Raw genomic sequence first — 144,179 nt, 5'->3', positions numbered from 1 at the left:
TGACTGAGCTTCCCCATCCAGAGAGCAACTTCCTCTAAAGGGTGGTGACAGAAAAAGTTAACTCAGACTCTTAGGCATTGAAAACATTCTTCATGCCTGAAGGTGACATAGATGTTTTCAGAAAGAAAGAAAAGTAAGAGTCCTGAGAACAAGCAGAAATACACAAATATAAACAATCAGAAATTCTTCAGGCTGAAGAAAAGAATACCAGAAACAACAACATCCTTTGTTGCAAATAAAGACCATCAGAAGGCTTAAATGTCTTTTTAATGCCAAGTTCCCTATTTCCACTTTTTTTCCTTTAAAATACACACAGGGCCTGGCAAGATGGCCCAGTTCCAACAGATGCTTGTGCAGAGCTGGATGGCCTGATTTTGCCTCCCTGGGTACAGTGAAAAGAAAGAAGTGACTCCTAAATTCGCCTGCTAGCTCCACGTGTATATTGTGACACACATGCATAAATACATGCACACAGATGAAATATAAACTATATGTGAATGCTTAAAAAAGCATGATAATATTTTATGTGTGTTTAACACATATTCACGTGGATTATCTATAGGGTTTTGTAGAATAAAGAGCACTAGAAAACGGCAAATGTATTTCTATTGTTAAATATTTTACTTTTAAAATATGATATCACCCCGCAACCAATAATGTACTGAACCTCACCATGTGTCCCCGGCTGGACTCAAACTCGTGTCAAACCCTTTGCTTCCACTTCCTGAGCCCTGGGATTACAGTATAAAGCACCACACTAAACATCAGGATTTACTTTCTGGGGAAAGGGGACAAAAAGCAATACTGTGTAGACTATAAAATTGTAAGAACATATAATTTATAATCACTAAAACTTATCTGAAAGGCAGAAGAGAAATTAGAGAGCTCTAAAGCTAAAACATTAAAAATAAGAATTAGAGAAACAAAATATGAGGGGGATAAGAGTGCAAATGATAAACAGTAGAACGTCACAACAGATACATTAGCTATTAATGCATCAAACACTGCAAATAAAGGATAAATATTTTCTGAACAGATACAGAAGCAAGAACAGTAATACCTTATCTGTAAGCTAGAGAGTTTAATAAGTGTGTGTGTGAGGGCTGGGAGGATGGCTCAGCAGTTAGCATCACCGTCTGGTCTTCCATAGGACCCGGGTTCAATTTCCAACACCCACATGGCAGCTCACAACTGATTGTCACTAAAATTCCAGGGGACCTGGCACCCTTACACAGGCCTATATCATTCAGGTCAAACACAAACACACATAAAATAAAAACAAGTAATTCTCTTTAAAGTAGAAGAAAAAGATGCTGGCGACAGTGGTGAATCTATCACTGCCTTTAGAATCATTTACTGCTAGTTCCTGGGAACAGCTTCTGTTCTCAGTTCAGTTTAGTCTACTTAGATTGTTGGTGGGGTTTTCAAGTCTAATGTTTGAGCACTTACCCCCAGCAGGTGTCACTGTTGGAGGACTGTGGGGAGCATCCCAGGCCTGTAGCATGAGGGCAGGGCCTTTAAGGCTGTTACACTCACCACTCACTGAATCTGATCTGTAAGCTTTGCAACCTGTCCATTGCCACATGAGGAGTCTCCACCATGTGCCGCAGTCCCCATTAAAAGCACCTTGATGGCATTGTGTGACACTTTTCCTGAGTTGGGAACCCATGTCAGACCAAATTGTGGGTGAGGATTTTACAGAAACAGGGGTGATTTTAAAACACTTGTTTCACTAAAACCCCACTCTCTCATGGGTGAGGACTCACATAGTCTGCATCTATCTGAATCTTCGGAGGTGGTGGATGACTCCAAAGTAACATCGTTCTCCAGACCCAACAGAGATGACGCACATAGGACCTCACAGAGACTGTGAGATCAATCACGAGATCTGCAGGAGCTCAAGCCAGATAAAATCCCAACATGGAAGGGTGGAATTGGCCACAAAGTCCTAGACCTAGCCAAGTGGCTATTTGTGATTGATAGCTGCTTGAAGAGGGAAAATAATTTTCTCAATGAAGTGACACTGAGTATAGCAAACACAGCCCAGAACAGGCCCCATGCCCAGTTGTTTGCAGTATAACTAGGACTCCATGGTTTTGTTTTTGACTTATAAAAGGACTGTTTTGTTTGTTTTAAGCAAGAGACAGAGCATAATGTTAAGTTGGGAAAAGTTAGCGAAGGGAGAATATATGATAAAAATGAATGAAAAATTTAAAAATAAGGAAAAATGAAAATAAAATATATATGTTGAGGTGGGGCTGAGGGCATGGCTTTTGCAAAAGACCTGACTTCAGTTCCCAGAAGCCAAATGGTGACTCACAATTGCCTGTTATCTAGTTCCAAGCAAGCTGACACCATCTTATGACCTATGTGGGCAAATCCACAAAGACACACGGAGATAAATAATTCCTACACATAAAATTAAAATAAACAAAACCTGAAATAATAAGATACAACTATTGGTTTTGATACTGCTCTTAGTCATAGGACCTGAGTTCAGTTTGCAGAACCTACTAACAGCCATCTGTAATGTGAGACCACCCTGGGCTATTAAGCCCATGTAAAATAGCAAGACATACACACACACACACACACTCACACACATAAACACACACACACACACACACATTCTGCACATATCTGTACATTTATATATTTACTTCACTATTAGTGTGATTCCATATCACAAGTGTTGTTGACATCCACATTGTACACAATAAAGGAAAGGCCCAGACAGCTGAATAAGTAGCCCCCAAGTCACAGAGCAACTAAGATGTTAACCATGATTAAGTCATGCCTCCTAGTCATCCTGATCATTGTGAGGTCAGGATGCAACCTGGTGAGTCAGTGTGTAACCATATGAAGGAGGCAGCAGGTACAGGAAAGTGAGAAACACCCAAGATGGAACATTCACGGCTCATGTCCTAGGGTCTGGCAACTACTCAGTCTCAGCTCTATGATTTGGAAAAGGATCAGAAAATAAAGGCAGGAGATCCCAGGTGGGCCAGACACTGGTTCTCAGACTTTATTCACTGGAATGGGTATATGAAACAGAGATATGTGTGTGTGAGGAGAAATTATGCGGACATTGTTTGTCTGCCTCCCTAATTTCCTGCAGTGGACCAGAACAAAATCTACCTGTGATTGGAAATGTTGGCCCATCCTGAAAAGAACAGAAAAGCTTCTCGCCAGTATCTCTGTTGATAAGCCGAAAATGAAAGTGTAAATCCACTGTCTCTGTCTCCTTTCATCACCTGGTGAAGGTTAATATTCATGAGGATGCCTATGTGTTTGTCTTTGGGTTCACCTTCTTACTTAGCTTCTCTAGGAACATGCATTATAAGCCCAATGTCCTTTATTTATGGCTAGAAACCAAATATGAGTGAGTACATCCCATGTTCCTCTTTTTGGGTTTGGCTTACCTCACTCAGGATAGTGTTTTCTATTTCCATCCATTTGTATGCAAAATTCAAGAAGTCCATGTTTTTTACTGCTGAGTAATACTCTAATATGTATATATTCCATATTTTCTTCATCCATTCTTCAGGCGATGAAAGGAGACAGAGACAGAGGAGCACGGGACAGAAATCTCAAGGTCCAAATCAGGAGCAGAAGGACACGGAGCACGAGCAAGGAACTCAGGACCACGAGGGGCGCACCCACACACTGAGACAATGGGGATGTTCTATTGGGAACTCACCAAGGCCAGCTGGCCTGGGTCTGAAAAAGCATGGGATAAATCCGGACTAGCTGAACATAGAGGACAATGAGGAATACTGAGAACTCAAGAACAATCGCAGTGGTTTTTTGATCCTACTGCACGTACTGGCTTTCGGGGAGCCCAGGTAGTTTGGATGCTCACCTTAGGAGACCAGGATAGAGGTGGGCGGTCCTTGGGCTTCCCACAGGTCAGGGAACCCTGATTGCTCTTCGAGCAGATGAGGGAGGGTGACTTGATCGGGGGAGGGGGAGGGAAATGGGAGGAGGTTGCGGGGAGGAGGCAGAAATCCTTAATAAAGAAATAAATTAAAAAAATGTAAAAAAAAAGAAGAAGAAAGAAAAAAAACAAAAAAAAAAAGAAAGTGTAAATCCACTCTTAGGAATACAGTTCACTGACCAACAGTATTCTGCTGTTTCACGTTATGCCAATTCCTGTTTCTGATGTTCATTCTCTACTCTCAGAGCCATCAAAGTCCTCCCGTCTCTTGGGCTTTCTCTAATACTATTGCAGTATGAGATGAGTTGATCTACCAAGACTTCCTTTAAAGGGACCATGGAATTGATTTTTCATGTGTGTGGAAAGAATGAGAGAGGAGGAAAGCCTCATTTGTATACAGGGATAGCCGGAAATCCCAAGACCAATATTGAACAGATGGCCAATCCCCTCCATGCACTTGAGGTGCTAGTATATCACAACAGACACGTTTTATTTAAAAAGCTGTGACTTTCTCATCAGTGACCTTGGAGGCTATTAGAGACCGCTGGTGTATTCGATTGGTATGCTAGGATTAATTAGAGCAGCTCAAAACAACAGATATAATTTAATAATTGAAAACGGAGAAACTCAACACTACCAGGGTAAAGGTTCCCATGTCCAAAACCAGTCTGTGAACACTGTGAACACTGCACTAAGAGAGGCAGAGGGAGCAAGGGCAGCTGGATTCCCAGGTTTTCTTCCCTGCCCCTAGGCAGCCACACCCTAGTCAAATGTGATTGGCTGAGCTTCCCCATCAAGAGAGAAACTTCCTCTAAATGGTGGTGACAGAAAAAGTTAATTCAGTCTCTTATCCATTGATAACATTCTTCCTGCCTGAATATGATGTAGATTTTCAGAAAGAAAAAAAAAAGAAAGAGTCCTGGGAACAAGGAGAAGTATACAAATATAAACAATCAGAAATTATTCAGGTTGCAGAAAAAGAATACCACAGATAACAACATCTTTTTGTGCAAATTAAGCCCATCAGAAGGCTTGAATGTCATCTTAATACTAAGTTCCCTATTTCCACTTTTTCCTTTAAAATACACACAGGGCCTGGAAAGATGGCCCATTCCCTACTCATGCTTGTGCCCACCATGATGGCCTCAGTTTGCCTCCCTGTGTACACTGAAGAAAAAACTGACTCCTAAAAGTTGCCTGCTACCTCCACCTGTATACTGAGACACAAATGCATAAACACATGTGCACAAAATGTAAAATATATTAAATGCTTAAAAGCAAATAATGATATCTTAGGTATGATTAACATATAAGCACATGAATTAATTACAGTGTATTGTAGAATAAAGAGCACTAGAAAATGACAAAAGAATTTCTATTATTAAAAAGTTTTACTTTTGAAATACGATCTTACCGTGTAACCCATACTGGCCTGAACCTCACTATCTGGCCCCAGCTGGCCTCAAACTAATGTCAAACCCTTGGCTTCCACTTCTTGAGTCCTGGGATTACAGGCGTGAGGCACCACACCTACCATCAGGATTTATTGTCTGGAGAAGGGACAAAAAGCAATACTGTGTAGATTATAAAATAGTAAGGACATATAATTTATAATCTCTAAAACATATCAGAAAGGCTGATGAGAAATGAGAATGCTCTAAAGCTAAAACAATAAAAATAAGAATTAGAGAAACAAAATATGAGAAGGATAGGAGTGCAAATAATCAAGAATAGAACATCACAACAGATACATGAGCTATTAATGCATCAAACACTACAAATAAAGAATAAATATTTTCTGAACATATACAAAAGCAAGAACAGTAATACCTTGTCCGTAAGCTAGAGAGTTTAAGAAGTGTTTGAGGGTTAGGAGGATAGCTCAGCAGTTAGCATCACTGTCTGCTCTTCCAGAGGACCCGGATTCAACTCCCAGAACCAACATGGCACCTCACAGCTGGATGTCACTACAATTCTAGGGGCCCCAGCACCCTCACACAGGCCTGTATCATGCAGGCCAAACACTAACACACGTAAAATAAAAATAAGTAGAAGTACTTCTCTTTAAAGTAGAAGAAAAAGATGCTGGCGACAGTGGTGATGCTGTCACTGCCTTTAGAATCATTTACTGCTCATTTACTCAGGGCTGGTTGCTGGGAATAGCTGCTGCCCTCAGTTCAGTTTAGTCTACTTAGATTGTTGGTGGGGTTTGCAAGTTTGCTGTTTGAGCAATTAGCCCCCAGCAGGTGGCACTGTTGGAGGAGTGTGTGGAGCATCCCGGGCCTGCAGCATGAGGGCAGAGCCTTTTAAGGCTGTTACACTTAGCACTCACTGAATCTGATCTGTAAGCTTTGCATCCTGTCCATTGCCACATAAGGAGTCTCCACCATGTGCCGCGGTCCCCATTAACAGCACCGTGATGGCATTGGTGACACTTTTCTTGGGCAGAGAACCCATGCCAGACCAAATTGTGGGTGTGGACTTTACACAACAGGGGTGATTCTAAAGAACTTGCATCACTAAAAGCCCACTCGGTCACTGGTGATGACTCATGGAGTCTGCATCTATCTGAATCTCGGGAGGTGGTGGATGACTCCAAAGTAACATCGTTCTCCAGACCCAACAGAGCTGATGCACATAGGACCTCACAGAGACTGTGAGATTACTCACAAGATCGGCAGGAGCTCAAGCCAGATAAAATCCCTGCATGGAGGAGGGGAAGTGGCCACAAATCCCTACACTCAGCCAAGTGGATATATGTGATGGATAGCTGCTTTCTTAATGGAGTGACAATGTGTACAGCAAACACACCCCAGAACAGGCCCAATGCCCAGTAGTTTCCAGTATAAATAGGACTACATGGTTTTGTTTTTGACATATAAACAGACTGTTTTGTTTTAAGCAAGAGAAAGAGTATGACGTTGAGTTAGGGATAGTTAGGGAAGAGAGAAATATGATAAAAATAAATGAAAAATTTAAAAATACGAAAAAAATTAAAAGTAAAATATAAATGTTGCAGCTAAGCTGAGGGGATGGCTCTTCCAGAGGCCCTGACTTCAGTCCCCAGACCGCAAATGGTGGCTCACAACTACCTGTTATTCCATTTCCAAGGGATCTGACTCCATCTTAAGAGCTCCGTGGGCAAATCAACAGGTACAAATGCAAGTAAAATACCCATACACATGAAATTAAAATAAACAAAACCTGAAATAATAATAAGATATACCGGTTGTTCTGGATAGTACTCTTAGCCAGAGGACCTGACTTCAGTTTGCAATACCTACTGACAGCCATCTGTAACTGTGAGAGGCCACTCTGGGCTATTTAGCCCATGTTTATTTAGACCATGGTACATAGCAGGATATACATACATACATACATATATACATACAACACATTGTCTACATAGTCTGTACATTTATATATTTCCTTCACCATTATAGTGATTCCATATCAGAAGTATTGTTGCCATCCAAAACACAATTTTGTGTACCTCCCTACTTTCCTGTGGTGGATCAGGACAAAGTCTACCTGTGCTTAGAAATGTTGGCCCAGCCTGAACAGAACAGAAAAGCTTCTCACCAGGACCTCTGTTGACATCCAGTGGTCAAGGATGTGGGGGCCAGCAATGAAGACAGTAAGGACCATGAACAGAAGAGGAGAAGAGCCAGGGCTGTGAGAACAAGACACCCAGTCACAGTGAGGAGCTGCTCTGATGCTTTCCCAGCAATTGTTGTCACGTTATCCACAGTGGGCAATATGATGCATAAAAGTGATGTCACAAAGCTCCTGAAACCAGAGATGGAGCCATGAATTCATGTGTTCCTGGAAGAGACCAAGTCTCAACCCTTCTAGCCTAGGGAATCATGAGGCTATGACCAAGCTAGAGAAGGGACAAGCTAACAGTGCTCTTCCTTCCAGACTTCCTTCATGCAGGTTCCTGCCTTGTGTTCCTGCCCTGATTTTCCCAAGGATGAACTGTGACTTGGAAGCTTGTGCCAAATAAACCCTTTCTTCTCAAAGCTGATTTTGTGTTGGAGTATTCTAGAACAGTCCTAGAAACTGCTACTGTGGCCCACCCTGTTGGCAGGCACAGGCAAGGGAAGGCACATTCCAGACGAGTGTGGGCTACATAATGAAACATTGAATCAAAAACTAAAACCCACACTGTAGTGATAACCACATAATGAAAGTGTAAATCCACTCTTAGGAATACAGGTCGCTGAACAACAGTATTCTGTTGTATCATGGTATGCCAATTCCTGTCTCTGATGTTCATTCTCCTCTCTCATAGTCATCGAAGTCCTCCTGTTGCTTGGGCTTTCTCTAATATTAGTGCAGTATGAGATGAATTGATCTACCTACCATGACTTCCTTTAGAGGGACCATGAAATTGATTTTTCATGTGTGTGGAAAGAGAGAGGAGGAAACCTCATTTGTATTCATGGATAGCTGGAAATCCCAAGACCATGTGTTAAAAAGATGGCCACTCCCCTCCATACACTTGAGGTGCTAGCATATCAAGCATGACGGGTTTTATTCAAAAAGCTGTGACTTTCTCATCAGTTACCTTGGACCCTAGAAGAGAGTGGTGGCATATTCGACCGGTACTCTAGAATTAAACAGACCAGAATAAAACAACAGATATAATTTAATAATTGAAAACGGGGAAACTCAAACGACCGAGTAAAGGTTCCTATGTCCAAAACAGGTCTGGAGAACACAGCAAGAAGAGTGCAAAAGAGAGCTGAACAAGTGCAGCTGGATTCCCAGGTTTTCTTCCCTAGCCCTAGGCAGCCACACCATAGTCAAATGTGATTGGCTGAGTTTCCCCATTAAGAGAGCAACTTCCTGTAAAAGGTGGTGACAGAAAAAGTTACTCAGTCTCTTATTCATTGAAAACATTCTTCATGCCTGAAGGTGACAGAGATGTTTTCAGAAAGAAAGAAAAGTAAGAGTCCTGGGAACAAGCATAAATACACAAATATAAACAATCAGAAATTCTTCAAGTTAAAGAAAAAGTATACCAGAAACAAGAAAATCCTTTGGTGCAAATAAAGACCATCAGAAGGCTTAATGTCATCTTAATACCAAGTTCCCTATTTCCACTTTTTTCCTTTAAAATACAAAAGGACCTCAAAGATGGCCAAGTGCCTACAGATGCTTGAGTCCACCATGATGGCCTGAGTTTGCCTCCGTGGGTACACTGAAAAGGGAGAACTGACTCCTAAAGTTTGCCTGCTACCACCACGTGTATATTGTGACACACATGCATAAATACGTGTGCACAAAATGTAAAATATATGTGAATGTTTAAAAGCAAGTTTTGATATTTTAGGTATGTATGACACATATGCACATGAATTAACTATAGTGTATTGTTGAATAGAGAGCACTAGAAAATGGCAAATATAATTTCTATTGTTAAAAAGTTTTACTTTTTTTTTTTCGAGGCAGGGTTTCTCTGTGGTTTTGGAGCCTGTCCTGGAACTAGTTCTTGTAGACCAGGCTGGTCTCGAACTCACAGAGACATGCCTGCCTCTGTCTCCCAAGTGCTGGGATTAAAGGCGTGCGCCACCACCGCCCGGCAAAAAGTTTTACTTTTGAAATATGATCTCACCCTGTATCCCATTCTGGACTGAAACTCAACTATGTGGCCCCGGCTGGCCTCAAATTTATATGAAACCCTCTTGAGTCCTGGGATTACAGGGGTGAGGCACCAAACCTATCAACAGGATTTACTTTCTGGATAAAGGGATCAAAAAGCAACACTGTGTACACTATAAAATAGTAAGGACATATAATTTATAATCTCTAAAACATATCAGAAAGGCTGATGAGAAATGAGAGTGTTCTAAAGCTAAAACATTAAAAATAAGAATTAGAGAAACAATATATCAGTGACATAAGAATGCAAATGATAAACAGTAGAAAGTGACATCAGATAAATTAGCTATTAATGGGACAAACACTACCAATAAAGACTAAATATTTTCTGCACAGCTATAAAAGCAAGAACAATGATACCTTATCTGTAAGATAGAGAGTTTAATAAGTGTGTTTGAGGGCTGGGAGGATGGCTCAGCAGTTAGCATCACTGTCTACTCTTCCAGGGGACCAGGTTCAATGCCCAGCACCCATATGGCAGCTCACAACTGGCAGTCACATGAGGAGTCTCCACCATGTACCATGGTCACCATTAACAGCACCGTCGTGGCATTGTGTGACATTATTACTGGGTAGGGAACCCATGCCAAACCAAACTGTGAATGAAGAGTTTACACAAACAGGGGTGACTCTAAAGCACTTACATCACTAAAAGCCTACTCCGTCATGGGTGATGATTCACGAAGTCTGCATCTATCTGAATCTCCGGAGGTGGTGGATGACTCCAAAGGAACATCATTGTCCAGACCCAACAGAGCTGATGCACATAGGACCTCACAGAGACTGTGAGATCACTCACGAGATCTGCAGGAGCTCAAGCCAGATAAAATCCCAGCATGGAGGAGGGGAAGTGGCCACAAAGCCCTACACATAGCAAGTAGCTGTTTGTGATGGACAGCTGCTTTCTCAATGGAGTGACACTGGGTATGGCAAAGAAACCCGAGAACAGGCCACATGCACAGTAGTTTCCAGTATAAATAGGACTCCATGGTTTTGTTGTTGACTTATAAAAGGACTGTTTGTTTGTTTTAAGCAAGAGAAAAAGCATAATGTTAAGTTGGGAGGAGTTGGGGAAGGGGGAAAATATGGTAAAAATAAATGTAAAATTTAGAAATAAAGAAAATTAAAAGTAAAATATTTATGATGATGAGGCGTTGAGGAGATGGCTTTTGAAGAGGACCTGACTTCAGTCCCAAGACCCCAAATTGTGGCTCACAACTGCATGTTATTCCAGTTCCATGGGATATGACAGCGTCTTAGGAACTCAGTGGGCAAATCCACAGACATCCATGCATGGAAAATATCCATACACATAAAATTAAAATAAACAAAAGCTGAAATAATAATAAGATATATCTTTTGATCTGGATAGTGCTCTTAGCCAGAGGACCTGAGTTCAGTTTGCAGAAACTACTAACAGCCATCTGTGACTGTGAGGCCACCCTGGGCTATTCAACCCATGTTACATAGCAAGACATACATACACACAAACACACACACACACAAACACGTTCTCCACATAGTCTGTACATTTATATATTTACTTCACCATTAGAGTGACTTCATATCATAAGTATTGTTGCCATCCACATTGTACACAAAAAGCATACAGACCAGAAAGGCTAAATATGTAGCTCCCAAGTCACAGAGCATCTAAGATGTTACCCATGATTAAGTCATGCCTCCTACTCATCCTGATCATGGTGAGGTCAGGAAGCAACATGGGCCTTCACTATGTAACCATATGAAGGAGGCAGTAGATACAGGAAACTGAGAAACACCCAAAATGGCACATTCAGAGCTCATTTCCTAGACTCTGGAAACTACAAACTCTCAGCTCTATGATTTGGAAAAGGATCAGAAAATAAAGGCAGGGTATCCCAGGTGGGCCAGATACTGGTTCTCAGATATTATTCACTGGAAGGGGTATATGAAAGAGAGAGATGAGTGTGTGAGAGGAAAGTACGCGGACACTTGTTTGTCTGCCTCCCTAATTTCCTGCGGTGGACCAGAACAAAATCTACCTGTGATTGTAAATGTTGGCCCAGCCAGAAAAGAACAGAAAAGCTTCTCACCAGTATCTCTGTGGACATCTAGTGGTTGTAGATGTGAACGACACCTCATACAAAATGTTCCTCTGGGCCCCAACAGTGAGGACAGGAAGGACCATGAGCAGAAGGGGAGAAGAGCCAGGGCTGTGAGAACAAGACACAGCCAGTCACTGGGAGGAGCTGCTCTGATGCGTTTCCTGGCAGCTGTTGTCATGTTATCCACAGTGGGCGCTATGATGCATAAAACTGATGTCACAAAGCTCCTGAAACTAGAGCTGGAGCCATGAATTCATGTGTTCCAGGTAGAGACCAAGTCTCCACCCATCTAGCCTTGGTCTTGCAGAGATAGGAACCACAGAAAGGGCCTTAGCCCTGTTGTTCCTGCTTTCTATTCTGGAGGGCTTCCGGGCTAGAGATGGGCACCCCTGGGAGTCAGAGAATCTTACAGGACCTGCTCTGTAGGGACCATCTCCTTTCCTTGGCCAACATGGACAGGTAGTACAACCTGCTGCTCTCCCCTCTGTTCGACATCCCTAGGGCCTTTCTCAGGCCAGACTAACCCCTCATTCTTACCTTCCAGGTTGAAGGTCTGAGGATTCTGCCTCCTCCCCAGGCTGAAGCCGTCCATCTACTACTGGAGTCTGTTTCAGTGCCCTTCCCGACCACGGCCAGACCAACATGTTCTGTCCAAATGGTCCTAGGTAGGCTGTGTTGCCCACTCTTGCTTAAAATGCTTTTGTTGGTCAGGCCTGAAACATGAGCAAGAAAGTAACTTCCAGATGGCTAGACGCACCTTGACTGGTGTACAGATTCATCATCTTCTCTTTCCACTCAGCATGATTCTGGAAACCTGTGCTGGCTGTCGCTGGCTGCTTTCTTCTCTGAGAGCTGGTGCACTGCCCCAAATGAGCTGAGGAATAACCAAGATCTGAGCCAGATGTCCGGATACCAGACTGTCTCCATTGTGCTGAAGGAAAGAGACTAAAAAGACCTAGGATTTGAGTATGATGGCAGTTGCCACTGAAGCTATTAGGCATAACGTGAGCTCTGGGAGGAACAACAGACCACAAAAGACATGCCATACAACAATGGGTAGGCAGCTTAGGGTCCTAAGTGACATAAAGTTAATGTTGTGGCCTACCTGGGGTCAAGAGAGTAGAAGAATGGCAGTGGGAGACTAGGGATGGCCCAGCTCAGGTCCTTTCAAACAGGATGTGACCAACAATGGGTGTAGTGGTCCATAATAGGTGGATCAGATTAAAATAGTCTCAAGACTTCCTCTGCAGGGTTGCATGCAGAGTGTTCTAACCCTAATAAACTTTCAACTTAGCTTTGTTCTCTCTCTCTCTCTCTCTCTCTCTCTCTCTCTCTCTCTCTCTCTCTCTCTTTCTCTCTCTCTCTATCTCTCTCTCTCTCTCTCTCTCTGTGTGTGTGTGTGTCTCCCTTACTTACTTTCTTCATTTTTTTGATTTCCACCTGCCTTCTTTTTTTCAGAGATTCTCTGTGTAGCCCTGAATATCCTGAACCATTCTCTATAAACCAGACTGGCCAAGAACTCAGAGATTCAGGTGTCTCTGCCTTCAGAGTGCTAGGATTAGTGGCATGCATCACCATAACTGACAAATTTCAGCTGTTTCTTAAATTTCTTTACATATTCTTGCATCTTATACACCTACTTACTTATAACAGATTGAATTTTAAATAAGCTGGACTTCACAGAAAAGCACGAGGTTTTTCTAGAAGTAGCCATCCTAGGGGGAGCACAATGGAGAGAAGGACAGTAAGAAGAGACTTTTAGGTCATGTGCACAATAGAATCTAGGATGCTGCATCTCAACTTGGCCAGTTTGCTCTGCCTCCTTCATTGCTGTGCTTACACTCTTGAGTACTTGACAAACTATTGCATCCTATCTGAATTCTTCTATTTGAGAACAAGAAGGATCAAATGAACAAATGAATGAAAGAGACACAGAGAGATGAAAGGAAGAAAGAGAGAAAGGAAGGAAGAGACTGCTGGTAAGGTCAAGAGCAGAGAAAAAGAGAGATCCTCTCTACTTAGTAAGAAAACCAGCAAGGAAACTGGAAGTAGGAGTCAGGAGGCCGGAATTAGGTTGAGCAGTGTCACCTGATTTCTTAGCACTGATACCTGGACCTCCTTTCAGGCTAATCAAATTAGACCTTGGGCATAAGGTACATAATTCATTCTCTCGGTCTCTCTCTCTCTCTCTCTCTCTCTCTCTCTCTCTCTCTATCCTCTGCATGTTGGGGGGAGGTTGTTGTGGGGTTGTAGTGATGTGTGGGATATGTAAGCTCCTAGTATGATTTCATAGCGTATCCAGGGAAGAAAATAACCACACCGGGTGATCAAATATGGGTGTGTGTGGCAGTGGTGTGCGGGGTGGGTTTGGGTTTCTGTGCACACTTCTGGTAGATGCATAAGAACAGCTATGGGTGTGTTTTCGCAGGTGCTGTCTATTTTTTTCTGAGACAGGGTCTTTATTGGCCTGAAGCTGACAAAATGGGGTAAGTGGTCTGACTGGTAAACCCAAGGAACATTATGACTTCACAGTTTTGTGCTGGATTTTAAGTACAGACTACCAGAACTGGAGATTTTACTTAGATTCTGGGGGTGGAATTTGTGTCCTCGTGCTTGCAAAGAGAGCCCCTTGCTAACTGAGCTATCCTTCTAATGCTAGGATGAAGTTTTATTTGGGATACAAGATAATCAGACATGTAGTTTTTAAAAAAGTGGATGTACTAAAAAAAAGTGGCTATATTCTGAAAACTTTAACTTAGACCCTGAGAGTTAAGTGTTTCCCAAATCAGCTAGGCCTCCAGCAGACCAAGGTATTATTCCATCAAAACCCAACTTGTTGAGCCAGAGTTTAAAACTTACAGCTAATTGATGAGGGATTACTTACAGGTGCAGAGCAGCGACTGACTGTAGCATGGAAGGATTCCTTCTCCATAGCTGGATAGATGGAAGTGCCACCCTGTCAGTGGACCTCCCACACTCTCGGTACTCTAGAGTCTCCAGAGGCTATGGAACCACATGTAACTGGGACAGAATCTCACACAGCTGAAAAGGAAAAGCCTCACGAGAAACTGGAATCTCAGGTGAGTGTCTAATAACACCTGCCCAAGTCTTGTATAAAGAAACTTCAGCAGGCAGGTGGTGGTAGGGTGTATAACAGGGAAGCTGAGTAAGCCATGGAAAGCAAGGGAGTAAGCAGCATTCCCGCACTGGCCTCTGTATACTGGTATATTTGTGTTTAAATGAATAAATCTTGCCTGAAGATCAGCGGGCAAAGCAGCCACACTCCTCAGCTATACTGGACAGGGCGGGGGGTGTGGTGGCACACACCTATAATCCTAGAACTGGGAAGACAGAGGCAGGCAAATTTCTGTGAGTTCCAGGCTATCCTGGAATATACAAGATTAGTACAGAAACAGATACAATTGGTGTTGGTTTACACCTTTAATGTCAGTGTTTGGGAGTCACACACTTTTAATCTCAGCACTAGGGAGTTGGAGACAGGAGCAATATGCTGAGCAGAGGGATGAATATAAAGGAGAAGAGACGGGAACTCACTGGAGTATGGAGTGTGAGGATTCGTGGTGACAAGACCTTGCCCTTTGAGTCTGAACACAAGGTAGAGTAAACGGTCTCTCTAGTGGTTTGCTGCTTTGCTTTTCTGGTCTTCAGCTTGGACCCCAATACTTATCTCTGGGTTTGTATAATTCTGCTACACCTCTGCTTTGATTCCTGCTTTGAGATTCCTTCCTTCAGTTCCTTTCACAAAGGACTACAACTGTAAACTTAAATAAATCTTTTCAACTTGACTTTGAACACAGTGATTACAATTTAAAACTAAGACAGCATATTCCCTAGTGGGGGATAAACCAGACACCTTAAACCTCACATTTGAGCCATGCATAATCTTCAGTGTGTCACATACCCTGCATTCAGAGTCTCTAACCACCATAAGGCCACTTCGTTTTAAGAATTTTTTTTTAAATTTTAGAGATATACATTTTACGGAAAAGTTGAAAAAAAAAGACAGAATATTCACAAATGCCATGCAGCTGGTTGATTCTTTTGTTACTACTTTGTGTAGATACGTCAAAACTGAGCCAATCAGGGCATTCCTAATTACTGAATCCATGGTTTATTGAGATTTCCTTAACTTTTACCATTACTCTTTACCATTGTGCATTACAAAATCCTGCGGGGAGCCTAATTCATACAACAGTGGTTCACATGGCTTTCCTGTCAGACCATGTCGTGTGTGTGTGTGTAGTTTGAGCTGAGGAATCATTTCTTAGATTTCTAGGGTAAAATGAAACGGTAGTGTGTTGCATCCTTCCCTCCTGTCTTTACCTCAGTGGAGTCACATTTGGGAAGAGCATGTGTACAATAAACCTTGATGAGGCTTCCATAAGAAGTTCTTCTCTGAAGTAGATCACCTCCATCAAGGTTGCAGACAACATCAAGTTCTTCATGATGTATATTGTTCATTTTATAAAAGCTCCCTCCAGAAATGGAAGCCTCAGAGACATGGTGGCTGTCCTAGTTTTATTGTCTATCTACCACAGTGTCAGCTGAGAGGGAAGCGTCTACTGAGAAACTGCCTACATCAGATCAGGAGGTTGGTCTTTGGACACATCTGTGTGTGGTTTCCTTGATTATTAACTCACATAAGAGATCCCGATATGCTGTAGTCAATACCATTCTTAGGCAGGAGGCTCTGGGTTAGATAAAAGTACCAGGGAAGCATGAGCCTATGACCAAGCTAGAGAAAACACTAGCAAACAGCGCTCTTCCTTCTAGGCTTCCCTCTTCCAGGTTCCTGCCTTGAGTTCCTGCCCCCATTTCCACAGTGATGAACTGTGACTTGGAAGCCTGTGCCAAATAAACCCTTTCTTTTCTAAGCTGATTTTGTGTTGGAGTTTTTTAGAACAGCACCAGAAACTGCTACTGTGGCCCACCCTGTTGGCAGGCACGGGCAAGGGAAGGCACATTCCGGACTAGTCTGGGATACATAATGAAACACGAAATCAAAAACTAAAACCAAAATCATATTGATAACCACAAAATGAAAGTGTAAATCCACTATTAGGAATACAGGTCGCTGAACAACAGTATTCTGCTGTGTCATGGTATGCCAATGCCTGTCTCTAATGTTCATTCTCTCTTCTCAGAGCCATCGAAGTCCTCCTGTCTCTTGGGCTTTCTAATACTACTGCAGGTATGAGATGAATTGATCTACCATGACTTCCTTTAAAGGTACCATGGAATTGATTTTTCGTGTGAGTGGAAAGAGTGAAGGAAAAAAGCCTCATTTGTATACATGGAAAGCCGGAAATCCCAAGACCACATATTGAAAAGATAGCCACTCACCTCCATACACTTGAGGTGCTAGCACATCAAGTATGATGTGTTTTATTCAAAACGCTGTGACTTTCTCATCAGTGACCTAGGACCCTAGAAGAGAGGGAGGGCATATTTTACCAATAAGCTAGAATTAAGCAGACCAGCTGAAAAAAACTGATATAATTTAATAATTGAAAAGGAGAAAGTCACACGACCGGATAAAGATTCCCTTGTCCAAAACCAGTGTGGCTAATGCAGCAAGAAGAGTGCAAAAGAGAGCAAGGGCAGCTGGATTCCCAGGTTTTCTTCCTTCGCCCCAGGAAGCCACAACCTAGCCAAAAGAGATTGGCCGAGCTTCCCTATCATGAGAGCAACTTCCTCTGAAAGGTGGTGACAGAAAAAGTTAACTCAGTCTCTTATCCATTGACAACATTCTTCATGTCTGAAGGTGATGTAGATGTTTTCAGAAAGAAAGAAAAGTAAGAGTCCTGGGAACCAGAGGAATACACAAATATAAATAGTCAGAAATTCTTCTGGTTGAAGAAAAAGACCAGAAACAACAATATCCTTTGGTGCAAATAAAGACCATCAGAAGGCTTGAATGTCATCTTAATACCAAGTTCCCTATTTCCACGTTTTTCTTTATAATACACACAGTGCCTGGCAAGATGGCCCAGTGCCTACACATGCTTGTGTCAAGCACATTGGCCTGAGTTTGGCTCCATGGGTACAGTGAATAGAATGAAGTGACTCTTAAAAGTAGCCTGCTACCTCCAGGTGTATATTGTGACAGGCATAAATACATGTGCACAAAATGTAAAATATATGTGAATGCTAAAAAGCAAATAATGATAATTTAGGTATGTTTAACATATATGCACATGAATTAACCACAGTGTATTGTAGAATAAAGACCACTAGAAAATGGCAAATGAATTTCAAGTGTTAAAAAGTTTCACTTTTGAAATATGGCCTCACCCTGTAAACTATAATAAACTGAATCTCACCATGTGACCCCTCCTGGCATCAAAATCATGTCAAACCCTTTGCTTCCACTTCTTGAGCCCTGGGATTACAGGTATGGGGCACCACACTAATATCAGGATTTACTTTATGGATAAAGGGGGCAAAAAGCAATACTGTGTAGACTATAAAATAGTAAGGACATGTAATTTATAATCACTAACGCATATCAGAAAGGCTGATGAGAAATTAGAGAGCTCTAAAGCTAAAATATTAAAAATAAAAATTAGAGAAACAAAATAATAGAATAAGAATAACTTTCTTAATGGAGTGACACTGCATACAGCAAACACACCCCAGAAAAGGCCCCATGCCCAGTAGTTTCCAGTATAAATACGACTCCATGGTTTTGTTTTTGACTTATAAAAAGACTGTTTTTTTTTTTTTTGTTTTAAGCAAGAGAAAGAGCATGATGTTGAGTTGGGAGGAGTTGGGGAAGTTAGAAAGTATGATAAAAATAAATTAAAAATTTAAAAACAAAGAAAACTTAAAAGTAAAATATATATGTTGAGGCAAGGCTGAGGGGATGGCTCTTTCAGAGGACCTGACTTCAGTCCCGAGACCCCAAATAGTAGCTCACAACTGCCTGTTATTCCAGTTCAAGGGATCTGACACAATCTTATGACCTCTGTGGGCAAATATACAGACACACACGCAGGTTAAATAACCATACAAATAAAATAAAATAAACAAAACCTGAAATAATAATAACATACATAATTTGATCTGGATAGTGCTCTTAACCAGTGGACATGAGTTCAGGTTGCAGTACTTACTAACAGCAATCTAGAACTGTGCGGCTCCCGGGTTATTTTGCCCATGTTTATGTAGCCCATGTTACATACCAAGACATACATACATACATACACACACACACACACACACACACACCACACACGTTCTCCACATTTTCTGTACATTTATATATTTACTTCACCATTAGAGTGACTCCATATCATATGTATTGTTGCCATCCATATAGTACACAAGAAACAAAATGCCCAGAGAGGATGAATAAGTAGCTCCCAAGTCACAGAGCAACTAAGATGTTACCCATGATTAAGTCATGCCTCCCAGTCATCCTGATCATTGTGAGGTCAGGAGGCAACATGGACCCTCAGTATGTAACCATATGAAGGAGGCAGTAGATACAGGAAACTGAGAAACACCCAAGATGGCAAGTTCATGCCTCATTTCCTAGACTCTGGCAATTACTCGCTCTCAGCTCTATGATTTGGGAAAGCATCAGAAAGTCAAGATGAGGACCCTGGTGGGCCAGATACTGGTTCTCAGACTTTATTCACTGGAAGACTTATATGAAAGAGAGATATGAGTGTGTGAGGAGAAAGTACGCAGACACTTGTTTGTCTGCCTCCCTAATTTCCTGTAGTGTACCAGAACAAAGTCTACCTGTGATTGGAATTGTTGGCCAGCCTCAGAAGAACAGAAAAGCTTCTCATCAGTATCTCTGTCAATGTCTAGTTGTCGAAGATGTGAATGACACCTCATTCGGAATGTGCCTGTGGGGTCCAGCGATGAGGACAGTAAGGACCATGACTAGAAGGGGAGAAGATTCAGGGCTGTGAGAACGAGACACCCAGTCACTGTGAGGACCTGCTCTGATGCGTTTCCTGGCTATTGTTGTCACGTTGTCCACAGTGGGCACTATGATGCATAAAAGTGATGTCACAAAGCTCCTGAAACCAGAGCTGGAGCCATGAATTCATGTGTTCACAGTAGAAACCAAGTCTCCACCCTTCTAGCCATGGTTTTGTAAAGATAGGAACCACAGGAAGAGCCTTAGCCCTGTAGTTCCTGCTTCCTATTCTGGAGGGCTTCTGGGTGCTAGATGACTTTATTGTTGCTAAGGCCTGAAACATGAGCAAGAAAGAAACTTCCAGATGGCTAGTCTCACCCTGACTGGTGTACAGTTTCATCATCTTCTCTTTCGACTCAGCATGATTCTCGGAAGACTGTGCTGGCTGTTGCTGGCTGCTTTCTTCTCTGAGAGCTGCTGCACTGCCCCAAATGATCAGAGGAATAACCAAGATCTGAGCCAGATGTCCAGACTCCAGACTGTCTCCATTGTGCTGAAGGAAAAACACTGGAAAGACCTTGGATTTGGAGTATGATGGCAGTTGACAGTGAAGCTATTAGGATAATGTGAGCTCTGGAAGGGACCAACAGACCACATACAATGGGTAGGCAGCCTAAGATCCTGAGATGGCATGAAGATAATGGTGGTGGCCTACCTGGGGTCAAGAGAGAAGGAGAATGGCAGTGGGAGACTCTGGAAGAGTCAGCTCAGGTTCTTCCAAATAGAATGTGTCCAACAATGGGGGCGGTGGTCCATACTAGCTGAATCAGATTAAAACAGCCTCAAGACTTCCTCTGCAGGGTGGCATCTAGAGTACTCTAACTCTTTCCCCTAGTAAACTTTCAATTTAGATATAATCTTTCTTTCTTTCTTTCTTTCTTTCTTTCTTTCTTTCTTTCTTTCTTTGTTTCTTTCTTTGTTTCTTTCTTTCTTCCTTCCTTCCTTTCATTCTTTCTTTTTTCTTTGTTTCTTTGTTCCTTCATTCTCATTCTTCCTTGCTTCCATCCTTCCTCCTTTCTTTCCTTCCTTCTTTCTTGTTTATCTGAGTTTCTCTGTGTAGCCCTGGCTGTCCTGAAACATTATCTCCAAACCAGGCTGGCCAACAACTCAGAGATTCATCTGCCTCTGCCTCCAGAGTTCTGAGGTTAAAGGTGTGCACCACTATGCCTGGAAAACATCAGCTGATTCTTAAACTTCTATACATATTCTTGCATCTTATACACGTACTTACATATAACAGATTGAATTCTAGATAAGCTGGGCTTCTGAGAAAAGCACAGCCTTTTCCAAGGAGTATCTATTCTAGGGAGAGCGAAAAGGAGACATGGACAGTGAGGCCCTGTGCCCATGAGAATTGGGGTTTCCGTATCTCAACTTGGCCAGTTTGCTTGGCCTCCTTGATTGCTCTGCTGACACTCTTTAGTACTTGTCAACCACTGCATCCTTTCTGAATTCTTCTCTTTTGAGAACAAAAAGGATCAAATGAAAAAATGAATGAAAGAAAGACAGACAGAAAGAAGAAAGGAAGGAAGGAATGAAGGAAGAAAAGAAAGAAAGAAGGAAGGAAGGAAGAGACTGCTTTTAAAGTCAAGACCAGAGGAAAACAGAGATCCTCTCCACTTAAGAAGAAAAACCAGTGAAGTAACTGGAAGTAGGATTCAGGAGGCCGGAATTAGGTTGGGTAGTATCACCCAAAGGTTGGCAAAGCAGCCATCCCCTAGAGACACCTTTTACCTCTACCAAGTGTTCATACTCAAAGGGCGAGGTCCTGTCACTAGGAATGCTCACACTCCACACTCCAGTGTGTGCCTGTCTCTTCTCACTTATATTCCTCACTCTGTGCAGAATGTTGCTCCTGTCTCCAACTCGAATTGATGGGATTAAAAGTGTGTGATCCCAAACACTGAGATTAAAGGTGTAAAGCACCACCACCTGGATCTGTTTCTGGATCAATCTTGTATAGCCAAGGATAGCCAGGAACTCACGGAGATTTGCCTGCCTCTGTCTTCCAAGTCCTGGGATTAAAGGGGTGTGCTACCACCACCCCCTTGTCCTGTATAGCTGAGGAGTATGGCTGCTTTGCCTGCTGATCTTCAGGCAAGATTTATTCATTTAAACACAAATATACCAGTATACAGAGGCCATGGCTGGAATGCTGCTTACTGCCTTGCTTTCCATGGCTTACTCAGCTTCCCTGTTATACACACTACCACCACCTTCCTGCTGAAGTTTCTTTATACAAGGCTTGGGGCCAGTGTCATTAGACTCTCACCTGAGATTCCAGCTTCTCCGTGAGGCTTTTCCTTTTTGGCTGTGTGTGATTCTGTCCCAGTTACATGTGGTTCTGTAGCCTCTGGAGACTCTAGAGTACCGAGAGTGTAGAAGGTCGACTGACAGGCAGGCACTTCCATCTGTTCGACTTCAGAGAAAGCCTCCATCTTCCATGCTGCAATCAGACTTTTCTGTGCTGTCGCTGCTCTGCACCTGTAAGTAATCCCTCATCCGTTAGCTGTAAGTTTTCAACTCTGGCTCACCAGGTTGGGTTTTGGTGGAATAATACCTTGGTCTGTTGGAGGCCTAGCTGATTTGGGAAACAGTTAACTCTCAGGGTTTAAGTCAATGATTTCAGAATATACCCATTTTTTTTAATACATGCACTTTTTTAGTACATCCACTTTTAAAAAAAAAAACTACATTTCTGATTATCTTGTATCCCAACTAAACCCTTCATCCTAGATGTGAGGAAATAGCTCAGTTAGCAAGGGGCTCTCTTTGCAAGCATGAGGACACAAATTCAACTGCCAGAATCTAAATAAAAACTCTAGTTCTCGTAGCCTGTACTTGAAATGCCAGCACAAAACTATGCAGATGTAATGATCCTGGGGTTTACTGGTGAGAAGGCTTACCCTATTTTGTGAGCTTCAGGCCAATGAAAGACTCTGTCTCAGGAAAAAAAAAAGTGGATAGCACCTGAGAATACACACCCAAAGCTGTCCTTAGGCATCTACCAAAAGTGTGCACAGATACCCACATCCACATCAACCCACCGAACCCCCGCACACACACACGCATACATACACACACACCTACATTTGATCACCTGGTGTGGAGATTCTCTTCCCTGGATACCCTGTGAAATCATACTAGGAGCTTACATACCCCACACACCAATACAACCTGACAACACCCTCCGCCACCACACACAGAGGGATGGAGAGAGAGAGAGTGACTTATGGACCTTATGTCCAAAGGCTAATTTGATTAGCCTGAAAGGAGGTCCAGGTATCAGTACTAAGAAATCAGGTGATCCTAACCAACCTAATTCCGGCTTTTGAATCTTACTTTTAGTTCCCTCACTGATTTTCTTACTAAGTGCAGAGGATCTCTATTTCTCTCTGGTCTTGACCTTAACAGCAGTTTCATTCCTTTCATGTTTCTGATTGTCCTTCTTTCATTCATTTGTTCATTTGATCCACTTGTTCTCAAAAGAGAAGAATTCTGATAGGATGCAGTAGTTGGTCAAGTACTCAAGAGTGTAAGCAGAGCAATCATGGAGGCAAAGCAAACTGGCCAAGTCGAGATGCAGCAACCTAGATTATAGTGGGCCCAGGGCCTAAATTTCTCTTCTCACTGTCCATCTCTCTTATGTGCTCCCCCTAGAATGGATACTTCTAGGAAAAGTGTGTGCTTTTCTCAGAATCCCATCTTATCTAGAATTCAATCTGTTATAAGTAAGTAGGTGTATAAGATGAAAGAATATGTAAAGAAGTTTAAGAAACAGCTGAAGTTCACCGGGCATGGTGGTGCACGCCTTTAATCCCAGTACTTTGGGGCAGAGGTAGATGAATCTCTGAGTTCGTGGACAGTCTGGTTTATAGAGAAAGTTTTAGGACAGCCAGGGCTACACAGAGAAACTCATATACACAAGAAGGAAAGGAAGGAAGGAAGGAAGGAAGGAAGGAAGGAAGGAAGGAAGGAAGGAAAGAAAAGACAAGAAAAGACCTAGGAAAGTTTACTAGGGGAAAGGGTTAGAGCATTCTGCATGACACCCTGCAGAGGAAGTATTGAGGCTGTTGTAATCTGATCCAGCTAATATGAAGCACTGTCCCCCATTTTTGATCATATCCCGTTTGGCCCATCCTGACTCTCCCACTGCCATGCTTCTACTTGACCAAAGGTAGGCCACCACCATTATCTGATATATATAGTTTGGGCTGAGGAATCATTTTTAGACTTTTAGAGAAAAAGAAACGTTAGTGTGTTGCATCCTTCCCTCCTGTCTTTACCTCAGTGGAATCACATTTGGGAAGTCATGTGCACACTAGGCCATGATGAGGCTTCCATAAGAAGTTCTTTTCTGAAGTAGATCACCTCCGTCAAGGTTGCAGAGAACATCAAGTTCTTCATGTTGTATATTGTTCATTTTATAAAACTCCCTCCAGAAATGGAAGCCTCATAGACATGGTGGCTGTCCTAGTTTTATTGTCTATCTAACACAGTGTCAACTGAGAGGAAAGCATCTACTGAGACACTGCCTACATCAGATGAGGAGGTTGGTCTTTGGACACATCTGTGTGTGGTTTCCTTGATTATTAACTCATATAAGAAGTCCCAGTCCGCTGTAGGCAATATCATTCCTAGGGAGGAGGCTCTGGGTTAGATAAAAGTACCAGCAAAACATGAGACTATGACCAAGCTAGAGAAGGGTCAAGCTAACAGCACTCTTCCTTCCAGGTTCCTCCCTTGATTTCCTGCCCCGATTTCCCCAGGGATGAACTGTGACTTGGAAGCATGTGCCAAATGAACCCTTTCTTATCTAAGCTGATTTTGTGTTGGAGCATTTTAGAACAGCGCCAGAAACTGCTACTGTGACAGACCCTGTTGGCAGGCACAGGCAAGGGAAGGCACATTCCGAACTAGTCTGGGCTACATAATGAAACACTGAATCAAAAAGTTAAAACAAAACCATACTGATAACCACAAAATGAAAGTGTAAATCCACTCTTAGGAATACAGGTCGGTGAGCAAAAGTATTCTGCTGTGTCATGTTAGGCCAATGCCTGTTTCTAATGTTCACTCTCTCATCTCAGAGCCATCGAAGTCCTCCTGTCTCTTGGGCTTTCTCTAATACTACTGCAGGGGTGAGATGAATTGATCTACCATGCCTTCCTTTAGAGGGACCATGAAATTGATTTTTCCTGTGTGTGGAAAGAGTGAGAGAGGAGGAAACCTCATTTGTATTCATGGATAGCTGGAAATCCCAAGACCACGTATTAAAAAGATGGCCACTCCCCTCCATACACTTGAGGTGCTAGCATATCAAGCATGAAGGGTTTTATTCAAAAAGCTGTGACTTTCTCATCAGTGACTTTGGACCCTCGAAGAGAGTGGTGGCGTTTTCGATTGGTATGATAGAATTAACCAGACCAGCTCAAAACAACAAATATAACTTAATAATTGAAAATAAGGAAATTCACAGGACCTGGGAAAATGTTCAGATGTCCAAAATGGGTTTGGCGAGCACAGTGCAAAGAGAGCAAGTGCACCTGGATTCCCAGATTTTCTTTCCTGGCCCCGGATGCCACACTCTAGCCAAATGTGATTGGCTGAGCTTCCCCATCATCGCCCCCTTTTGTCTAAACAAGATCAAATCATACCCAATACAACTATATACAATAGGAACAGATACCAAATATGAAATTACAAGCAACAAACAATATTAAGGAACACATAACAAAAGGTTTTACTAAGCATTTTATTTCAAGGAGTCTAAATAACTTTTTGAAATTAAGTTTAGCTAAATCATGTGTAGGGTAACTACAATTCTATAATCTTCAACTCCATCAAAATTCTGAGAAGGGAAGTAATATTATTTGAGCAACCAGGAAGTACTAACGAGAAACTTCCAAAATGTGCCAAATGATAGAGACAACTGATGACCTGAGCAATCACCCAAAGTCTTATTTGCAATGTTGAAGCAACCAACTTTGGCTAAGGCCTAACGTAACTGACATACCATTTTGAAAGGCAAGAAACTTTTCAGAACTATCTTACCCTGTCTTGGCAGGATATGACAATCCTGTTTTTATCCATTTATGGATACTCTGTAGATCTGTCAGTGGTCAAGGAAAGGCTTTTCTTTGCCCAAAGGCCAGTTCTGCCAAGAAGTAGACAAGCTCCAAGTGGCATGTCTTTGGTGCTCAACATTCTCTCGCAAGTAGAACGGTGTTGCCAGGAGTGATTGTGTCTGACTACCACGGAACTCTAGGTTAGATTAAAGGCCATTTTCTACAGCTCTTTGAAAAGGTTGAAGATTCTACTATCTATACTAAATATAATCTCTGTGTATATAAAGAACCTGATTAGCCTAAACATAAATAGGATAAACATAGATGACTATTGATCTATAATTCTCAATGCCTATCTAACTTAAAGACTAAGAGAATTAACAACTGTGTAATGAATGAGGACAATGACCTCAAAATGTAAACAATATATATCATTACATAAACACTATGTAAGTACCTTAATCAGAGGTAGAAATGTACTTTGCAACATGGTATATATATATATATCAATAGAATATATATATCAATAGATAAAAGTGACTTAAACAGAGGTAGCAGACTCACATACAATATTCAATATAATTTAACTTTGTATCTATATACAAGAATCAATACCAATATAATTTTCTAAAAACAATAACTTACAAACACCAATCTATTATCCTATCACCAATTTTCCCTCTTTTTTTTTCAAGAATACCCATGAGCCTATGAAATACTTCCCCCATCCCTCAACCATATACCAATCATAAAGAACCCCAAAAGGATGTCCCTGAACCTGAAGGCAAACTCTGCTGCGAGAGGAGACGTTATCCCCTAAAATTGCTTCCAGCTGTCATGGGGGTGACGTTCTTCTTAGGGCTTCCTGTGAAAGTAAATATGGTAAAATTCCAAGATTAATATTTGGTCTGGGAAAATTGCAAATAGTGTCTGAGAGTTTTGAGGAGGTCTGGTCAGAGTGTTGTAAAAGATGTGTACCATTAGTAACTGTCTTGTGCGGTTGGTACCAAAAATCAGGTCTTGTAGTAGCACTAGCAACATGATGATGTCTTATTAGCCAGGTGGAGTCGATATTGTGTGTCCCCATCTTCTTCCTGGAAACTTCAAAGTTCACGTCAAAAAAATTTATTATTTTTTCTGGGAAACTAAGCATTATATATAAAGACATATACAGACATATATATTCAATGAAAGGTATAATAAAGACAGAAACAGATATGAGGAAAGGCAAAGAAAGTTTATAAATTATTATTATCATTATTATTATTATTATTATTATTCTGTCCCATATCAAGGCTCTTGACATGAGACAGAGACTCTGGGATATCTCTTACGAACAGATAAGCCCATGTTAAATAGCAAGACATACACACGCACACACAGACATACACACACACACACACACAAACACACACTTTCTCCACATATCTGTACATTTATATATTTACTTCAATATTAGTGTGACTCCATATCACAAGCATTGTTGCCATCCACATTTTATACAAGAAACAAAAGGCCCAGAGAGACTGAATAAGTAGCTCCCAAGTCACAGAGCAACTAAGAGGTTACCCATGATTAAGTCATGCCTCCTAGTCATCCTGATCATTGTGAGGTCAGGAGGCAACCTGGGCCCTCAGTGTTTAACCATATGAAGGAGGCAGTAGATACAGGAAACTGAGAAACACCCAAGATGGCACATTCATGGCTCATGTCTAGCCACTACTCAGTCTCAGCTCTGTGATTTGGAAAAGGATCAGAAAATCAAGGCAGGAGATCCCAGGTGGGCCAGACACTGGTTGTCAGACTTTATTCACTGGAAGGGGTATATGAAAGAGAGATATGAGTGTGTGAGGGGAAAGTATGCGGACACTTGTTTGTCTGATTTCCTAATTTCCTGCAGTGGACCAGGACAAAATCTACCTGTGATTGGAAATGGTGGCCCAGCCTGAAAAGAACAGAAAAGCTTCTCGCCAGTATCTCTGTCGATAAGCAGAAAATGAAAGTATAAATCCACTCTTAGGAATACACTTCACTGAACAACAGTATTCTGCTGTGTCATGTTATGACAATGCCTGTTTCTGATGTTCATTCTCTACTCTCAGAGACATCGAAGTCCTCCCGTCTCTTGGGCTTTCTCTAATACTATTGCAGTATGAGGTGAATTGATCTACCATGATTTCCTTTAAAGGGACCATGGAATTGATTTTTCATGTGTGTCGAGTGAGAGAGGAGGAAAGCCTCACTTGTATACAGGGATAGCCGGAAATCCCAAGACCACGTATTGAAAAGATGTCCAATCCCCTCCATATACTTAAGGTGCTAGCATATCACACAAGACATGTTTTATTCAAAAAGCTCTGACTTTCTCATCAGTGACCTTGGAGGCTATTAGAGACTGGTGGTGTATTTGACTGGTATGCTAGGATTAATCAGACCAGCTCAAAACAGCAGATATAATTTAATAATTGAAAATGGAGAAACTCAACACTACCGGGGTAAAGGTTCCCATGTCCAAAACCAGTCTAAGAGAACCAAAGGTAGCAAGGGCACCTGGATTCCCAGGTTTTCTTCCCTGCCCCCAGGCAGCCACACCATAGCCGAATGTGATTGGCTGAGCTTCCCATCAAGAGAGAAACTTCCTCTAAAACGTAGTGACAGAAAAACTTAACTCAAGCAGGGCAGTGGTGGCGCATGCCTTTAATCCCAGCACTCCTGAGGCAGAGGCAGGCGAATCTCTGTGAGTTCGAGACCAGCCTGGTCTACAAGAGCTAGTCCCAGGACAGGCTCCAAAGCCACAGAGTAACCCTATCTCGAAAAACCAAAGGAAAAAAAAAAAAGAAAAAGAAAAACTTAACTCAGTCTCTTATCCATTGATAACATTCTTCCTGCCTGAAGGTGATTTAGATGTTTTCAAAAAGAACGAAAAGTAAGAGTCATGGGAACAAGGAGAAATATATAAATATAAACATTCAGAAAAAGAATACCACAGATAACAACATCTTTTGGTGCAAATTAAGCCCATCAGAAGGCTTGAATGTCATCTTAATACCAAGATCCCTATCTCAACATTTTCCTCTAAAATACCCACAGGGCCTGGCAAGATGGTCCAGTGCCTACAGATCCTTGTGACCATGATGATGGCCTCAGTTTGCCTCCCTGTGTACACTGAAGAAAGAAGAGACTCCTAAAAGTTGTCTGCTACATCCACTTGTATACTGAGACACACATGCATAAACACATGCGCACAAAATGTAAAATATATTGAATGCTTAAAAGCAAATACTGATACTTTATGTATGTTTAACACATATTCATGTGGATTATCTATAGTGTATTGTAGAATAAAGAGCACTAGAAAATGGCAAAAGAGTTTCTATTGTTTAAAACTTTTACTTTTGAAATACGATCTTGCCATGTAACCCATACTGGCCTGAACCTCACTATGTGGGCCCAGCTGGCCTCAAACTCATGTCAAACCCTTGGCTTTCACTTCTTGAGTCCTGGGATTACAGGTGTGGGGCACCACACCTAACATCAGGATTTATTGTCTGGGGAAGGGCCAAAAAGCAATACTGTGTAGATTATAAAATATTAGGGACATATAATTTATAATCTCTATAACAGATCAGAAAGCCTGATGAGAAATTATAGAGTTCTAAAGGTAAAACAACAAAAATAAGAATTAGAGAAACAAAATATGAGGGGGTAAGAGTGCAAATGATAAAGAGTAGAACGTCACAACAGATACATTAGCTATTAATGGATCAAACACTGCAAATAGAGGATAAATATTTTCTGAACTGACGCAAAAGCAAGAACAGTAATACCTTGTCCATAAGCTAGAGAGTTTAAGAAGTGTTTGAGGGCTGGGAGGATGGCACAACAGTTAGCATCACTGTCTGCTCTTCCAGAGGACCCGGGTTCAATTCCCAGAACCCACATGGCACCTCACAGCTGGCTGTCACTACAATTCTTGGGGACCTGGCACCCTCACACAAGCCTATATCATGCAGGCCAAACACTAACACATGTAAAATAAAAATAAGTAATTCTCTTTAGAATAGAAGAAAAAGATGCTGGCGACAGTGGTGATGTTGTCACTGCCTTTAGAATCATTTACTACTAGTTGCTGGGAATATCTGCTGCCCTCAGTTCAGTTTAGTCTACTTAGATTGTTGGTGGGGTTTGCAAGTCTGCTGTTTTAGCCCCCAGCAGGAAGCACTGTTGGAGGAGTCTGTGGAGCATCTCAGGCCTGCAGAATGAGGGCAGGGCCTTTGAAGTCTATTACACTTAGCACTCATTGACTCTGATCTGTAAGCTATGCATCCTGTCCATTGCCACATAAGGAGTCTCCACCATGTGCCGCGGTCCCCATTAACAGCACCGTGATGGCATTGTTGACACTTTTCTTGGGCAGAGAACCCATGCCAGACCAAATTGTGTGTGAGAACTTTATACAACAGGGGTGATTCTAAAGCACTTGCATCACTAAAAGCCCACTTGGTCACTGGTGATGACTCGTGCAGTGTGCATCTATCTGAATCTCCGGGAGTGGTGGTTGACTCTAAAGTAACATAGTTCTCCAGACCCAACAGAGCTGATGCACATAGGACCTCACAGAGACTGTGAGATCACTCACAAGATCAGTAGGAGCTTACGCCAGATAAAATCCCTGCATGGAGGAGGGGAAGTGGCCACAAAGCCCTACACCTAGCCAAGTAGCTATATATGATGGATAGCTGCTTTCTCAATGGAGTGACACTGCGTACAGCAAGCACACCCAAGAACAGGCCCCATGCCCAGTAGTTTCCAGTATATATAGGACTCCATGGTTTTGTTTTTGACATATAAACAGACTGTTTTGTTTGTTATAAGCAAGATAAAGAGCATGATGTTGAGTTAGGGGTAGTTAGGGAAGAGTGAAATATGATAAAAATAAATGAAAAATTTAAAAATACTGAAAAAATTAAAAGTTAAATATCTATGTTGCGGCGAAGCTGAGGGGATGTTTCTTCCAGAGGCCCTGACTTCAGTCCCCAGACCCCAAATGGTGGCTGACAACTGCCTGTTATTCTGTTTCCTAGGGATCTGACTCCATCTTATGAGCTCCGTGGGCAAATCAACAGGCACAAACGCAAGTAAAATACCCATACACATGAAATTAAAATAAACAAAACCTGAAATAATAATAAGATATACCGGTTGTTCTGGATAGTACTCTTAGCCAGAGGACCTGACTTCAGTTTGCAATACCTACTGACAGCCATCTGTAACTGTGCGAGGCCACTCTGGGCTATTTAGCCCATGTTTATTTAGACCATGGTACATAGCAGGACACACACACATACATACATACATACATACATACATACATACACACACACAACACATTGTCTACATAGTCTGTATATTTATATATTTACTTCACCATTATAGTTTTTCCATATCACAAATATTGTTGCTATCCACGACACAATTTTCTATGCCTCCTTACTTTCCTGCGGTGGACCAGTACAAATTCTACCTGCGCTTAGAAATGTTGACCCAGCCTGAACAGAACAGAGAAGCTTCTCACCAGGATCTTTTTCGACCTCCAGTGGTCAATGATGCGGGGGGCAGCAATGAAGACAGTAAGGACCATGAACAGAAGAGGAGAAGAGCCAGGGCTGTGAGAACAAGACACCCAGTCACAGTGAGGAGCTGCTCTGATGCGTTTCCCAGCAATTGTTGTCACGTTATCCACAGTGGGCAATATGATGCATAAAAGTGATGTCACAAAGCTCCTGAAACCAGAGTTGGAGCCATGAATCCATGTGTTCCCGGGAGAGACCAAGTCTCAACCCTTCTAGCCTAGGGAATCATGAGACTATTACCAAGCTAGAGAAGGGACAAGCTAACAGCGCCTTTCCTTCCAGGCTTCCTTCCTGCAGGTTCCTGTCTTGAGTTCCTGCCCTGATTTCCCCAGGGATGAACTGTGACTTGGAAGCTTGTGCCAAATAAACCCTTTCTTCTCAAAGCTGATTTTGTGTTGGAGTGTTCTAGAACAGTCCCAGAAACTGCTACTGTGGCCCACCCTGTTGGCAGTCATAGGCAAGGGAAAGCACATTCCAGACTAGTGTAGGCTACACAATGAAACATTGAATCAAAAACTAAAACACAAACCATAGTGATAACTACAAAATGAAAGTGTAAATCCACTCTTAGGAATACAGGTCGCTGAACAACAGTATTCTGCTGTGTCATGGTATGCTGATGCCTGTCTCTGATGTTCATTCTTTCCTCTTAGAGTCATCGAAGTCCTCCTGTTGCTTGGGCTTTCTCTAATACTAGTGCAGTATGAGATGAATTGATCTACCTACCATGACTTCCTTTAAAGGGACCATGGAATTGATTTTTCATGTGTGTGGAAAGAGTGAGAGAGGACGAAAGCCTCATTTGTATACATGGATAGCCGGAAATACTAAGCCCACATATTGAAAAGGTGGACAATCCCCTTCATACACTTGAGGTGCTAGCATATCAAGCATGACGGGTTTTATTCAAAAAGCTGTGACTTTCTCATCAGTGACCTTGGACCCTAGAAGAGAGTGGTGGCATATTCGACCTGTATGCTAGAATTTACCAGACCAGCTTAAAACAACAGATATAATTTAATGATTGAAAATGGGGAAACTCAAACGACCAGGTAAAGGTTCCTATGTCCAAAACAGGTCTGGAGAAAACAGCAAGAAGAGTGCAAAAGAGAGCAAGGGCAGCTGAATTCCCAGGTTTACTTCCCTGGCCCTAGGCAGCCACACCCTAGTCAAATGTGATTGGCTGAGTTTCCCCATCAAGAGAGCAACATCCTCTAAAAGGTGGTGACAGAAAAAGTTTACTCAGTCTCTTATTCATTGAAAGCATTCTTCATGCCTGAATGTGACAGAGATGTTTTCAGAAAGAAAGAAAAGAGTACTGGGAACCAGCAGAAATACACAAATGTAAACAATCAGAAATTCTTCAACTTGAAGAAAAACTATACCAGAAACAAGAAAATCCTTTGGTGCAAATAAAGAACATCAGAAGGCTTAATGTCATCTTAATACCAAGTTCCTTATTTCCACTTTTTCCTTTAAAATACACAAGGGCCTTGAACATGGCTAAGTGACTACAGATGCTTGAGTCCACCATGATGGCCTGAGTTTGCCTCCATGGGTACACTGAAAAGGGAGAACTGACTCCTAAAATTTGCCTGCTACCACCACGTGTATATTGTGACACACATGCATAAATACATGTGCACAAGACGTAAAATATATGTGAATGTTTAAAAGCAAGTTTTGATATTTTAGGTATGTTTAACACATATGCACATGAATTAACTATAGTGTATTGTTGAATAAAGAACACTAGAAAATGGCAAATGAATTTCTATTGTTAAAAAGTTTTACTTTTGAAATATGATCTCACCCTGTCTCCCATACTGGACTGAACCTCACTATGTGGCCCCGGCTGGCCTCAAATTTATATGAAACCCTCTTGAGTCCTGGGATTACAGGGGTGAGGCACCGAACCTACCAACAGGATATACTTTCTGGATAAAGGGATCAAAAAGCAATACTGTGTACACTATAAAATAGTAAGGACATATAATTTATAATCTCTAAAACATATCAGAAAGGCTGAGGAGAAATGAGAGTTTTCTAAAGCTAAAATATTAAAAATAAGAATTAGAGAAACAATATATCAGTGACATAAGAATGCAAATGATAAACAGTAGAAAGTGACATCAGATAAATTAGCTATTAATGGGACAAACACTACCAATAAAGACTAAATATTTTCTGCACAGCTATAAAAGCAAGAACAATAATACCTTATCTGTAAGATAGAGAGTTTAATAAATTTCTTTGAGGGCTGGGAGGATGGCTCAGCAGTTAGCATCACTGTCTACTCTTCCAGGGGACCAAGGTTCAATTCCCAGCACACACATGGCAGCTCACAGCTGGCTGTCACTACAATTCCAGGGGACCCGGCACCCTTAAACAGGCCTGTATCATGCAGGCCAAACACTAACACACGTAAAATAAAAATAAGTAATTCTCTTTAATGTAGATGAAAAAGATGCTGGCGACAGTGGTGAAGCTGTCACTGCCTTTGGGATCATTTACTGCTCATTTAGTCAGAGCTGGTTGCTGGGAAAAGCTGCTGCCCTCAGTTCAGTTTAGTCTACTTAGATTGTTGGTGGGGTTTGCAAGTATGCTGTTTGAGCACTTAGCCCCCAGCAGGTGGCACTGTTGGAGGAGTGTGGAGAGCATCCCAGGCCTGTAGGATGAGGGCAGGGCCTTTGAAGGCTGTTACACTTGCCACTCACTGAATCTGATCTGTAAGCTTGGCATCCTGTCTATTGCCACATGAGGAGTCTCCAACATGTGCCACTGTCACCATTAACAGCACCGTCGTGGCATTGTGTGACATTATTACTGGGTAGGGAACCCATGCCAGATCAAATTGTGAATGAAGAGTTTACACAAACAGGGGTGATTCTTTTTTTTTAATTTGTTTATTTATTAAAGATTTCTGTCTCTTCCCTGCCACTGCCTCCCATTTCCCTCCCCCTCCCCAATTAAGTCCCCCCACTCCTCAGCCCAAAAAGCAATCAGGGTTCCCTGTCCTGTGGGAAGTCAAAGGAACCCCCACCTCCATCCAGGTCTAGTAAGTTGAGCATCCAAACTGCCTAGGCTCCCACAAAGCCAGTGCGTGCAGTAGGATCAAAAACCCATTGCCATTGTTCTTGAGTTCTCAGTAGTCCTCATTGTACGCTATATTCAGAGACTCCGGTTTTGTCCCAGGCTTTACCAGGCCCAGGCCAGCTGGCCTTGGTGAGTTCCCAGTAGAACATCCCCATTGTCTCAGTGTGTGGGTGTACAAACAGGGGTGATTCTAAAGCACTTGCATCACTAAAAGCCCACTCAGTCATGGGTGATGACTCAGGAAGTCTACATCTATCTGAATCTCCAGAGGTTGTGGATGACTCCAAAGGAACATCGTTCTCCAGACCCAACAGAGCTGATACACATAGGACCTCACAGAGACTGTGAGATCACTCACGGGATCTGCAGGAGCTCAAGCCAGATAAAATTCCAGCCTGGAGGAGGGGAAGTGGCCACAAAGCCCTACACCTAGCAAGTAGCTATTTGTGATGGATAGATGCTTTCTCACTTTAGTGACACTGGGTATGGCAAAGAAACCCGAGAACAGGCCCCATGCACAGTAGTTTCCAGTATAAATAGGACTCCACAGTTTTGTTGTTGACTTATAAAAGGACTGTTTTCTTTGTTTTAAGCAAGAGAAGCAGTATAATGTTAAGTTGGGAGGAGTTGGGGAAGGGGGAAATATGTTAAAAAAATGTAAAATTTAAAAATAAGGAAAAATTAAAAGAAAAATATTTATGATGATGAGGCGCTGAGGAGATGGCTCTTGCAGAGGACCTGACTTAGGTCCCAAGACACCAAATGGTGGCTCACAACTGCATGTTATTCCAGTTCCATGGGATATGACAGCATCTTATGACCTCAGTGGGCAAATCCACAGACACCCATGCAGGGAAAATATCCATATGCATAAAATTAAAATAAACAAGACCTGAAATAATAATAATAAGATATATCTTTTGAACTGGATAGTACTCTTTGACAGAGGACCAGAGATCAGATTGCAGAAACTACTAACAGCCATCTGTGACTGTGAGGCCACCCTGGGCTACTTAAACCATGTTACATAGCAAGACACACACACACACACACACACACACACACACACACACACACACACACGTTCTCCACATACATTTACTTCACCATTAGAGTGACTAGATATCATAAGTATTGTTGCCATTTACATTGTACACAAGAAGCGAAATGCCCAGAGAGTCTAAATAAGTAGCTCCCAAGTCACAGAGCAACTAAGATGTTACCCATGATTTAGTCAGGCCTCCTAGTCATCCTGATCATTGTGAGGTCAGGAGGCAACATGGGCCAACACTATATAACCATATGAAGGAGGCAGTAGATACAGGAGACCGAGAAACACCCAAAATGGCACATTCATGGCTCATTTCCTAGACTCTGGCAACTACTCAATCTCAGGTCTATGATTTGGAAAAGGATCAGAATATCAAGGCAGGGGATGCCAGGTGGGCCAGTTTTGGTTCTCAGACTTTATTCACTGGAAGGGGTATATGAAAGAGAGATATGAGTGTGTGAGGGGAAAGTACAAGGACACTTGTTTGTCTGCCTCCCTAATTTCCTGCGGTGGACCAGAACAAAATCTACCCGCTATTGGAAATGTTGCCCCAGCCTGAAAAGAACAGAAAAACTTCTCACCAGTATCTCTGTAGACATCTAGTGGTTGTAGATGTGAACGACACCTCACACAAAATGTTCCTGTGGGGCCCAGCAGTGAGGACAGGAAGGACCATGAGCAGAAGGGGAGAAGAGGCAGGGCTGTGAGAACAAGACAGAGCCAGGTCTGTGAGAACAAGACACAGCCAGTCACTGTGAGGAGCTTCTCTGAAGCGTTTCCTGGCAACGGTTGTCATGTTATCCACAGTGGGCGCTATCTTACAGAAAACTGATGTCACAAAGCTCCTGAAACTAGAGCTGGATCCATGAATTCATGTGTTCCAGGTAGAGACCAAGTCTCCACCCATCTAGCCTTGGTCTTGTGAAGATAGGAACCACAGAAAGGGCCTTAGCCCTGTGCTTCCTGCTTTCTATGCTGGAGGGCTTCAGGGCTCGAGATGGGCACCCCTGGGAGTCAGAGAATCTTACAGGACCTGCTCTGTAGGGACCATTTCCTTTCCTTGGCCAGCAGGAACTGGTAGTACAACCTGCTGCTCTCCCCTCTGTTCAGCATCCCTGGGGCCTTTCTCAAGCCTGACTAACCCCTCATTCTTACATTCCATGATTAAGGTCTGAAGATTCTGCCTCCTCTTCAGGCTGAAGCCGTCCATCTACTACTGCAGTCGGCTTCAGTGCCTTTCCCGACCACGGCTAGAACAACTCGTTCTGTCCCAATGGTCCTAGGTAGGCTGAGTTGCCCACTCTTGCTTAAAATGCTTTTGTTGGTCAGGCCTGAAACATGAGCAAGAAAGTAACTTCCAGATGGCTAGACTCACCCTGACAGTTTCATCATCTTCTTTTTCCACACAGCATGATTCTGGGAAGCCTGTGCTGGCTGTTTCTGGCTGCTTTCTTCTCTGAGAGCTGCTGCTCTGCCCCAAATGAGCTGAGGAATAACCAAGATCTGAGCCAGATGTCCGGACACCAGCCTGTCTCCATTGTGCTGAAGGAAAGAGACTAAAAAGACCTAGGATTTGGAGTATGATGGCAGTTGACAGTGAAGCTATTAGGCATAAGGTGAGCTCTGGGAGGACCAACAGACCACAAAGACAGGCCATAGAAGAATGGGTAGGCAGCCAAAGGACCTGAAGTGGTATAAAGATAATTTGGTGGCCTACCTGGGGTCAAGAGAGAAGGCGAATGGCAATGGGAGACTCAGGATGGAGCCACTGCAGGACCTTCCAAACAGAATGTGACCAACAATGGGGGACAGTGGTCCATATGAGCTGAATCAGATTAAAACAGCCTCAAGACTTCCTCTGCAGGGTGGCATGCAGAGTGCTCTAAACCTTTCCCCTAGTAAATGTTCAACTTTGCTTTGCCCTTTCTTTCTTTCTTTCTTTCTTTCTTTCTTTCTTTCTTTCTTTCTTTCTTTCTCTCTCTCTCTCTCTGTCTTTCTTTCTTCTTTCTTTCTTTCATTCTTTCTTTCTTTCTTCCTTCCTTCCTTTCTCTGTTTCTTTCTTTCCTTCCTCCCTCCCTCCCTCCCCTTCCCTCCCTCCCTTCCTTCCTTCCTTCCTTCCTTCCTTCCTTCCTTCCTTCCTTCCTTCCGTCTTATTATTCTGAGTTTCTCTGTGTAGCATCGGCTGTCCTGGAACATTCTCTATAAACCAGACTGGCCAAGAACTCAGAGATTCATGTGCCTCTGCCTTCAGAGTGCTAGGATTTATGGCATGCACCACCATAACTGACAAAGTTCATTTGTTTCTTAACTTCTTTACATATTCTTGCATCTTATACACCTACTTACCTATAACAGATTGAATTCTAGGTAAGCTGGGCTTCTGAGAAAAGCACACACTTTTTCTACGAGTATCCATTCTAGGGCGAGCACAAAGGAGAGATGGACAGTGAGAAGAGAAATTTAGGCCCTGTGCCCACTAGAATCTAGGTTGCTGCATCTTGACTTGGCCAGGTTGCTTTGCCTCCTTGATTGCTCTGCTTACAGTCTTTAGTACTTGACCAACTACTGCATCCTACCAGAATTCTTCCCTTTTGAAAACAAGAAGGATCACATGAAAGATGAATGAAAGTAAGACAGACAGGAAGAATGAAGGACGGGAGAGAGAAAGGAAGGAAGAGACTGCTAGTAAGGTCAAGACCAGAGAAAAACAGAGATCCTCTCCACTTAATAAGAAAAACCAGTGGGGTAACTGGAAGTAGGAGTCAGGAGGCCGGAACTAGATAGGGTAATATCACCTGATTTCTTAGCACTGATATCTGGACCTCCTTTCAGATAAATCAAATTAGCCTTTGGGCATAAGGTCCAAAATTCACTCACTCTCTCTCCCACCCTTTGTGTGTGTGAGTGTGTGGGAATGTTGTGAGGTAGTATTGGTGTGTGTGGTATATAAACTCCAAGTATGATTTCGTGAGGTATCCAGGGAGGAGAACCTCCACACCAGATGATCAAATGTAGGGGTGTGTGAGTGTGTGTGTGTGTGTGTGTGTGCGTGTGCGAACGCACACAGGTGTCTGTACACAATTTTGGTGGATGCCAAAGAACAGCCTGGGTGTGTTTTCTCAGGTCTGTCCACTTTTTTCTGAGGCAGAGTCTTTCATTGGCCTGAAGCTCACAAAATAGGGTAAGCTGTCTGACCGGTAAACCCCAGGAACAATATGTCTCCACAGTTTTGTGCTGGGATTCCACAACTAGAGTTTTATGTAGGTTCTGGGGATTGCAAAGCAAGCACCTTGTTAACTGAGCCATCCCCTCAAATCCTAGGATGAAGTTTTTAATTGGGGAACAAGATAATCAGTTAGAAATGTGGTTTTTAAAACGTGGGTGTACTTTTTAAAAAAGGAGGGGGTGTATTCTGAAAACAGTTACTTAGATTCTGAGTGCTAAGTGTTTCGCAAATCAGGTAGAGCTCCAACAGACCAAGGTATTATTCCACCAAAACCCAACTTGGTGGGCCAAAGAGTTTAAAACTCACAGCTAATGGATGAGGGATTACTTACAGGAGCAAAGCAGCAACTGACTGCTGTGTGGAAGAAGGATTCCTTTTCTGTAGCTGGATAGATGAAAGTGCTTGCCATGTCAGTGGACCGTCCACACTCTTGGTACTCTAGCGTCTCCAGAGGCGAGGAAACCACATGTAACTGGGACAGAATCACACAGCTGTAAAGGTGATGCCTCAAAGAGAGGCTGGAATCACAGGTGAAAGTTTTATAACACCTGCCCCAAGCCCAACACCCTTGTTATAAGAATCTTCAGCAGGCAGGTGGTGGTAGGGTGTGTAACAAGGATGGTGAGTGAGCCATGGACAGCAAGCCAGTAAGCAGCATTCCCGCCATGGCCAATGTATACTGCATATTTGTGTTTAAATGTATAAAGCTTGCCTGAAGATCAGCGGGCAAAGCAGCCACACTCGTCAGCTATACAGGACAGCATGGTGGTAGTACATGGCTTTAATCCCAGGACTCAGGAGACAGAGGCAGGCAAAACTCTGTGAGTTCAGGTCTACCCTGGGCTGTACAAGATTGATCCAGAAACAGGTCCAGGTGGTGGTGGTTCACACCTTTAATCTCAGTGTTTGGGAGTCACACCCTTTTAATCCCAGCACTAGGGAGGTGCAGACGGGAGCAATAATCTGAGTAGAAGGAGGAATATAAAGGAGAAGAGACAGGAACTCAGGAGTGTGGAGTCTTAGGATTTGTGGAGATAGGATCTCGCACTTTTGGTCTGAAGGCTTGGTGTAGGGTAAAAGGTCTCTCTAGCGGTTGGCAGCTTTGCTTTTCTGATCTTCAGATTCGACCCTAATACCTGTTTCTGGGTTTGTATTATTCTGCTACACCTCTGCTTTGACTCCTGCTTCAGATCCCTTTCTTGAGTTCCTGTCACGATGGACTAAAGCTGTAAACTTAAAAGAACCCTTTCTACTTGCTTTTGAACACAGTGATTACAATTTAAAACTAAGACAGCATATTCCCAAGTGTGGGATAAACCAGACACCTTAAACCTCACATTTGAGCCATCCATAATATTCAGAGTAACACAAACCCTGCATTCACAGCCCCTAACCAACATAAGTTCACTTGTTTTAAATTTTTTTTAAGTTTAAGAAATTTATATTTTACGGAGAAGTTGCAAATTACGACAGAATATTCCCACACACCCTCACACAGGTCTATATCATGCAAGCCAAAAATTCGCGCATGTAAAAAAAAATATGTTATTCTCCTTAAACTAGAAGAAAACGATGCTGGCGACAGTGGTGATGCTGTCACAGCCTTTAGAATCATTTACTGCTCAATTAGTCAGGGCTGGTTGCTGGGAATAGCTGCTGCCCTCAGTTCAGTTTAGTCTACTTAGATTGTTGGTGGGGTTTGCAAGTCTGCTGTTTGAGCACTTAGCCCCCAGCAGGTGGCACTGTTGGAGGACTGTGGGGAGCATCCCAGGCATGGAGCATGAGGGCAGGGCCTTTAAGGCTGTTACACTTACCACTCACTGAATCTGATCTGTAAGCTTGGCATCCTGTCTATTGCCACATGAGGAGTCTCCACCATGTGCCACAGTCACCATTAACAGCACCGTCGTGGCATTGTGTGACATTATTACTGGGTAGGGAACCCATGCCAGATCAAATTGTGAATGAAGAGTTTACACAAACAGGGGTGATTCTTTTTTTTTAATTTGTTTATTTATTAAAGATTTCTGTCTCTTCCCCGCCACTGCCTCCCATTTCCCTCCCCCTCCCCAATTAAGTCCCCCCACTCCTCAGCCCAAAAAGCAATCAGGGTTCCCTGTCCTGTGGGAAGTCAAAGGAACCCCCACCTCCATCCAGGTCTAGTAAGTTGAGCATCCAAACTGCCTAGGCTCCCACAAAGCCAGTGCGTGCAGTAGGATCAGAAACCCATTGCCATTGTTCTTGAGTTCTCAGTAGTCCTCATTGTATGCTATATTCAGAGACTCCGGTTTTGTCCCAGGCTTTACCAGGCCCAGGCCAGCTCAGTGTTTCTGTCTCAGTATCGCTATCATGGCCCTTCCACTTCCTAACCATTTATTTCATCTAGTGACCAAATATACCTTATCAGTTCTCTGCACCTGTTGAAATATACTTTTTAGTACCTCCTTATGCAGCAGACACTATGGGGGTTGGGATCTAGGAAGCCTATCCATAAAGTTCAAAGTATAACATAACAGTCTTTATTTATCAACATGAACCCATATATTCCCTAGGTCATCATACACCCTGTGTATGACACAGGTTCTGCTGTATTCTTATACATCTCCATATACTGCTTCCCTATCCCAGAGTTGTTACTGAAGAGATATTCCTTGTCTTGTAGATATAATGAATATCATTATTATATAAGAGATTGTGCAAAGCCCATATCTCGCATAGCCAGCTAATCGAGAATTCCGTCTATGCCTCAAGGCCAGTCTATACCGGGGGTCTGCCATTGACCTCCAGGAAGCCTAGTCCCATAGGACATGTAGCTCTAGTCCGGGATAATGACAGACGTCATGTCACACCGACGACACTGGAGTTGATGTGGCAGGAAGGACAGAAAGGAAGAAAGGAAGAAAAAAGCAAGCAAGCAAGCAAGCAAGAAAGAAAGAAAGAAAGAAAGAAAGAGAGAGAGAGGAATAAAGAAAGGAAGAAAGAAAGATAGATAGAAAGAGAGAGAAAGAAAGAAAGAAAGAAAGAAAGGAAGGAAGAAAGAAAGAAAGAAAGAAAGAAAGAAAGAAAGAAAGAAAGGACAAACCTAAGTTGAAAGTTTACTGGGGAAAGGGTTAGAGCACTCTGCATGCCACCCTGCAGAGGAAGTCTTGAGGCTGTTTTTATCTGATCCAGATAATAAGGACCACCATCCCTCATTGTTGGTCACATCTTGTTTGGAAGGTCCTGAGCTGGCTCTTCCAGAGTCTCCCACTGCCATTCTCCTTCTCTCTTGACCCCAGGTAGGCCACCATCATTATCTTAATGGCATATCAGGACCTTAGGCTGCCTACCCATTGTTCTATGGCCTTTCTTTTGTGGTCTGTTTGTCCTGCCAAGAGATCACCTTATGCCTAATAGCTTCACTGTCAACTGCCATCATACTCCAAATCCTAGTTCTTTTTAGTGTTTTTCCTTCAGCACAATGGAGACAGGCTGATGTCCGGATATCTGGCTCAGACCTTGGTTATTCCTCAGCTCACTTGGGGCAGTGCACCATCTCTAAGAGAAGAAAGCAGCCAGCGACAGCCAGCACAGGCTTTCCAGAATCATGCTGAGTGGAAAGAGAAGATGATGAAACTGTACACCAGTCAGGGTGAGACTAGCCGTCTGGAAGTTTCTTTCTTGCTCATGTTTCAGGCCTTACCAACGATAAATCCTTTTAAGCAAGAATGGGAAACTCAGCCTACATGGGACCAGGGACACAGAATGAGTTGTTCTGGCCTTGGTTGGGAAGGGAAATGAAGCCACCTGCAGTAGTAGATGGACGGCTTCAGCCTGGGGAGGAGGCAGAATCCTCAGATCTTAAACCTGGAAGGTAAGAATGAGGGGTTTGTCAGGCCTGAGAAAAAACACAGGTACAATGAGCAGAGGGGAGAGCCGCAGGCTGTACTGCCAGTCCCTTCTGGCTAAGCAAAGGAGATGATCCCAACAGAGCAGGTCCTCTAAGATTCTGTGACTGCCAGGGTGTCCATCTAGCACCAGGAGGCCCTCAAGAATAGAAAGCAAGGAGCACAAGGCTAAGGCCCTGCCTGTGGTTCCTATCTCCCCAACAACAAGTCTAGATGGCTGAAGACTTAGTCAGAACATATGAATTCATGGTTCCAGCTGTGATTTCAGGAGCTTCGTGACATCAGTTACATGCATCATGCGCCCAATGTGGGTAACATGACAACGTTTGCCAAGAAACGTATCAGAGCAGCTCCTCACAGTGACTGGATGTCTTGTTCTCACCGTCCTGGCTCTTCTCCCCTTCTGCTCAAGGTCCTTCCTATCCTCACTGCTGGGCCCCACAGGAAGATTTTGTGTGAAGTGTCATTCACATCCTTGACTACTAGATGTTGAGAGAAATACTGGCGAGAAGACATTCTGTTCTCTTCAGCCTGGGGAACATTTCTAGTCACAGGTAGATTTTTGTTCTGCTCCACCACAGGAAATTAGGGAGACAGACAAACAAGTGTCTGCATACTTTCTCCTCACACACTCATATCTCTCTTTCATATACCACTTCCAGTGAATAAAGTCTGAGAACCAATATCTGGCCCACCTGGGATCCCCTGCCTTGACTTTCTGATCCTTTTCCTAATCATAGAGAGAAGAGTGAGTACTTGCCAGACCCTAGGACATGACCCATGAATGTCCCATCTTGGGGTTTTCTCAGTTTCCTGTATCTACTGCCTCCTTCATATGGTTACATAGTGACGGCCCATGTTGCCTCCTGACCTCGCAATGATCAGGATGACTAGGAGGCATGACTAAATCATGGGTAACATCTTAGTTGCTCTGTGACCTGGAAGCTACTTATTCAGTCTCTCTGGGCCTTTCGTTTCTTGTGTACAATGAGGATGGCAACAATGCTTATGATATGGAGTCACACTAATAGTGAAGTAAATATATAAATGTACAGATATGTGGAGAACGTGTGTGTGTGTGTGTGTGATTGTGTATGTATGTCTTGCTATGTAACATGGGCTAAAAAACATGAACTAAATAGCCCAGGGTGGCCTCACATTACAGATGGCTGTTAGTAGTTACTGCGAACTGAACTCAGTTCCTATGACTGAGAGCACTATCAAAATCAATAGTTGTATCATATTATTTCAGGTTTTGTTTATTTTAATTTCATGTGTATGGGTATTTTATCTCCGCGTGTTTTTGGGGATTTGCCCACATAAATCATAAGATGGTGTCAGTTTGCTTGGAACTAGATAACAGGCCATTGTGAGTCACCATTTGGGATCTGAGAACTGAAGTCAGGTCTTTTGCAAGAGCCATCTCCTCAACCCCACCTCAACATATATATTTTACTTTTCATTTTTCTTTATTTTTAAATTTTTCATTCATTTTTATCATATTTTCTCCCTTCGGTAACTTTTCCCAACTTAACATTATGCTCTTTCTCATGCTTGAAACAAACAAAAATGTCTGTTTATAAGTCAAAGACAAAACCATGGAGTCCTATTTATACTGGAAACTACTGGGCATGCGGCCTGTTCTGGGGTGTGTTTGCTATACCTATTGTCACTTCATTGAGAAAATTGTTTTCATTCTCCAAGCAGCTATCAATCACAAATAGCTACTTGGCTAGCAATAGGGCTTTGTGGCCACTTCCCCTCCTCCATGCTGGGATTTTATCTGGCTTGAGCTCCTGCAGATCTCGTGAGTGATCTCACAGTCTCTGTGAGGTCCTATGTGCATCAGGTCTGTTTGCTCTGGAGATTGATGCTGCTCTATATTCATCCACCACCTCCGGAGATTGAGTTAGATGCAGCATCCGTGGGTAGTCAACCGAGAGAGTTGCTTTAGAATCACCCCTGTTTCTATAAACTCCTTACCCACAATTTGGTCTGACATGGGTTCCCTACCCAGAAAAATTGTCACACAATTCCATCACGGTGCTGTTAATGGGGACCGCGGCACATGGTGGAGACTCCTCATGTGGCTATGGACAGGATGCAAAGCTTACCGATCAGATTCAGTGAGTGCTAAGTGTAAAAGCCTTCAAAGGCCCTGCCCTCATGCTACAGGCCTGGGATGCTCCACACACTCCTCCAACAGTGCCACCTGCTGGGGGCTAATTGCTCAAAGAGGAGACTTGCAAACCCCACCAACAATCTAAGTAGACTAACCTAAACTGAGAACAGAAACTGTTCCCAGCAACTAGCAGTAAATGATTCTAAAGGCAGTGACAGGTTCACAACTGTCACCAGCATCTTTTTCTTCTACTTTAAAGAGAATTGCTTATTTTTATTTTACGTGCGTGAGTGTTTGGCCTGCATGATATAGGCCTGTGTACGGGTGCCAGGTCCCCTGGAATTTTAGTGACAGTCAGCTGTGAGCTGCCATGTAGGTGCTGGGAATTGAACCCGGATCCTCTAAAAGAGCAGTCAGTGATGCTGACTGCTGAGCCATCTTCCCAGCCCTCAAACACACTTCTTAATCTCTCTATCTTACTCATAAGGTATTACTGTTCTTGCTTTTGTAACTGTTCAGAAAATATTTATCCTTTATTTGTAGTGTTTGATGCATTAAGAGCTAATGTATCTGTTGTTATGTTTTATTCTTTATCATTTGCAATCGTATCCCCCTCATATTTTGTTTCTCTAATTCTTATTTTTATATTTTAGCTTTAGAGCATTTTCATTTCTCATCAGCCTTTCTGATATGTTTTAGTGATTATAACTTATATGTCCTTACCATTTTATAGTCTACACAGTATTGCTTTTTGTCGCCTTTCCCAGAAATTAAATCCTGATGTTAGGTGTGGTGCCTCACACCTGTAATCCCAGGGCTCAGGAAGTGGAAGCAAAGGGTTTGACATGAGTTTGAGGCCAGCCGGGGACACATGGTGAGGTTCAGTACAGTATGGGTTTCAGGGTGAAATCATATTTTAAAAGTAAAATATTTAACAATAGTAATACATTTGCCATTTTCTAGTGCTCTTTATTCTACAAGACACTGTGGTTAGTTCATGTGCATATATGTTAAACATACCTTAAATATCATTATTTGCTTTTTAGAATTCACATATATTTTACATTTTGTCCACATGTATTTATGCATGTGTGTCATGGAGTTAGCAGGCTACTTGTAGGAGTCACTTCTTTCTTTTCACTGTACCCAGGAAGGCAAACTCAGGCCACTGTGCTTGGCGCAAGCATCTGTAGGCACAGGGCCATCTTGCCAGGCACTGTGTGTATTATAAAGAAAAACGTGGAAATAGGGAACTTGGTATTAAGATGATATTCATGTGTTCTATCGTCTTTATTTGCAAGAAAGGATATTGTTGTTTCTGGTCTTTTTCTTCAACCTGAAGAATTTCTGATTGTTTATATTTGTGTATTTCTCTTGTTCCCAGGACTCTTACTTTTCTTTCTTTCTGAAAACATCTCTGTCACCTTCAGGCATGGAGAATGTTATCAATGGATAAAAGACTGAGTTAACTTTTTCTGTCACCACCTTTTAGAGGAAGTTGCTCTCTTGATAGGGAAGCTTGGCCAATCACTTTTGGCTGGTTGTGGCTGTCTGCAGCCAGGGAAGAAAACCTGGGAATCCAGCTGCCCTTGCCCTCTTTTGTACTCTTCTTGCTGCATTAGCCAGACCGGTTTTGGACGTGTGAAACTTTACCTGGTTGTGTGAGTTAATCCTTTTCAATTATTAAATTATATCTGTTTTTTTCAGCTGGTCTGCTTAATTCTAGCGTATTGTTAAGATACGCCCTCTCCCTTCTAGGGTCCAAGGTCACTGATGAGAAAGTCACAGCTTTTTGAATAAAACACATCATACTTGAAGTGCTAGCACCTCAAGTGGATGGAGGGGAGTGGCCATCTTTTCAATACGTGCTCTTGGGATTTCTGGCTATCCATGTATACAAATGAGGCTTTTTTCACTCACTTTTTCCACTACACGAAAAGTCAATTCCATGGTCCCTTTAAAGGAAGTCATGGTAGATCAATTCACCTTATACCTGCAGTAGTATTAGAAAGCCCAAGAGACGGGAGGACTTCGATGGCTCTGAGAGGAGAGAATGAACATTAGAGACAGGCATTGGCATACCATGACACAGCAGAATACTGTTGTTCAGCGACCTGTATTCCTAAGAGTGGATTTACACTTTCATTTTGTGGTTATCACTATGGTTTTGGTTTTACTTTTTGATTCAGTGTATCGTTATGTAGCCTAGACTAGTCCGGAATGTGCCTTCCCTTGTCCATGCGTGCCAACAGGGTGGGCCACAGTAGGAGTTTCTGGTGCTGTTATAAAACACTCCAACAAAAAATCAGCTTAGAGAAGAAAGGGTTTATTTGCACAGGCTTCCAAGTCACAGTTCATCACTGGGGAAATGAGGGAAGGAACTCAAGGCAGGAACGTCGAGGAGGGAAGCCTGGAAGGAAGAGCCCTCTTTCTTTGTCCCTTCTCTGGCTTACTCATAGGCTCATGCTTCGCTGGTACTTTTTTCTAACCCAGAGCCTCTGACCTAGGAATGGTATTGCCTACAGCGTTCGGGACCTCTTATGTGAGTTAATAATCAAGGAAACCACACACACATGTTTCCAAAGACCAACCTCCTAATCTGATGTAGGCAGTTTATCAGTAGAGGATTACCTCTCAGCTGGCACTGTGTTAGGTAGACAATAAAACTAGGACAGCCACCATGTTTGTGAGGCTTCCATTTCTGGAGGGAGCTTTTATAAAATGAACAATATACAACATGACGAAACTGATGTTTTCTGCAACCTTGACGGAGGTGATCTACTTAAGAGAAGAACTTCTTATGGAAGCCTCATCAAGGTGTAGTGTGCACATGCTCTTCCCAAAGGTGACTCCATTGAGTTAAAGACAGGAGGGAAGGATGCAACACACTAATGTTTCATTTTACCCTAGAAATATAAGAATTGATTCCTCAGCACAAACTACACACACACACACACACACACACACACACACACACACACACATGACATGGTCTTACATGAAAGCCATGTGAACCACTGTTGTATGAATTAGGCTCCTCGCGGGATTTTGTAATGGACAATGGTAAAGAGTAATGGTAAAAGGTAAGGAAATCTCAATAAACCATGGATTCAGTAATTAGGAATGCCTTGATTGGCTCAGTTTTGACACATCTACTCAAAGTAGTAACAAAAGAATCAAACAGCTGCATGGCATTTGTGAATATTCTGTCTTTATTTTGCAACTTTTCCGTAAAATATAAATCTCTAAATTTAAAAAAAAATTCTTAAAAGGACGTGGCCTTATGGTGGTTCGGGGCTCTGAATGCAGGGTATGTGACACACTGAAGATTATGGATGGCTCCAATGTGAGGTTTAAGTTGTCTGGTTCATCCCGCACTAGGGAATATGCTGTCTTAGTTTTAAATTGTAATCACTGTGTTCAAAGTCAAGTTGAAAAGATTTATTTAAGTTTACAGATGTAGTCCTTTGTGAAAGGAACTCAAGGAAGGAATCTCGAAGCAGGAATCAAAGCAGAGGTGTAGCAGAATAATACAAACCCAGAGATAAGTATTGGGGTCCAAGTGGAAGATCAGAAAAGCAAAGCAGCAAACGACTAGAGAGACCTCTTACCCTACCAAGTGTTCAGACTCAAAGGGTGGGGTCCTGACTCCACGAATCCTCAGACTCCACACTCCAGTGAGTGCCTGTCTCTTCTCCTTTATATTCCTCTCTCTGCTCAGCATATTGCTCCTGTCTCCAACTTCCTCTTGCTGGGATTAAAAGTGTGTGACTCCCAAACACTGAGATTAAAGGTGTAAACCAAAACCACCTGCATGTTTCTGTACTAATCTTGTATATTCCAAGATAGCCTGGAACTCACAGAAATTTGCCTGCCTCTGTCTTCCCAGTTCTAGGATTGTTATAGGTGTGTGCCCCCACACCCCCCGCCCTGTCCCATATAGCTGAGGTGTGTGGCTGCTTTGCTCGCTGATCTTCAGGCAAGCTTTATTCATTTAAACACAAATACACCAGTATACAGAGGTCATTGCGGGAATGCTGCTTACTGGCCTGCTTTCCATGGCTTACTCAGCTTCCCTGTTATACACCCACCACCAACTGCCTCCTGAAGTTTCTTTATACAAGACTTGGTGCCGGTGTCATTAGACTCTCACCTGAGATTCCAGCCTCTCCTTGAAGCATCTCCTTTTCAGCTGTGTGAGATTCTGTCCCAGTTACATGTGGTTCTGTAGCCTCTGGAGACTCTAGAGAACCAGGAGTGTAGAAGGTTGATTGACAGGGCAGGCACTTCCATCTATCCAGCTACGGAGAAGGAATCCTTCTTCCATGCCACAGTTAGTCGCTGCTCTGCACCTGTAAGTAATCCCTCTTCCGTTAGCTGTAAGTTTTAAACTCTTTGGCTCACTAATTTGGGTTTTGGTGGTATAATACCTTGGTCTGTTGGAGGCCTAGCTGATTTGGGAAACACTTAACTCTCAGGGTCTACGTTAATGTTTTCAGAATATAGCCACTTTTTTTAGTACATCCACTTTTTTAAAAACTACATGTCTGATTATCTTGTATCCCAAATTAAACTTCATCCTAGCATCTGAAGAATAGCTCAGTTAGCAAGGTGCTCTCTTTGCAAGCACGAGGACACAAATTCCACCCCCAGAATCTAAGTAAAAACTCCAGTTCTGGTAGTGTGTACTTAAAATCCAGCACAAAACTGTGCAATCGTAATGTTCCTTGGGTTTACCAGTCAGACCACTTACCCCATTTTGTCAGCTTCAGGCCAATAAAGACCCTGTCTCAGAAAAAAAGAGACAGCACCTGCGAAAACACACCCATACCTTTCCTTAGGCATCTACCAGTAGTGTGCACAGAAACCCACACCTACCCACGCACACCACTGCCACACACACACCTATATTTGATCACCCGGTGTCGTTATTCTCTTCCCTGGATACGCTGTGACATAATACTAGGAGCTTACATATCCCACACATCACTACAACTTCACAACAACCTCCCCCCAACAGGCAGAGGATGGAGAGAGAGAGAGAGGGAGGAAGGGAGAGGGATAGAGGGAGGGAGGGAGGGAAGGAGAGGGAGAGGGAGAGGGAGAGAGAGAGAGAGACAGAGAGAGAGAGAGAGAGAGAGAGAGAAAGAGAGAGAGAAAGAGAGAGAGAGAGAGTGAATGAATTATGTACCTTATGCCCAAGGTCTAATTTGATTAGCCTGAAAGGAGGTTTAGGTATCAGTTCTAAGAAATCAGGTGACACTGCTCAATCTAATTCCGGCCTCCTGACTCCTACTTCCAGTTTCCTTGCGGGTTTTCTTACTAAGTGGAGAGGATCTCTCTTTTTCTCTGCTCTTGACCTTACCAGCAGTCTCTTCCCTCCTTTCTCTCTTTCTTCATTTCATTTTTCTGTGTCTTTCTTTCATTCATTTGTTCATTTGATCCTTCTTGTTTTCAAAAGAGTAGAATTCTGATAGGATGCAGTAGTTGGTCAAGTACTCAAGAGTGTAAGCACAGGAATCGAGGAGACAAAGCAAACTGGCCAAGTTGAGATGCAGCATCCTAGATTCTATTGTGCACATGACCTAAAAGTCTCTTCTTACTGTACTTCTCTCCGTTGTGTTCCCCTAGGATGGATACTTCTAGAAAAACATTGTGCTTTTCTGAGAAGTCCAGCTTACTTAAAATTCAATCTGTTATAAGTAAGTAGGTGTATAAGATGCAAGAATATGTAAAGAAGTTTAAGAAACAGCTGAAGTTTGTCAGTTATGGTGGTACACGCCATTAATCCTAGCACTCTGAAGGCAGAGAAACATGAACCTCTGAGTTCTTGTCCAGTCTGGTTTATAGAGAATGTTCCAGGATATTTAGGGCTACACAGAGAAACTCAGAAACAAAGAAGGAAGGTAGAAATTAAAAAAAATGAAGAATGGTAGGAAGGGAGAGAGAGGCATAGTGAGACAGAGAGAGAGAGATAGAGAGAGAGAACAAAGCTAAGTTGAAAGTTTATTAGGGGAAAGGGTTAGAACACTCTGCATGCCACCCTGCAAAGGAAGTCTTGAGGCTGTTTTAATCTGATCCAGCTATTATGGACCACCGCACCCATTGTTGGTCACATCCTGTTTGGAAGGACCTGAGCTGGGCCATCCCTAGTCTCCCACTGCCATTCTCCTACTCTCCTGACCCCAGGTAGGCCACCAAATAAACTTTATGTCACTTAGGACACTAGGCTGCCTACCCATTGTTCTATGGCCTTTCTTTTGTGGTCTGTTGGTCCTCCCAGAGCTCACATTATGCCTAATAGCTTCACTGGCAACTGCCACCATACTCCAAATCCTAGGTCTTTTTGTGTTTTTCCTTCAGCCCAATGGAGACAGGCTGGTGTCTGGACATCTGGCTCAGATCTTGGTTATTCCTTAGCTCATTTGGGGCAGTGCACCAGCTCTCAGAGAAGAAAGCAGCCAGCAACAGCCAGCACAGGCTTCCCAAAATTATGCTGAGTGGAAAGAGAAGATGATGAAACTGTACAGCAGTCAGGGTCAGACTAGCCATCTGGAACTTACTTTCTTGCTCATGTTTCAGGCCTGACCAACAAAAGCATTTTAAGCAAGAGTGGGCAACACAGCCTACCTAGGATCATTGCGACCAAATGATTTGGTGTGGCCGTGGTCGGGAAGGGCACTGAAGCCGACTGCAGTAGTTGATGGACGGCTTCAGCCTGGGGAGTAGGCAGAATCCTCAGACCTTAAACCTGGAAGGTAAGAATGAGGGGTTAGTCAGGCCTGAGAAAGGCCCCAGGGATGCTGAACAGAGGGGAGAGCAGCAGGTTGTACTACCTGTCCCTGTTGGCCAAGGAAAGGAGATGGTCCCTAAAGAGCAGGTCCTGTAAGATTCTCTGAGTCCCAGGGTGCCCATCTTGAGCACGGAAGCCCTCCAGTATAGAAAGAAGGAAGCACAGGGCTAACTTCCTTTCTGTGGTTCCTATCTTCACAAGACCAAGGCTAGATGGGTGGAGACTTGGTCTCTACCTGGAACACATGAATTCATGGCTCCAGCTCTAGTTTCAGGAGCTTTGTGACATCAGTTTTCTGCAACATAGCACCCACTGTGGATAACGTGACAACAGTTGCCAGGAAATGCATCAGAGAAGCTAGTCACAGTGACTGGCTGTGTCTCGTTCTTACAGCCCTGCCTCTTCTCCCCTTCTGCTCATGGTCCTTCCTGTCCTCACTGCTGGGCCCCACAGGAACATTTTGTGTGAGGTGCCATTCATATCTACAACCACTAGATGTCCACAGAGATACTGGTGAGAAGCTTTTCTGTTCTTTTCAGGCTGGGCCAACATTTCCAATCACAGGTAGATTTTGTTCTGGTCCACCGCAGGAAATTAGGGAGGCAGACAAACAAGTGTCCGCGTACTTTCCCCTCACACACTCATATCTCTCTTTCATATACCACTTCCAGTGAATAAAGTCTGAGAACCAAAACTGGCCCACCTGGCATCCCCTGCCTTGATATTCTGATCCTTTTCCAAATCATAGACCTGAGATTGAGTAGTAGCCAACCGCTAGAGAGACCTTTTACCCTACACCAAGCCTTCAGACCAAAAGGGCGAGATCCTATCTCCACAAATCCTAAGACTCCACACTCCTGATTTCCTGTCTCTTCTCCTTTATATTCCTCCTTCTTCTCAGATTATTGCTCCTGTCTGCACCTCCCTAGTGCTGGGATTAAAAGGGTGTGACTCCCAAACACTGAGATTAAAGGTGTGAACTACCACCACCTGGACCTGTTTCTGGATCAATCTTGTACAGCCCAGGGTAGCCTTGAACTCAGAGAGTTTTGCCTGCCTCTGTCTCCTGAGTCCTGGGATTAAAGCCATGTACTACCACCATGCTGTCCTGTATAGCTGACGAGTGTGGCTGCTTTGCCCGCTGATCTTCAGGCAAGCTTTATACATTTAAACACAAATATGCAGTATACATTGGCCATGGCGGGAATGCTGCTTACTGGCTTGCTGTCCATGGTTCACTCACCATCCTTGTTACACACCCTACCACCACCTGCCTGCTGAAGTTTCTTATAACAAGGGTGTTGGGCTTGGGGCAGGTGTTATAGAAGTTTCACCTGTGAATCCATCCTCTCTTTGAGGCATCACCTTTACAGCTGTGTGTGATTCTCTCCCAGTTGCATGTGGTTTCCTCGCCTCTGGAGACGCTAGAGTACCAAGAGTGTGGACGGTCCACTGACATGGCAATCACTTTAATCTATCCAGCTACAGACAAGGAATCCTTCTTCCACACAGCAGTCAGTTGCTGCTTTGCTCCTGTAAGTAATCCCTCATCCATTAGCTGTGAGTTTTAAACTCTTTGGCCCACCAAGTTGGGTTTTGGTGGAATAATACCTTGGTCTGTTGGAGCTCTACCTGATTTGCGAAACACTTAGCACTCGGAATCTAAGTAAATGTTTTCAGAATACACCCCCTCCTTTTTTAAAATGTACACCCACATTTTAAAAACCACATTTCTAACTGATTATCTTGTTCCCCAATTAAAAACTTCATCCTAGGATTTGAGGGGATGGCTCAGTTAACAAGGTGCTTGCTTTGCAATCCCCAGAACCTACATAAAACTCTAGTTGTGGAATCCCAGCACAAAACTGTGGAGACGTATTGTTCCTGGGGTTTACCGGTCAGACAGCTACCCTATTTTGTGAGCTTCAGGCCAATGAAAGACTCTGCCTCAGAAAAAAGTGGACAGACCTGAGAAAACACACCCAGGCTGTTCTTTGGCATCCACCAAAATTATGTACAGACATCTGTGTGCATTCGCACACGCACACACACACACACACACACACACACACACACTCACACACCCCTACATTTGATCATCTGGTGTGGAGGTTCTCCTCCCTGGATACCTCACGAAATCATACTAGGAGTTTATATACCACACACACCAATACTACCTCACAACATTCCCACACACTCACACACACAAAGGGTGGGAGAGAGAGTGAGTGAATTTTGGACCTTATGCCCAAAGGCTAATTTGATTTATCTGAAAGGAGGTCCAGATATCAGTGCTAAGAAATCAGGTGATATTACCCTATCTAGTTCTGGCCTCCTGACTCCTACTTCCAGTTACCCCACTGGTTTTTCTTTTTAAGTGGAGAGGATCTCTGTTTTTCTCTGGTCTTGACCTTACTAGCAGTCTCTTCCTTCCTTTCTCTCTCCCGTCCTTCATTCTTCCTGTCTGTCTTACTTTCATTCATCTTTCATGTGATCCTTCTTGTTTTCAAAAGGGAAGAATTCTGGTAGGATGCAGTAGTTGGTCAAGTACTAAAGACTGTAAGCAGAGCAATCAAGGAGGCAAAGCAACCTGGCCAAGTCAAGATGCAGCAACCTAGATTCTAGTGGGCACAGGGCCTAAATTTCTCTTCTCACTGTCCATTTCTCCTTTGTGCTCGCCCTAGAATGGATACTCGTAGAAAAAGTGTGTGCTTTTCTCAGAAGCCCAGCTTACCTAGAATTCAATCTGTTATAGGTAAGTAGGTGTATAAGATGCAAGAATATGTAAAGAAGTTAAGAAACAAATGAACTTTGTCAGTTATGGTGGTGCATGCCATAAATCCTAGCACTCTGAAGGCAGAGGCACATGAATCTCTGAGTTCTTGGCCAGTCTGGTTTATAGAGAATGTTCCAGGACAGCCGATGCTACACAGAGAAACTCAGAATAATAAGACGGAAGGAAGGAAGGAAGGAAGGAAGGAAGGAAGGGAGGGAGGGGGAGGGAGGGAGGGAGGAAGGAAAGAATGAAAGAAACAGAGAAAGGAAGGAAGGAAGAAAGAAAGAAAGAATGAAAGAAAGAAGAAAGAAAGACAGAGAGAGAGAAAGAAAGAAAGAAAGAAAGAAAGAAAGAAAGAAAGAAAGAAAGAAAGAAAGAAAGAAAGGGCAAAGCAAAGTTGAACATTTACTAGGGGAAAGGTTTAGAGCACTCTGCATGCCACCCTGCAGAGGAAGTCTTGAGGCTGTTTTAATCTGATTCAGCTCATATGGACCACTGTCCCCCATTGTTGGTCACATTCTGTTTGGAAGGTCCTGCAGTGGCTCCATCCTGAGTCTCCCATTGCCATTTGCCTTCTCTCTTGACCCCAGGTAGGCCACCAAATTATCTTTATACCACTTCAGGTCCTTTGGCTGCCTACCCATTCTTCTATGGCCTGTCTTTGTGGTCTGTTGGTCCTCCCAGAGCTCACCTTATGCCTAATAGCTTCACTGTCAACTGCCATCATACTCCAAATCCTAGGTCTTTTTAGTCTCTTTCCTTCAGCACAATGGAGACAGGCTGGTGTCCGGACATCTGGCTCAGATCTTGGTTATTCCTCAGCTCATTTGGGGCAGAGCAGCAGCTCTCAGAGAAGAAAGCAGCCAGAAACAGCCAGCACAGGCTTCCCAGAATCATGCTGTGTGGAAAAAGAAGATGATGAAACTGTCAGGGTGAGTCTAGCCATCTGGAAGTTACTTTCTTGCTCATGTTTCAGGCCTGACCAACAAAAGCATTTTAAGCAAGAGTGGGCAACTCAGCCTACCTAGGACCATTGGGACAGAACGAGTTGTTCTAGCCGTGGTCGGGAAAGGCACTGAAGCCGACTGCAGTAGTAGATGGACGGCTTCAGCCTGAAGAGGAGGCAGAATCTTCAGACCTTAATCATGGAATGTAAGAATGAGGGGTTAGTCAGGCTTGAGAAAGGCCCCAGGGATGCTGAACAGAGGGGAGAGCAGCAGGTTGTACTACCAGTTCCTGCTGGCCAAGGAAAGGAAATGGTCCCTACAGAGCAGGTCCTGTAAGATTCTCTGACTCCCAGGGGTGCCCATCTCGAGCCCTGAAGCCCTCCAGCATAGAAAGCAGGAAGCACAGGGCTAAGGCCCTTTCTGTGGTTCCTATCTTCACAAGACCAAGGCTAGATGGGTGGAGACTTGGTCTCTACCTGGAACACATGAATTCATGGATCCAGCTCTAGTTTCAGGAGCTTTGTGACATCAGTTTTCTGTAAGATAGCGCCCACTGTGGATAACATGACAACCATTGCCAGGAAACGCTTCAGAGAAGCTCCTCACAGTGACTGGCTGTGTCTTGTTCTCACAGACCTGGCTCTGTCTTGTTCTCACAGCCCTGCCTCTTCTCCCCTTCTGCTCATGGTCCTTCCTGTCCTCACTGCTGGGCCCCACAGGAACATTTTGTGTGAGGTGTCGTTCACATCTACAACCACTAGATGTCAACAGAGATACTGGTGAGAAGTTTTTCTGTTCTTTTCAGGCTGGGGCAACATTTCCAATAGCGGGTAGATTTTGTTCTGGTCCACCGCAGGAAATTAGGGAGGCAGACAAACAAGTGTCCTTGTACTTTCCCCTCACACACTCATATCTCTCTTTCATATACCCCTTCCAGTGAATAAAGTCTGAGAACCAAAACTGGCCCACCTGGCATCCCCTGCCTTGATATTCTGATCCTTTTCCAAATAATAGACCTGAGATTGAGTAGTTGCCAGAGTCTAGGAAATGAGCCATGAATGTGCCATTTTGGGTGTTTCTCAGTCTCCTGTATCTACTGCCTCCTTCATATGGTTATATAGTGTTGGCCCATGTTGCCTCCTGACCTCACAATGATCAGGATGACTAGGAGGCATGACTAAATCATGGGTAACATCTTAGTTGCTCTGTGACTTAGGAGCTACTTATTTAGACTCTCTGGGCATTTCGCTTCTTGTGTACAATGTAAATGGCAACAATACTTATGATATCTAGTCACTCTAATGGTGAAGTAAATGTATGTGGAGAACGTGTGTGTGTGTGTGTGTGTGTGTGTGTGTGTGTGTGTGTGTGTGTGTGTCTTGCTATGTAACATGGTTTAAGTAGCCCAGGGTGGCCTCACAGTCACAGATGGCTGTTAGTAGTTTCTGCAATCTGATCTCTGGTCCTCTGTCAAAGAGTACTATCCAGATCAAAAGATATATCTTATTATTATTATTTCAGGTCTTGTTTATTTTAATTTTATGCATATGGATATTTTCCCTGCGTGGGTGTCTGTGGATTTGCCCACTGAGGTCATAAGATGCTGTCATATCCCATGGAACTGGAATAACATGCAGTTGTGAGCCACCATTTGGGGTCTTGGGACCTAAGTCAGGTCCTCTGCAAGAGCCATCTCCTCAGCGCCTCATCATCATAAATATTTTTCTTTTAATTTTTCCTTATTTTTAAATTTTACATTTTTAACATATTTCCCCCTTCCCCAACTCCTCCCAACTTAACATTATACTGCTTCTCTTGCTTAAAACAAAGAAAACAGTCCTTTTATAAGTCAACAACAAAACTGTGGAGTCCTATTTATACTGGAAACTACTGTGCATGGGGCCTGTTCTCGGGTTTCTTTGCCATACCCAGTGTCACTAAAGTGAGAAAGCATCTATCCATCACAAATAGCTACTTGCTAGGTGTAGGGCTTTGTGGCCACTTCCCCTCCTCCAGGCTGGAATTTTATCTGGCTTGAGCTCCTGCAGATCCCGTGAGTGATCTCACAGTCTCTGTGAGGTCCTATGTGTATCAGCTCTGTTGGGTCTGGAGAACGATGTTCCTTTGGAGTCATCCACTACCTCCGGAGATTCAGATAGATGTAGACTTCGTGAGTCATCACCCATGACCGAGTGGGCTTTTAGTGATGCAAGTGCTTTAGAATCACCCCTGTTTGTACACCCACACACTGAGACAATGGGGATGTTCTACTGGGAACTCACCAAGGCCAGCTGGCCTGGGCCTGGTAAAGCCTGGGACAAAACCGGAGTCTCTGAATATAGCGTACAATGAGGACTACTGAGAACTCAAGAACAATGGCAATGGGTTTCTTATCCTACTGCACGCTCTGGCTTTGTGGGAGCCTAGGCAGTTTGGATGCTCAACTTACTAGACCTGGATGGAGGTGGGGGTTCCTTTGACTTCCCACAGGACAGGGAACCCTGATTGCTTTTCGGGCTGAGGAGTGGGGGGACTTAATTGGGGAGGGGGAGGGAAATGGGAGGCAGTGTCGGGGAAGAGACAGAAATCTTTAATAAATAAACAAATTAAAAAAAAAGAATCACCCCTGTTTGTGTAAACTCTTCATTCACAAATTGATCTGGCATGGGTTCCCTACCCAGTAATAATGTCACACAATGCCACGACGGTGCTGTTAATGGTGACTGTGGCACATGGTGGAGACTCCTCATGTGGCAATAGACAGGATGCCAAGCTTACAGATCAGATTCAGTGAGTGGTAAGTGTAACAGCCTTAAAGGCCCTGCCCTCATGCTACATGCCTGGGATGCTCCCCACAGTCCTCCAACAGTGCCACCTGCTGGGGGCTAAGTGCTCAAACAGCAAACTTGCAAACCCCACCAACAATCTAAGTAGACTAAACTGAACTGAGGGCAGCAGCTATTCCCAGCAACCAGCCCTGACTAAATGAGCAGTAAATGATTCTAAAGGCTGTGACAGCATCACCACTGTCGCCAGCATCTTTTTCTTCTACTTTAAAGAGAATAACATATTTTTTTTACATGTGTGAATTTTTGGCTTGCATGATATAGGCCTGTGTGAGGGTGTGTGGGAATATTCTGTCCTATTTTTGCAACTTCTCCGTAAAATATAAATTTCTAAAATTTAAAAAAAATTAAAAGCAAGTGGCCTTATGTTGTTTAGGGGATCTGAATGCAGGGTTTGTGTTACTCTGAATATTATGGATGGCTCAAATGTGAGGTTTAAGGTGTCTGGTTTATCCCACTCTTGGGAATATGCTGTTTAAGTTTTAAATTGTAATCACTGTGTTCAAAAGCAAGTTGAAAGGGTTCTTTTAAGTTTACAGCTTTAGTCCATCGTGACAGAAACTCTAGAAAGGGATCTGAAGCAGGAGTCAAAGCAGAGGTGTAGCAGAATAATACAAACCCAGAAACAGGTATTAGGGTCGAATCTGAAGATCAGAAAAGCAAAGCTGCCAACCGCTAGAGAGACCTTTTACCCTACCCCAAGCCTTCAGACCAAAAGGGCGAGATCCTATCTCCACAAATCCTAAGACTCCACACTCCTGAGTTCATGTCTCTTCTCCTTTATATTCCTCCTTCTCCTCAGATTATTGCTCCTGTCTGCACCTCCCTAGTGCTGGGATTAAAAGGGTGTGACTCCCAAACACTGAGATTAAAGGTGTGAACCACCACCACCTGGACCTGTTTCTGGATCAATCTTGTACAGCCCAGGGTAGACCTGAACTCACAGAGTTTTGCCTGCCTCTGTCTCCTGAGTCCTGGGATTAAAGCCATGTACTACCACCATGCTGTCCTGTATAGCTGACGAGTGTGGCTGCTTTGCCCGCTGATCTTCAGGCAAGCTTTATACATTTAAACACAAATATGCAGTATACATTGGCCATGGCGGGAATGCTGCTTACTGGCTTGCTGTCCACGGCTCACTCAACATCCTTGTTACACACCCTACCACACCTGCCTGCTGAAGTTTCTTATAACAAGGGTGTTGGGCTTGGGGCAGGTGTTATCGAACTTTCACCTGTGAATCCAGCCTCTCTTTGAGGCATCAAATTTACAGCTGTGTGTGATTCTCTCCCAGTTGCAGGTGGTTTCCTCGCCTCTGGAGACGCTAGAGTACCAAGAGTGTGGACGGTCCACTGACATGGCAGGCACTGTCATCTATCCAGCTACAGAGAAGGAATTCTTCTTCCACACAGCAGTCAGTTGCTGCTTTGCTCCTGTAAGTTATCCCTCATCCATTAGCTGTGAGTTTTAAACTCTTTGGCCCACCAAGTTGGGTTTTGGTGGAATAATACGTTGGTCTGTTCGAGCCCTACCTGATTTGCGAAACACTTAGCACTCAGAATCTAAGTAAATGTTTTCAGAATACACCCCCTCCTTTTTTAAAAGTACACCCACGTTTTAAAAACCACATTTCTAACTGATTATCTTGTTCCCCAATTAAAAACTTCATCCTAGGACTTGAGGGGATGGCTCAGTTAACAAGGTGCTTGCTTTGCAATCCCCAGAACCTACATAAAACTCTACTTGTGGAATCCCAGCACAAAACTGAGGAGACGTAATGTTCCTGGGGTTTACCGGTCAGACAGCTTACCCTATTTTGTGAGCTTCAGGCCAATGAAAGACTCTGTCTCAGAAAAAAGTGGAAAAACCTGAGAAAACACACCCAAAACTGTTCTTTGGCATCCACCAAAAGTGTGCACAGACACCTGTGTGCGTTCGCGCGCGCACACACACACACTCACACACCACTACATTTGATCATCTGTTGTGGAGGTTCTCCTCCCTGGATATCTCCCGAAATCATACTAGCAGTTTACATACCACACACACCAATACTACCTCACAACATACCCACATACACACACACACACACACACACACACACACACACACACAAAGGGTGGGAGAGAGGGTGAGTGAATATTGGACCTTATGCCCAAGGACTAATTTGATTTGCCTGAATGGATGTCCAGGTATCAGTGCTAAGAAATCAGGTGATGTTACCCTATGAAATTCCGGCCTCCTGACTGCTACTTCCAGTAACCTCACTGGTTTTTCTTATTAAGTGGAGAGAATCTCTGTTTTTCTCTGGACTTGACCTTAGAAGCAGTCTCTTCCTTCCTTTCTCTCTCCCGTCCTTCATTCTTTCTGTCTGTCTTACTTTCATTCATTTGTTCATTTGATCCTTCTTGTTTTCAAAAGAGAAGAATTCCAACAGGATGCAGCAGTTGGTCAAGTACTCAAGAGTGTAAGCAGAGCAATCACAGAGGCAAAGCAGACTGGCCAAGTCAAGATGCAGCAACCTAGATTCTAGTGGGCACAGGGCCTAAATTTCTCTTCACACTGTCCATCTCTCCTTTGTGCTCACCCTAGAATGGATACTCATAGGAAAAGTATGTGCTGTTCTCAGAGGTCCAGCTTACCTAGAATTTAATCTGTTATAGGTAAGTAGGTGTATAAGATGCAAGAATATGTAAAGAAGTTAAGAAACAAATGAACTTTGTCAGTTATGGTGGTGCACGCCATTAATCCTAGCACTCTGAAGGCAGAGGCACATGAATCTCTGAGTTTTTGGCCAGTCTGGTTTATAGAGAATGTTCCAGGACAGCCGGGGCTACAGAGAAACTCAGAATAATAAGACGGACGGAAGGAAGGAAGGATGGGAGAAAGGGAGGGAGGGAGGGAGGGAGGGAGGAAGAAAGGAAAGAAAGAAAGAGAAAGAGAAAGGAAGGAAAGAAGAAAGAAAGAAAAGAAAGACAGAGAGAGAGAAGGAGAGAGAGAGAGAGAGAGAGAGAGAGAGAGAGAGAGAGAGAGAAGAGAGAGAGAGAGAGAGAAAGAAAGAAAGGGCAAAGCAAAGTTGAACATTTACTAGGGGAAAGGTTTAGAGCACTCTGCATGCCACCCTGCAGAGGAAGTCTTGAGGGTGTTTTAACCTGATTCAGCTCATATGGACCACCGTCCCCCATTTTTGGTCACATTCTGTTTGGAAGGTCCTGCACTGGCTCCATCTCGAGTCTCCCACTGCCATTCGCCTTCTCTCTTGACCCCAGGTAGGCCACCAAATTATCTTTATACCACTTCAGGAACTTTGGCTGCCTACCCATTGTTCTATGGCATGTCTTTGTGGTTTGTTGGTCCCTCCCAGAGCTCACATTATGCCTAATAGCTTCCCTGTCAACTGCCATCATACTCCAAATCCTAGGTCTTTTCAGTCTTTTTCCTTCAGCACAATGGGGACAGTCTGGTGTCCGGACATCTGGCTCAGATCTTGGTTATTTTCAGCTCATTTGGGGCAGTGTACCAGCTCTCAGAGAAGAAAGCAGCCAGCCACAGCCAGCACAGGCTTCCCAGAATCATGCTGAGTGGAAACAGAAGATGATGAAACTGCCCACGATTCAGGGTGAGTCTAGCCATCTGGAAGTTTTTTTCTTGCTCATGTTTCAGGGCTGACCAACAATAAAGCCTTTTAAGCAAGAATGGGCAACTCAGCCTACCTGGGACCATGGACACAGAATGAGTTGTTCTGGCTGTGGTCGGGAAGGGCACTGAAGCCAACTGCAGTAGTAGATGGACGGCTTCAGCCTGGGGAGGAGACAGAATCCTCAGACCTTAAACCTGGAAGGTAAGAGTGAGGGGTTAGTCAGGCCTGAGAAAGGCCCCAGGGATGCTGAACAGAGGGGAGAGTGGCAGGGTTTATTGCCAGTCCATTCTGGCCAGGAATAAGATGGTCCCTACAGAGCAGGTCCCGTCAGATTCTCTGAGTCCCAGGGTTGTCCATCGGGCAGCAGGAAGCCCTCCAGAATAGAAAGCAAGGAGCACAAGGCTAAGGCCTTGCCTGTGGTTCCTATCTCTACAAAACCATGCCTAGAAAGGTCGAGACTTGGTCTCTTCCGGGAACACATGAATTCATGGCTCCAGCTCTGGTTTCAGGAGCTTTGTGACATCACTTTTATGCATCATAGCGCCCACTGTGGATAACGTGACAACAATTGCTGGGAAACGCATCAGAGCAGCTCCTCACAGTGACTGGGTGTCTTGTTCTCACAGCCCCGGCTCTTCTCCTCTTCTGCTCATGGTCCTTACTGTCTTCATTGCTGGACCCCACATCCTTGACCACTGGATGTCGACAGAGACCCTGATCAGAAGCTTTTCTGTTCTGTTCAGGCTGGGCCAACTTTTCTAAGCGCAGGTAGAATTTTACTGGTCCACCGCAGGAAAGTAAGGGGGCACACAAAATTGTGTTGTGGATGGCAACAATACTTGTGATATGGAATCACTATAATGGTGAAGTAAATATATAAATGTATAGGCAATGTAGTCAATGTGTTTTATGTATGTAAGTATGTATGTATGTATGTCTTGCTATGTACCATGGTCTAAATAATCATGGGATAAATAGCCCAGAGTGGCCTCTCATAGTCACAGATGGCTGTCAGTAGGTATTGCAAACTGAACTCAGGTCCTCTGGCTAAGAGCACTATCCAGAACAACCGGTATATCTTATTATTATTTCAGGTTTTGTTTATTTTAATTTCATGTGTATGGGTATTTTACTTGCGTTTGTGACTGTTGATTTGCCCACGGAGCGCATAAGATGGTGTCAGATCCCTTGGAACCGGAATAACAGGCACTTGTGAGCCACCACTTGGGGTCTGGGGACTGACGTCTTGGCCTCTGAAAGAGATATCCCCTCAGCTTCACCACAACATATATATTTAACTTTTAATTTTTTTCCGTATTTTTAAATTTTTCATTTATTTTTATCATATTTCACTCTTCCCTAACTATCCCTAACTCAACGTGATGCTCTTTCTCTTTCTTAAAACAAACAAAACAGTCTGTTTATATGTCAAAAACAAAACCATGGAGTCCTATTTATACAGGAAACTATTGGGCATGGGGCCTGTTCTGGGGTTTGTTTGCTGTACACAGTGTCACTCCATTAAGAAAGCAACTATCCATCACATATAGCTACTTGGCTAGGTGTAGGGCTCTCTGGCCACTTCCCCTCCTCCATGCAGGGATTTTATCTGGCTTGAGCTCCTACAGATCTTGTGAGTGATCTCACAGTCTCTGTGAGGTCCTATGTGCATCAGCTCTGTTGGGTCTGGAGAACGATGTTCCTTTGGTGTCATCCACCACCTCCGGACATTCAGATAGATGCAGAATCCATGAGTCATCACCAGTGACTGAGTGGGCTATCACTGATGCAAGTGTTTAGAATCACCCTTGTTGTGTAAAGTCCTCGCCCACAATTTGGTCTGGCATAGGTTCCCTACCCAGGAAGAGTGTCACACAATGCCATCAAGGTGGTGTTAATGGGGACCGTGGCACATAGTGGAGACTCCTCATGTGGCAATAGACAGGATGCAAAGCTTATAGATCAGATTCAGTGAGTGGTAAGTGTAACAGCCTTTAAAGGCCCTGCCCTCATGCTGCAGGCCTGGGATGCTCCACACACTCCTCCAACAGTGCCACCTGCTGGGGGCTAAGTGCTCAAACAGCAAACTTGCAAACCCCACCAACAATCTAAGTAGACTAAACTGAACTGAGGGCAGAAGCTGTTCCCAGCAACCAGCCCTGACTAAATGAGCAGTAAATGTTTCTAAAGGCAGTGACGGGTTCACCACTGTCGCCAGCATCTTTTTCATCTACATTAAACAGAATTACTTATTTTTAATTTACGTGTGTTAGTGTTTGGCCTGCATGATACTGGCCTGTTTAAAGGTGCAGGTTCCCCTGGAATTGTAGTGACAGCCAGCTGCCAGCTCCCATGTGGGTGCTGGGAAGAGCAGTCAGTGATGCTAACTGCTGCGCTATCCTCCCAGCCCTCAAACACACTTATTAAACTCTCTAGCTTACGGACAAGGTATTAATGTTCTTGCTTTTGTATCTGTTCAGAAAATATTCTAAGAGGAAAGTTCATAGCACTAAGTGCCCACTTAAAGAAAACAGAGAAAGCTCGCATTGGAGACTTAACAGCCCACCTGAAAGCTCTAGAAAAAAAAGAAGCAGACTCACCTAGGAGGAGTAGGAGACTGGAAATAATCAAACTGAGGGCTGAAATCAATAAAATAGAAACACAGAGAACAATCCAAAGAATCAATGAAACAAAAAGCTGGTTCCTGGAGAAAATCAACAAGATTGACAAACCCCTATCCAAACTAATCAAACGGCAGAGAGAGAATTTGCAAATTAATAAGATCAGAAATGAAAAGGGGGACATAACCACAGACACAGAGGAAATTCAGAGAATCATTAGATCTTACTACAAAAGCCTATATGCCACAAAACTGGAAAATGTAAAGGAAATGGATACTTTCTTAGATAAATATCATTTACCAAAGATAAATCAGGACCAGGTGAACAATCTAAATAGACCTGTTAGTCTCGAAGAATTAGAAGAGGTTATCAAAAACCTCCCTACCAAAAAAAGCCCAGGACCAGATGGTTTCAACGCGGAATTCTACCAGAACTTCCAAGAAGACCTAATACCTATACTCCTTAATGTATTTCACAATATAGAAACAGAAGGGTCATTACCAAATTCCTTTTATGAAGCTACAGTTACTCTGATACCAAAACCACACAAAGACTCAACCAGGAAAGAGAATTATAGGCCGATCTCACTCATGAATATCGATGCAAAAATCCTCAACAAAATACTGGCAAACCGAATCCAAGAACACATCCGAAAAATTATCCACTATGATCAAGTAGGCTTCATTCCTGAGATGCAGGGCTGGTTCAACATACGAAAATCTATCAATGTAATCCAGCATATAAATAAACTGAAAGAAAAAAACCATACGATCATTTCATTAGATGCTGAAAAAGCATTCGACAAAATTCAGCATCCATTTATGTTAAAAGTCTTGGAGAGATTAGGGATACAAGGGTCATACCTAAATATAATAAAGGCTATATACAGCAAGCCGACAGCTAACATCAAATTAAATGGAGAGAAACTCAAAGCCATCCCGCTTAACTCAGGAACACGACAAGGCTGTCCACTTTCGCCAAACCTCTTCAATATAGTGCTGGAAGTTCTAGCAATAGCAATAAGACAACATAATGGGATCAAGGGGATTCGAATTGGAAAGGAAGAAGTTAAACTTTCGTTATTCGCAGATGATATGATAGTGTACATAAGCGACCCCCAAAACTCCACCAAAGAACTTTTACAGCTGATAAACAGCTTTAGTAATGTGGCAGGATACAAGATCAACTCCAAAAAATCAGTCGCCCTCTTATACACAAAGGATATGGAAGCAGAGAGGGAAATCAGAGAAGCTTCTCCATTCATGATAGCCACAAACAGATAAAATATCTTGGGGTAAACCTAACCAAGGAAGTGAAAGATCTATTTGACAAGAACTTTAAGGCATTGAAGAAAGAAATTGATGAGGATACCAAAAAATGGATGGACATCCCTTGCTCTTGGATTGGGAGGATCAGCATAGTAAAAATGGCAATTCTACCAAAGGCAATTTATAGATTCAATGCAATCCCCATCAAGATCCCATCAAAATTCTTTACAGATCTGGAGAGGACAATAATCAACTTTATATGGAAAAACAAAAAACCCAGGATAGCCAAAACAATCCTATACAATAAAGGATTGTCTGGAGGCATTACCATCCCTGACTTCAAACTCTATTACAGAGCTACAGTAATGAAAACAGGGTGGTACTGGCATAAAAACAGAGAAGTCGACCAATGGAATCGTATAGAAGACCCGGATTTTACCCCACAAACCTATGAACACCTCATTTTCGATAAAGGAGCTAAAAGTATACAATGGAAGAAAGAAAGCATCTTCAACAAATGGTGCTGGCACAACTGGATGTCAACCTGTAGAAGAATGAAAATAGACCCATATCTATCACCGTGCACAAAACTCAAGTCCAAATGGATTAAAGACCTCATTATCAGCCCAAAAACACTGAACCTGATAGAAGAGAAAGTGGGAAATACCCTACAACAGATGGGCACAGGTGATCGCTTCTTAGGTATAACCCCAGAAGCACAGGCATTAAGGGCAACATTGAATAAATGGGACCTACTAAAACTGAGAAGCTTCTGTAAAGCAAAGGACACTGTCACTAAGACACAAAGGGAACCTACTGACTGGGAGAAGATCTTCACCAACCCCGCAACAGACAAAGGTCTGATCTCCAAAATATATAGAGAACTCAAGAAACTAGACTTTAAAATGCTAATTAACCCAATTAAAAAATGGGGCACTGAACTGAACAGAGAATTCTCAACAGAAGAACTTCAAATGGCCAAAAGACACTTAAGGTCATGCTCAACCTCCTTAGCGATCAGGGAAATGCAAATCAAAACAACTTTGAGATACCATCTTACACCTGTCAAAATGGCTAAAGTAAAAAACAACAAGGATAGCCTTTGCTGGAGAGGCTGTGGTGGAAGGGGTACCCTCATCCATTGCTGGTGGGAATGCAATCTTGTGCAACCACTGTGGAAGTCAGTGTTTCGGTTTCTCAGGAAATTCGGGATCAACCTACCCCTGGACCCAGCAATACCACTCTTGGGAATTTATCCAAGAGATGCTCTATCACATGTCAAAAGCATTTGTTCAACTATGTTCATAGCAGTATTATTTGTAATAGCCAGAACCTGGAAACAACCTAGATGCCCTTCAATGGAAGAATGGATGAAGAAAGTATGGAATATATATACACTAGAGTACTACGCTGCGGTAAAAAACAATGACTTCTCGAATTTTGCATGCAAATGGATGGAAATAGAAAACACTATCCTGAATGAGGTATCCCAGACCCAAAAAGAAGAACATGGGATGTACTCACTCATAATTGGTTTCTAGCCATAAATAGGGGTCACAGAATCTACAATTGGTGAACCTAAAGAAGCTAAGTAAGAAGGTGAACACAAGGAAAAACATATCGTTATCCTCTTGGATAAGGGAAGTAGACAAAATTGCTGGGGAGAAAAGTGGGATCTTGGGGGTGGGGTGGGAAGGGGGTAAGGGAAGATGGGGAGAGAAAAGGTAGAAGGGAAGGAGGGGGGACTTGGGGAAATAGGAGGATCGGGATAAAGGAAGGTTGGATAGGGGAGCACGGAACCACAATCCTTAGTTAAGGGACCCACTTCAGGGTGGGCAGGAGAATTGACCCTAGAGGGGCTCCCAGGTGCCCAAGCTGAGGTCCCCAGTTAGTTCCTTGGGTAGCTGAGGATAGGGAACCTGAAATGACCCCATCCTAGCGCAATACTGACGAATATCTTGCATATCATCTTAGAACTTTCATCTGGCGAGGGATGGAGATAGAGACAGAGACCCACACTGGAGCACTGGACTGAGCTCCCAAGGTCCCAATGAGGAGCAGAAGGAGGGAGAACATGAGCAAAGAAGTCGGGACCACGAGGGGTGCACCCACCCACTGAGACAGTGGAGCTGATCTACTGGGAGCTCACCAAGGCCAGCTGGACTATTACCAAAAAAAGCATGGGATAAAACTGAACTCTCTGATCATGACGAAGAAATGAGGGCTGATGAGACGCCAAGGACAATGGCATGCAGTTTTGATCCTACGCAATCTGCTGGAATGGTGGGAGCCTAGCCAGTTTGGATGTTCACCTTCCTAGATATGGACAGTGGGGGGAGGACCTAGGACTTACCACAGGGCAGGGAATCCTGACTGCTCTTTGGACTGGAGAGAGAGGGGGAGAGGAGTGGGGGGAAGGGGAGAGGGGTGGGAGGAGGGGGAGAAGAGTGGGAGGAGGGGAAGAAGAGTGGGAGGAGGGGGAGGTAAAGGGTAGGCTGGGAGGAGGTGGAAATTTGTTTTTTTTTCTTTATTCTTCTTTTATCAATAAAAAAATGTAAAAAAAAAAAGAAAATATTCCTCCTCTATTTGCAGTGTTTGATGCATTAATAGCTAATGTATCTGTTGTGACGTTCTACTCTGTGTCATTTGCACTCTTATCCCCCTCATATTTTGTTTCTCTAATTCTTATTTTTAATGTTTTAGCTTTAGAGCTCTCTAATTTCTCATCAGCCTTTCTGATATGTTTTATTGTTTATAAATTTCATGTTCTTACTATTTTATAGACTTCACAGTATTTCTTTTTGTCCCCTTTCCCCAGAAAGTAAATCCTGATGTTAGGTGTGGTGCCTCACACCTGTAATCCCAGGGCTGAGGAAGTGGAAGCAAAAGGTTTGACATGAGTTTGAGGCCAGCCGGGAACACATAGTGAGGTTCAGTACAGTATAGGTTTCAGGGTGAAATCATGTTTCAAAAGTAAAATATTTAACAATAGAAATACATTTGCCAAGTTGAGTTTTGGTGGAATAATACCTTGGTCTGTTGGAGCCCTACCTGATTTGCGAAACACTTAGCACTCAGAATCTAAGTAAATGTTTTCAGAATACACCCCCTCCTTTTGAAAAAAGTACACCCACGTTTTACAAACCACAATTCTAACTGATTATCTTGATCCCCAATTAAAAACTTCATCCTAGGATTTGAGGGGATGGCTCACTTAACAAGGTGCTTGCTTTGCAATCCCCAGAACCTACATAAAACTCTAGTTGTGGAATCCCAGCACAAAACTGTGGAGACGAAATATTCCTGGTGTTTACCGGTCAGACAGCTTACCCTATTTTGTGAGATTCAGGCCAATGAAAGACTCTGTCTCAGAAAAAAGTGGACAGACCTGAGAAAACACACCCAGGCTGTTCTTTGGCATCCACCAAAAGTGTGCACAGACACCTGCTTGCGTGTGCACGCGCACAACACACACACACTCACACACCCCTACATTTGATCATCTGGTGTGGAGGTTCTCCTCCCTGGATACCTCATGAAATCATACTAGGAGTTTACATACCACACACACCAATACTACCTCACAACATACCCCCCCACAACACAAAGGGTGGGAGAGAGAGTGAGTGAATTTTGGACCTTATGCCCAAAGGCTAATTTGATTTCCCTGAAAGGAGATTCAGGTATCAGTGCTAAGAAATCAGGTGATATTACCCTATCTAAATCCAGCCTTCTGACTCCTACTTCCAGTTACCTCACTGATTTTTCTTATTAAGTGGAGAGGATCTCTGTTTTTCTCTGGTCTTGACCTTACCAGCAGTCTCATCCTTCCTTCCTTCCTTCCTTTCTACTTTCTGTCCATTTTTCATTCATTTGTTCATTTGATCCTTCTCCTCAAAAGGGAAGAATTCTGATAGGATGCAGTAGTTGGTCAAGTACTCAAGAATGTAAGTAGAGCAATCAAGGAGGCAAAGCAGACTTGCCAAGTCGAGATGCAGCAACCTAGATCATGGTAGGCACAGGGCTTAAATTTCTCTTCTCACTGTCCATGTCTCCTTTGTGCTCTCCCTAGAATAGATACTTCTAGGAAAAGACTGTGCTTTACCCAGAAGCACAGCTTACCCAGAATTCAATCTGTTATAAGTAAGTACGTGTATAAGACGCAAGAATATATAATGAAGTTTAAGAAACAGCTGAAGTTTGGCGGGCATTGTGGTGCATGCCTTTAATCCCAGTACTCTGGAGGCAGAGGCAGATGAATCTCTGAGTTTTTGGCCAGTCTGGTTTATAGAGAAAGTTCCAGGACAGGGTTGGCTACACAGAGAAACTCAGATAAACCAGAAGGAAGGAAGGATAGAAGGAAGGTAGAAACAAAGTAAGGAAGGAAAGAGGAAGGAAGGAAGGAGAGAAGGAAGGAAGGAAAAAAGAAAAAAGAAAGAAAGAAAGAAAGAAAGAAAGAAAGAAAGAAAGAAAGAAAGAAAGAAAGAAAGAAAAAGGGAAAAAGAGAAAAAGAACAGACCTAAGTTGAAATAATACTAGGGGAATGAGTCAGCACACTCTGGAAGCCACAATGTAGAGGACGTCTTGAGACTGTTTTAATCTGATCCAGGTAATATGGACCACCATCCCCTTTGTCGGTCACATCCTGTTTGGAAAGACATAAACTGGCTCCATCCCAAGTCTCCCACTGCCATTCTCCTTCTTTCTGGACCCCAGGTAGGCCACCGCCATTATCTTTATAGCATCTCAGGACTTTAGGCTGCCTACCCATTGTTCTATGGCCTGTCTTTGTGGTCTGTTGATCCCTCCCAAAGCTCATTTTATGCCTAATAGCTTCAGTGGCAACTGACATCATACTCAAATCCTAGGTCTTTTTCAGTCTTTTTCCTAAGCACAAAGGAGACAGGCAGGTATCCGGACATCTGGCTAAGATCTTGGTTATCCTCAGCTCATTTGGGCCAGTGTACCAGCTCTCAGAGAAGAAAGCAGCCAGCAACAGCCAGCACAGTCTTCCCAGAATCATGCTGAGTGGAAAGCGAAGATGATGAAACTATCCACGAGTCAGGGTGAGTCTATCCATCTGGAAGTTTTTTCTTGCTCATATTTCAGGACCGACCAACAATAAAGCCTTTTAAGCAAGAGTGGGCAACTCAGCCTACCTAGCACCATGGACACAGAATGAGTTGTTCTGGCTGTGGTCGGGAAAGGCACTAAAGCCGACTGCAGTAGTAGATGGATGGCTTCAGCCTGGGGAGGAGGCAGAATCTCAGATCTTAAACCTGGAAAGTAAGAATAAGGTGTTAGTCCGGCCTGAGAAAGGCCCCAGGGATTCTGAACAGAGGGGAGAGTAGCAGGGTGTATCTCCAGTCCATTCTGGCCAAGGAAAGGAGATGGTCCCTACAGAGCAGGTTCTTCCAGGTTCTCTGAGTCCCAGGGGTGTCCATCGGGGGGCAGGAAGCCCACCAGAATAGAAAGCAAGGAGCACAGGGCTAAGGCCCTGCCTGTGGTTCCTATCTCCGCAAGACCAAGGCTAGATGGATGGAGACTTGGTCTCTACCTGGAACACATGAATTCATGGTTCCAGCTCTAGTTTCAGGAGCTTTGTGACATCAGTTTTCTGCAACATGGCGCCCACTGTGGATAACGTGACAACAGTTGCCAGGAAACACATGATAGCAGCTCCGCCCAGTGACTGGCTGTGTCTTGTTCTCACATCCTTGGCTCTTCTCCCCTTCTGTCCTCACTGCTGGGACCCACAGAAACATTTTGTATGAGGTGTCATTCACATCTACAGCCACTAGATGTCCACAGAGATACTGGTGAGAAGCTTTTCTGTTCTTTTCAGGATGGGCCAACATTTCCAATCACAGGTAGATTTTGTTCTGGTGCACCGCAGGAAATTAGGGAGGCCCAAAAAATTGTGTTGTGGATGGCAACAATACTTGTGATATGGAATCACTATAATGGTGAAGTAAATATATAAATGTATAGACTATATAGACAATGTGTTGTATGTATGTAAGTAAGTAAGTATGTATGTATGTATGTACTGCTATGTACCATGGTCTAAATAAACATGGGCTAAATAGCCCAGAGTGGCCTCTCACAGTTACAGATGGCTGTCAGTAGGTATTGCAAACTGAACTCAGGTCCCCAGACTAAGAGCACTATCCAGAACAACCGGTATATCTTATTATTATTTCAGGTTTTGTTTATTTTAATTTCATGTGTATGGGTATTTTACTTGCGTTTGTGCCTGTTGATTTGCCCACGGAGCTCATAAGATGGTGTCAGATCCCTTGGAACCGGAATAACAGGCACTTGTGAGCCACCACTTGGGGTCTGGGGACTGAAGTCAGGGCCTCTGGAAGAGCCATCCCCTCAGCTTCGCCACAGCATATATATTTAACTTTTAATTTTTCCGTATTTCTAAATTTTTTATTTATTTTTATCATATTTCACTCTTCCCTAAATATCCCTAACACAACGTCACGCTCTTTCTCTTGCTTAAAACAAAAAAAACAGTCTGTTTATATGTCAAGAACAAAACCATGGAGTCCTATTTATACTGGAAACTACTGGGCATGGAACCTGTTCTGGGGTGTGTTTGCTGTACGCATTGCACTCCATTAAGAAAGCAGCTATCCATCACATATATCTACTTGGCTAGGTGTAGGGCTTTGTGGCCACTTCCCCTCCTCCAGTCTGGGATTTTATCTGGCTTGAGCTCCTGCCGATCTTGTGAGTGATCTCACAGTCTCTGTGAGGTCCTATGTGCATCAGTTCTGTTGGGTCTGGAGAACGATGTTACTTTAGAGTCATCCACCACCTCTGGAGATTCAGATAGATGCAGATTTCGTGAGTCATCACCCGTGAGAGAGCTGGCTTTTAGTGATGCAAGTGTTTTAGAATCACCCCTGTTGTGTAAAGTCCTCACCCACAATTTGGTCTGGCATAGGTTCCCTACCCAGTAATAATGTCACACAATGCCATCACGGTGCTGTTAATGGGGACCCCGGCACATGGTGGAGACTCCTCATGTGGCAATGGACAGGATGCAAAGCTTATAGATCAGATTCAGTGAGTGCTAAGTGTAACAGCCTTCAAAGGCCCTTCCCTCATGCTACAGGCCTGGGATGCTCCCCACACTCCTCCAACAGAGCCACCTGCTGGGGCTAAGTGATCAAACAGCAAACATGCAAACCCCACCAACAATCTAAGTAAACTAAACTGAACTGAGGGCAGAAGCTATTCCCAGCAACCAGCCCGGACTAAATGAGCAGTAAATGATTCTAAAGGCAGTGATAGGTTCACCACTTTCACCAGCTTCTTTTTCATATATATTAAAGAGAATTACTTATTTTTATTTTACGTGTGTTAGTGTTTGGCCTGCATGATACAGGCCTGTTTAAGGGTGCCAGTTCCCCTGGAATTGTAGTGACAGCCAGCTGCCAGCTGCCATGTGGGTGCTGGGAATTGAACCCGGGTCCTCTGGAAGAGCAGTCAGTGATGCTAACTGCTGAGCTATCCTCCCAGCTCTCAAACACATTTATTAAACTCTCTATCTTACTGATAATGTATTACTGTTCTTGCTTTTGTAACTCTTCAGAAAATATTCATCCTTTATTTGCAGTGTTTGATGCATTAATAGCTAATGTATCTGTTGTTACGTTCTACTCTTTATCATTTGCCCTCTTATCCCCCTCATATTTCGTTTCTCTAACTCTTATTGTTAATGTATTTGCTTTCGAATTCTCTAATTTCTAATCACCCTTTCTGATATGTTTTATTGATTATGAATTTCATGTTCTTACTATTTTATAGTCTACACAGTATTTCTTTTTGTCCCCTTTCCGCAGAAAGTTAATCATGATGTTAGGTGTGGTGCTCACACCTGTAATCCCAGGGCTCAGGAAGTGGAAGCAAAGGGTTTGTCATGAGCTTGAGGCCAGCCGGGAACACATAGTGAGGTTCAGTACAGTATGGGTTTCAGGGTGAAATCATGTTTCAAAAGTAAAATATTTAACAATAGAAATACATTTGCCGTTTTCTAGTGCTCTTTATTCTACAATACACTATAGATAATCCACATGAATATGTGTTAAACATACCTAAAGTATCAGTATTTGCTTTTAAGCATTCAATATACTTTACATTTTGTGCGCATGTGTTTATGCATGTATGTCACAATATACACATGGAGGTAGCAGGCAACTTTTTGGAGTCACTTCTTTCTTCAGTGAACACATGGACGCAAATTGAGGCCATCATCGTGGTCACAATCATCTGTGCACACTGGGCCATCTTGCCAGGCCCTGTGTGTATTTTAAAGGAAAAAGTGGAGATAGGGAACTTGGTATTAAGATGACATTCAAGCCTTCTGATGGGCTTAATTTGCACTAAAAGATGTTGTTATCTGTGGTATTATTTTTCTGCAACTTGGATAATTTCTAATTGTTTATATTTATATATTTCTCCTTGTTCCCAAGACTCTTACTTTTCCTTCTTTTTGAAAACATCTATGTCACCTTCAGGCCATAAGAATGTTATCAATGGCTAAGAGATTAAGTTTTTCTGTCAGGAAGAATGTTATCAATGGATAAGAGACTGAGTTAAGTTTTACTGTCACTACCTTTAGAGGAAGTTTCTCTCTTGATGGGAAGCTCAGCCAATCACATTTGGCTAGTGTGTGGCTACCTGGGTGCAGGGAAGAAACCTGGGAATCCAGCTGCCCTTGCTCCCTCTGCCTCTCTTAGGGCAGTGTTCACAGTGTTCCCAGACTGGTTTTGGACATGGGAACCTTTACCCTGGTAGTGTTGAGTTTTTCCATTTTCAATTATTAAATTATATCTGTTGTTTTGAGCTGGTCTGATTAATCCTAGCATAACAGTCGAATACACCACCAGTCTCTAATAGCCTCCAACATCCCTGATGAGAAAGTCACAGCTTTTTGAGTAAAATGTGTCTTGTGTGATATGCTAGCAACTCAAGTGTATGGAGAGGATTGGGCATCTTTTCAATATGTGGTCTTGGGATTTCCAGCTATCCCTTTATACAAGTTAGGCTTTTCTCCTCTCTCACTCGACACACATGATAAATCAATTCCATGGTCCCTTTAAAGGAAATATTGGTAGATCAACTCATCTCATATTGCAATAGTATTAGAGAAAGCCCAAGAGACGGGAGGACTTCGATGGCTCTGAGAGTAGAGAATGAACATCAGAAACAGGCATTGGCATAACATGACACAGCAGAATTCTGTTGTTCAGCGACCTGTATTCCTAAGAGTGGATTTACACTTTCATTTTCTGCTTATTGACAGAGATACTGGCGAGACGATTTTCTGTTCTTTTCAGGCTGGGCCACCATTTCCAATCACAGGTAGAATTTGTCCTGGTCCACTGCAGGAAATTAGGGAGGCAGACAATCAAGTGTCCGCATACTTTCTCCTTACATATTCATATATCTCTTTCACATACCCCTTCCAGTGAATAAAGTCTGAGAACCAGTGTCTGGCCCACCTGGGATCCCCTGCCTTGACTTTCTGATCCTTTTCCAAATCATAGAGCTGAGACTGAATATTTGCCAGACCCTAGGACATGAGCCATGAATGTGCCATCTTGGGTGTTTCTCAGTTTTCTGTATCTACTGCCTCCTTCATATGGTTACACATTGAGGGCCCATGTTGCCTCCTGACCTCACAATGATCAGGATGACTAGGAGGCATGACTTAATCATGGGTAACATCTTAGTTGCTCTGTGACTTGGGAGCTACTTATTCAGTCTCTCTGGGTCTTTTGTTTCTTGTATAAAATATGTTTGGCAACAATGCTTATGAGATGGAGGCACACAAATAGTGAAAGAAATATATAAATGTACAGATATGTTTATAATGTGTGTGTGTGTGTGTATGTGTGTGTGTGTGTGTGTGTGTGTGTGTGTGTCTTGCTATTTAACATGGGATTAATAGCCCAGGGTGGCCTCATAATACAGATGGCTGTTAGTAGGTTCTGCAAACTGAACTCAGGTCCTATGACTAAGAGCACTATCGAAACCAATAGTTGTATCATATTATTTCAGGTTTGTTTATTTTAATTTTATGTGTAGGGATATTTTATCTCCCATGTGTCTTTGTGGATTTGCCCACATATGTCATAAGATGGTGTCAGATTGCTTAGAACTAGATGACAGGCAATTGTGAGTCACCATTTGGTGTCTGGGAACTGAAGTCAGGTCTTTTGCAAGAGCCATCCCCTCAGCCCCACCTCAACATATATATTTTACGTTTCATTTTTCGTTATTTTTAAATTTTTCATTCATTTTTATCATATTTTCTCCCTTCCCTAACGTTTCCCAACTTAACTTTATGCTCTTTCTCTTGCTTAAAACAAACAAAACAGTCCTTTTATAAGTCAAAAACAAAACCATGGAGTCCTAGTTAATCTGGAAACTACCGGGCATGGGGCCTGTTCTGGGCTGTGTTTGCTATACCCAGTGTCACTTCATTGAGAAAACTTTTTTCCCTCTCCAAGCAGCTATCAATCACAAATAGCCACTTGGCTAGGTCTAGGGCTTTGTGGCCACTTCCCATCCTCCATGCAGGGATTTTATCTGGCTTGAGCTCCTGCAGATCTCATGAGTGATGTCACAGTCTCTGTGAGGTCCTATGTGCATCAGTTCTGTTGGGTCTGGCGAACGATGTTACTTTGGAGTCTTCCACTACCTCCGGAGATTCAGATAGATGCAGACTATGTGAGTCCTCACCCGTGAGAGAGTGGGCTTTTAGTGATGCAAGTGTTTTAGAATCACCCCTGTTGTATAAAGTCCTCACGCACAATTTGGTCTGACATGGGTTCCCTACCCAGGAAAAGTGTCATCAATGCCATCGCGGTGCTGTTAATGGGGACACCGGGACATGGTGGAGACTCCTCATGTGGCAATGGACAGGATGCAAAGCTTACAGATCAGATTCAGTGAGTGCTAAGTGTAAAAGTCTTCAAAGGCCCTGCCCTCATGCTACAGGCCTGGGATGCTCCACACAGTCCTCCAACAGTGCCACCTGCTGGGGGCTAAGTGCTCAAACAGCAGACTTGCAACCCCCCCCAACAGTCTAAGTAGACTAACCTAAACTGAAAACAGAAGCTGTTCCCAGCAACTAGCAGTAAATGATTCAAAGGCCAGTGACAGGTTCACAACTGTCAACAGCATCTTTTTCTTCAATTTAAAGAGAATTACTGATTTTTATTTTACATGTGTTCATGTTTGACCTGCATGATATAGGCCTGTGTACGGGTGCCAGGTCCCCTGGAATTTTAGTGACAGCCAGCTGCCAGCTGCCATCTGGGTGCTGGGAGTTGAACCCTGGTCCTCTGGAAGAGCAAACAGTGATGCTAAATGCTGAGCCATCCTCCCAGCCCTCACACACTTCTTAAACTCTCTATCTTACTGATAAGGTATTAATGTTCTTGCTTTTGTATCTGTTCAGAAAATATTTATCCTTTATTTGTAGTGTTTGATGCATTAATAGCTAATGTATCTGTTGTGACGTTCTACTCTTTATCATTTGCACTCCTATCCCCCTCATATTTCGTTTCTCTAATTCTTATTTTTAATATTTTAGCTTTAGAACTCTATAATTTCTCATCAGCCTTTCTGATATGTTTTAGTGATTATAAATTATATATCCTTACTATTTTATAGTCTACACAGTATTTCTTTTTGACCCCTTTCTCCAGAAAGTTAATCCTGATGTTAGGTGTGGTGCCTCACACCTGTAATCCCAGGGCTCAGGAAGTGGAAGCAAAAGGTTTGACATGAGTTTGAGGCCAGCCGGGGAAACATGGTGAGGTTCAGTACAGTATGGGTTTCAGGGTGAAATCATATTTTAAAAGTCAAATATTTAGCAATAGAAATACATTTGCTGTTTTTTAGAGCTCTTTATTCTACAATACCCTATAGATAATCCACGTGCATATGTGTTAAACACTCATAAAATATCATCATTTGCTTTTAAGCATTCACATATATTTTATATTTCATCTGTGTGCATGTATTTATGCATGTGTGTCACAATATACATGTGGAAGTAGCAGGCTACTTGTAGGAGTCACTTCTTTCTTGTTACTGTACCTGGGGAGGCAAACTCAGGCCATCCTGCTCTGCACAAGCATCTGTTGGAACTGGGCCATCTTGCCAGGCCCTGTGTGTATTTTAAAGGAAAAAAGTGGAAATAGGGAACTTGGCATTAAGAAGACATTCAAGTTTTCTGATGGTCTTTATTTGCAGCAAAGGGTGTTGTTGTTTCTGGTATTCTTTTTCTTAAGCCTGAAGAATTTCTGATTGTTTATATTTGTGTATTTCTGCTTGTTCTCAGGACTCTTACTTTTCTTTCTTTCTGAAAACATCTATGTCACCTTCAGGCATGAAGAATGTTTTCAATGGCTAAGAGACTGAGTTAACTTTGTCTTTTTCTGTCACCACCCTTTAGAGGAAGTTGCTCTCTGAATGGGGAAGCTCAGTCAATCACATTTGGCTAGTGTGCAGCTGCCTGGGGCCAGGGAAGAAAACCTGGGAATCCAGGTTAATTAGCTCTCTTTGTCTCTCTTTGCATGGTGTTCTTCAGACCTGTTTTCGACATGGGAACGTTTACCCAGGTTGTGTGAGTTTCCCCATTTTCAATTATTAAATTGTATCTGTTGTTTTCAGCTGGTCTGGTTAATTCTAGCATGCCGATCGAATGCATCATCACTTGGTGCCCGTCCTTGTGGCTTTTTAGAGCCCTTTAATGCTCTGGCCAGTTGAGGCCACACCACATTTATTCGTTCATTGATATCAGCACCATCTCATGCTCTTGCTGCAGGCAGCTTTCTCTCACATCCCAGCTTAGACTGAGGGGACCTAAGAGCCACGAGCTTTGCCTGCAGGCCGCACTTGGTGCTATGTCCTAGGCTCTTTCCTCAGGTCTGGACCTCACTTGTTCAGTGCAAACTGCCATTGGCTCCCCTCCATCTGGCCTGCACGCCAGCTCTGCTCACTCATAATGCTTTATTAACCTTGAATGTTTTAACGCTACTGAGAAGGGGACAATGTCTGCAAAATGACATTGAATAGTGGAAAAGTCTGCAGAATTAAATCAACCAGTTTATTTCAAGGTTATGCTGACCTCGCAATGGAAGCCATGATATGTTCAGCGTTGGGGAAATGGTTTTGCTCATGATTTTACAAGAGAAGAAGAATATTGGGTACCATCAAAATAAATAAAGGTTCAGTTTGAAGAGGAGGAATCTCTTGGAAAAAAGAAATGATAGCTCATTCACAATGATGATAATCATACCGATGGTAAGAACAACATATAGGATGGGGCAGGGTTCTCTTCTTATCTCCACAGGAAAACACTCATCTTCAAAGAATTCAAGTGACCTTGAATGTTTGAATACTGACAGATGGAAACTATTTACAACCCAATAAGGATCAGCAAGAAAACTGAATAGTTTCAGTAAATAAATTTTAATAAACATATTTTTAAATGTGTGTTAATGTGCATTTATTTATAAATATAGAGAGCTGGTTTTGGAGTTGGACTCAGGCTCAGTCCCTCTCCAATTCCAAGCCTGTTCATAAGATATGTCCCAGAGTTTCTGTCTCATGTTAAGAGCCTTGATATGGGACAGAATAATAATAATAATAATAATAATGATAATAATTTATAAACTTTCTTTGCCTTTCCTCATATCTGTTTCTGTCTTTATTATACCTTTCATTGAATATATATGTCTGTATATGTCTTTATATATAATGCTTAGTTTACCAGAAAAAATAATAAATTTTTTTGACGTGAACTTTGAAGTTTCCAGGAAGAAGATGGGGACACACAATATCGACTCCACCTGGCTAATAAGACATCATCATGTTGCTAGTGCTACTACAAGACCTGATTTTTGGTACCAACCGCACAAGACAGTTCCAAATGGTGCACATCTTTTACAACACCCTGGCCAGACCTCCTCAAAACTCTCAGACACTATTTGCAATTTTCCCAGACCAAATATTAATCTTGAAATTTTACCATATTTACTTTCACAGGAAGCCCTAAGAAGAACGTCACCCCCATGACAGCTGGAAGCAATTTTAGGGGATAACGTCCCCTCTCCCAGCAGAGTTTGCCTTAAGGTTTAGGGACATCCTTTTGGGGTTCTTTATAATTGGTATATGGTTGAGGGATAGGGGAAGTATTTCATAGGCTCATGGGTATTCTTGAAAAAAAAGATGGAAAATTAGTGATAGGATAATAGATTTGTTTTTGTGAGTTATTGTTTTTAGAAAATTATATTGGTATTGATTCTTGTATATTGATACAAAGTTAAATTATATTGAATATTGTATGTGAGTCTGCTACCTCTGTCTAAATCATTTTTATGTATTGATATATATATATTGTATTGATATATTATCTGCCATGTTGCAATGTCCATTTCTACCTCTGATTTACATACTTACATAGTGTTTATGTAATGATATATATTGTTTACATTTTGAGGTCATTGTCCTCATTCATTTCACAGTTGTTAATTCTCTTAGTCTTTTAGTTAGATAGGCATCAAGAATTATAGATCAATAGTCATCTATGTTTATCCTATTTATGTTTAGGCTAATCAGGTTCTTTAGATACACAGAGATTATACTTAGTATATATTGTAGAATCTTACACCTCTTCAAAGAGCTGTAGAAAAATGGCCTTTAATCTAACCTAGAGTTCCGTGGTAGTGAGACACAATCACTCCTGGAAACACCGTTCTACTCCCTAGAGAATGTTGAGCACCAAAGACAGGCCACTTGGAGCTTGTCTACTTCTTGGCAGAACTGGCCTTTGGGCAAAGAAAAGCCTTTCCTTGACCACTGACAGATCTACAGAGTATCCATAAATGGATAAAAACAGGATTGTCATATCCTGCCAAGACAGGGTAAGATAGTTCTGAAAAGTTTCTTGCCTTTCAAAATGGTATGTCAGTTACGTTAGGCCTTAGCCAAAGTTGGTTGCTTCAACATTGCAAATAAGACTTCGGGTGATTTCTCAGGTCGTCAGTTGTCTCTATTGTTTGGCACATTTTGTAAGATTCTCGTTTGTACTTCCTGGTTGCTCAAATAATATTACTTCCCTTCTCAGAATTTTGATGGAGTTGAAGATTAGAGAATTGTAGTTACCCTCCTCACGATTTACCTAAACTTAATTTTAATAAGTTATTTAGACTCCTTGAAATAAAATGCTTAGTAAACCTTTTGTTATGTGTTTCTTAATATTGTTTGTTGCTTGTAATTTCATATTTGGTATCTGTTCCTATTGTATATAGTTGTATTGGGTGTGATTTGATCTTGTTTAGACAAAAGGGGGAGATGATGGGGAAGCTCAGCCAAACACATTTGGCTAGAGTGTGGCATCCTGGGGCCAGGAAAGAAAATCTGGGAATCCAGGTGCACTTGCTCTCTTTGAACTGTGCTCGCCAAACCCATTTTGGACATCTCAACATTTACCCAGGTCCTGTGAGTTTCCCTGTTTTCAATTATTAAGTTATATTTGTTGTTTTGATCTGGTGTGGTTAATTCTATCATACCAATCGAAAATGCCACCACTCTCTTCTAGGGTCCAAGGTCACTGATGAGAAAGTCACAGCTTTTTGAATAAAACCCATCATGCTTGATATGCTAGCACCTCAAGTGTAAGAAGTGGAGTGGCCATCTTTTCAATACGTGGTCTTGGGTTTTCCAGCTATCCATGAATACAAATGAGGTTTCCTCCTCTCTCACTCTTTCCACACACATGAAAAATCAATTTCATGGTCTCTCTAAAGGAAGGCATGGTAGATCAATTCATCTCACACCTGCAGTAGTATTAGAGAAAGCCCAAGAGACGGGAGGACTTCGATGGCTCTGAGATGAGAGAATGAACATTAGAAACAGGCATTGGCATAACATGACACAGCAGAATACTCTAGCTCACCAACCTTTATTCCCAAGAGTGGATTTACACTTTCATTTTGTGGTTATCAATAAGGTTTTGTTTTTACCTTTTGATTCAATGTTTCATTATGTAGCCCAGACTAGTCTGGAATGTGCCTTCCCTTGCCTGTGCCTGCCAACAGGGTCTGTCACAGTAGCAGTTTCTGGCGCTGTTCTAAAACACTCCAACACAAAATCAGCTTAGAGAAGAAAGGGTTTATTTGGCACAGGCTTCCAAGTCACAGTTCATCCCTGGGGAAATTGGGGCACAATATCAAGGCAGGAACCTGGAAGGAAGAGTGCTGTTAGCTTGTCCCTTCTCTAGCTTGGTCATAGTCTCATGTTTTGCTGGTACTTTTATCTAACCCAGAGCCTCCTCCCTAGGAATGATATTGCCTACAGCGGACTGGGACTTCTTATATGAGTTAATAATCAAGGAAACCACACACAGATGTGTCCAAAGACCAACCTCCTCATCTGATGTAGGCAGTGTCTCAGTAGACGCTTCCCTCTCAGTTGACACTGTGTTAGTTGGACAATAAAACTGGGACAGCCACCATGTCTGTGAGGCTTCCATTTCTGGAGGGAGCTTTTATAAAATGAACAATATACAACATGAAGAACTTGATGTTTTCTGCAACCTTGACGGAGGTGATCTACTTCACAGAAGAACTTCTTATGGAAGCCTCATTATGGTCTAGTGTGCACATCCTCTTCCCAAAGTTGACTCCACTGAGGTAAAGACAGGAGGGAAGAATGCAACACACTAACGTTTCTTTTTCTCTAAAAGTCTAAGAAATGATTCCTCAGCCCAAACTATATATATCAGATAATGGTGGTGACCTACCTTGGGTCAAGTAGAAGAATGGCAGTGGGAGAGTCAGGGAGGGCCAAAAAGGATATGATCAAAAATGGGGGACGGTGCTTCATATTAGCTGGATCAGATTACAACAGCCTCAATACTTCCTCTGCAGGGTGTCATGCAGAATGCTCTAACCGTTTCCCCTAGTAAACTTTCCTTCGCCTTTTCTTGTCTTTTCTTTCCTTCTGTCCTTCCTTCCTTCCTTCCTTCCTTCCTTCCTTCCTTCCTTCCTTTTTTCCTTCTTGTGTATATGAGTTTCTCTGTGTAGCCCTGACTGTCCTGGAACTTTCTATATAAACCAGACTGTCCACAAACTCAGAGATTCATCTACCTCTGCCTCCAAAGTACTGGGATTAAAGGCGTGCACCAACATGCCTGGCAAACATCAGCTGTTTCTTAAACTTCTATACATATTCTTGCATCTTATACACGTACTTACGTGTAACAGATTGAATTCTAGATAAGCTGGGCTTCTGAGAAAAGTACACACTTTTCCTAGAAGTATTCATTCTTGGGGGAGGACATATAAGAGATGGTCAGTGAGAAGAGAAATTTAGGCCCTGGGCCCACTAGAATCTAGGTTGCTGCATCTCAAATTGGCCAGTTTGCTTTGCCTCCATGATTGCTCTGCTTACACTCTTGAGTACTTGACCAACTACTGAATCCTATCAGAATTATTCCCTTTTGAGAACAAGAAGGATCAAATGAACAAATGAATGAAAGAAGGACAGTCAGAAAGATGAAAGGAAGGAAACTGCTGTTAAGGTCAAGACCAGAGAGAAATGGAGATCCTCTGCACTTAGTTAGAAAACCAGTGAGATAACTAAAAGTAAGATTCAGGAAGCCGGAATTAAGTTGGTTAGTATCACCTGATTTCTTAGTACTGATACCTGGACCTCCTATCAGGCTAATCAAATTAGCCTTTGAACATAAGGTCCATAATTCACACTCTCTCTCTCCATCCCTCTGTGTGTGTTGGCGGAGGGTGTTGTCAGGTTGTATTGGTGTGTGGGGTATGTAAGCTCCTAGTATGATTTCACAGGCTATCCAGGGAAGAGAATCTCCACACCAGGTGTTCAAATGTAGGTGTGTGTGTGTGTATGCGTGTGGGGGGGGGGTCAGTGAGTTGGTGTGGGTCTGGGTATCTGTGCACACTTGTGGTAGATGCCTAAGGACAGCTTTGGGTGTGTTTTCTCAGGTGCTATCCATGTTTTTTTTCTGAGACAGAGTCTTTCATTGGCCTGAAGCTCACAAAATAGGGTAAACCTTCTCACCAGTAAACCCCAGGAACATTACATCTGCACAGTTTTGTGCTGGGATTTCAAGTACAGGCTACCAGAACTAGAGTTTTTATTTAGATTCTGGCAGTTGAATTTGTGTCCTCATGCTTGCAAAGAGAGCCCCTTGCTAACTGAGCTATTTCCTCACATCTAGGATGACGTGTTTAGTTGGGATACAAGATAATCAGAAATGTAGTTTTTTTTTTAAAAAAGTGGATGTACTAAAAAAAGAGCATGTACTAAAAGACATGAGTATATTCTAAAATCATTGACTTAAAGCCTGAGAGTTAACTGTTTCCCAAATCAGCTAGGCCTCCAACAGACCAAGGTATTATTCCACAAAAACCCAACCTGGTGAGCCAGAGTTGAAAACTTACAGCTAACGGATGAGGGATTACTTACAGGTGCAGAGCAGCGACTGACTGTAGCATGGAAGAAGGAGTCCTCTGTAGCTGGATAGATGGAAGTGCCTGCCCTGTCAATCGACCTTCTACACTCCCGGTACTCTAGTGTCTCCAGAGGCTACAGAACCACATGTAACTGGGACAGAATCTCACACAGCTGAAAAGGAGATGCCTCAAGGAGAAGCTGGAATCTCAGGTGACAGTCTAATGACACCTGCCCCAAGTCTTGTATAAAGAAACTTCAGGAGGCAGGTGGTGGTAGGGTGTATAACAGGCAAACTGAGTAAGTCATGGAAAGCAAGGCAGTAAGCAGCATTCCCGCCATGGCCTCTGTATACTGGTATATTTGTATTTAAATGAATAAAGCTTACCTGAAGATCAGCGGGCATAGCAGCCACACTCGTCGGCTATACAGGACAAGGGGTGGTGGTAGCAAACCCCTTTAATCTCAGGACTTGGAAGACAGAGGCAGGCAAATCTCTGTGATTTCCTGGCTATCCTGGACTATACAACATTGATCCAGAAACAGATCCAGGTGGTGGTGGTTTACACCTTTAATCTCAGTGTTTGGGATCACACACTTTTAATCCCATCATGTTGAGTTGGAGACAGGAGCAACATTCTGCACAGAGTGAGGAATATAAATGAGAAGAGACAGGAACTCACTGGTGTGTGGAGTGTGAGCATTCCTAGTGACAGGACCTCGCCCTTTGAGTATGAACACTTGGTAGAGGTAAAAGGTCTCCCTAGGGGTTGGCTGCTTTGCCAGCCTTTCAGTGATACTACCCAACCTAATTCCGGCCTCCTGAATCCTACTTCCAGTTACCTCACTGGTTTTTCTCTGGTCTTGACTTTAGGAGCAGTCTCTTCCTTCCTTCCTTCCTTCCTTCCTTCCTTCCTTCCTTCCTTCCTTCCTTCCTTCCTTTCTTCTCCCTGTTTGTCTTTCTTTCTTTCATTCATTTGTTCATTTGATCCTTTTTGTTCTCAAAAGAGAAGAATTCAGATAGGATGCAGTGGTTGGACAAGTACTAAAGAGTGTCAGCAGAGCAATCAAGGAGGCAAAGCAAAGTGGCCAAGTTGAGATACAGCAACCCCAATTCTCATGGGCACAGGGCCTCCATGTCCATGTCTCCTTTGTGCTCTCCCTAGAATAGATACCTCTTGGAAAAGGCTGTGCTTTTCTCAGAAGCCCAGCTTACCTAGAATTCAATCTGCTATACGTAAGTACGTGTATAAGATGCAAGAATATGTATAGAAGTTTAAGAAACAGCTGATGTTTTCCAGGCATGGTGGTGCACACCTTTAACCTCAGAACTCTGGAGGCAGAGGCAAATGAATCTCTGATTTGTTGGCCAGTCTGGTTTGGTGATAATGTTTCAGGACAGCCAGGGCTACACAGAGAAACTCAGATAAACAAGAAAGAAGGAAGGAAAGAAAGAAGGATGGAAACAAGGAAGAAAGAGAAGGAAGGAACAAAGAAAGAAAGAAAAAAGAAAGAATGAAAGGAAGAAAGAAAGGAAGAAAGAAAGGAAGGAAGGAAGGAAGAAACATAGAAAGAAAGAAAGAAAGAAAGAAAGAAAGAAAGAAAGAAAGAAAGAAAGATTATAGCTAAATTGAAAGTTTACTAGGGGAAAGGGTTAGAGTACTCTATATGCCACCTGCAGAGGAATTCTTTGTAGTAATATGGGCGGCAGCGGGGCTGCGTCCCTAATACCCCAGCCGCCCGGCTCCGCTCGGCTAGCTTATGCTCCAAATAATTACACGGACACTGTATTCTTTTAAACACTGCTCTGGCCCATTTCTAATCATCTGTGTAGCGCCCCTAGGTGCGCTTACCGGGAAGATTCTAGCCTAAGTCCATCCTGGGTCGGAGCTGGGGCATGGCGTGCGTCTTCCCTGGAGCGGGTGGCATGGCGTCTCTCCTGCGTCTGCTCCGGAGAGGAGAGCTGTCGAGTCTGACCTCACTTCCTCTTCCTCCCGGCATTCTGTTCTGTTTACTCCACCCACCTAAGGGTGGCCTATCCAATGGGCCTAGCAGTTTCTTTATTGCTTAGCCAATGAAATCAACAGATTGATATATGACACTCCCACATCACTTCCCCTTTTTCTGTTTAAACAAAAAAGGAAGGCTTTAACCTTAACATAGCAAAATTACATATAACAAAACAGTTATCAAGTAAAAGTTACATCAGAAACATTTATAACAAAATTGACCGTAAATCTCTATCAATAAAGCAAAATCTATACTAATGCAAATTATTCATGTCTATATCATATCCCCCTTTAAATGTAAAAGAACATTTATAAACCATATTTGGGAACATGGGCGCAGTTTTTTCTCTCCAAACTGCTTCCTGCTGAATGGGGGCGTCGTTAATTAGGTCTTTCATGGTATAACCTGTGTGCTAGTTTCATCTCAGTTGGCAGTTGAGCGAAGCAATTTTCTGAAGATGTTCACAGCAACCCTTCAGGAGGACGTGGTCCATCATACCAAATTGGAATAGAAGAAATGAACAGGGTCTCATCCTCTGTGAAAACAAAAGAAGACTCTCTCCAAAGCATCATATCCTTAGACCCAAATTCTGAAATCATACCCTCATGATATCCGTTCTGGTTCCACTGGGCAGCCCATATAATGAAATGTCTCTCTGTACTTAGCTCCTTCACAGTCAAAAATTTTAAAGAAAACACAATGTACATAATCCAGACTCTCTGTGAATTTTCCATCTTTACGCGGCTTATTTTTATTTATATCTATAACTATCTGTACTCTGTCTCTTTAAAGACTTTACTTTTACTTTTTTCTTTTTAAACCATTAACTTTATTCTCTATATTCTTTTTCTTCTCTCTCCCAAGCCTACGTACATTCATCCAACAGTGTGACTCATTTAGTGGTCTGAATCTGTCCTATTGTGAATCTGCAATTTTTTACTATCCAGGAGCACTTTTGATTTACGCCTTTAAATCACTAGGCGCTTAAGAATCTAAGCTGCAACATTTCTAGGTTAACTTTTTGGTTTTTGAGCATATATCTTTGACCTGTAATAACCCTGTAGACCAGGCTGTCTTTGAACTCTCAGAGATCCGCCTGTCTCTGCCTCCCAGGCATTGGGATTAAAGGCGTACACTACTACACTTTGAACTCACAGAGATCTGTTTGTCTCTGCCTTCTAAGCACTGGGATTAAAGGCGTGTGCTACCACACCTTGAAGTCACAGAAGTTTGCTTTAAGAATTTTAACTTTTAGTCTGCATATATTTTTAACACACTTTAAACCATTCAGAAATTTTCTGTCTTTGAATCTCTCTTTACTGTATATCTCTCTTTTTCTGACGACAAGAGCCTTTAATTTGCCAAGCAATATCAGTAGGACTAAAGGCGTGGCTTTGCCAGCTAGATCCAGTCCATTCCTTAGCTTTCCAGCCTCATGGCTGAGGTACAGGCTGCAAGGTCCCTGCCAGCCAGCGAGCTACAACAGACAACACTCAAATCCTCTCTCGGTAGCCGGCCCTCCTGCCTCAAACAGTCAGAGTTTGCCCTGGCAGGATGGCCCAGAAAGCCGACATTTTTAAACGGCACAGCTTTTTTCCTGCTACAGCTGAAAACCGAAAAGCATGCGTTCAGCTTTTCATCAGCACCGTTTAAGTGTTTTGTGGCAGGACCTCTTAATGAGCCGCAGGGTTTTGCAGCTAAAGCTGAGTCAGGAAGCCTCTCTTAGATGAGGCGCTTGCTTGCCTCTAGCAAGCAGAGTAGACCCAAGAAATCGCTACTATCAATAAAACATGCTTTACTCTTTCCCAAGCTTTTTCAGGCTTTCTGTGGATTCAGTTGGCCCCTCGTCTGGGCATCATTTTGTAGTAATAAGGGTGGCAGAGTATAGATTTTGCTTTATTGATAGAGATTTACGGTCAATTTTGTTATAAATGTTTCTGATGTAACTTTTACTTGATAACTGTTTTGTTATATGTAATTTTGCTATGTTAAGGTTAAAGCCTTCCTTTTTTGTTTAAACAGAAAAAGGGGAAGTGATGTGGGAGTGTCATATATCAATCTGTTGATTTCATTGGCTAAGCAATAAAGAAACTGCTAGGCCCATTGGATAGGCCACCCTTAGGTGGGTGGAGTAAACAGAACAGAATGCCGGGAGGAAGAGGAAGTGAGGTCAGACTCGACAGCTCTCCTCTCCGGAGCAGACGCAGGAGAGACGCCATGCCACCCGCTCCAGGGAAGACGCACGCCATGCCCCAGCTCCGACCCAGGATGGACTTAGGCTAGAATCTTCCCGGTAAGTGCACCTAGGGGCGCTACACAGATGATTAGAAATGGGCCAGAGCAGTGTTTAAAAGAATACAGTGTCCGTGTAATTATTTGGAGCATAAGCTAGCCGAGCGGAGCCAGGCGGCTGGGGTATTGGGGACGCAGCCCCACTGCCGCCCATATTACTACAATTCTTGAGGCTGTTTTAATCTGATTCAGCTAATATGGACCACAGCCCCCATTGTTGGTCACATCCTATTTGGAAGGACCTGAGCTGACTCTTTCAGAGTCTCCCACTGCCATTCTCCTTCTCTCTTGACCCCAGGTAGGTCACCACCATTATCTTCATGGCATGTCAGGATCCTAGGCTGCCTACCCATTGTATGTGGTCTATAGGTCCTTCCAGAGCTCACATTATGCCTAATAGCTTCACTGGCAACTGCCATCATACTCAAATCCTAGGTCTTTTAGTGTTTTTCCTTCAGCACAATGGAGACAGTCTGGTGTCCGGACATCTGGCTCAGATCTTGGTTATTCCTCAGCTCATTTGTGGCAGTGCAGAAGCTCTCAGAGTAGAAAGCAGCCAGCGACAGCCAGCACAGTCTTCCGAGAATCATGCTGAGTCGAAAGAGAAGATGATGAAACTGTACACCAGTCAGGGTGAGTCTAGCCATCTGGAAGTTACTTTCTTGCTCATGTTTCAGACCTGACCAACAAAAGCATTTTAAGCAATAGTGGGCAACACAGCCTATCTGGGATCATTGGGACAGAACCAGTTGTTCTGGCTGTGGTCGGGAAGGCCACTGAAGCCAATTGCAGTAGTAGAAGGATGGCTTCAGCCCGGAGAGGAGGCAGAATCCTCAGACCTTAAACCTGGAAGGTAAGAATGAGGGGTTAGTCCGGCCTGAGAAAGGCCCCAGGGATGCTGAGCAGAGAGGAGAGTGGCAGGGTGTATCGCCATACCATTCTGGCCAAGGAAAAGAGCTGGTCCCAAAAGGGCAGGTCCTGCCAGGTTCTCTGATCCCAAGGGTATCCATCTAGCACCCGGAAGCCCTCCAGAATAGGAAGCAGGAACTACAGGGCTAAGGCCCTTCCTGTGGTTCCTATTTTTACAAAACCATGGCTAGAAGGGTGGAGACTTGGTTTCTACTGTGAACACATGAATTCATGGCTCCAGCTCTGGTTTCAGGAGCTTTGTGACATCAGTTTTATGCATCATAGTGCCCACTATGGATAACGTGACAACAATTGCCAGGAAACGCATCAGAGCAGCTCCTCACAGTGACTGGGTCTCTCGTTCTCACAGCCCTGAATCTTCTCCCCTTCTGGTCATGGTCCTTACTGTCCTCACCACTGGACCCCACAGGCACATTCCGAGTGAGATATCATTCACATCTTCGACCACTAAACGTTGACAGAGATACTGGCGAGAAGCTTTTCTGTTCTTCTCAGGCTGGGCCAACATTGCCAATCACAGGTAGACTTTGTTCTGGTCCACTACAGGAAACCAGGGAGACAGACAAACAAGTGTCAGTGTACTTTCCCCTCACACACTCATGTCTCTCTTTCATATACCCCTTCCAGTAAGTAAAGTCTGAGAACCAGTATCTGGCCCACCAGGGTCCTCATCTTGACTTTCTGATGCTTTTCCAAATCATAGAGCTGAGAGTGAGTAATTGCCAGAGTCTAGGAAATGAGGCATGAACTTGTCATCTTGGGTGTTTCTCAGTTTCCTGTATCTATTGCCTCCTTCATATGGTTACACACTGAGGGCCCATGTTGCCTCCTGACCTCACAATGATCAGGATGACTAGGAGGCATGACTTAATCATGGGTAACATCTTAGTTGCTCTGTGACTTGGAAGCTACTTATTCATCCTCTCTAGGCTTTTTGTTTCTTGTGTACAATATGGATGGCAACAATACATATGATATGGAGTCACTCTAATGGTGAATTAAATATATAAATGTACAGACTATGTGGAGAACGTGTGTTTGGTGTGTGTGCATGTGTGTATGTATGTATATATGTATGTCTTGCTATGTAACATGGGCTACGTAAACATGGGCGAAATAACCCAGGGAGGCCTCATAGTTCTAGATTGTTGTTAGTAAGTACTGCAACCTGAACTCAGGTCCACTGGTTAAGAGCACTATCCAGATCAAAGTATGTATCTTATTATTATTTCAGCTTTTGTTCATTTTAATTTTATTTGTATGGTTATTTAACCTGCGTGTGTGTCTGCCCACATAGATCATAAGATGGTGTCAGATCCCTTGAACTGGAATAACAGGCAGTTGTGAGCCACCATTTGGGGTCTCAGGACTGATGTCAGGTCCTCTGAAATTGCCATCCCCTCAGTCTTGCCTCAACATATATATTTTACTTTTAAGTTTTCTTTGTTTTTAAAATTTTAATGTATTTTTATCATATTTTCTCACTTCCCCAACTCCTCCCAACTCAACATCATGCTCTTTCTCTTTCTTAAAACAAACAAAACAGTCCTTTTATAAGTCAAAAACAAAATCATGGAGTCCTATTTATACTGGAAACTACTGGGCATGGGGCCTGATCTCGGGTTTCTTTGCCATACCCAGTGTAACTCCATTGAGAAAGCAGCTATCCATCACAAACAGCTACTTGCTAGGTATAGGGCTTTGTGGCCACTTCCCCTCCTCCTGCCTGGGATTTTATCTGCTTGAGCTCCTGCCAATCTTGTGAGTGATCTCACGGTCTCTGTGAGGTCCTATGTGCATCAGTTCTGTTGGGTCTGGAGAACGATGTTACCTTGGAGTCATCCACCTCCTATGTAGATTCAGATAGATGCAGACTCCATGAGTTATCATCCGTGACAGAGTGGGCTTTTAGTGATGCAAGTGCTTTAGAATCACCCTGTTTCTGTAAACTCCTTACCCACAATTTGGTCTGACATGGGTTCCCTACCCAGGAAAAGTGTCACCAATGCCATCACGGTGCTGTTAATGGTGACCCTGTCACATGGTGGAGATTCCTCATGTGGCAATGGACAGGATGCAAAGCGTTATAGATCAGATTCAGTGAGTGCTAAGTGTAACAGCCTTCAAAGGCCCTGCCCTCATGCTACAGGCCTGGGATGCTCCCCACTGTCCTCCAACAGTGCCACCTGCTGGGGGCTAAGTGCTCAAACAGCAAACATGCAAACACCACCTACAATCTAAGTAGACTAAACTGAACTGAAGTTAGCAGCTATTCCCAGCATCCAGCCCTTACTAAATGAGCAGTAAATGATTCTAAAGACAGAGACAGCTTCACCACTGTCGCCAGCATCTTTTTCATCTATTTTAAAGAGAATTACTTATTTTTAATTTACATGTGTGAATGTTTGATCTGCATGATATAGGTGTATGTGAGGGTGCCAGGTCCCCTGGAATTGTAGTGACTGCCAGCTGTGAGCTGCCATGTGGGTGCTGGGAATTGAACCCTGGTCCTCTGGAACAGCAGTCAGTGATGCTGACTGATCAGCCATCCTCCCAGCCCTCAAACACACTTCTTTAATTACCTAGCTTACTAATAAGGTATTACTGTTCTTGCTTTTGTAACTGTTCAGAAAATATTCCTCCTCTATTTACAGTGTTTTATGCATTAATAGCTAATGTATCTGTTGTTATGTTCTATTCTTTATCATTTGCACTCTTATCCCCCTCATATTTTGATTCTCTAATTTTTATTTTTAATATTTTAGCTTTAGAGCATTCTCATTTCTCATCAGCCTTTCTGATATGCCTTAGTGATTATAAATTATATGTCCTTACTATTTTATAGTCTACACAGTATTGCTTTTTGCCCCCTTTATCCAGAAAGTAAATCCTGATATTAGTGTGGTGCCCCATACCTGTAATCCCAGGGCTCAAGAAGTGGAAGCAAAGGGTTTGACATGATTTTGATGCCAGGAGGGGTCACATGGTGAGGTTCAGTTTATTATAGTTTACAGGGTGAGGCCATATTTCAAAAGTAAAACTTTTTAACAATAGAAATTCATTTACCATTTTCTAGTGCTCTTTATTCTACAATACACTATGGTTAATTCATGTGCATATATGTTAAACATACATAAAATATCATCATTTGATTTTTAGCATTCACATATATTATACATTTTGTCCACATATATTTATGCATTTGTGTCACAATATACACGTGGAGGTAGCAGGCTACTTCTAAGAGTCACTTCTTTCTATTCACTGTACCCATGGAGTCGAACTCAGGCCATTGTGCTTGACGCAGGCATGTGTAGGCACTGGGCCATCTTGTCAGGCACTGTGTGTATTATAAAGAAAAACGTGGAAATAGGGAAGTTGGTATTAAGATGACTTTCAAGCCTTCTGATGGGCTTTAGTTGCACCAAAGGATATTGTTGTTTCTGGTCATTTTCTTCAACCTGATGAATTTCTGATTATTTATATTTGTGTATTCCTCTTGTTCCCAGGACTCTTACTTTTCTTTCTTTCTGAAAACATCTCTGTCACCTTCAGACATGAACAATGTTGTCAATGGATAAGAGACTGAGTTAACTTTTTCTGTCACCACCTTTTAGAGGAAGTTGCTCTCTTGATAGGAAGCTCGGCCAATCTCTTTTTTCTAGGTTGTGGCTTCCTGGGGCGAGGGAAGAAAACCTGGGAATCCAGCTGCCCTTGCTCTCTTTTGCACTCTTCTTGGTGCAGCCAGACCAGTTTTGGACGTGGGAAACTTTATCCGGTCGTGTGAGTTTCTCCTTTTCAATTTTTAAATTATATCAGTTTTTTTCAGCTGGTCTGCTTAATTCTAGCTTATTGGTAAAATATGCCCCCCCTCTCTTCTAGGGTCCAAGGTCACTGATGAGAAAGTCACAGCGTTTTGAATAAAACACATCATACTAGATGTGCTAGCACCTCAGGTGGATGGAGGGGAGTGGCCGTCTTTTCAATATGTGGTCTTGGGATTTCCGGCTATCCATGTATACAAATGAGGCTTTTTTCACTCACTCTTTCCACTCACACGAAAAATCAATTCCATGGTACCTTTAAAGGAAGTCATCGTAGATCAATTCATCTCATACCTGCAGTAGTATTAGAAAGCCCAAGAGACGGGAGGACTTTGGTGGCTCTGAGAGGAGAGAATGAACATTAGAGACAGGCATTGGCATACCATGACACAGCAGAATACTGTTGTTCAGCGACCTGTATTCCTAAGAGTGGATTTACACTTTCATTTTGTGGTTATCACTATGGTTTTGGCTTTAATTTTTGATTCAATGTTTCATTATGTAGCCCAGACTAGTCCCGAATGTGCCTTCCCTTGCCCGTGCCTGCCAACAGGGTGGGCCACAGAAGCAGTTTCTGGTGCTGATATAAAACACTCCAACACAAAATCAGCTTAGAGAAGAAAGGGTTTATTTGGCACAGGCTTCCAAGTCACAGTTCATCACTGGGGAAATGCAGGCAAGAACTCAAGGCAGGAACCTGGAGGAGGGAAGCCTGGAAGGAAGAGCACTGTTTCTTTGTCCCTTCTCTGGCTTGCTCATAGGCTCATACTTCCCTGGTACTTTTATCTAACCCAGAGCCTCCTTCCTAGGAATGGTATTGCCTAAGGTGGTTGGGACCTCTTATCTGAGTTAATAATCAAGGAAACCACATGCAGATGTGCTTAAAGACCAACCTCCTAATCTGATGTAGGTAGTTTCTCCTTAGAGGATTCCCTCTCAGTAGACACTGTGGTAGGTCAAAAAATAACTAGGACTGCCAACATGTCTGTGAGGCTTCCATTTCTGGAGGGAGCTTTTATAAAATGAACAATATACAACATGAAGAACTTGATGTTCTCTGCAACCTTGACGGTGGTGATCTACTTCAGAAAAGAACTTCTTATGGAAGCCTCATCAAGGTGTAGTGTGCGCATGCTCTTCCCAAAGGTGACTCCATTGAGATCAAGACAGGAGGGAAGTATGCAACACACTAACGTTTCATTTTTTTTCCTTAAAAATATATTTTTTTCTATCAATTCTGTTTTTTTTATTGATAAAAGAAGAATAAAGAAAAAAAACAAATCTCCACCTCCTCCCAGCCTCCCCTTTCCCTCCCCCTCCTCCCACTCTTCTCCCCCTCCTCCCACCCCTCTCCCCTTCTCCCCACTCCTCTCCCCCTCCCTCTCCAGTCCAGAGAGCAGTCAGGGTTCCCTGCCCTGTGGTAAGTCCTAGGTCCTCCCCCCTCCGTCCATATCTAGGAAGGTGAACATCCATACTGGCTAGGCTCCCACCAAGCCAGCAGATTGCTTAGGATCAAAACTGCATGCCATTGTCCTCGGTGTCTCATCAGCCCTCATTGTTCGTCATGATCAGAGAGTTCAGTTTTATCCCATGCTTTTTTTGGTAATAGTCCAGCTGGCCTTGGTGAGCTCCCAGTAGATCAGCTCCACTGTCTCAGTGGGTGGGTGCATCCCTCGTGGTCCCGACTTCTTTGCTCATGTTCTCCCTCCTTCTGCTCCTCATTGGGACCTTGGGAGCTCAGTCCATTGCTCCAGTGTGGGTCTCTGTCTCTATCTCCATCCATCGCCAGATGAAAGTTCTATGATGATATGCAAGGTATTCGTCAGTATTGCGCTAGGATGGGGTCATTTCAGGTTCCCTATCCTCAGCTGCCCAAGGAACTAACTGGGGACCTCAGCTTGGACACCTGGGAGCCCCTCTAGGGTCAAGTCTCCTGCCCACCCTAAAGTGGGTCCCTTAACTAAGAATTGTGGTTCCGTGCTCCCCTATCCAACCTTCCTTTATCCCGATCCTCCTGTTTCCCCAAGTCCCCCCTTCTTCCCTAATACCTTTTCTCTCCCCATCTCCCCTAACCCCCAACCCACCCCACCCCCAAGATCCCACTTTTCTCCCCGGCAATTTTGTCTACTTCCCTTATCCAAGAGGATAGCTATATGTTTTTGCTTGGGTTCACCTTCTTACTTAGCTTCTTTAGATTCGCCTATTGTAGACTCCGTGACCCCTATTTAAGGCAACCTACTGACTGGGAGAAGATCTTCACCAACCGCGCAACAGACAAAGGTCTGATCTCCAAAATATATAGAGAACTCAAGAAACTAGACTTTAAAATGCTAATTAACCCAATTAAAAACTGGGGCACTGAACTGAACAGAGAATTCTCAACAGAAGAAGTTGAAATGGCCAAAAGACACTTAAGGTCATGCTCAATTTCCTTAGCAATCAGGGAAATGCAAATCAAAACAACTTTGAGATATCATCTTACACCTGTCAGAATGGCTAAAGTCAAAAACACTAAGGATAGCCTTTGCTGGAGAGGCTGTGGAGGAAGGGGTACCCTCATCCATTGCTGGTCTGAATGCAATCTTGTGCAACCACTGTGGAAGTCAGTGTTTCGGTTTCTCAGGAAATTCGGGACCCAGCAATACCACTCTTGGGAATTTACCCAAGAGGTGCTCTATCACATGTCAAAAGCATTTGTTCAACTATGTTCATAGCAGTATTATTTGTAATAGCCAGAACCTGGAAACAACCTAGATGCCCTTCAATGGAAGAATGGATGAAGAAAGTATGGAATATATACACACTAGAGTACTACGCTGCGGTAAAAAACAATGACTTCTCGAATTTTGCTAACGTTTCATTTTACCCTGGAAATCTAAGAAATGATTTCTCAGCACAAACTACACACACACACACACACACACACACACACACACACACACGACATGGTCTTACAGGAAAGCCATGTGAACCACTGTTGTATGAATTAGGCTCCTCGAGGGATTTTGTAATGGACAATGGAAAAGAGTAATGGTAAAAGGTAAGGAAATCTCAATAAACCATGGATTCAGTAATTATAAATGTCTTGATTGGCTCAACAATTGTGATACATCCCCTCAAAGTAGTCCTAAAATAATCAGCTAGGAGCAGGGCATTTGGGAATATTCTGTCCCATATTTGCAACTTTTCCGTAAAATACAAATTTCTAAATTTAAAGAAATTTTTTAGAAAAAAGTGATCTTATTTTGGTTAGGGGCTCTGAATGCAGGGTATGTGTCACACTGAAGATTATGGATGGCTCAAATGTGATGTTTAAAGTTTTCTGGTTTATCCCCCACTAGGGAATATGCTGTCTTAGTTTAAATTGTAATCACTGTAGTAAAAGTCAAGATGAAAGGGTTCATTTAAGTTTACAGATGTAGTTCATTGTGTAAGGAAATAAAGGAAGGAATCTTGAAGCAGGAATCAAAGCAGAGGTGTACCAGAATAATGCAAACCCAGATACAGTTATTGGGGTCCAAGCTGAAGTTCAGAAATGCAAAGAGAAAAACACTAGAGAGAACTTTTACCTCTACCAACTGTTCAGACTCAAAGGGCGAGATCCTGTCTCCATGATCCCTCAGTCTCCACACTCCAGTGAGTGCCTGTCTCTTCCCCTTTATATTCCTCTCTCTTCCCAGCATATTGCTCCTGTCTCCAACTCCCTAGTGCTGGGATTTAAAGTGTGTGACACCCAAACACTGAGATGAAATGTATAAACCACTACCATCTGGATCTATTTCTGGATCAATCTTGTATAGCCAAGGACAGCCTTGAAATCACTGAGATTTGCCTGTCTGTGTCTCCTGAGTCCTGGGATTAAAGGTGTCTGCCACCCCCCCATTCCTGTGTAGCTGACGAGTGTGGCTGCTTTGCCCACTGATCTTCAGGCAAGCTTTATTCATTTAAACACAAATATACCAGCATACAGAGGTCATGGCGGGAATGCTGCTTACTGGCCTGCTTCCAATGGCTCTCTCACCTTCCTTGTTATACACCCTATCTCCATCTGCCTGCTGAAGTTTCTTTATACAAGACTTGGGGCCGGTGTCATTAGATTGTCACCTGAAGTCTCTTTATGCAAGGGTGTTGGGCTTTGGGCAGGTGTCATTAGACTCTCACTTGTGAATCCAGCCTCTCTGTGAGGCATGTCCTTTTCAGCTATGTGTGATTCTGTCCCAGTTACATGTGGTTCCGTAGCCTCTGGAGACGCTAGAGTACCGGGAGTGTAGAAGGTCGATTGATGGGGCAGGCACTTCCATCTATCCAGCTACAGAGAAGGAATCCTTCTTCCACGCAGCAGTCAGTCGCTGTTTTGTTCCTGTAAGTAATCCCTCATCTGTTAGCTGTAAGTTTTAAAGTCTTTGGCTCACCAAGTTGGGTTATGGAGGAATAATACCTTGGTCTGTTGGAGTCCTAGCTGATTTGGGAAACACTTATCTCTCAGGGTCTTAGTCAATGTATTCAGAATATACCCATTTTTTAAAAAAAATATATCTACATTTTTAAAAACTATATTTTTGATTATCGTGTATCCCAATTAAAAACTTCATTGTCAGATCTGAAGGCATATGTCAGTTAACAAGGTGCTTTCTTTGCAATCCCCATAATCTACATAAAACTCCAGTTGTGGAATCCCAGCACAAAACTGTGGAGACGTAATGTTCCTTGGGCTTACCGGTCAGACAGCTTACCCTATTTTGTGAACTTCGGGCCAATGAAAGACTCTGTCTGAGAAAATAAGTGGACAGCACCTGAGGAAACACACTAAAGCTGTCCTTTGGCATCCACCACAAGTGTGCAAAGACACCTTCGCTCGGGAGCTCACACACACACACACACACACACACACACACACAGAGAGAGGGTAGGAGAGAGTGTGAGAGAATTTTGGACCTTATGCCCAAAGGATAATTTGATTTCCCTGAAAGGAGGTTCAGGTATCAGTGCTAAAAATCAGGTGATATTACCCTATCTAATTCCGGCCTCCTGACTCCTACTTCCAGTTACCTCACTGGTTTTTCTTATTAAGTGGAGAGGATCTCTGTTTTTCTCTGGTCTTGACCTTACCAGCAGTCTCATCCTTTCTTTCTTTCTTCCTTCCTTTCTTCCTTTCTACTTTTTGTCCATTTTTCATTCATTTGTTCATTTGATCCTTCTTCTCAAAAGGGAAGAATTCTCATAGGATTCTGACAGGTCAAGTACTCAAGAATGTAAGCAGAGCAATCAAGGAGGCAAAGCAGACTGGCCAAGTTGAGATTCAGCAACCTAGATCATGGTAGGCACAGGGCTTAAATTTCTCTTCTCACTGTCCATGTCTCCTTTGTGCTCTCCCTAGAATGGATACTTCTAGGAAAAGACTGTTCTTTACCCAGAAGCACAGCTTACCTAGAATTCAATATGTTATAAGTAAGTACGTGTATAAGATGCAAGAATATATAAAGAAGTTTAAGAAACAGCTGAAGTTTGGCGGGCATGGGGGTGCATGCCTTTAATCCCAGTACTCTGGAGGCAGAGGCAGAAAGAAAGAACAGAACTAAGTTGAAATTATACTAGGGAAAGGAGTTAGCGCACTCTGCAAGCCACAGTGTAGAGGACCTCTTGAGACTGTTTTAATCTGATCCAGGTAATATGGACCACCATCCCCTTTGTCGGTCGCATCCTGATTGGAGAGACATAAACTGGCTCCATCCCAAGTCTCCCACTGCCATTCTACTTCTCTCTTGACCCCAGGAGGCCACCCCCATTATCTTTATACCATCTCAGGACCTTAGGCTGCCTACCCATTGTTCTATGGCCTGTCTTTGTGGTCTGTTGGTCCATCCCAGACATCACCTTATGGCTAACAGCTTCACTGTCAACTGCCATCATACTCCAAATCCTAGGTCTTTTCAGTCTTTTTCCTTCAGCACAATGGAGAGAGTATGGTGTCCAGGCATCTGGCTCAAATCTTGGTTATCCTCAGCTCATTTGGGGCAGTGCACCAGCTCTCAGAGAAGAAAGCAGCCAGCAACAGCCAGCAGAGGCTTCCCAGAATCATGCTGAGTGCAAAGAGAAGATGATGAAACTGTACACCAGTCAGGGTGAGTCTAGCCATGTGGAAGTTACTTTCTTGCTCATGTTTCAGGCCTGACCAACAATAAAGCCTATTAAGAAAGAATGGGCAACTCAGCATACCTGGGTCCATGGGGACAGAACATGTTGGTCTGGCTGTGGTCGGGAAGGGCACTGAAGCTGACTGCAGTATTAGATGGACGGCTTCAGCCTGGGGAGGAGGCAGAATCCTCAGACCTTAAACCTGGAAGGTAAGAATGAGGGGTTTGTCAGGCCTGACATAGACTCCAGGGATGCTGAACAGAGGGGAGAGCGGCAGGGTGTATTTCCAGTCCCTTCTGGCCAAGGAACTAGATGGTCCCTACAGAGCAGGTCCTGTCAGATTTTCTGACTCCCAGGGGTGCCCATCTTGTGCCAGTAAGTTCTCGAGAATAGAAAGCAGGAAGCACAAGGCTAAGCCCCTTCCTGTGGTTCCTATCTCAACAAGACCATTGGTAGATGTGTGGAGTCTTGGTCTCTACCCAGAACACATGAATTCATGGCTCCAGCTCTCGTTTTCAGGAACTTTGTGACATCAGTTTTATGCATCATGTGCCCACTGTGGATAACATGACAACAATTGCCAAGAAATGCATCAGAGCAGCTCCTCACAGTGACTTGGTGTTTTGTTCTCAAAGCCCTGGCTCTTTTCCCCTTTGCTCCTGGTTCTTACTGTCCTCACTGCTGGACCCCACATGCACATTCCGTGTCAGGTGTCATTCACACTAACGACCACTAATTGTCGACAGAGATTCTGGCGAGCAGCTTTTCTGTTCTTTTCATGCTGGGCCAAAATTTCCAATTACAGGTAGACTTTGTACTGGTCCACAGCAGGAAATCAGGGAAGCAGACAAACTAGGCTCCTCACTCTTTCTCATCACACATTTATATCTCTCTCTTTCATATACCCCTTCCAGTGAATAAAGTCTGAGAACCAGTATCTGGCCCACCTGGGTTACCCAGCCTTTACTTTCCGATCCTTTTCCAAATCATAGAGCAAGAGTGACCAGTTGCCAGAGTCTAGGAAATGAGCCCTGAATGTGCCATCTTGGGTGTTTCTCAGTTTCCTGTATCTACTGCCTCTTTCATACGGTTACACACTGAGGGCCCAGGTTGTCTCCTGACCTCACAATGATCAGGATGACTAGGAGGGATGACTAAATCATGGGTAACATCTTAGTTGCTCTGGGACTTGGGAGCTACTTATTTAGCCTCTCTGGGCCTTTTGCTTTTTGTGTACAACGTGGATGGCAAAAATACTTATGATATGGAGTCACACTAATAGTGAAATAAATATATAAATGTACAGAGTATGTGGAGAACTTGTATTTGTGTGTGGGTGTATGTGTGTATGTCTTGCTTTGTAACAAGGACTAAATAAACATGGGTTAAAATAGCCCAGGATGGCCTCACAGTTACAGATGGCTGTTATAGGTACTGCAAACTGAACTCAGGTCCTCTGGATAAGAGCACTATCCACGCCAACAGGTATATCATATTATTACAGGTTTTGTTTATTTTAATTTTATGTGTATGGGTATTTTACCTGCCTGTGAGTCTATGGATTTTCCCTCGGAGGTCATAAGATCCCTTGGAATTGGAATAACAGTCAGTTATGAACCACCATTTGTTGTCTGTGGACTTAAGTTAGGTCCTCTGGAAAGCCATCCCCTCAGCCTTGCCTCAACATATTTATTTTACTTTAAAGTTTTCTTTCTTTTTAAAATTTTTGTTTATTTTTATATTTTCCCCTTCCCCAACTCCTTTCAACTAAACATCATGCTCTTTTTCTTGCTTAAACAAAACAGTATGTTTGTAAGTCAAATGCAAAACCATGGAGTTCTATTTATACTGGAAACGACTGGGCATGGGGCCTGTTCTGGGGTGTGTTTGCCATACCCAGTGTCACTCCATTGAGAAATCAGCTATCAATCACAAATAGCTATTGGCTAGGTGTAGGGCTTTGTGGCCACTTTGCATCCTCCATGCTGGGATTTTATCTGGCTTGAGCTCCTGCAGATCTCGAGAGAGATGTCACAGTCTCTGTGAGGTCCTATGTGCGTCAATTCTGTTGGGTCTGGAGAACGATGATACTTTGGATCCATCCACCACCTCCGGAGATTCAGATAGATGCAGAATCCGTGAGAGAGTGGGCTTTTAGTGACACAAGTGCTTTAGAATCACCCTGTTGTATAAACTCCTCACCCAAAATTTGGTCTGACATGGGTTCCCTACCCAGGAAAAGTGTCACACAATGCCATCCCGGTGCTGTTAATGGGGACCGCGGCACATGGTGGAGACTGCTCATGTGGCAATGGACAGGATGCAAAGCTTACAGATCAGATTCAGTGAGTGGTAAGTGTAACAGCCTTCAAAGGCCCTGCCCTCATTCTGCGGGCCTGGGATGCTCCACACAGTCCTCCAACAGTGCCACCTGCTGGGGCTAAGTGCTCAAACAGCAAACTTGCAAACCCTAACAACAATCTAAGCAGACTAAATTGAACTGATGCCAGAAGCTATTCCCAGTAACTAGCCCTTCCTAAATGGTCCGTCAATGATTATAAAGTCAGTGACATGTTCACAACTGTTGCCAGCATCATTTCTTCTACTTTAAAGAGAATTACTAATTTTTATTTTACGTGTGTTAGTGTTTGGCCTGCATGATTTAGGTATATGTGTGGGTGCCGGTTCCTCTAGAATTTTAGTGACTGCCAGCTGTGAGATGCCATGTGGGTGCTGGGAATTGAACCCGGGTCCTCTGGAAGAGCAGACAGTGATGCTAACTGCTGTGCCATCCTCCCAGCCCTCACACACTTCTAAACTCTCCATCTTACTGATAAGGTATTAATGTTCTTGCTTTTGTACCTGTTCAGAAAATATTTATCCTCTATTTGTAGTGTTTGATGCATTAATAGCTGTTTCTGTTGTGACATTCTACTCTTTATCATTTGCAATCTTATCCCTCTCATATTTTGTTTCTCTAATTCTTATTTTTAATATTTTAGCTTTAGAAAACTCTCATTTCTCCTCAGCCTTTCTGATATGTTTTAGAGATTATAAATTATATGTCCTTACTTTTTTATAGTCTACACAGTATTGCTTTTTGACCCCTTTATCCAGAAAGTATATCCTGTTGGTAGGTTTGGTGCCTCACCCCTGTAATCCCAGGACTCAAGAGGGTTTCATATAAATTTGAGGCCAGCCGGGGCCACATAGTGAGGTTCAGTCCAGTATGGGAGACAGGGTGAGATCATATTTCAAAAGTAAAACTTTTTAACAATAGAAATTCATTTGCCATTTTCTAGTGCTCTTTATTCTACAATACACTATAGTTAATTCATATGCATTCGTGTTAAACATACCTAAAATATCAAAACTTGCTTTTAAACATTCACATATATTTTACATTTTGTGCATCTGTATTTATGCATGTGTGTCACAATATACACGTGGTGGTAGCAGTCAAATTTTAGGAGTCAGTTCTCCCTTTTCAGTGTACCCACGGCGGCAAACTCAGGCCATCATGGTGGACTCAAGCATCTGTAGGCACTTGGCCATGTTCAAGGCCCTTGTGTATTTTAAAGGAAAAAAGTGGAAATAGGGAACTTGGTATTAAGGTGACATTAAGCCTTCTGATGTTCCTTATTTGCACCATAGGATTTTCTTGTTTCTGGTATACTTTTTCTTCAACTTGAAGAATTTCTGATTGTTTATATTTGTGTATTTGTGCTTGTTCCCAGGACTCTTACTTTTCTTTCTTTTTGAAAACATCTCTGTCACCTTCAGGCATGAAGAATATTTTTAATAAATAAGAGACTGAGTAACTTTTACTGTCACTACCTTTTACAGGAAGTTGCTCTCTTGATGGGGAAACTCAGCCAATCACATTTGACTAAGGTGTGGCTGCCTAGGGCCAGGGAAGAAAAACTGGGAATCCAGCCGCCCTTGCTCTCTTTTGCACTCTTCTTGCTGTGTTTCAGACCTGTTTTGGACATTGGAACCTTTACCCGGTCGTGTGAGTTTCCCCGTTTTCAATTATTAAATTATATCTGTTGTTTTAAGCTGGTCTGTTTAATTCTAGCATACCGGTCGAATATGCCACCACTCTCTTCTAGGGTCCAAGGTCACTGATGAGAAAGTCACAGCTTTTTTAATAAAACCCATCATGCTTGATATGCAAGCACCTCAAGTGTATGAATGGTTTGTCCACCTTTTCAATATGTGGGCTTCGTATTTCCGGCTATCCATGTATACAAATTAGGCTTTCCTCCTCTCTCACTTTTCCACACACATGAAAAATCAATTCCTTGGTCCCTTTAAAGGAAATCATGGTAGATCATTTCATCTCATACTGCACTAATATTAGAGAAAGCCCAAGAGACGGGAGGACTTCGATGGCTCTGAGAGGAGAATGAACATCAGAGACAGGCATTGGCATACCATGACACAGCAGAATACTGTTGTTCAGTGACCTGTATTCCTAAGAGTGGATTTACACTTTCATTTTGTGGTTATCACTACGGTTTGGGTTTTAGTTTTTGATTCAATGTTTCATTATGTAGCCCACACTAGTCTGGAATGTGCCTTCCCTTGCCTCTCTCCTCCTCTCTCTCCCTTCTTCTCTCCTCCTCCTCCTCTCTCTCTCCTTCTTTCCCTCTCTTTCTTCTTCTTCTCTCTCTCTCCCTTCTTCTCTCCCCCCTTTATTAATAAACATTTATAACTATTTCCTGTGTTTATATGTCTGACCCGTCGCCACAGCCGCCGACTGTAGCTGCTTGTTCAGGTGCACTGGTGCCTGGCACTGCTGGGACGCGCCGAGTTTGCTACGGTGCGGCCTGACCCCAGGGATATTTTTTAAGAATAAGACTCTGGAAGAGCCATCCCCTCAGCCTCCCCGCAACATATATATTTTATTTTAATTTTTTCTGTATTTTTAAATTTTTCATTTATTTTTTATCATATTTCACTCTTCCCAAACTACCCCTAACTCAACGTCGTGCTCTTTCTCTTGCTTAAAACAAACAAAACAGCTTGTGTATAAGTCAATAACAAAACCATGGAGTCCTATTTATACTGGAAACTACTGGGAATGGTGCCTGTTCTGAGGTGTGTTTGCTATTCGAGTGAAACTCCATTGAGAAAGCAGCTATCCATCACATATAGCTACTTGGCTAGTTGTAGGGCTTTGTGGCCACTTCCCCTCCTCCATGCAGGGATTTTATCTGGCTTGAGCTCCTGCCGATCTTGTGAATGATCTCACAGTCTCTGTGATGTCCTATGTGCATCAGCTCTGTTGGGTCTCGAGAACGATGTTACTTTGGAGTCATCCACCACCTCCGGAAATTCAGATAGATGCAGAATCCATGAGTCATCACCAGTGACCTAGTGGGTTTTAGTGATGCAAGTTCTTTAGAATTACCCTTGTTGTGTAAAGTCCACACCCACAATTTGGTCTGGTATGGGTTCTCTGCCCAGGAAAAGTGTGACCAATGCCATCAACGTGCTGTTAATGGGGACCGCGGCACATGGTGGAGACTCCTCATGTGGCAATGGACAGGATGCAAAGCTTACAGATCAGATTCAGTGAGTGGTAAGTGTAACAGCCTTCAAAGGCCCTGCCCTCATGCTACAGGCCAGAGATGCTCCCCACAGTCCTCCAACAGTGCCACCTGCTGGGGGCTAAGTGCTCAAACAGCAAACATGCAAACCCCACCAACAATCTAAGTAGACTAAACTGAACTGAGGGAAGCAGCTCTTCCCAGTAAAAATCCCTTCCTAAATGAGCAGTAAATGATTCTAAAGGCAGTGACAGGTTCACAACTGTTGCCAGCATATTTTTTTTTCTACTTTAAAGAGAATTACTTATTTTTATTTTACGTGTGTGATGGATTGGCCTGCATGATATAGGCCTGTGTGAGGGTGCCAGGTTCCCTGGAGTTGTAGTGACAGCCAGTTGTGAGCTGCCATGTGGGTTCTGGAAGTTGAACCCTGTTCCTCTGGAAGAGCAGACAGTGATGCTACCTGCTGTGCCATCTTCCCAGCCCTCACACACTTCTTAAACTCTCTAGCTTACAGACAAGGTATTACTGTTCTTGCTTCTGTATCTTTTCAGAAAATATTTATCCTCTATTTGCAGTGTTTGATCCATTAATTGCTAATGTATCTATTGTGACATTCTACTCTGTGTCATTTGTACTTACCCCCTCATATTTTGTTTCTCTAATTCTTATTTTTAATGTTTTAGCTTTAGAACTCTATAATTTCTCATCAGTCATTCTGATATGTTTTAGTGATTATAAAGTATATGTCCTTACTATTTTATAGTCTACCTGCTGGGGACTGGGGGCTAAGTGCTCAAACAGCACACTTGCAAACCCCACCAACAATCTAAGTAGAATAAACTGAACTGAGGGCAGCAGCTATTCCCAGCAATCAGCCCTGAGTAAATGAGCAGTAAATGATTCTAAAGGCAGTGACAGCATCACCACTGTCGCCAGCATCTTTTTCTTCTACTTTAAAGAGAATTACTTATTTTTATTTTACGTGCGTGAGTGTTTGGCCTGCATGATACAGGCCTGTGTAAGGTTGCCAGGTCCCCTGGAATTGAAGTGACAGCCAGGTGTGAGCTGCCATTTGGGTTCTGGGAATTGAACCTGGGTTCTCTGGAAGAGCAGTCAGTGATGCTGACTGCTGAGCCATCCTCCCAGCCCTCAAACACACTTATTAAACTCTCTAGCTTACAAACAAGGTATTACTGTTCTTGCTTTTGTATCTGTTCAGAAAATATTTATCCTTTATTTGCAGTGTTTGATGCATTAATAGCTAATGTATCTGTTGTGACGTTCTACTCTTTATCATTTGCACTCTTATCCCCCTCATATTTTGTTTCTCTAATTCTTATTTTTAATGTTTTAGCTTTAGAACATTCTCATTTCTCATCAGCCTTTCTGATATGTTTTAGTGATTAGAAATTGTATGTCCTTACTATTTTATAGTCTACACAGTATTGCTTTTTGACCACTTTCTCCAGAAAGTAAATACTGATGTTAGGTGTGGTGCCTCATTCCTGTAATCCCAGGACTCAAGAAGTGGAAGCAAAGGGTTTGACATGAATTTGAGGCCAGTGGGGGACACATGGTGAGGTTAAGGCCAATATGGGTTACAGAGTGAGATCTCATTTCAAAAGTAAAACCTTTTAACAGTAGAAACCCCTTGCAATTTTTTAGTGTTCCATATTCTACAATACACGTGCATATGTGTTAAACACACATAAAGTATCATTACTTGCTTTTAAGCATTCACATATATTTTATGTTTTATCTGTGTTTATGTGTTGATGCATGTGTGTCACAATATACACATGGATGTAGCAGGCTACTTTTAGGAGTCACTTCTTTCTTTTTGCTGTATCCAGTGAGGCAAAATTAGGCCATCATGCTCGGTGCAAGCATCTGTACGCACTGAGCCATCTTGCCAGGCACTGTCCATATTTTATTTTTTTTAAATTTATTTATTTATTAAGGATTTCTGCCTCCTCCCCGCCACCGCCTCCCATTTCCCTCCCCATCCCCCCACTGTACATATTTTAAAGGAAAAAAAGTGGAAATAGGAAACTTAGCATTAAGATGACATTCAAGCCTCCTGATGTTCTTTCTTTGCAGCAAAGGATGTTTTTATTTCTAGTATTCTTTTTCTTCAACCTGAAAATTTTCTGATGCATCAGAGACAGGCATTGGAATTCCATGACACAGCTAATAATGTTGGTCAGCGACCAGTATTCCTAAAAGTGGATTTACATTTTTATTTTGGAGTTATCACTATGGTTTTGGTTTTACTTTTTGATTCAGTGTTTCGTTATGTAGCCCAGACTAGTTCGGGATGTGCCTTCCCTTGCCCGTGCCTGACAACAGAGTCTGTCACAGTAGCAGTTTCTGGGGCTGTTATAAAGCACTCCAACACAAAGTCAGCTTAGAGAAGAAAGGGTTTATTTGCACAGGCTTCCAAGTTACAGTTCATCACTGGAAAAATGCGGGCAGGAACTCAAGGCAGGAACCTGGAGGAGGGAAGCCTGGAAGGAAGAGCGCTGTTTGCTAGTCCTTTCTCTAGCTTGGTCATAGGCTCATGCTTCTCTGGTACTTTTATGTAATTCAGAGCTTCCTGCCTAAGAATGGTATTGCCTACAGCAGACCGGGACCTCTTATGTGACTTAATAATCAAGGAAACCACACACAGATGTGCCCAAAGACCAAACTCCTAATCTGATGTAGGCAGTTTCTCATTATACGCTTTCCTCTCAGTTGACTCTTTGTTAGGTAGACAATAAAACTAGGACTGCCACCATGTCTGTGAGGCTTGCATTTGTGGATGGAGCTTTTATAAAATGAACAATATACACCATGAAGAACTTGATGTTTTCAGCAACCTTGACGGAGGTGATCTACTTCAGAAAAGAACTTCTTATGGAAGCCTCATCATGGTCTAGTGTGCACATGACTTCCCAAAGTTGACTCCATTGAGATAAAGACAGGATGGGAGGATGCAACACACTAATCATGTCAGAAGATCATTGGTTAATTAATAAACTGCTTGGTCTGATAGGTCAGAACATAGGTGGGTGGTGTAAATAGAACAGAATCCTGGGAGGAAGAGGCAGTAAGGTTAGACACCTCAGACACACTCCATAGCTCTCCTCTCTGAGGGAGAAGCAATGAAGCTCCGACCCAAGATGGACGTAGGCTAGAATCTTCCCAGTAAGCACACCTCGTGGTGCTACACACATTAATAGAAATAGGCCAGGCAGTATTTAAATGAATACAGTTTGTCTATTGTTATTTCGGGATATAATCTAGCCAGGCAGTCAGGAGCTGGGTGGCAGGAATGCAGCCCTCTGCCCCTTCCATACACTAACATTTCATTTTACCATAGAAGTATAATAAATGATTCCTCAGCACAAACTACCTATATTAGATAATGGTGGTAGCCTACCTGGGTTCAAGAGAGAAGGGGAATGGCAGTGGGAGATTCAGGAAGGGCCAGCTTAGGACATTCCAAACAAGATGTGATCAACAATGGGGGAAGGTGGCTCATAGTAGTTGGATCAGATTAAAACATCCTCAATACTTCCTCTGTAGGGTAGTATGAAGAGTGCTCTAACCCTTCCCCTAAAACATTCCTTTGTCTCTTCTTGTCCTTTCTTTCTTATATACTCTTTCTTTCTTTCTTTCTTTCTCCTTCCTTCCTTCCTTCCTTCTTCCTTCTTGTGTATCTGAGTATCTCTGTGTAGCCCTGGCTGTTCTGGAACTTTCTCTATAAACCAGACTGTCCAAGAACTCAGAGATTTATCTACCTCTGCCTGCAGAGTAGTGGGATTAAAGACGTGCACCACCATGCCCGGTGAACTTCAGCTGTTTCTTAAACTTCTTTACATATTCTTCCACCTTATACACCTACTTACTTATAACAGATTGAATTCTAGATAAGCTGGGCTTGTGAGAAAAGCACAGCCTTTTCCCAGAAGTATCCATTCTAGGGAGAGGACAAAGGAGAGATGGACAGTTAGAGGAGCAATTTAGGCCCTGTGCCTACCAGGATCTAGTTTGTTGCATCTCGACTCGGCCAGTTTGCTTTGCCTCCTCGATTGTTCTACTTACACTCTTAAGTACTTGACCAGCTACTGCATCCTATCAGAATTATTCCCTTTTGAGAAGAAAAAAAGATCAAATGAACAAATGAATGAAACAAAGACAGACAGAAAGATGAAAGGAATGAAGAAAGGAGGGAAACTGCTGTTCAGGTCAAGACCAGAGAAAAATAGAGATCCTCTGCACTTGGTAAGAAAACCAGTGAGGTAACTAAAAGTAGGATTCAGAAGGCCGGAATTAGGTTGGGTAGTGTCACCTGATTTCTTAACACTGATACCTGGACCTCCTTTCAGGCTAATCAAATTAGACCTTGGGCATAAGGTACATAATTCTCTCTCTCTCTCTCCATCCCTCTGTGTGTGGTGGCAGAGGGTGTTGTCAGGTTGTAGTGGTGTGTGTGGTATGTAAGCTCCTAGTATGATTTCACAGGCTATCCAGAAAAGAGAATCTTCACACCAGGTGATCAAATGTAGGTGTGTGTTTGATTGTGTGTGTGTGGGGGGGTTCGGTGGGTTGGTGTGGGTCTGGGTATCTGTGCACACTTGTGGTAGATGCCTAAGGACAGCTTTGAGTGTGTTTTATCAGCTGCGGTCCTCTTTTTTTTTCTGAGACAGTCTTTCATTGGCCTGAAGCTCACAAAATAGGGTAAGCCTTCTCACCAGTAAACCCCAGGAACATTACATCTGCACAGTTTTGTGCTGGGATTTCAAGTACAGGCTACCATAACTAGAGTTTTAATTTAGATTTTGGGGGTTGAATTTGTGTCCTCGTGCTAGCAATGCAAGCACCTTGCTAACTGAGCTATCCCCTCAGATCTAGGATGAAGTGTGTAGCTGGGATACAAGATAATCAGAAACGTAGTTTTTTTTAAAAAAATAGCTGTACTAAAAAAGAAGGTGGCTATAGTCTGAAAACATTGACTTAGACCCTGAGAAAGAAAGAAAGAGAGAGAGAGAGAGATAAAAAAAGAAATTAAGAAAGAAAGATAGATAGATAGATAGATAGATAGATAGATAGATAGATAGAAAAAGAGAAAGAAAGAAAGGATGAACCTAAGTTGAAAGTTTACTGGGGAAAGGGTTAGAGCACTCTGCATGCCACCCTGCAGAGGAAGTCTTGAGGCTGTTTTTATCTTATCCAGCTAATAAGGACCACCATCCCCCATTGTTGTTCACATCTTGTTTGGAAGGTCCTGAGCTGGCTCTTCCAGAGTTTCCCACTGCCATTCTCCTTTTCTCTTGACCCCAGGTAGGCCACCACCATTATCTTAATGCCACATCAGGACCTTAGGCTGCCTACCCATTGTTCTATGGCCTTTATTTGTGGTCTGTTGGTCCCTCCCAGAGATCACCTTATGCCTAATACCTTCACTGTCAACTGCCATCATACTCAAATCCTAGGTCTTTTTAGTCTCTTTCCTTCTGCACAATGGAGACAGTCTGGTTTCCGGACATCTGGCTCAGATCTTGGTTATACTTCAGCTCATATGGGACAGTGCACCAGCTCTCAGAGTAGAATGCAGCCAGCGACAGCCAGCACAGTCTTCCCAGAATCATGATGAGTGGAAAGAGAAGATCATGAAACTGTACACCAGTCAGGGTGAGTCTAGCCATCTGGAAGTTACTTTCTTGCTCATGTTTCAGGCCTGACCAACAATAAAGCCTTTTAAGCAAGAATGGGCAACTCAGCCTACCTGGGACCATGGACACAGAATGAGTTGTTCTGGCCTTGGTTGGGAAGGGAACTGAAGCCGCCTGCAGTAGTAGATGGACGGCTTCAGTCTGGGCAGGTGGCAGAATCCTCAGATCTTAAACCTGGAAGGTAAGAATGAGGGGTTTGTCAGGCCTGAGAAAGAACACAGGGACAATGAGCAGAGGGGAGAGCTGCAGGGTGTACCGGCAGTCCCTTCTGGCCAAGCAAAGGAGATGATCCCAACAGAGCAGGTCCTCTAAGATTCTCTGACTGCCAGTGTGTCCATCTAGCACCAGGAAGCCTTCCAGAATAGAAAGCAAGGAGCACAAGGCTAAGGCCCTGCCTGTGGTTCCTAATCCACAAGAGCAAGTCTAGATGGCTGAAGACTTAGTGTTTACCCAGAAGGTGAATTCACGGCTCCAGCTGTGATTTCAGGAGCTTTGTGTCATCAGTTTCATGCATCATGTGCCCAATGTGGGTAATGTGACATTTGCCAAGAAACGTATTAGAGAAGCTCTTCACAGTGACTGGGTGTCATGTTCTCACAGCCCTGGCTCTTCCCCCCTTCTGCTCATGGTCCTTCCTGTCCTCACTGCTGGGCTCCACAGGAACATTTTGTGTGAAGTGTTATTCATATCTTTGACTGCTAGATGTTGAGAGAGATACTGGCTAGAAGATTTTCTGTTCTTTTCTGACTGGGCCAACATTGCCAATCACGGGTAGATTTTGTTCTGGTCCACTACAGGAAATTAGGGAGGCAGACAAACAAGTGTCTGCGTACTTTCCCCTCACACACTCATCTCTCTCTTTCATATACCCCTTCCAGTGAATAAAGTCTGAGAACCAGTATCTGGCCCACCTGGGATCCCCTGCCTTGACTTTCTGATCTTTTTCCAAATCCTAGAGTCGAGAGCGAGTAGTTGCCAGAGTCTAAGAAATGAGCAGTGAATGTGCCATTTTGGGTGTTTCTCAGTTTCCTGTATCTACTGCCTCCTTCATATGGTTACATACTGAGTGCCCAGGTTGCCTCCTGACCTCACAATGATCAGGATGACTAGGAGGCATGACTTAATCATGGGTAACATCTTAGTTGCTCTGTGACTTGGAAGTTACTTATTCAGTCTCTCTGGGCCTTTCATTTCTTGTGTACAATGAGGATGGCAACAATGCTTATGATATAGAGTCACAATAATAGTGAAGTAAATATATAAATGTACAGATATGTGGAGAATGTGTGTGTGTGAATGTGTATGTATGTCTTGCTATGTAACATGGGCTAAAAAAACAAGAACTAAACAGCACAGGGTGGACTCACATTACAGATGGCTGTTAGTAGTTACTGCAAACTTAACTGTGATCCTATGACTAAGAGCACTATCAAAATCAATAGTTGTATCATATTATTTCAGGTTTTGTTTAATTTTATGTGTATGGGTATTTTATCTCCGTGTGTTTTTGTGGATTTGCCCACATAAATCATAAGATGGTGTCAGTTTGCTTGGAACTAGATAACAGGCCATTGTGAGTCACCATTTGGTGTCTGGAAACTGAAGTCAGGTCTTTTGCAAGAGCCATCCCCTCAGCCCCACCTCAACATATATATTTTACTTTTCAATTTTCATTATTTTTAAATTTTTCATTCATTTTTATCATATTTTCTCCCTTCCCTAACTTTTCCCAACTTAACATTATGCTCTTTCTCATGCTTAAAACAAACAAAACTGTCTGTTTATAAGTTAAAGACAAAACCATGGAGTCCTATTTATCCTGGAAACAACTGGGCAGGGGGCCTATTCTGGGCTGTGTTTGCTATACCTAGTGTCACTCCATTGAGAAAATGTTTTCATTCTCCAAGCAGCTATCAATCACAAATAGCTACTTGTCTAGCAGTAGGACTTTGTGACCACTTCCCCTCCTCCATGCTGGGATTTTATCTGGCTTGAGCTCCAGTAGATCTCGTGAGTGATGTCACAGTCTCTGTGAGGTCGTATGTGCATCAGGTCTGTTTGGTCTGGAGATTGATGCTGCATTGTAGTCTTCCACCACCTCTGGAGATTCAGATACATGCTGACTCCGTGGGTCCTCAACCGAGAGAGAGTGGGCTTTTAGTGATGCAAGTGCTTTAGAATCACCCCTGTTTCTATAAACTCCTTACCCACAAATTGGTCTGACATGAGTTTCCTACCCAGGAAAAAGTGTCACACAATTCCATCACGGTGCTGTTATTGGGGACCGCGGCACATGGTGGAGACTCCTCATGTGGCAATGGACAGGATGCAAAGTTTACAGATCAGATTCAGTGAGTGCTAAGTGTAAAAGCCTTCAAAGGCCTTGCCATCATGCTATAGGCCAGGGATGCTCCACACAGTCCTCCAACAGTGCCACATGCTGGGGGCTAAGTGCTCAAAGAGCAGACTTGCAAACCCTACTAACAATCTAAGTAGACTAACCTAAAATGAGAACAGAAACTGTTCCCAGCAACTAGCAGTAAATGATTCTAAAGGCAGTGACAGGTTCACAACTGTCGCCAGCATCTTTTTCTTCTCCTTTAAAGAGAATTGCTCATTTTTATTTTATGTGTGTTACTGTTTGACCTGCATGATATAGGCCTTTGTACGGGTGCCAGGTCCCCTGGAATTTTAGTGACAGCCAGCTGCGAGCTGTCATGTGGGTGCTGGGAATTGAACCCAGATCCTCTGGAAGAGCAGTCAGGGATGCTGACTGCTGAGCCATCCTCCCAGCCCTCAAACACACTTCTTAATCTCTCTATCTTACTGATAAGGTATTACTGTTCTTGCTTTTGTAAGTGTTCAGAAAATATTTATCCTTTATTTGTAGTGTTTGATGCATTAATAGCTAATGTATCTGTTGTGATGTTCTACTCTTTATCATTTGCCGTCTTATCCCCCTCATAATTTGTTTCTGTAATTCTTATTTTTAACATTTTAGCTTTACAGCATTCTCATTTCTCATCAGCCTTTCTGATATGTTTTAGTGATTATAACTTATATATCCTTACTATTTTGTAGTCTACACAGTATTGCCTTTTGTCGCCTTTCCCCAGAAATTAAATCCTGATGTTAGGTGTGGTGCCTCACACCTGTAATCCCAGGGCTAAGGAAGTGGAAGCAAAGGGTTTGACATGAGTTTGAGGCCAGCCGGGGACACATGGTGAGGTTCAGTACAGTATGGGTTTCAGGGTGAAATCATATTTAAAAATAAAATATTTAACAATAGTAATACATTTGCCATTATCTAGTGCTCTTTATTCTACAATACACTGTGGTTAGTTCATGTGCATATATGTTAAACATACCTAAAATATCATTATTTGCTTTTTAGAATTCACATTATTTTACATTTTGTCCACATGTATTTATGCATGTGTGTCACAACATACACGTGGAGTTAGCAGGCTACTTTTAGGAGTCACTCCTTTGTTTTCACTGTACCCAGGAAGGCAAACTCAGGCCATTGTGCTTGGTGCAAGCATCTGTAGGCACAGGGACATCTTGCCAGGCACTGTGTGTATTATAAAGAAAAACAGGGAAATAGGGAACTTGGTATTAAGATGACATTCATGCGTTCTGATGGTCTTTATTTGCACCGAAGATATTGTTGTTTCTGGTCTTTTTCTTCAACGAGAAGAATTTCTGATTGTTTATATTTGTGTATTCCTCTTGTTCCCAGGACTCTTACTTTTCTTTCTTTCTGAAAACATCTCTGTCACCTTCAGGCATGGAGAATGTTATCAATGGATAAGAGACTGAGTCAACTTTTTCTGTCACCACCTTTTAGAGGAAGTTGCTCTCTTGATTGGGAAGCTTGGCCAATCACTTTTGGCAAGGGTGTGGCTGCCTGCAGCCAAGGAAGGAAACCTAGGAATCCAGCTGCCCTTGCTCTCTTTTGCACTCTTCTTGCTGCATTAGCCAGACTGGTTTTGGACGTGTGAAACATTACCTGGTCGTGTGAGTTAATCCTTTTCAATTATTAAATTATATCAGTTTTTTTCAGCTGGTCTGCTTAATTCTAGCTTATTGGTAAAATACGCCCTCACTCTCTTCTAGGGTCCAAGGTCACTGATGAGAAAGTCACAGCGTTTTGAATAAAACACATCATACTAGATGTGCTAGCACTACAAGTGGATGGAGGGGAGTGGCCATCTTTTCAATAAGTGGTCTTGGGATTTCCGGCTATCCATGTATACAAATGAGGCTTTTTCACTCACTCTTTCCACTCACACGAAAAATCAATTCCATGGTACATTTAAAGGAAGTCATGGTAGATCAATTCATCTCATATCTGCAGTAGTATTAGAAAGCCCAAGAGACAGGAGGACTTTGGTGGCTTTGAGATGAGAGAATGAACATTAGAGACAGGCATTGGCCTACCATGACACAGCAGAATACTGTTGTTCAGCGACCTGTATTCCTAAGAGTGGATTTACAGTTTCATTTTGTGGTTATCACTATGGTTTTGGTTTTAGTTTTTGATTCAGTGTTTCATTATGTAGCCCAGATTAGTCTGGAATGTTCCTTTCCTTGCCCTTGCCTGCCAATGGGGTGGGCCACAGTAGCAGTTTCTGGTGCTGTTATAAAACACTCCAACACAAAATCAGCTTAGAGAAGAAAGGGTTTATTTGCACAGGCTTCCAAGTCACAGTTCATCACTGTGGAAATGCGGGCAGGAACTCAAGGCAGGAACCTGGAGGAGGGAAGCCTGGAAGGAAGAGCACTGTTTCTTTGTCCCTTCTCTGGCTTGCTCATAGGCTCATGCTTCCCTGGGACTTTTATCTAAACCAGAGCCTCCTCCCTAGGAATGGTATTGACTACAGTGGTCGGGACCTCTTATCTGAGTTAATAATCAAGGAAACCACATTCTGATGTGCTTAAAGACCAACCTCCTAATCTGATGTAGGTAGTTTCTCCTTAGAGGATTCCCTCTCAGTAGACACTGCGGTAGGTCAACAAATAACTAGGATTGCCACCATGTCTGTGAGGCTTCCATTTCCAGAGGGAGGTTTTATAAAATGAACAATATACAACATGAAGAACTTGATGTTCTCTGCAACCTTGATGGAGGTGATCTACTTCAGAGAAGAACTTCTTATGAAAGCCTCATCAAGGTGTAGTGTGCGCATGCTCTTCCCAAAGGTGACTCCATTGAGATAAAGACAGGAGGGAAGGATGCAACACACTAACGTTTCATTTTACCCTGGAAATCTAAGAAATGATTCCTCAGCACAAACTACACACACACACACACACACACACACACACACACACACACGACATGGTCTTACAGGAAAGCCATGTGAACCACTGTTGTATGAATTAGGCTCCTCGCAGGATTTTGTAATGGACAATGGTAAAGAGTAATGGTAAAAGGTAAGGATATCTCAATAAACCATGGATTCAGTAATTAGGAAAGCCTTGATTGGCTCAGTTTTGAAACATCTATTCAAAGTAGTAACAAAAGAATCAACCAGCTGCTTGGCATTTGCGAATATTCTGTCTTTTTTTTTGCAACTTTTCCGTAAAATACAAATCTCTAAAATTAAAAAAAAAAATTCTTTAGAAGGATGTGGCCTTATGGTGGTTAGAGGCTCTGAATGCAGGGTATGTGACACACTGAAGATTATGGATGGCTCAAATGTGAGGTTTAAGGTGTCTGGTTTATCCCCCACTAGGGAATATGCTGTCTTAGTTTTAAATTGTAATCACTGTGTTCCAAGTCAAGTTGATAAGATTTATTTAAGTTTACAGTTGTAGTCCTTTGTGAAAGGAACTCAAGGAAGGAATCTCTAAGCAGGAATCAAAGCAGAGGTGTATCAGAATAATACAAACCCAGAGATAAGTATTGGGGTCCAAGCTGAAGATCAGAAAAGCAAAGCAGCAAACCACTAGAGAAACCTTCTACCCTACCTTGTGTTCAGATTCAAAGGGCGAGGTCTTCTTTCCACGAATCCTCAGACTCCACACTCTAGTGAGTTCCTGTCTCTTCCCCTTTATATTCATCCCTCTGCTCATCATATTGCTCCTGTCTCCAACTCTCTAGTGCTGGGATTAAAAGAGTGTGACTCCCAAACACTGAGATTACAGGTGTAAACCAACACCACTTGTATCTGTTTCTGTACTAATCTTGTATATTCCAGGATAGCCTGGAACTCACAGAAATTTGCCTGCCTCTGTCTTCCAGTTCTAGGATTATAGGTGTGTGCCACCCCACACCCCGCCCTGTCCCGTATAGCTGAGGATTGTGGCTGCTTTGCCCGCTGATGTTCAGGCAAGCTTTATTCATTTAAACACAAATATACCAGTATACAGAGGCCATGGCGGGAATGCTGCTTACTGGCCTGCTTTCCATGGCTTACTCAGCTTCCCTGTTATACACCCTACCACCACCTGCCTGCTGAAGTTTCTTTATACAAGACTTGGGGCAGGTGTCATTAGACTCTCACGTGAGATTCCAGCCTCTCCTTGAAGCATCTCCTTTTCAGCTGTGTGAGATTCTGTCCCAGTTACATGTGGTTCTGTAGCCTCTGGAGACACTAGAGTACCGAGAGTGTAGAAGGTCGATTGATGGGGCAGGCACTTCCATCTATCCAGCTACAGAGAAGGACTCCTTCTTCCACGCCACAGTCAGTTGCTGCTCTGCACCTGTAAGTAATCTCTCATCCATTAGCTGTAAGTTTTAAACTCTTTGACTCACCAAGTTGGGTTTTGGTGGAATAATACCTTGGTCTGTTGGAGGCCTAGCTGATTTGGGAAACACTTAACTCTCAGGGTCTAAGTTAAAATTTTCAGAATATAGCCACTTTTTTTAGTACATCCACTTTTTTAAAAACTACATTTCTGATTATCTTGTATCCCAAATAAAACTTCATCCTAGCATCTGAAGGATAGCTCAGTTAGCAAGGTGCTTGCTTTGCAAGCACAAGGACACAAATTCCACCCCCATAATCTAAGTAAAAACACGAGTTCTGGTAGTCTGTACTTAAAATCCAGCACAAAACTGTGCAGTCGTAATGTTCCTTGGGTTTACCAGTCAGACCACGTACCCCATTTTGTCAGCTTCAGGCCAATAAAGACCCTGTCTCAGAAAAAAAGAGACAGCACCTGCGAAAACACACCCATACCATTCCTTAGGCATCTACCAGAAGTGTGCACAGAAATCCACACCCACCCACACACACCACTGCTACCCACACACCTGTCTTTGATCACCCGGTGTGGTTATTTTCTTCCCTGGATACGCTGTGAGATCAAACTAGGATCTTACATATCCCACACATCACTACAACCTCACAACAACCTCCCCCCAACACTCAGAGGATGGAGAGAGAGAGAGCGAGAGAGAGAAGGAGGGAGGAAGGGAGAGAGAGATAGAGGGAGGGAGGGAGAGGGAGAGGGAGAGGGAGAGGGAGAGGGAGAGGGAGAGAGAGAGAGAGGGAGAGAGAGAGAGAGAGAGAGAGAGAGAGAGAGAGAGAGAGAGAGAGAGAATGAATTATGGACCTTATGCCCAAGGTCTAATTTGATTAGCCTGAAAGGAGGTCCAGGTATCAGTGCTAAGAAATCAGGTGACACTGCTCAACCTAATTCCGGCCTCCTGACTCCTACTTCCAGTTGCCTTGTGGGTTTTCTTACTAAGTGGAGAGGATCTCTCTTTTTCTCTGCTCTTGACCTTACCAGCAGTCTCTCCCTTCCTTTCTCTCTTTCTTCCTTTCATCTTTCTGTGTCTTTCTTTCATTCATTTGTTCATTTGATCCTTCTTGTTCTCAAAAGAGAAGAATTCTGATAGGATGCAGTAGTTGGTCAAGTACTCAAGAGTGTAAGCACAACAATGAAGGAGGCAAAGCAAACTGGCCAAGTTGAGATGCAACAACCTAGATTCTAGTGTGCACAAGACCTAAATTTCTCTTCTTACTTTCCTTCTCTCCGTTGTGCTCCCCCTAGGATGGATACTTCTAGAAAAACGTTGTGCTTTTCTGAGAAGTCCAGCTTATTTAAAATTCAATCTGTTATAAGTAAGTAGGTGTATAAGATGCAAGAATATGTAAAGAAGTTTCAGAAACAGCTGAAGTTTGTCAGTTATGGTGGTACACGCCATTAATCCTAGCACTCTGAAGGCAGAGACACATGAATCTCTGAGTTCTTGGCCAGTCTGGTTTATAGAGAATGTTCCAGGATTTTCATGGCTACACAGAGAAACTCAACAAAAAAAAAAAGAAGGAAGATAGAAATCAAAAAAAAATGAAGAAAGGAAGGAAGGGAGAGAGAGACAAATAGAGAGAGAGAGAGAAAGAGAGAGAGAGAACAAAGCTAAGTTGAAAGTTTACTAGGGGATGTGTTTAGAACACTCTGCATGCCACCCTGCAGAGGAAGTCTTGAGACTATTTTAATCTGATCCAGCTATTATGGACCACCGCACCCATTGTTGGTCACATCCTGTTTGGAAGGACCTGAGCTGGGCCATCCCTAGTCTCCCACTGCCATTCTCCTACTCTCCTGACCCCAGGTAGGCCAGCACATTAACTTTATGTCACTTAGGACCCTAGGCTGCCTACCCATTGTTCCATGGCATGTCTTTTGTGGTCTGTTGGTCCTCCCAGAGCTCACGTTATGCCTAATACCTTCACTGTCAACTGCCATCATACTCAAATCCTAGGTCTTTTTGTATTTTTCCTTCAGCACAATGGAGACAGTCTGGTGTCCGGACATCTAGCTCAGATCTTGGATATTCCTCAGCTCATTTGGGGCAGTGCACCAGCTCTCAGAGAAGAAAGCAGCCAGCCACAGCCAGCACAGGCTTCCCAGAATGATGCTGAGTGGAAAGAGAAGATGATGAAACTGTACACCAGTCAGGGTGAGTCTAGCCATCTGGAAGTTACTTTCTTGCTCATGTTTTAGGCCTGACCAACAAAAGCATTTTAAGCAAGAGTGGGCAACACAGCCTACCTAGGACCATTGGGACAGAACGAGTTGGTCTGACCATGGTCGGGAAGGGCACTGAAGTCGACTGCAGTAGTAGCTGGACAGCTTCAGCCTGGGCAGGAGGCAGAATCCTCAGACCTTAAACCTGGAAGGTAAGAATGAGGGGTTAGTCAGGCCTGAGAAAGGCCCCAGGGATGCTGAACAGAGGGGAGAGCAGCAGGTTCTACTACCTGTCCCTGTTGGCCAAGGAAAGGAGATGGTCCCTAGAGAGCAAGTCCTCTAAGATTCTCTGACTCCCAGGGGTGCCTATCTCGAGCCCGGAAGCCCTCCAGAATAGAAAGCAGGAAAAACAGGGCTAAGGCCCTTTCTGTGGTTCCTATCTCCACAAGACCAAGGCTACATGGGTGGAGACTTGGTCTCTACCTGGAACACATGAATTCATGACTCCAGCTCTAGTTTCAGGAGCTTTGTGACATCAGTTTTCTGCAACATAGAGCCCACTGTGGATAACGTGACAACAGTTGCCAGGAAACGCATAAGAGCAGATCCTCCCAGTGACTGGCTGTGTCTTGTTCTCACAGCCCTGACTCTTCTCCCCTTCTGCTCATGGTCCTTCCTATCCTCACTGTTGGGACCCACAGGAACATTTTGTATGAGGTGTCATTCACATCTACAACCCCTAGATGTCCACAGAGATACTGGTGAGAAGCTTTTCTGTTCTTTTCAGGCTGGGCCAACATTTCCAAACAAAGGTTGATTTTGTTCTGGTCCACCACAGGAAATTAGGGAGGCAGACAAACAGGTGTCTGTGCACTTTCCCTTCACACACTCATTCTCTCTTTCATATACCCCTTCCAGTGAATAAAGTCTGAGAACCAGTGTCTGGCCCACCTGGCATCCCCTGCCTTGACTTTCTGATCCTTTTCCAAATCATAGAGCTGAGAGTGAGTAGCTGTCAGAGTCTAGGAAATGAGCCGTGAATGTCCCATTTTGGGTGTTTTTCAGTTTCCTGTATCTACTGCCTCCTTCATATGGTTACATAGAGAAGGCCCATGTTGCTTCCTGACCACACAATGATCAGGATGACTAGGAGGCATGACCAAATCATGGGTAACATCTTAGTTGCTCTGTGACTTGGGAGCTACTTATTTAGTCTCTCCGGGCCTTTTGCTTTTATGTACAACGTGGATGGCAACAATACTTATGATGTGGAGTCACTCTAATGGTGAATAAATATATAAATGTACAGACTATGTGGAGAACGTGCATGTGTGTGTGTGTGTGTGTGTGTGTGTGTATGTATATCTTGCTATGTAACATGGGTTGAATAGCCCAGGGTGGCCTCACAGTCACAGATGGTTGTTAGTAGTTTCTGCAAACTGAACTTTGTTCCTCTGGCTAAGAGCACTATCCAGATCAAAAGATATATTTTATTTTTATTATTTCTGGTTTTGTTTATTTTAATTTTATGCGTATGGATATTTTCTCAGCGTGTGTGTCTGTGGATTTGCCCACTGAGGTCATAAGACGCTGTCATATCCCATGGAACTGGAATAACATGCAGTTGTGAGCCACCATTTGTGGTCTTGGGAATGAAGTCAGGTCCTCTGCAGGAGCCATCTCCTCAGTGCCTCAGCATAATATATATTTTACTTTTAATTTTTCTTTATTTCTAAATTTTACATTTATTTTTACCATATTTTCCCCCTTCCCCAACTCCTCCCAACTTAACATTATGCTCTTTCTTTTGCTTAAAACAAACAAACATTCCTTTTATAAGTCAACAACAAAACCATGGAGTCCTATTTATACTGGAAACTACTGTGCATGTGGCCTGTTCTCGGGTTTCTTTGCCATACCCAGTGTCACTCCATTGAGAAAGCAGCTATCCATCGAACAGCTACTTGCTAGGTGTAGGGCTTTGTGGCCACTTCCCCTCCTCCAGGCTGGGATTTTATCTGGCTTGAGCTCCTGCAGATCTCGTGAGTGATCTCACAGACTTTGTGAGGTTCTATGTGCATCAGCTCTGTTGGTTCTGGAGAACGATGTTCCTTTGGAGTCATCCACCACCTCCGGAGATTCAGATAGATGCAGACTTCGTGAGTCATCACCCATGATGGAGTGGGCTTTTAGTGATGTAAGTGCTTTAGAGTCACCCCTGTTTGTGTAAACTCTTCATTCACAGTTTGGTTTGGCATGGGTCCCCTACCCAGTAATAATGTCACACAATGCCACGATGGTGTTGATAATGGTGACCGCGGTACATGGTGGAGACTCCTCATGTGACTGCCAATTGCGAGCTGCCATGTGGGTGCTGGGAATTGAACCTTGGTCCCCTGGAAGTGTAGAAAGTAATGCTAACTGCTGAGCCATCCTCCCAGCCCTCAAACACACTTATTAATCTCTCTATCTTACAGATAAGGTATTACTGTTCTTGCTTTTATAGCTGTTCAGAAAATATTTAGTCTTTATTGTTAGTGTTTGTTCCATTAATAGCTAATTTATCTGATGTCACTTTCTACTGTTTATCATTTGCATTCTTATGTCACAGATATTTTGTTTCTCTAATTCTTATTTTTAATGTTTTAGCTTTGTTAGAACTCTCTCATTTCTCATCAGCCTTTCTGATATGTTTTAGAGATTATCAATTATATGTCCTTACTATTTTATAGTGTACACAGTATTGCTTTTTGATCCCTTTATCCAGAAAGTAAATCCTGTTGGTAGGTTTGGTGCCTCACCCCTGTAATCCCAGGACTCAAGAGGGTTTCATATAAATTTGAGGCCAGCCGGGGCCACATAGTGAGGTTCAGTCCAGTATGGGAGACAGGGTGAGATCATATTTCAAAAGTAAAACTTTTTAACAATAGAAATTCATTTGCCATTTTCTAGTGTTCTTTTTTCTACAATACACTATAGTTAATTCATATGCATACATGTTAAACATACCTAAAATATCAAAACTTGCTTTTAAACATTAACATATATTTTACATCTTGTGCACATGTATTTATGCATGTGTGTCACAATATACACGTGGTGGTAGCAGGCAAATTTTATGAGTCAGTTTTCCCTTTTAAGTGTACCCTCGGAGGCAAACTCAGGTCATCATGGTGGACTCAAGCATCTGTAGGCACTTGGCCATGATCAAGGCCCTTGTGTATTTTAAAGGAAAAAGTGGAAATAGGGAATTTGGTATTAAGATGACATTAAGCCTTCTGATGTTCTTTATTTGCACCAAAGGATTTTCTTGTTTCTGGTGTACTTTTTCTTCAACTTGAAGAATTTTTGATTGTTTACATTTGTGTATTTGTGCTTGTTCCCAGGACTCTTACTTTTCTTTCTTTTTGAAAGTATCTCTGTCACCTTCAGGCATGAAGAATATTTTATTTATTTATTTATTTATTCATTTATTTTATTAATTTATTTATTTATTAAAGATTTCTGTCTCTTCCCCGCCACCGCCTCCCATTTCCCTCCCCCTCCCCCAATTAAGTCTCCCCCCAGCCCGAAAAGCAATCAGGGTTCCCTGTCCTGTGGGAAGTCCAAGGAACCCCCACCTCCATCCAGGTCTAGTAAGTTGAGCATCCAAACTGCCTAGGCTCCTACAAAGCCAGAGCGTGCAGTAGGATCAGAAACCCATTGCCATTGTTCTTGAGTTCTCAGTAGTCCTCATTGTCCGCTATGGTCAGAGAGTCCGGTTTTATCCCAGGCTTTTCCAGACCCAGGCCAGCTGGCCTTGGTGAGTTCCCAATAGAACATCCCCATTGTCTCAGTGTGTGGGTATACCCCTCGCGGTCCTAAGTTCCATGCTCGTGCTCTCTCTCCTTCTGCTCCTGATTTGGACCTTGAGATTTCAGTCCTGTGCTCCAGTTTGGGCCTCTGTCTCTGTCTCCTTTCATCGCTTGCTGAAGGTTAATATTCAGGAGGATGGCTATATGTTTTTCTTTGGGTTCTCCTTATTTAGCTTCTCTAGGATCACTAATTATAAGCTCAATGTCCTTGGTTTATGGCTAGAAACCAAATATGAGTGAGTACATCCCATGTTCCTCTTTTTGGGTCTGGCTTACCTCACTCAGGATAGTGTTTTCTATTTCCATCCATTTGTATGCAAAATTCATGAAGTCCTTGTTTTTTATTGCTGAGTAGTACTCTAATATGTATAAATTCCATACTTTCTTCATCCATTCTTCCATTGAAGGGCATCTAGGTTGTTTCCAGGTTCTGGCTATCACAAACAATGCTGCTATGAACATTGTAGAGCATATACTTTTGTTGTATGATAAGGCCTCTCTTGGGTATATTCCCAAGAGTGTTATTGCTGGGTCCAGGGGTAAGTTGGTCCCGAATTTCCTGAGAAACCGCCATACTGCCTTCCAAAGTGGTTGCACAATTTGCATTCCCACCAGCAATGGTTGAGTGTACCCCTTTCTCCACAACCTTTCCAACAAAGGCTATCATTGGTGATTTTGATTTTAGCCATTCTGACAGGTGTAAGATGGAATCTTAAAGTTGTCTTGATTTGCATTTCCCTGATTGCTAAGGAAGTTGAGCATGACCTTAAGTGTCTTTTGGCCATTTGAAGTTCTTCTGTTGAGAATTCTCTGTCCAGCTCAATGCCCCATTTTATAATTGGGTTGATTAGCCTTTTACGGTCTAGTTTCTTGAGTTCTTTATATATTTTGGAGTTCAGACCTTTGTCAGTTGCGGGGTTGGTGAAGATCTTCTCCCAGTTGGTGGGTTGCCTTTGTGTCTTAGCGACAGTGTCCTTTGCTTTACAGAAGCTTCTCAGTCTCAGGAGGTCCCATTTATTCAATGAGGTCCTTAATGTCTGTGCTGCTGGGGTTATAGGTAAGAAGTGGTCTCCTGTGCCCATGTGTTGTAGAGTACTTCCCACTTACTCTTCTATCAGGTTCACTGTGTTCAGACTGATATTGAGGTCTTTAATCCATTTGGACTTGAGTTTTGTGCATGGTGATAGATATGGATCTATTTTCATTCTTCTACAGGTTGACATCCAGTTTTGCCAGCACAATTTGTTGAAGATGCTCTCTTTTTTCCATTGTATACTTTTAGCTCCTTTATCGAAAATCAGGTGTTCATAGGTTTGTGGGTTAATGTCAGGGTCTTCTATTCGATTCCATTGGTCGACTTCTCTGTTTTTATGCCAATACCAAGCTGTTTTCAATACTGTAGCTCTGTAGTAGAGTTTGAAGTCAGGGATTGTAATGCCTCCAGACGCTCCTTTGTTGTATAAGATTGTTTTGGCTATCCTGGGTTTTTTGTTTTTCCATATAAAGTTGATTATTGTCTTCTCCAGATCTGTGAATAATTTTGAGGGGATTTTGATGGGGATTGCATTGAATCTATAGATTGCTTTTGGTAGAATTGCCATTTTTACTATGTTGATCCTCCCAATCCAGGAGCAAGGAAGATCTTTCCACTTTCTGGTGTCCTCTCATGAAGAATATTTTCTTTTTTTTTTATTTATTTTTTTTTCATGAAGAATATTTTCAATGAATAAGAGACTGAGTAAACTTTTTCTGTCACCACCTTTTACAGGAAGTTGCTCTCTTGATGGTGAAACTCAGCCAATCACATTTGACTAGGGTGGTGCTGCCTAGGGCCAGGGAAGTAAACCTGGGAATCCAGCTGCCCTTGCTCTCTTTTGCACTCTTCTTGCTGTGTTCTGCAGACCTGTTTTGGACATAGGAACCTTTACCCGGTCGTTTGAGTTTCCCCGTTTTCAATTATTAAATTATATCTGTTGTTTTAAGCTGGTCTGGTAAATTCTAGCATACAGGTCGAATATGCCACCACTCTCTTCTAGGGTCCAAGGTCACTGATGAGAAAGCCACAGCTTTTTGAATAAAACCCGTCATGCTTGATATGCTAGCATCTCAAGTGTATGAAGGGGATTGTCCACGTTTTCAATACGTGGGCTTAGTATTTCCGGCTATCCATGTATATAAATTAGGCTTTCCTCCTCTCTCACATTTCCACACACATGAAAAATCAATTCCTTGGTCCCTTTAAAGGAAATCATGGTAGATCAATTCATCTCATACTGCACTAGTATTAGAGAAAGCCCAAGCAACAGGAGGACTTCGATGACTCTGAGAGGAGAGAATGAACATCAGAGACAGGCATTGGCATACCATGACACAGCAGAATACTGTTTTTCAGCGACCTGTATTCCTAAGAGTGGATTTACACTTTCATTTTGTGGTTATCACTACGGTTTGGGTTTTAGTTTTTGATTCAATGTTTCATTGTGTAGCCCACACTAGTCTGGAATGTGCCTTCCCTTGCCCGTGCCTGCCTACAGGGTTGGCCACAGTAGCAGTTTCTGGGACTGTTCTAGAACACTCCAACACAAAATCAGCTTTGAGAAGAAAGGGTTTATTTGGCACAAGCTTCCAAGTCACATGTCATCCCTGGGGAAATCAGGGCAGGAACTCAAGGCAGGAACCTGCAGGAAGGAAGCCTGGAAGGAAAAGCGCTGTTAGCTTGTCCCTTCTCTAGCTTGGTCATAGCCTCATGATTCCCTAGGCTAGAAGGGTCGAGACTTGGTCTCTCCTGGGTACACATGAATTCATGGCTCCAGCTCTGGTTTCAGGAGCTTTGTGACATCAGTTTTATGCATCATAGCGCCCACTGTGGATAACGTGACAACAATTGCTGGGAAACGCATCAGAGCAGCTCCTCCCAGTGACTGGGTGTCTTGTTCTCACAGCCTTGGCTCTTCTCCCCTTCTGTTCATGGTCCTTACTGTCTTCATTGCTGGCCCCCACATCCTTGACCACTGGATGTCGACAGGGATCCTGGTGAGAAGCTTTTCTGTTTTGTTCAGGCTAGGCCAACATTTCTAAGCACAGGTAGAATTTGTACTGGTCCACCGCAGGAAAGTAGGGAGGCACACAAATTTGTGTCGTGGATGGCAACAATACTTGTAATATGGAATCACTATAATGGTGAAGTAAGTATATAAATATACAGACTATGTAGACAATGTTTTGTGTGTGTGTATGTATGTGTGTCCTGCTATGTACCATGGTCTAAATAAACATGGGCTAAATAGCCCAGAGTGGCCTCTTACAGTTACAGATTGCTGTGAGTAGGTATTGCAAACTGAACACAGGCCCATGGCTAAGAGCACTATGCAGAACAACCGGTATATCTTAATATTATTTCAGGTTTTGTTTATTTTAATTTCATGTGTATGGGTATTTTACTTGCGTTTGTGTCTTTGGATTTGCTCATGGAGCTCATAAGATGGAGTCATATCCCTTGGAACCGGAATAACAGGCAGTTGTGAGCCACCATTTGGGGTCTGGGGACTGAAGTCAGGGCCTCTGGAAGAGCCATCCCCTCATCATCGCCGCAACATAGATATTTAACTTTTAATTTTTTCAGTATTTTTAAATTTTTCATTTATTTTTATCATATTTCACTCTTACCTAACTACAAATAACACAACGTCATGCTCTTTCTCTTGCTTAAAACAAACAAAACAGTCTGTTTATATGTCAAAAACAAAACCATGTAGTCCTATTTATACTGGAAACTACTGGCCATTGGGCCTGTTCTGGGGTGTGTTTGCTGTACTCAGTGTCACTCCATTAAGAAAGCAGCTATCCATCACATATAGTTACTTGGCTAGGTGTAGGCATTTGTGGCCACTTCCCCTCCTCCATGCAGGGATTTTCTGGCTTAAGTTCCTACTGATCTTGTGAGTGATCTCACAGTCTCTGTGAGGTCCTATGTGTGTCAGCTCTGTTGGGTCTGGAAAACGATGTTACTTTGGAGTCAACCACCACTCCTGGAGATTAAGATAGATGCAGACTCCATGAGTCATCACCAGTGACCAAGTGGGCTTTTAGTGATGCAAGCGCTTTACAATCAACCCTGTTGTGTAAAGTCCTCACACACAATTTGGTCTGATATAAGTTCCCTACCCAGGAAAAGTGACACACAATGCCATCAATGTGCTGGTAATTGGGACCACGGCACATGATGGAGACTCCTCATGTGGCAATGGCTTGGATGCAAAGCTTACAGATCAGATTCAGTGAGTGCTAAGTTTAACAGCCTTCAGGCCCTGCCCTCATGCTACAGGCCTGGGATGCTCCCCACAGTCCTCCAACAGTGCCACCTGCTGGGGGCTAAGTGCTCAAACAGCAAACTTGCAAACCCCACCAACAATCTAAGTAGACTAAACTGAACTGAGAACAGAAGCTGTTCCCAGCAACCAGCCCTGACTAAATGTGCAGTAAATGATTCTAAAAGCTGTGACAGCATCACGACTGTCGCCAGCATCTTTTTCTTCTACTTTAAAGAGAATTACTTATTTTTTTTTTATGTGCGTGAGTGTTTGACCTGCCTGATATGGGCCTGTGTAAGAGTGCCAGGTCCCCTGGAATTTTAGTGACAGCCAGCTGTGAGCTGCCATGTGGGTGCTGGAAATTGAACCCGGGTCCTCTGGAAGAGCAGTCAGTGATGCTAACTGCTGTGCCATCCTCCCAGCCCTCAAACACACTTCTTAAACTCTCTGTCTTACTGATAAGGTATTACTGTTCCTGCTTTTGTAACTGTTCAGAAAATATTCATCCTTCATTTGTTGTGCTTGATCCATTAATAGCTAATGTATCTGTTGTGACATTCTACTCTTTATCTTTTGCACTCTTATCTACTCATATTTTGTTTCTCTAATTCTTTTTTTTTCATTTTCAACATTTTTTTATTGATAAAAGAAGAATAAAGAAAAAAAAACAAATTTCCACCTCCTCCCGGCCTCCCCTTTCCCTCCCCCTCCTCCCACTCTTCTCCTTCTCCTCCCAGCCCTCTCCCCTTCCCCCCACTCCTCTCCCCCACCCTCTCCAGTCCAAAGAGCAGTCAGGGTTCCCTGCCCTGTGGTAAGTCCTAGGTCCTCCCCACTCCGTCCATATCTAGGAAGGTGAACATCCAAACTGGCTAGGCTCCCACCAAGCCAGCAGCTTGCGTAGGATCAAAACTGCGTGCCATTGTTTTTGGCGTCTCATCAGCCCTCATTGTTCGTCATGATCAGAGAGTTCAGTTTTATCCCATGCTTTTTTTGGTAATAGTCCAGCTGGCCTTGGTGAGCTCCCAGTAGATCAGCTCCACTGTCTCAGTGGGTGGGTGCACCCCTCATGGTCCAGACTTCTTTGCTCATGTTCTCCCTCCTTCTGCTCCTCATTGGGACCTTGGGAGCTCAGTCCATTGCTCCAGTGTTGGTCTCTGTCTCTATCTCCATCCATCGCCAGATGAAAGTTCTAGGATGATATGCAAGATATTCATCAGTATTGCTCTAGGGTAGGGTCATTTCAGGTTCCCTATCCTCAGCTGCCCAAGGAACTAACTGGGGACCTCAGCTTGGGCACCTGGGAGCCCCTCTAGGGTCAATTCTCCTGCCCACCCTAAAGTGGGTCCCTTAACTAAGAATTATGGTTCCGTGCTCCCCTATCCAACCTTCCTTTATCCCGATCCTCCTGTTTCCCCAAGTCCCCCCTCCTTCCCTTCTACCTTTTCTCTCCCCATCTCCCCTTATCCCCTTCCCACCCAGCTGCCATGTGGGTGCTGGGTATTGAACCCGGGTCCTCTGGAACAGCAGTCAGTGATGCTAACTGCTGAGCAATCCTCCCAACCCTCAAACACACTTCTTAATCTCTCTGTTTTACTGATAAGGTATTACTGTTCTTGCTTTTGTATCTGTTCAGATAATATTCATCCTTTAATTGCAGTGTTTGATCCATTAATATCTAATGTATCTGTTGTGACATTCTACTCTTTATCATTTGCACTCTTATCCACGTCATATTTTGTTTCTCTAATTCTTATTGTTAATGTTTTAGCTTTAGAACTTTCTCATTTCTCATTAGCCTTTCTGATTTGTTTTAGTGATTATAAATTACATGTCCTTACTATTTTATAGTCTACACAGTATTGCTTTTTGACCACTTTCTCCCGAGTGTAAATCCTGATGTTAAGTGTGGTGCCACATACCTGTAATCCCAGAGCTTAGGAAGTGGAAGCAAAGGGTTGGACATGAGTTTGAGGCCAGGCGGGGACACATTGTGAAGTTCAGTACAGTATCGGTTTCAGGGTGAAAGTATATTTTTAAAGTAAAATATTTAGCAATAGAAATACATTTGCCGTTTTCTAGTGCTCTTTATTCTACAATACCCTATAGATAATCCACATGCATATGTGTTAAACACACATAAAATATTATCATGCTTTTAAGCATTCACATATATTTTATATTTCATCTGTCTGCATGTATTTATGCATGTGTGTCAAAATATACACGTGGAGGTAGCAGGCGACTTTTAGGAGTCACTTCTTTCTTTTTACTGCACCCAGAGAGGAAAAATCTGGCCATCCTGCTCTGCACAAGCATCTGTTGGAACTGGGACATCTTGCCAGGCCCTGTGTGTATTTTAAAGGAAAAAAGTGGAAATAGGGAAATTGGCATTAAGAAGACATTCAAGCCTACTGATCGTCTTTATTTGCAACAAAGGATGTTGTTGTTTCTGGTATTCTTTTCTTCAGCCTGAAGAATTTCTGATTGTTTATATTTGTGTATTTCTGCTTGTTCTCAGGACTCTTACTTTTCTTTCTTTCTGAAAACATCTATGTCACCTTCAGGCATGAAGATAGTTTTCAATGGCTAAGAGACTGAGTTAACTTTTTCTGTCACCACCCTTTAGAGGAAGTTGGTCTCTGGATGGGGAAGCTCAGCCAATCACATTTGGCTAGGGTGCAGCTGCCTGGACACAGGTAAGAAAACCTGGGAATCCAGGTTAATTAGCTCTCTTTGCCTCTCTTTGCATGGTGTTCTTCAAACCTGTTTTGGACATGGGAATCTTTACCCAGTTCGTGTGAGTTTCCCCGTTTTCAATTATTAAATTATATCTGTTATTTTAAGGTGGTCTGGTTAATTCTAGCGTGCTGATCGAATGCACCACCACTTGGTGCCTGTCCTTGAGGCTTTTTAGAGCCCTTTAAGGCTCTGGCCAGTTGAGGCCACACCAGAAGGATTTGTTCATTGATAACCGCACTGTCTCATGCCCTTGCTGCAGGCAGCTTTCTCCCACATCCCTGCCCAGAGCGAGGGGACCTGAGAGCAAGGAGCTTGTGCCTGCACCAGTGGCCGCACTTGGTGCTATGTCCTGGGCTAGTGCCCCAGGTCTTGACCTCACTTGTTCTGAGCACCCAGTCATTGGCTCCCAGTTCTCCTCACTCATAATGCTTTACTAACCTTGAGTTTTCTCAACGCTCATGAGAAGGGGACAAAGGCTGCAGAAAGTAATTGGATAATAGAAAAGTCTGCTGAATTAAATCAACCAGCTTATTTAAAAGATGTGTTGACCTCGCAATGGATGCCAGGATACGTGCTGTGTTGGGGAAGTGGTTTTGCTCTTGTTTCCACTGGAGAAGAAAAATTGTGGATACCATCAAAATTAATAAAGGTTCAGTTTGAAGAGGAGGAATCTCTTAGAAAGAAGAAATGACAGCTTATCCACAATGATGATAATCATACCGATGGTAAGAACAACATATAGGATGGGGGCAGGGATCTCTGCTTATCTCCCTAGGAAAACACTCATCTTCAAAGAATTCAAGGGACCCTGGATATTTGAATATTGACAGATTTCAACTATTTAGAACCTAATAAGGATCAGCAAGAAACCTGAATAGGTTCAGTAAATAAATTATAATAAACATATTTTTAAATATGTGTTAATGTGCATTTATTTATAAATATAGAGAGCTGCTTTTGGAGTTGGACTCTAGCTCAGTCCTTCTCCAATTCCAAGCCTGTTCATAAGAGATATCCCAGAGCTTCTTTCTCATGTCAAGAGCCATGATATGGGAAATAATAATAATAAAAATAATTTATAAACTTTCTTTGCCTTTCCTCATATCTGTTTCTGTCTTTATCATACCTTTCATTGAATATATATGTCTGTATATGTCTTTATAGATAATGCTTAGTTTCCCAGAAGAAATAATGTATTTTCCTGCAGTGATCTTTGAAGTTTCCAAGAAGAAGATGGGGCCACACATATTGACTCCACCTAGTCAATATGACATCATCATGTTGATAGTGCAACTACAAGAAATGATTTTTGGTACCAACCGCACAAGACAGTTCCTAATGGTGCACATCTTTTACAACACCCTGGCCAGACCTCCTCAAAACACTCAGACACTATTTGCAATTTTCTCAGACCAAATATTAATCTTGGAATTTTACCATTTTTACTTTCACAGGACCCCTAAGAAGAATGTCACCCCCATGACAGCAATTTTAGAGGATAACGTCCCCTCTCCCAGAAGAGTTTGCCTTCAGATTTTGGGACACCCTTTTGGAGTTGGTTATAATTGGTATATGGGTGAGGGATAGGGGAAGTATTTCATAGGCTCATGGGTATTCTTGAAAAAAAAAGAGGGAAAATTGGTGATGGGATAATAGATTGGTATTTGTGAGTTATTGTTTTTAGAAAATTATATTGGTATCAATTTTTATATATTGATACAAATATAAATTATATTGAATACTGTATGTGAGTCTGCTACATTTGTTTAAATCATTTTTTATGTATTGATATATATATTGTATTGATATATATATATAAATATATATATATACCATGTTCCAATGTACATTTCTACCTCTGATTAAGTTACTTACATAGTGTTTATGTAATGATATATATTGTTTACATTTCAAGGTCATTGTCCTCATTTATTAGACAGTTGTTAATTCTCTTAGTCTTTAAGTTAGATAGGCATCGAGAATTATAGATCAATAGTCATGTATGTTTATCCTATTTATATTTAGGCTAATCAGGTTCTTTAGATACATAGAGATTATATTTAGTATAGATAGTAGAATCTACTCTAACCTACAGTTCTGTGGTAGTGAGACACAATCATTCCTGGCAACACCGTTCTATTCCCTAGAGAATGTTGAGCACCAAAGACATGCCACTTGGAGCTTGTCTACTTCTTGGCAGAACTGGCCTTTGGGCAAAGAAAAGCCCATACCTTGACCACTGACAGAGCTACAAAGTATCCATAAATGGATAAAAACAGGATTGTCATATCCTGCCAAAACAAGGTAAGATAGTTCTGAAAAGTTTCTTGCCTTTCAAAATGGTATGTCAGTTACATTAGGCCTTAGCCAAAGTTGGTTGACTCAACATTGCAAAGGAGACTTTGGGTGATTGCCCAGGAGTCAGTTGTCTCTATCATTTGGCACATTTTGTAAGTTTCTCGTTAGTACTTCCTGGGTGCTCATATAATATTACTTCCTTTCTCAGAATTTTGATGGAAATTAAGATTAGAGAATTGTAGTTACCCTCCTCATGATTTAGCTAAACTTAATTTCAATAAGTTATTTAGACTCCTTGAAATAAAATGCTTAGTAAAACTTTTGTTATGTGTTTCTTAATATTGTTTGTTGCTTGTAATTTCATATTTGGTATCTGTTCCTATTGTATATAGTTGTATTGGGTATGATTTGATCTTGTTTAGACAGAAGGTGGAGATGATGGGGAAGCTTAGCCAATCACATTTGGCTAGAGTGTGGCATCCTGGGTCTAGGAAAGAAAATCTGGGAATCCAGGTGTACTTGCTCTCTTCGAAATGTGTTCACCAATCCCATTTTCGACATCGGAACCTTTACCCAGGTCCTGTGAGTTTCCCTGTTTTCAATTATTAAGTTATATTTGTTGTTTTGATCTGGTGTGGTTAATTCTATCATATCAATCGAAAATGACACCACTCTCTTCTAGGCTCCAAGGTCACTGATGAGAAAGTCAAAACGTTTTGAATAAACCATGTCGTGCGTAATATGCTAGTACCTCAAGTGTATGGAGCGGATTGGCCATGTTTTCAATACGTGGTCTTGGGATTTACAGCTATCCATGTATACAAATGAGGTTTCCTCCTCTCTCACTCTTTCCACACACATGAAAAATCATTCCATTGTCCCTTTAAAAGAAGACATGGTATATCAATCCATCTCATACATGCAGTAGTATTAGAGAAAGCCCAAGAGACGGGAGGACTTTGGTGGCTCTGAGAGGAGAGAATGAACATTAGAAACAGGCATTGGCATACCATGACACAGCAGAATACTGTTGTTCAGCGACCTGTATTCCTAAGAGTGGATTTACACTTTCATTTTGTCATTATGCCTATGGTTTGGGTTTTACTTTTTGATTCGGTGTTTCATTATGTAGCCCATACTAGTCTGGAATGTGCCTTTCCTTGCCTGTGCCTGCCAACAGGGTGGTCCACAGTAGTAGTTTCTGGTGCTGTTATAAAACACTCCAACACAAAATCAGCTTAGAGATGAAAGGATTTATTTGGTACAGGCTTCCAAGTCACAGTTCATCCCTGGGGAAATCGGGACAGGAACTCAAGGCAGGAACCTGGAAGGAAGAGCGATGTTTGCTAGTCCTTTCTCTAGCTTGGTCATAGGCTCATGCTTCTCTGGTACTTTTATCTAACCCAGAGCCTCCTCCCTAAGAATGGTATTGCCTACAGCAGACCGGGACTTCTTATGTGAGTTAATAATCAAGGAAACCACACACAGATGTGTCCAAAGATCAAACTCCTCATCTGATGTAGGCAGTGTCTCAGTAGATGCTTTCATCCCAGTTGACACTGTGTTAGTTGGACAATAAAACTGGGACAGCCACCATGTCTGTGAGCCTTCCATTTCTGGAGGGAGCTTTTATAAAATGAACAATATACAACATTAAGAATTTGATGTTCTCTGTAAGCATGACGGAGGTGATCTACTTCAGAAAAAAAACTTCTTATTGAAGCCTCATCAAGGTTTATTGTACACATGCTCTTCCCAAATGTGACTCCATTGAGTTAAAGACAGGAGGGAAGGATGCAACACACTAATGTTTCATTTTACCCTAGAAATCTAAGAAATGATTCCTCAGCACAAACTACACACACACACACACACACACACACACACACACACTTGCGCGAGCGCGACATGATCTTACAGGACAGCCATGTGAACCACTGTTGTATGTATTAGGCTCCTCGTGGGATTTTGTAATGGACAATGATAAAGAGTAATGGTAAAAGGTAAGGAAATCTCAATAAACCATGGATTCAGTGATTAGGAATGCCTTGATTGGCTCAGTTTTGACACATCTACTCAAAGTAGTAACAAAAGAATCAACCAGCTGCATGGCATTTGTGAATATTCTGCCTTTTTTTTTGCAACTTTTCTGTAAAATATTAATCTCTAAAATTAAAAAAATTTTCTTAAAAGGAAGTGGCCTTATGGTGGTTAGAGGCTCTGCATGCAGGGTATGTGACACACTGAACATTATGGATGGCTCAAATGTGAGGTTTAAGGTGTCTGGTTCATCCCCCACTTGGGAATATGCTGTCTTCGTTTTAAATTGTAATCACTGTGTTCAAAGTCAAGTTGAAAAGATTTATTTAAGTTTACAGTTGTAGTCCTTTGTGAAAGGAACTCAAGGAAGGAATATCAAAGCAGGAATCAAAGCAGAGGTGTAGCAGGATAATACAAACCCAGAGACAGGAATTGGGGTCCAAGCTGAAGATCAGAAAAGCAAAGCAGCAAACCACTAGAGAGACCTTTTACTCTACCTTGTGTTCAGACTCAAAGGGCAAGGTCTTGTCACCACGAATCCTCACACTCCATACTCCAGTGAGTTCCCGTCTCTTCTTCTTTATATTCATCCCTCTGCTCAGCATATTGCTCCTGTCTCCAACTCTCTAGGGCTGGGATTAAAAGTGTGTGACTCCCAAACACTGACATTAAAGGTGTAAACCAACACCACCTGGATCTGTTCCTGTATTAATCTTGCATATTTCAGGATAGCCTGGAACTCACAAAAATTTGCCTGCCTCTGTTTTCCGAGTTCTAGGATGATAGGTGTGTTCCACCCCAACCCCTGCCCTGTCCCATATAGCTAAGGAGTGTGGCTGCTTTGCCCGCTGATCTTCAGGCAAGCTTTATTCATTTAAACACAAATATACCAGTATACAGTGGCCAGTGCGGGAATGCTGCTTACTTCCTTGCTTTCCATGGCTTACTCAGTTTCCCTGTTATACATGCGACCACCACCTGCCTGCTGAAGTTTCTTTTTTTTTTTTTTTTTGGTTTTTTTCGAGACAGGGTTTCTCTGTGGCTTTGGAGCCTGTCCTGGAACTAGCTCTGTAGACCAGGCTGGTCTCGAACTCACAGAGATCCGCCTGCCTCTGCCTCCCGAGTGCTGGGATTAAAGGCGTGCGCCACCACCGCCCGGCTGAAGTTTCTTTATACAAGGCTTTGGGTAGGTGTCATTAGACTCTCACCTGAGATTCCAGTCTCTCTTGAGGCTTTTCCTTTTCAGCTGTGTGAGATTCTGTCCCAGTTACATGTGGTTCTGTAGCCTCTGGAGACACTAGAGTACCGAGAGTGTGGAAGGTCCATTGACAGGGCAGGCACTTCCATCTATCCAGCTACAGAGAAGGAATCCTTCTTCCACGCCACAGTCAGTTGCTGCTCTGCACCTGTAAGTAATCCCTCATCCGTTAGCTGTAAGTTTTAAACCCTGGTTCACCAAGTTGGGTTTTGGTGGCATAATAAATTGGTCTGTTGGAGGCCTAGCTGATTTGGGAAACACTTAACTCTCAGGGTCTAAGTTAATGTTTTCAGAATATAGCCACTTTTTTTTTAGTAATCCACTTTTTAAAAAACTACATATCTGATTATCTTGTATCCCAAATTAAACTTCATCCTAGCATCTGAAGAATAGCTCAGTTAGCAAGCTGCTCTCTTTGCAAGCACGAGGACACAAATTCCACCCCCAGAATCTAAGTAAAAATTCCAGTTCTGATAGTCTGTACATAAAATCGAGCACAAAACTGTGCAGTCGTATTGTTCCTTGGGTTTACAAGTCAGACCACTTACCCCATTTTGTCAGCTTCAGGTCAATAAAGACACTGTCTCAGAAAAAAAGAGACAGCACCTGCGAAAACACACCCATACCTTTCCTTAAGCATCTACCAGAAGTGTGCACTGAAACCCACACCCACCCACGCACACCAGTGCCACACACACACCTATATTTGATCACCGGTGTGGTTATTCTCTTCCTTGGATACACTGTGAAATCATACTAGGAGCTTACATATCCCACACATCACCTCACAACAACCTCCCCCCAACACTCAGAGGATGGATGGAGAGAGAGAGAGAGAGAGAGAGAGAGAGAGAGAGAGAGAGAGAGAGAGAATGAATTATGTACCTTATGCCCAAGGTCTAATTTGATAAGCCTGAAAGGAGGTCCAGGTATCAGTGCTAAGAAATCAGGTGACACTGCTCAACCTAATTCCGCCCTCCTGACTCCTACTTCCAGTTACCTCACTGGTTTTCTTACTAAGTGGAGAGGATCTCTCTTTTTCTCTGCTCTTGACATTACCAGCAGTCTCTTCCTTCCTTTCTCTCTTTCTTCCTTTCATTCATTTGTTCATTCGATCCTTCTTGTTCTCAAAAGAGAAGAATTCTGATAGGATGCAGTAGTTGGTCAAGTACTCAAGAGTGTAAGCACAGCAATGAAGGAGGCAAAGCAAACTGGCCAAGTTGAGATGCAGCATCCTAGATTCTAGTGTGCACATGACCTAAAATTCTCTTCTTACTGTCCTTCTCTCCGCTTTGCTCCCGCTAGGATGGATACTTCTAGAAAAGCGTTGTGCTTTTCTGAGAAGTTCAGCTTACTTAAAATTCAATCTGTTATAAGTAAGTAGGTGTATAAGATGCAAGAATATGTAAAGAAGTTTAAGAAACAGCTGAAGTTTGTCAGTTATGGTGGTGCACGCCATTAATCCTAGCACTCTGAAGGCAGAGACACATGAATCTCTGAGTTCTTGTCCAGTCTGGTTTATAGAGAATGTTCCAGGATATTCAGGGCTACACAGAGAAACTCAGAAAAAAAAAGAAGGCAGGTAGAAGTCAAAAAAATGAAGAAAGGAAGGAATGGAGAGAGAGACAGACAGAGAGAGAGAGAGAGAGAGAGAGAGAGAGAGAGAGAGAGAACAAAGCTAAGTTGAAAATTTATTAGGGGAAAGGGTTAGAAAACTCTGCATGCCACCCTGCAGAGGAAGTCTTGATAATATTTTAATCTGATCCAGGTATTATTGACCACCGCACCCATTGTTGGTCACATCCTGTTTAGAAGGTCCTGAGCTGGGCCCTCCCTAGTCTCCCACTGCCATTCTCCTACTCTCTTGACCCCAGGTAGGCCACAACATTAACTTTATATCACTTAGGACCCTAGGGTGCCTACCCATTGTTCTATGGCATGTCTTTTGTGGTCTGTTGGTCCTCCCAGAGCTCACGTTATGCCTAATAGCTTCACTGTCAACTGCCACCATACACCAAATCCTAGGTCTTTTTGTGTTTTTCCTTCAGTACAATGGAGACAGTCTGGTGTCCGGACATCTGGCTCAAACCATGATATTCCTCAGCTCATTTGGGGCAGTGCACCAGCTCTCAGAGAAGAAAGCAGCCAGCCACAGCCAGCACAGGCTTCCCCAAATCATGCTGATTGGAAAAAGAAGATGATGAAACTGTACACCAGTCAGGGTGAGTCTAGCCATCTGGAAGGTACTTTCTTGCTCATGTTTCAGGCCTGACCAACAAAAGCATTTAAGCAAGAGTGGGCAACACACCCTACCTGGGAACATTGGGACAGAACGAGTTGGTCTGGCCGTGTTCGGGAAGGGCACTGAAGCCGACTGCAGTAGTAGCTGGACGGCTTCAGCCTGGGGAGGAGGCAGAATCCTCAGACCTTAAACCTGGCAGGTAAGAACGAGGGGTTTGTCATGCCTGAGAAAGGCCCCAGGGATGCTGAACAGAGGGGAGAGCAGCAGGTTGTAATACCAGTCCCTGTTGGCCAAGGAAAGGAGATGGTCCCTACAGAGCAGGTCCTGTAAGATTCTCTGACTCCCAGGGGTGCCCATCTCGAGCCCGAAAGCCCTCCAGTATAGACAGCAGGAAGCACAGGGCTAACGCCCTTTCTGTGGTTCCTATCTCTGCAAGACCAAAGCTAGATGTGTGGAGACTTCTTCTCTACCTGGAACATATGAATTCATGGCGCCAGCTCTAGTTTCAGGAGCTTTGTGACATCAGTTTTCCGTAACATAGCGCCCACTGTGGATAATGTGACAACAGTTGCCAGGAAACGCATCTGAGAAGCTCCTCCCAGTGACTGGCTGTGTCTTGTTCTCACAGCCCTGACTCTTTTCCACTTCTGCTCATGGTCCTTCCTGTCCTCACTGTTGGGACCCACAGGAACATATTGTGTGAGGTGCCCTTCACATCTACAACCACTAGATGTCCACAGAGATACTGGTGAGAAGCTTTTCTGTTCTTTTCAGGCTGGGCCAACATATCCAATCACAGGTAGATTTTGTTCTGGTCCACCGCAGGAAATTAGGGAGAAAGACAAACAAGTGTCCTTGTACTTTCCCCTCACACACTCATCTCTCTCTTTCATATACCCCTTCCAGTGAATAAAGTCTGAGAACTAATATCTGGCCCACCTGGGATTCCCTGCCTTGACTTTCTGATCTTTTTCCAAATCATAGAGCTGAGAGTTAGTAGTTGCCAGAGTCTAGGAAATGAGCAGTGAATGTGCCATTTTGGGTGTTTCTCAGTCTCCTGTATCTACTGCCTTCTTCATATGGTTACGTAGTGACGGCCCAAGTTGCCTCCTGACCTCACAATGATCAGGATGACTAGGAGGCATGACCAAATCATGGGTAACATCTTAGTTGCTCTGTGACTTGGGAGCTACTTATTTAGCCTCTCTGAGCATATTGCTTCTTTTGTACAATGTAAATGGCAACAATACTTATGACATGGAGTCACTCTAATGGTGAAGTAAATATATAAATGAACAGACTATGTGTATCACGTGTGTGTGTGTGTGTGTGTGTCTTGTTATGTAACATGGGTTGAATAGCCCAGCGTGGCCTCACAGTCACAGATGGCTGTTTGTTGTTTCTGCAAACTGATCTCAGGTCCTCTGGCTAAGAGCACTATCCAGATCAAAAGATATATCTTATTATTATTTCAGGTTTTGTTTATTTTAATTTTATGTGTATGGATATTTTCCCTGCGTGGGTGTCTGTGGATTTGCCCATAAGGTCATAAGTCTCTGTCATATCCCATGGAATTGGAATAACATGCAGTTGTGAGGGACCATTTGGGGTCTTGGGACTGAAGTCAGGTCCTCTGCAAGAGCCATCTCCTCAGCGCCTCCTCATCATATATATTTTTCTTTTAATTTTTCTTTATTTCTAAATTTTACATTTTTAAACATATTTCCCCCTTCCCCAACTCCTCCCAATTTAACATTATGCTCTTTCTCTTGCTTAAAACAAACAAACAGTCCTTTTATAAGTCAACAACAAAACTGTGGAGTCCTATTTATACTGGAAACTACTGTGCTGTGGCCCGTTCTCGGGTTGCTTTGCCATACCCAGTGTCACTCCATTGAGAAAGCAGCTATCCATCAAAAACAGCTACTTGCTAGGTGTAGGGCTTTGTGGCCAATTCCCCTCCTCCATGCTGGGATTTTATCTGGCTTGAGCTCTTGCAGATCTTGTGAGTGATCTCACAGTCTCTGTGAGGTCCTATGTTCATCAGCTCTGTTGGGCCTGGAGAACGATGTTCCTTTGGAGTCATCTACCACCTCCGGAGATTCAGATAGATGCAGACTTCGTGAGTCATCACCCATGACTGAGTGGGCTTTTAGTGATGCAAGTGCTTTAGATTCACCCTTGTTGTGTAAAGTCTTAATTCACAATTTGATCTGGCATGGGTTCCCTACCCAGTAATAATGTCACACAATGCCACGACGGTGCTGTTAATGGTGACCATGACACATGCTGGAGACTCCTCATGTGGCAATGGACAGGATGCAAAGCTTACAGATCAGATTCAGTGAGTGCTAAGTGTAACAGCCTTCAAAGGCCCTGCCCTCATGCTGCAGGTCTGGGATGCTCCCCACAGTCCTCCAACAGTGCCACCTGCTGGGGGCTAAGTGCTCAAACAGCAGACTTGCAAACCCCACTAACAGTCTAAGTAGACTATACTGAACTGAGGGCAGCAGCTATTCCCAGCAACGAGCTCTGACTAAATGAGCAGTAAATGATTCTAAAGGCAGTGACAGGTTCACCACTGTCGCCAGCATCTTTTTCATCTACATTAAAGAGAATTACTTATTTTTATTTTACGTGTGTTAGTGTTTGGCCTGCATGATATTGGCCTGTGTGAGGGTGCCAGTTTCCCTGGAATTGTAGTGACAGCCAGCTGCCATGTGGGTGCTGGGTATTGAACCCGGGTCCTCTGGAACAGCAGTCAGTGATGCTAACTGCTGAGCAATCCTCCCAACCCTCAAACACACTTCTTAATCTCTCTATTTTACTGATAAGGTATTACTGTTCTTGCTTTTGTATCTGTTCAGATAATATTCATCCTTTATTTGCAGTGTTTGATCCATTAATATCTAATGTATCTGTTGTGACATTCTACTCTTTATCATTTGCACTCTTATCCCCGTCATATTTTGTTTCTCTAATTCTTATTGTTATTGTTTTAGCTTTAGAACTCTCTCATTTCTCATCAGCCTTTCTGATATGTTTTAGTGATTATAAATTACATGTCCTTACTATTTTATAGTCTACAACAGTATTGCTTTTTGACCACTTTCTCCTGAGTGTAAATCCTGATGTTAGGCGTGGTGCCTCATACCTGTAATCCCAGGGCTCAGAAAGTGGAAGCCAAGGGTTTGACATTAGTTTGAGGCCAGCCGGGGACACATGTGAGGTTCAGTATAGTATCGGTTTCAGGGTGAAATCATATTTTAAAAGTAAAATATTTAACAATAGAAATACATTTGCCATTTTCTAGTGCTCTTTATTCTACTATACACTATAGATGATCCACATGAATATGTGTTAAACATACCTAAAGGATCAGTATTTGCTTTTAAGCATTCAATATATTTTACATTTTGTGCACATGTGTTTATGCATGGGTGTCACAATATACACGTGGAGGTAGCAGGCAACTTTTAGGAGTCACTTTTTTCTTCAGTGTACACAGGGAGGCAAATTGAGGCCATCATCGTGGTCACAAGCATCTGTAGGCACTGGGCCATCTTGCCAGGCCCTGTGTGTATTTTAAAGGAAAAAGTGGAGATAGGGAACTTGGTATTAAGATGACATTCAAGCCTTCTGATGGGCTTAATTGGCACAAAAAGATGTTGTTATCTGTGGTATTCTTTTTCTGCAACCTGAATAATTTCTGAGTGTTTATATTTATATATTTCTCCTTGTTCCCAGGACTCTTACTTTTCATTCTTTTTTAAATCATCTACATCACCTTCAGGCAGGAAGAATGTTATCAATGGATAAGAGACTGAGTTAAGTTTTGTGTCACTACCTTTTAGAGGAAGTTTCTCTCTTGACGGGGAAGCTCAGCCAATCACATTTGTCTAAGGTGTGGCTGCCTGGGGGCAGGGAAGAAAACCTGGGAATCCAGGTGCCCTTGCTCTCTTTGGCTCTCTTAGACTGGTTTTGGACATGGGAACCTTTACCCCGGTAGTGTTGAGTTTCTCCATTTTCAATTATTAAATTATATCTGCTGTTTTGAGCTGGTCTGATTAATCCTAGCATAACAGTCTAATACACCACCAGTCACTAATAGCCTCCAAGGTCACTGATGAGAAAGTCACAGCTTTTTGAATAAAACGTGTCTTGTGTGATATGCTAGCCCCTCAAGTGTATGGAGGGGATTGGACATCTTTTCAATACGTGGTCTTGGGATTTCCGGCTATCCCTGTACACAAGTGAGGCTTTCCTCCTCTCTCACTCGACACACATGATAAATCAATTCCATGGTCCCTTTAAAGGAAATCATGGTAGATCAATTCATCTCATACTGCAATAGTATTAGAGAAAGCCCAAGAGACTGGAGGACTTCGATGGCTCTGAGAGGAGAGAATGAACATCAGAAACAGGCATTGGCATAACATGACACAGCAGAATACTGTTGTTCAGCGACCTGTATTCCTAAGAGTGGATTTACACTTTCATTTTGTGTTTATCACTATGGTTTGGGTATTACCTTTTTTTTGTTTTGTTTTTTATTATTATTTATTTATTTATTAAAGATTTCTGTCTTTTCTTCTGCAATCTTTCTTACTCTTTTTCTTTCTTTCTTTCGTTTCCTCCCTCCCTCCCTCTCTTCCTTCCTTCCTTCCTTTCTTCCTTCCTTACTTCTTTCCTTCCTTCCTTCTTGTGTATCTGAGTATCTCAGTGTAGCCATGGCTCTCCGGGAACTTTCTCTATAAACCAGATTGACCAAGAACTCAGAGATTTATCTACCTCTGCTTCTAGAGTACTGGGATTAAAGGCATGCACCACCATGCCCGGTGAACTTAACCTGTTTCTTAATCTTCTTTACATATTCTTGCATCTTATACACCTACTTACTTATCACAGATTGAATTCCAGGTAAGCTGGGCTTGTGAGAAAAGCACACACTTTTCCCAGAAGTATCCATTCTAGGGGGAGGACAAAGGAGAGATGGACAGTTAGAGGAGCAATTTAGGCCCTGTTCCTTTCAGGATATAGGTTGCTGCATCTCGACTGGGCCAGTTTGCTTTGCCTCCTCGATTGTTCTACTTACACTCTTGAGTACTTGACCAGCTACTACATCCCATCAGAATTATTCCCTTTTGATATCAAGAAGGATCAAATGAACAAATGAATGAAAGAAAGACAGACAGAAAGATGAAAGGAATGAAGAAAGGAGGGAAACTGCTGTTAAGATCAAGACCAGAGAAAAATAGAGATCCTCTCCACTTAGTAAGAAAACCAGTGAGGTAACAAAGTAGGATTCAGAAGGCCGGAATTAGGTTGGGTAGTGTCACCTGATTGCTTAGCTCTGATACCTGGACCTCCTTTCAGGCTAATCAAATTAGGCTTTGGGCATAAGGTACATAATTCACTCTCTCTCTCTCTCCATCCCTCTGTGTGTGGGGGCAGAGGGTGTTGTCAGGTTGTAGTGGTGTGTGTGGTATGTAAGCTCTTAGTATGATTTCACCGGGTATCCAGGGATGAGAATATCCACACCACTTGATCTAATGTAGGTGTGTGTTTGATTGTATGTGTGTGTGTGGTGTCGGTGGGTTGGTGTGGGTCTGGTTATCTGTGCACACTTCTGGTAGATGCCTAAGGACAGCTTTTGGTGTGTTTTCTCAGGTGCGGTCCTGTTTTTTTTTTTTCTGAGACACAGTCTTTCATTGGCCTGAAGCTCACAAAATAGGATAAGCCTTCTCACCAGTAAACCCCAGGAACATTATGTCTGCACAGTTTTGTGCTGGAATTTCAAGTACAGGCTAACAGAACAGGAGGTTTTATTTAGATTCTGGCGGTTGAATCTGTGTCCTCGTGCTAGCAAAGCAAGCACCTTGCTAACTGAGCTATCCCCT

The sequence above is a fragment of the Microtus pennsylvanicus genome, chromosome X, assembly GCF_037038515.1.
Source record: "Microtus pennsylvanicus isolate mMicPen1 chromosome X, mMicPen1.hap1, whole genome shotgun sequence".
In the NCBI taxonomy this organism is placed as follows: domain Eukaryota; kingdom Metazoa; phylum Chordata; class Mammalia; order Rodentia; family Cricetidae; genus Microtus; species Microtus pennsylvanicus.
Note: the sequence above shows the minus strand (reverse complement) of the source record.